This window comes from Pelodiscus sinensis, chromosome 9 (genome assembly GCF_052426305.1).
Source record: "Pelodiscus sinensis isolate ZL-2025 chromosome 9, ASM5242630v1, whole genome shotgun sequence".
Lineage (NCBI taxonomy): Eukaryota > Metazoa > Chordata > Testudines > Trionychidae > Pelodiscus > Pelodiscus sinensis.
In genome coordinates, this window is record NC_143060.1 from 55,926,493 (window position 1) to 56,070,671 (window position 144,179).

The window sequence follows — 144,179 nt, forward strand, 5'->3', positions numbered from 1 at the left end:
GCTGGAAGAGATCTCAGGAGGTCATTGAGTCCAACTCCCTGTCCAAAGCAGGACCAACCCCAACTAAACAACCAAGCCAGGGCTATGTCAAGCCGAGACTTAAAAACCTCTAGGGATGGAGATTCCACCACCTCCCTAGGTAACACATTCTAGTACTTCACCACCCTCTTAGTGAAATAGATGTTCCTAATATCCAACCTAGATCATCCCCAATGTAATGTGAGACCATAGCTCCTTGTTCTGCCATCCATCACTACTGAGAACAGCCTCTCTTCATCCTCTTTGGAACCTCCCTTCAGGAAGCTGAAGGCTGCTACCAAATCCCCCCTCACTCTTCTCTTCTGCAGACTAAATAAGTCCAAATCCCAGATATGTACATAAGCCTGTACTAACTGACTTTAAAGGCATGCAACTTTGTCACATTAGTGTAGATTTGCAGAAGATGGCAATGCTGGAGTAATAGAAAGATCACCCTCACTCCCAATGCCAAATTTCAAGTCCCTGCTCCAAAGTCACTTTTCAGAACTGTTCGGCCGAAAGGTCACCACATTTTTTCAACAAGCAAATGTGCATTGTCTCCCTAGCCTCTCTGGTACGTCTATACAGAAAAAATAGTGCCAATGAATCTCAGAACCTATGTCAACTGACTTGGGCTTGGAGCTCTGATGCTTCATGACTATAAATAGCAATGTAGACATTTGGCCTTACACTGGAGACCTGCCTCTGAAGCCTAGCAAGCCTTGTGCTCCACACTACTATTTTTAGCTTCAAGCACAAGACCTGTGTTTTGTAGACAACCCCCTTCTTAGGAGCAGTGTACCATTTAGGTTGAAATTCCCTCCTCTTACTCTTACACCTCTCCCCTTCCAAAAATCCCATAGCCTGAGGCAGACATCCAGTGTAGAAAATTTCAGCTCCAATGGTTAAAGTCCAGGAAAGTTGTTAGCAACTGAAAACAGAGTCTTTAATTGGAAACTTAAAACAACTTCAATAACAATGCAAGGTAAGCAGAATGGGAGAAGAGGGTCTAGAAGAGACAGGTGGCTTGCCAGATGAGCTCAGGGAGGTCTTACTGTTCATAAGGGCCACACAAAAGGGATAACTGAAGAAGCCACATTGTTCTTGTGTGAGGCACTAACACACAGGAGGACTTGACTTGCAACATTGGTGGGCTGAGGAGAAGAGGAACAAAATGAAGCTTGACAAGGAAAGATAAGAACTACATACACCTATTAATTCAATCTATGAAACAGCTCAGCTCTGTTTGCCTCTGGCGGTTTGGTGTGTTTCTATGACTGCACTTCAGAATGAGGATGTTTAATTCAATTAAGGTGACAGGATGATGTACTCAGACTTTCCATTCTTAACAGTCCCAAAGAAAAAAGGTCTTGAAAAAAAAAAAAAAGAACTGCCTGTCATGGCAAGTAATAAAGTGTTTCATTAAGGACTCTGTTATCTTATTGCCTTCACAAAAGCTTAGCTACTAGGCAGCTCTCCGGCCCCTCTTTCAGTTGCGATCTTCAATAGCGTGTCTTGGAAAGATGGACAGTTCGTTAAAATCAACGGGAAAGGTCTTTTAGACAGCACAGGCCACACCTCAAAGCTAAAAGAGACTGTTCTCCTCAGTATGCCAATAACTTAAGGCAGTTTCCTAGTGTTGCACTTCCAATATTCTGGGACCTGATCCAAAACCCACTGGCATCAAGTCTTGAGACAGACATTGGGACTTTTCATTGAGTCTCACTGATTATGGTGGGATTTGCATTGGGCCCATCTGACAATGTATTTGAGCACTGAGTTATATTTTTTAGGATGCCATCTATCTCTTTTCCTCACTAGATCTCAAAGCACTTCATAGAATCATATAACCATACAGCTGGAAAAGACCTCTGAAGGCCATGAAGTCCAGCCCCCTCCAAGGCATGACCAATCCCAATTAAATCAACCCAGCCAGGGGCTTTGTCAAGCCGAGACTTAAACACCTCTAGGGATTGAGATTCCACTACTTCCCTAGATAACCCATTCCAGTGCTTCACCACCCTCCTAGTGAATTAGTTTTTCCTAATATCCAACCTGGACCTCTCCCACCACAACTTGAGACCATTGTTCCTTGTTCTGCCATCCGTCACTACTGTGAACAGCCTTTCTCCAGCCTGTTTGGAACCCCCCTTAAGGAAATTGAAGGCTGCTATCAAATCCCCCCTCACTATTCTCTTCCGCAGACTAAATAGACCCAACTCCCTCAGCCTTTCCTCGTAGTTAATATGCTCCAGCCCCCTAATCATTTTGGTCACCCTCCGCTGGACCCTCTCCAATGCATGTACATCGTTCCTGTAATTGGGGGCCCAGAACTGGGTATAAAACTCCAGATGTGGCCTCACCAGAGAAGAATAAAGAGGAATAATCACATCTCTGGATCTACTGGCAATGCTCCTCTTAATGCAACCTAATATGCCATTAGCCTCTTGGCTACAAGGGCACACTGTTGACTCATAACCAGCTTCTTGTCCACTATAATCCCCAGGTCCTTTTCTGCAGAATTTCTACTTAGCCATTCAGTCCCCAGCCTGTAACAATGCTTGGGATTCTTCCATCCCAAGTGCAGGACTCTACACTTGTCCTTGTTGAACTTCATCAGATTTCTTGTGGCCCAATAATCCAATTTGTCTAAGTCATTCTGGACTCTATCCCTGAAGGTGTTATCCCTTCATAACACCTCACAATTATCCTCACAACATGCACATGAGGTAGGGCAGTGCTCTCAATACCATTTTACAGGGGGGAACTGAGGCTCAGCAGGACTAACTGACTTGGCCAAGGCTAAACAGAAAATCTGTGACAGAAAAGGGAACTGAACCCATAGTTCCCCAGTCATTAGCCAATATGCTAACCACTAGACCTACCTACTTCAGAGGATAAAATAATTTTGACACGGATTTAATAGGATCTGCAGTGGGTGTTTATAACAGATGTGATTAGTCAAAATGCAATGAAAAAATAGGCTCAGTCCTGGAGACTAACTTTCTATTCCTTTTGCCCCACTTGGAGACCTTTGTAAAAAATGATCCCACATTGACAGGAGAAGTGAGGTGATTTTCATTCCTTTCATGGAGTTCACCAACATACTAATTAATCTTTTCTGTCGGAGATGACTTACTCTTGGGGTCCCTAAAAATTGGTTGTAGTCCCACCACAACTCCTCCCTTCCCCCTTCTCTGTACTCTCAGTAAAGATACCTGTTTTGAGTAGAACAACAAAAACTTTGTATTCTTTTTTGTCATCCATTTCCAGCCTCTGACAGAGGCTAGGGACACCATTCCTACCCATTCTGGCTAATAACCATTGATGGACTTAATGTCCATGCATTTATCTAGTTCTTTTTTGAACCCTGTTAAAGTCTTGGTCTTCACAACATCCTCTGGGAAGGAATTCCACAGGTTGACTGTGCACTGTGTTGAAGAAAAACTTCCTTTTGTTTGTTTTAAACTGGCTACCTATTTATTTCATTTGGCGACCCTTAGTTCTTATGTTATGGGAACAAGTAAATAATTTTTCCTTTCACTTTTTCCACATGTGTCATGATTTTATAGACCTCTATCATATCCCTCCTTAGCTCCTCTTTTCTAAGATGAAAAGCTCCAGTCTTTTAAATCTCTCATCATATGGTACCCATTCCAAAGCTCTACTCATTTTTGTTGCCCTTCTTTGAACTTTTTCCAATGCCAATGTATCATTTTAGAAATGAGGTGATCATATCTGTATGCAGTATTCAAGATGTGGGTGTACTATGGATTTATATAGAGGGAATAAAATATTCTGTCTTAATCTCTATCCCTTTTTAAATGATTCCTAACATTGTTTACTTTTTAGACTGCTGCAGCACATTGAACAGATGTTTTCAGAGAACTATCCACAGTGACGCCATAATCTCTCTCTTGAAGAGTTATAGCTAAATTAGTCTCCACCATTTTGTATGTATAGTTGGGATTATTTTTTTCCCCAATGTGCATTACTTTACATGTATCAACATTATATTTTATTTGCCATTTTGTTGCCCAATCACTTAGTTGTGTGAGATCTCTTTGATGCTCTCTACAGACTGCTTTGGTCTTAACTATCTTGAGTAGCTTGGTATGATCTGCAAATTTTGCCACCTCAGTATTTACCCCTTTCTCCAGATCATTTACATATAGGTTAAACAGGGCTGGTCCCAGTACGGACCCTGTGGGGCACCACTAGTTACCTCTCTCCATTCTGAAGACTTGCCATTAATTTCTACACTTTGTTTCCTGTCTTTTAACCCATTATCAATCCATGAGAGGATCTTCCCTCTTATCCCATGACAACTGACTTTTCTGAAGAGCCTTTAGTGGAGGGATCTTCCATTTCCAGGCAGCTTTAACTAACCTTTGTACTGCTGGAGTGAAAGCCCAAGATTTGAAGCTAAATGTCAGCCTTCAAAGTCAATTTTGAAAAGTGATTTTTAAAGTGCTTACCTAGCCACTGGGAACTGAATGGAGAATGTAAGGTTCTTTCTGACAGCCAACCAGACAGCTTGTAGTCCACTGAGCTGAATGTCTCTCTCCCTTTCTCTAGAATGGACAAAAACAAACAAATATTTTAATCACAATGGGCCTGATGGAGTGGTACCATCCTGAAATGGAACAACAGCTGTAATATCTTCGCTGAAGGGAAACATACCTGTTTCGTCACTTCTGTAAGCTCCATTAACTTCATGAAAATCAGTGGGACGTGGGTAAACAAGCCACACTCCGCTGACTTCAATGGATTCTACTGAGTTATACCTGCTGAGGGTCTGTCACAATGGAGCCTTACAACTGGTGCAATAAAGTGACCTCAGAGAAACTTTGTCAGATATGAAGGTTTAGAACTTGCACAAGAACAGGGTAAACTATTAAATCAGATGTACATTAATATTCACTTCACACCCCTCCTCAGTTATATAAGAAAGTAAAGTAACAGCTTACAGACTAGTTTCTGTAGGTGTAACAATATAACATTCAAGAGGAAAGTAAAATATTGCTTTTTAAATCACTTTTTAAGGTTTAAAATGGGCTTGTACATTTATAGGTAGCTATTTTTCAACCCCGTCTTGTTGTATTTTTCAGGCAACTCTTGCATTTTTAGCACTACAACAAAAAAAGCAGGACTGCCAACTTCCACATTTCTTTTAATATATGCTCTATTAATCAAAGTTCTGGTGGAATTTAATTCTGTTCTTTTGGAAGTCTATCATTAGCAGTAGTTTCAGAAGAAAGCATCTGCCCATTTCAGGTCTTACCCCATCCTCCTCTCTCCTTACCTCAGATCTTTATTCTGTTTGTAAAGCCCAGAAGCCTTTTTCTTATCGCCAGATGCAAACTTCATGTCCAGATATCTGAGGGTTCTTGAAAATTTCAGGACCCAACTCTCAAATGTTTTGTTCCATTCTGAACTGTTTATATCTGATATCATCTTTGCAGTGGCAGAAGCACCTTCCCAAGGTACAAAATAACTGAGATGGAAACCCTCAGCAGGTACCTATGACACAGCAATCCTCTATGAAATGCTGAGGTAAATCAGGAGTAATTCCTTGGAAAGCAGTTTGTATTTTTGAATGTATAGTTGAAGTTACATTTTTCTGTGTTCATTACTTTGCATTTATCAACATCGAATTTCATCTGGCATTGTGTTGCCCATCACCCAGATTTATGAGATCCCTTTGTAACTCTTTTCAGTTAGCTTTGCACTTATCATCTGCAAATTTTGCCACCCCACGTTTACGCCTTTTTCAAATCATTTTTATGAATAAGTTGAACAACATTGATCCCAATGCAAACTACTCCTTTAATTGGAATGCCCTGAATATTTTCATGATCATCTAATGATCCTTCAATTACTGGAATGGCAAAATTTTTGTTGTCTTAATCACCCTGCCCACCTCTGTTTATACAGCCAGTCCCCGAGTTGAGAATGGTCAACTTATGACCATTTGCAGTTACGACCAAAGCTGTTGTAAATGGCGGACTCTGAGTTACGAACGCGATCCACGCTTACGACCAGCATGGTCACGGGTAACTCAATGGGGTCCGACTTACGAATGAACCAAGTTACGACCAATTGCTTGGTCCATAACCATTTCCTAAGTCGGAGAGAGGCTGTATATAAACTCCTTGCCCCACAGGCAAAGCTGGGAGCAGTGCAGGCTAGGGCCTGCGCTTTAGGCAATGTCTACACTGCAGAGATTTTCCTGGATACTAGAGGTATCTGCTGCGTCCAAGGAACACGTCCACTTTTCTGAAAAAAAAAAATCAGAAAAGTAGACATACTTTTAGGCATTCCTGTAAACCCCATTCTTTGAGGAAGAAGGGATGTTCTGAAAGAGGTTTTTTCCCCTGACATTTGGCCTTGTGTAGACAGGTCAAATGTTGGAAAAGCCTCTTTTGGAAGAAAAGTGGAAAAAGATACACAAATTGCAATTCACAACCCGTGGATCTTTTTCTGACTTTTCTTTGTAGTGCAGACATAACCTTAAGCAGACACCAAGTATGAAATGCAAAGGTTCAAACTTCAGAGGGGGCTATAGATAGCACCTAACCCCCCTTCAATGGTACCCATGCATTTTCACCAAATCATATAAGCTCTAAATTTACTCTATAAGCTTCAGTGGATGACATTGTCTTTGGGGAATTAGGTTTTGGGGTGGAGAGATTGTATCATATTCAATGCCCAATACAGCAGTGAGTTTTGAACAGCAGAATCAATTCTTCCCTGATAGATGTAGATGGAACATTCCAACACTTTGCACCAGACTAGTGGGTTATAAAGGTCACTCAGATGCCCTTGCTTCTGCAAATTGCTTTATGCTATAATCAATGTCTCTTTCACAAGGAAAGAGAGGGAAATGGTACCTTCAGTTCTAGCAACTGACAAGATCATTTAGGTCAGATTAAATATTTCACACAGTCTGCAATATGGACAAAATTATAGATTAGATGTGTGCACAAACATTTGGTGCTGTGCTACAAACCCTAGCAATGGAAAAAATGACTAATGCTGCACAAAAGCTCTGATTTGTGAGCGGTGAATATAAGTGACACTTCTGAAATTGCCATGCTGGATATGCATAATAGATACAAAACCACATCTCCTTGTAGCTGCAGCACGTGTGCTCACAGCAAGGCAGCTATTAGAATTATTTCATAGGGCCAGATTCTGCCAGCTTCATCGTAGATGCACAATGGATGAAGAAAAGAGTTTCCATCACCGCTGGGTCTCTGCATGGGGGTTTGAGACTCCATCCTTTCCCCATGACCCCAGAAGATGCTGATGCATCCAAGAAAAGGAGGAGAAGGTGAGGCTGTGGCTCTGCCCATACCGCCTTTCACCAGGTTCGTGCAGTCTGAGATTGTGCTACAGAATTCAGCAAGCACTTCTGATGGAATCTAATCTAGGCCACTCCCCACAAGAGTTATGCAGAGAGAGGGTAAGATGTTTCTTTCACTAATTATTTCCACTTGGATTAGAAATCTTATCCTTCTAAAGATCCCAGTGAAATGAATTCTACAGTCCCTCTGGAATGCATTGAGGGTGGTCGCCACTCTGGGACACCAGAGGAATGAATTGTTCCATGTGACTTTTCTGGCAAGCAATATTTCAGCTCCAAACTCTCAAGAGAAAGACTCTCAGAAGGTTTGTTGATACCCAAATTGAAACAAAAGCATGAACATCGTCTAAGTACCAACTAAGGTTGCAGAAACAGTGGGAGGAAATCCATGCTTCACGAATCTGGCCACAGTTGATCCAAGGTTAATTTTTGATTGCGTGCAAGTTTCAAATGAAATATCCCTCTTAAAATAAGGGATAAGGGATCTTTCAGAAAAGGCTTTATTTTCCGAAAGATCCACGTCTAAACTGGCGCTTTTTTCTGGCAAAGCTCCGTGCCGAAAAAAAGCAGCAGCCATTTTTATGCTAATGAAGCGGGGGAGATTTAAATCCCTGCTTCATTAGCAATTGCAATACATCTAATTTGCATCCCTTTGACGAAAAAGAGATGCAATCTAGACGTAGCCTCCATGTTTAGAAATCAAAGCACTTTACAAACTTTCAAGAATTAATCTTCCCAGGGCTGCTGTGACCTAGATATTACCACCACTTGTAATTGAATGGCAACAGAATCAGAAGTGTTTAAGTAACTTCCCCACATGGGAAGATCAGCGGAGTCCTATATCTCCTCACTGCGAGCCTATATTTGTTTCTTCAACAGACAAGCAGAATGTATTTTTTTCAGAAGGACAGAGATACTAGGTCCTGTAGAGTGTAAACAGCAATGTACGTCCATTACTTTCTCTTCAAAATATTGTCTCATTCTCATGATAGCAGCTGCATGAACACAACCGTCTATATTACTCAATCCTCCTTGCTGTTAGCTACAACATTTTCCCACTCTTTCCTATATGCGCCATTCACAAACTAGCAATATGGATTTAAATGTGAATTGAGGGCTGCCCTGCTACTGAATGAAAGATTATCATCCTCAAATTACTGGACAAGGTATTATGGATTGTATGGGCATAGCCCTGCATTTATCTTGCTCGTGTTGGCAATTGCCACTAAACATTGAAACAAGACAGCTGACATACCTGACTAATGCTGCTAATGTCCCACTGTGCACTTTGACAGGAACTTGAAATCAGAAAAATGCAAGGTGGATGGAACTTTGTCAGTCATAAAAGAAAATAGATGTGACCACCGTAAAGCACCACCATATTAGATGCAACTTGTTTGCAAACCACTTTATAATTAAAATTCTAAAGCTTAAAACTTTTGTAAAAACATTAAAACCTTTGTGTTTTGTCTTTTAAAAAAAAACCTATGCCCTCTTTCTCTCATCAGAGTATTTGACTTTTGGGGCTTCCCTGAAAGTCATATATAAGGGGTAAATATATAAGGGTATGTCTACACTACCCTCCTAGTTCGAACTAGGAGGGTAATGTAGGCATTCCGCACTTGCAAATGAAGCCCGGGATTTGAATTTCCTGGGCTTCATTTGCCTAAGCGGGGCTCCGCCATTTTTAAATCCCCGCTTGTTCGAACCCTGTGCCGCGCGCCTACACGCGGCACCAACTAGGTAGTTCGAACTAGGCTTCCTAGTTCGAACTACCTAGTTCGTGCCGCATGTAGCCGCGCAGCACAGGGTTCGAACAAGCGGGGATTTAAAAATGGCGGAGCCCCGCTTATGCAAATGAAGCCCGGGAAATTCAAATCCCGGGCTTCATTTGCAAGTGCGGTATGCCTACATTACCCCGCTAGTTCAAACTAGCGGGGTAGTGTAGACATACTCTAACATATAACCTGCAAGGAGGTTTAATGGTAGTTTGAATTAGGAGCTTTAATTCGAACTACCTAGTCCGTGCCATGTGTAGCCGCGGGCAGGTAGTTCGAACTACGAGGCATTTAAAAATGGCGGTGCCCGGGAACATGCAAATGAAGCCCGGGATATTTAAATCCCGGGCTTCATTTTCAAGTTTGAATGCCTACATTAGCCATCCTAGTTCAAACTAGGGTGGCAGTGTAGACATACCCTTAGGGACTCTATTGCCCACTTTATGGCTAAGGTTTCCTTCTCTATTGTGGCACACACTTGTTCCCCAGGGAATAATTTCCTACTCAGATATAACACCGGGTGCTCTTTGCCACCGATATCCTGCATTAGCACGGCTCCCAATCCCACTGCTGATGCATCGATCTGTAAAATAAATTCCTTAGAAAAGTAGAGTTGCACCAGTACTGGGGCTTGCGTAAAGGCTTGACCTTAGCTGCTTGAAAGCCTGTTCACAGTATTCACTCCATATCACCCGCTTGGGTTGATTACCTCTAGTTAAGTCTGTTAGAGAGGTTGCCATAGATGCAAAATTTGATATAAACCTTCTGTAGTAATCCACCAGACCCAAAAACTGATGTACCTGCTTCTTGGTTGTAGGAGTGCAGTACTCTGTAAGGGCCTGGACTTTGCTCACCAGGGGTTTTAATTTCCCCTTTCCTTCCATGAGGTCCTCTCCCATTTCCACTACACACTTTCTCCCATATCTCCGGCCCAGGGCCCCAGGTCTGCTGGTCGCGGTAGGAGGTCTATTAACAAGGCTTCCTGAGGGTTCCATTTCTTTATTAGGTTAACATGATATACCTGGGTACTACGTCATTTTCCCACAAAGTGTATTTCATAGATCACCAACCTTACCCTCCGAATAATCTCGAAGGGCCCCTGCCATTTTGCCATTAGCTTAGATTCTCTAGTGGGTAACAAGAGAAGTACCCTATCTCTGGGCTTAAATTGGACTGCTCTGGACAAATAGGGGGTGAGGAGGGTGGCCCAATGCTCATTAGGCCACCGTGCCACCGTGGCTACTCTTTCAAACATCACGAGATATGCCTGAAGGTCATCCTGAGGTCCCATTTTGGAAAGGCGTATTGGTAACTGGAGCACCCTGGCAAGCCCTCCAGCTGCTGGCAAGTGCAGGGCTCGGGAGGTGCTCTGGCTGCTGCATCCCACGCCCCATCACATGGGGTAATAAATGGTTTAACAGCAATGATTACACCAAGTGCCCCATGATTTCCTCTACACCTAATGCTGAATTGTACTGATCCACATAATGCTTTACTTATTTAAATGACAAGCCACTGTGTCCAGGAATGTAAAGGAATAAACATACTCATTAGGTAAATGAATACATACATCCAAATGCAACAACAAGCAACACATGCTGCAACAATGAGACAAGTTTGTTAAGTAAACTGATATTTATATTGTTGCAAATATTATCAAGGTATCCTGGCCCATTAGGGGCATGTCTACACTACTGCATTATTTCAATATAACTCACATTATTTCAAAATAACAAAATGAATGTCCACACAGCAAGCCCATTATTTCGAAATTATTTCCAAATAAGAGACTTCTTATTCCCGAATAATAAACCCTCATTTCAGGAAAAATAACGCCAATTTCAAAATTGTCGTTTCAAAATAGCCGTAGTGTGGACTCTCCAATGATGCTATTTCGAAATAGTTCCTCCCCAGGGCCATTTAAAGTAATTACTCCTCAGTGCTTCCTGAGGCTCTAAATTGAGGTAGCATGTCCACATTAGGGGAACCTGCCTCGAACTAATTTTGAGGCTTCCGTGTAGTGTGGACAGGCTATTTCAAAATAGTTATTTCCGGAGTTATTATTCCAAAATAACTTATTTTGAAATACCCTTGTAGTGTAGACATACCTAGGAGAATTATCAAGATGATGCTTTAGTCTTCAGAAATTATGCTGTCCAGCATAAAAATGGAATATTTGAAAACAGCTATGATTTCTGCAGCTGGACATCTGGCCCAAATTTCCAAGTATGTGCTTACAGTTTGCACATGTGATATGTCCAATGCAATCCAGGAATTTGGGTAGGAGGGGAAGAATAGGCAGACTGAGGAGTCACACCTGCATTCATCACGTTGATCATGCATTCATCCTGTGTGATCTAGGACAAGTCAATTTCTCTTCTTCTGTTCCCTCATCTGTAGAATGGGGATAATATTTCCCTGCCTCATAGCAGTGTTGTGAGATTAAGATGTGAGGTACTAAGACAGATAGTGAGGACCATATAAGTATCAGAGGGTATGTCTACACTACAAAGCTAATTCGAACTAACGGATGTTAGTTCGAATTAACTTTGATAGGCGCTACACTAGCGCTCTGCTACTTTGAACTTAATTCGAACTAGCGGAGCGCTTAGTTCGAACTAGGTAAACCTCATTCTACGAGGACTAAGCCTAGTTCGAACTTACTAGTTTGAATTAAGGGGCGTGTAGCCCCTTAATTCAAACTAGTGGGAGGCTAGCCCTCCCCAGCTTTCCCTGGTGGCCACTCTGGCCAACACCAGGGAAACTCTATTGCCCCCCTCCCAGCCCCGGACCCCTTAAAGGGGCACAGGCTGGCTACGGTGCCCGTGCCAGGTGCAAGCCTGCCAGCACCCAGCCAGCAGACCCTGCACCTGGCATGGCTTGAGCCAGCCACCCAATGCCCCCCAGCCCTCCCCCTCTTCCTGGGACCAGGCTGGCGGCTCCTGGGAGCTTGCCCAGGACCGCAAGAGGCGGGCACCCGCTTGGTCCAGTGCAGACACCGTGGACCTTGTCCACGACCTCCGCACTAGGCACAGAAAAGTGGCTGTCTAGGGCAGGAGAGCTGCCAGCCTGGCCACCCAGGAGCAGGTTTGCATGAAAATCAAGGTGGTCCACTGAGACCCCTGACCCTGAGCCCTGAGCTTACAATGGCTGTACTGGGTCAGACCAAAGGTCCATCTAGCCCAGTAGCCTGTCTGCCAACAGCAGCCAACCCTAGGTACCCTGGAGGGGATGGACCAAAGACAGTGACCAAGCCATTTGTCTCGTGCCATCCCTCTCCAGCCTTCCACAAACTTTGGGCAGGGACACCACTCCTACCCCCTGGCTAATAACACTCCATGGACCCAACTTCCATGACTTGATCTCACTTCTCTTTAAACTCTGTTCTAGTTCTAGCCTTCACAGCCTCCTGCAGCAAGGAGTTCCACAGGTTGACTATTTGCGTTGTGAAGAACAACTTTCTGTTATTAGTTTGAAGCCTGCTACCCATTCATTTCCTTTGGTGTCCTCTAGTCCTTCTATTATGGGAACTAATGAAGAACTTTTCTGTATGCACCCTCTCCACCCCACTCATGCTTTTATAGACCTCTATCATATCCCCCCTCCATCTCCTCTTTTCTAAGCTGAAAAGTCCCAGTCTCTTTAGCCTCTTTTCATATGGGACCTGTTCCAAACCCCTCATCATTGTAGTTGCCCTCCCCTCTCCCACCCTCTCTCTTCCCCTCTCCCACCTCCTTTTCCCAGTCTCCCCCAGTTTTGTTCAATAAAGAGAGATTCTATTTTTGAACACAATTGTCCTTTATTTTGTACATCAGGAAGGGGGGCTAGGGAGGGATAAGTGGAAGGAGGTGAGGGAGGAATGGGATACGAGCCCCCGATGGGGAGGACTGGGCTGGCTCTGTGGGCTTCTGGGGGTGGAACCTCTCCTGCAGCCCCCCAATTGCCCCCTCTCCCTAGATGGCAACCTGCGGCAAGTGCAGCCGGTCTGATGGCCGAGTGCTGTGATGTGCCCAGTGTGGGTACTCCGGGCAATCCAAGCCAGGACTGCTTTGCAAGCGGGGAACCCTGAGAACTGTCTGTCCGGGGTGGGGGTCGGGTCCCTTTAAGCACAGCCCTCGGCTAGCCTGAGACAGCAGCTCCATGCTCTAAGTCCTACTCTGATGCCCTGCTGGCACTGCTTCCGGCCATCCTTAACCTCTGTTCAGGGTCCACTCAATGTGGACATGCTAGTTCGAATTAGCAAAATGCTAATTTGAACTAGTTTTTAGGTCTAGCTGAGCTAATTCAAATTAACTTAGTTCGAATTAACTAATTCGAACTAAGTTAGTTCGAATTAGCGCTGTAGTGTAGACATACCCTTCGATAATAGCAGCCCTTCTCATGGACATCCTCACTAGGCACATTGATCAGGGCGAAAACAAGCATGAAGTTTTTGTGTTCATATTTTTGCTACTCAAGATCTGTTTGGCCCTTGTTATGATCAAGCTAAACACTTTTCAACATGTGAAAGGGATAACTCTAGGAAACAAAATAGAGAGCATCTTGTGTATACTGGGGAAACCATGGTACTACTTATTGATTGATTTAGTAGATGAGATAGTGTCACTCAGAGCTCCAAGGTGATGGATTTTCACTGCACTAATGAGAATGGACAACACAGCTGTATTAAACCATTATTAAAGTGATTTGTTTTCAAACCAAGTGGTCTTTTTCCAAAGGACGCATAGAAATGTTTCAACCAGGATTTAAAACAAGAAAAAAAAATAAGGATTTTGGGAGTTTTCATTTTGGGAACTCAACTTTAAGATAAGCTTAAAACATTTTAGTCTCAGGTGCACAAAAGTGTTGTAGCTTGCTATGTGTCTTTGAGAAGGTATCAGTCTACTAGAAGACACCTTCTACCTTTAATCTAGGGAGAATGTCCAGGAGACATGAAGTAGCGAGTTAGAAAACTATTACAGAAAAAAAAAGCAAGCAGTCCTGTGGCACCGTAGAGACTAACAAATGGTATCACAAAAAAAGTATCAGTGACACATAAAATTCCAGCTGCACTTCATTAATTCTGGCATTCACCAGGGTCCAATGTACTCATTTCAGACATTTCAGAAAGATAAAATAGGGTTCAAAAACTTGATATAATCAATCTAAATGATCCTGAGAAGGATATGAGTTTTGGACAAGACCACAATGTCTATATAATAGTCTCTCATCTGTGTAAATTAGCCTGCTTAGACTATTTATATCATTTGAACGCACAGTCGTACATAAATCTGGCTTTCCCCACTCCCTTTTCACTACTTTTAGAAGTGGATCCTAAGTGCCAGGTGAGGGAGTTTAGGACTGTACCTATGTACCTGTGAAAATTTTGACTGAATGGAAACCAGACACCTTTATCCTAAATGAGGCTTTGAAAATCTCTCCATGATCATTAGTTAGGGGAATCAGTTATTCTCTCATTCACTTCTTTAGCTAAAACATGGATATTTTATGATGTGCCCAACTACAATTTAGGCATATTGACTTAACCAGCCAAAGGTCTATAGGTGCTCTGTTGTCATGAATTTGTTTAATTTAGTCTTGCATTGCTGTTTCTAATAATGATATTTTGCACATAATTAATTACTAAAAATTTGCCATTGCTGTGTAGATGCATATTGATTTATTTGTTCTCCCTCTGTTCATTTGCTATATCATTAAATTGCCTAGACACCAAAAGCTCTAAATGTAAGGACCTGAAATATTAACAGGTTACATCACCTCATTAAGAAAAAAAAAGCTATCTTATTTAAAGTCTACGTTATCTAACCTTCATATGCTGACATCACATTTACCCAAGACATTCTTAATGCTTGTTGAACCTTTAAAACATCAGAGACTGGGTGGGAAGGGATTTCTTCAGCTCCAGTAGGAATTGGCAGGGCTTGTCTAAATGAGCCCTTAGTTTGCTGCAAGCCAGGATGTAAATCTACTCCATACCAGCTTGTTGTGGACCTGCTGCTGCATGATAAAAGCTCCCTAATGTGCATTGAACTACTACCATTTGAAAGTGAGTAGGTAAACCAACGTACACTAAGAAATGTTTAGTGTGTTGTACAACACTGCCAGTTTGTTCATGGCAAACTGAGGTGTAAATCTACCTCTCGCTAATTCATATAGACAGGCCCTTATTTCACAGGTAACTACAATTTCTCCTATTAGACCCAGAACTTCCTAAAAGAAATGGCTTAAGTTCATTAGGGAGAGAGAAACTATATTATAGCAGTTACTAGATTTATTTTAATAATTGCTATTTGGAGGGTATTTTTTTAAATTTGTATTGATTACTTCAAATGTACAACTGGCCCTGAAGCTAAAAGCATGGATTTTCTGCTAGTACAGTAGAGCAAGAAAAGCTTCTCTGGGACATGCTTATGCCTTCTTCATCTCTGCTCTTGCTTAAGTTGGAAGAGCCTGTTCTAATTTGCACTAGCTGTGATCACCTAGGGAACATGTCTCAGCTGGGAGTTTGTGGTATCCACTGCGACATGGTGATTTCCTTTCCATATCTCAGGAGTCACTATGCTACGTCTGGCATGATTTTCCAGAAATGCTTTTAATGGAAAAGTTTTCTATTAAAAGCATTTTCGGAACAGAGCGTCTAGATTGGCACGGACGCTTTTCCGCAAAAGCACTTTTTGCGGAAAAGCGTCCATGGCCAATCTGGATGTGCTTTTGTGCAAAAAAACCCCGATCGCCATTTTCACGATCGGGGCTTTTTTGCAGAAAATAAATCTGGGCTGTCTACACTGGCCCTTTTGCGCAAAAGTTTTACTCAAAATGGATTTTTGCCTGAACGGGAGCAGCATAGTATTTCCGCAAAAAGCACTGATTTCTTACAGTAGGAAGTCAGTGCTTTTGCGGAAATTCAAGAGGCCAGTGGACAGCTGGCAAGTTTTTCTGGAAAAGTGGCTGATTTTCCGGAAAAACTGGCCAGTCTAGACACAGCCAAGAAGTCGCCCCCAAGTAGGGAGCCACAGACATTTTCTCTCCCTTCACACTGCCTGAAAATGCAGTGAGGTGATAGAATCTGCCAAAGTCTTGAAGATCATGAATGAGTCATGCTTAAAATCCCCTAGTGTGAGTTATGTATTAATATCTGCAGGATCCATTCAGATCACTTAATGCACAGAATTAGTGCATGCTAGATTTTATGCCCTTCTGGTGTAGATTAATTAATTATATAGTTAAGTGTTTACAAGGGATTGGGTCCTTCTTAGGATTTCATCCTTCATCTGCTTACTGGAGCTTTCATATTCCTGCACAGAACATTCCTCTTTGGTTTTAAGAGGGTTCCAGATTACACCTGAAACCTTTGGGGTAAAATTTAGATCACTTAAAAGAGGGACTAGGCTAAGCAATGTGGTTTATGTGAACCAAATGAGAGATCTGCTAATAAAGTGGGTCAGAGAGAAAGGAATTACAGGCTTTGAAAGGATGTGTGGTCTGGTTGTTCAGGAGCAATTCCTGAACATGGATAATGATGATACAAAACAGTGTTTATGGGATAAAAACAGGTGGAATCATGCAGAATCTCTTGCTTCTGCTGACGAGGCTTCTACTGACTCAGGGACTGTCACAATTATGGAGTGGAGCACCCCAGACAGGGCCTGAGAGGCTCAATGCCCTGCCTCAAAGGGGGCTAGGCTTACAACCTTGTGAGAGTAATGTACATTTTGGGGGAAAACTTTTGTACATGCTAGGGATAGAGGCAAGGAAATCCCATGAGCATGCAGCTTCTAAGTGAATAAACAGGCTGGCAGTCTTGCTCAGCAGCCAGGGCAAAACAAACCTTCACTACTATGTGGAAAGGGAAACTGAGGCACACAACCTCATGGCACTGGTGGCTAAAGCCAAGACACCTACACATTAAAAGACATTGCTATTTGCAGTCTGGGGGTATTGCTATATCTCAAAGGCTACGTCTAGACTGGCCACAAATTCCAGAAAAGGGATGCAAATCAGGTAAGTCAGCATAGGGAAATCCACGAGGGATTTAAATATTCCCCGCGGATTTAAATAAACACGTCCGCCGCTTTTTTTCCGGCTTGGCCAATACCAGGTGCCATAGAGGGAATGAATAGGACATTTAATCATCAAAGGATCCCACCTCTGTCACCTATTACCAGCCTCCGACAAACAGCATTGATAGACCCATCTTCCATTAATTTATCTAGTTCGTTCTTGAACCCTGTTAAAGTTCTGGTCCTATGTTTCCCTATATGAATTACTTTGCATTTATCAACATTAAAATTCATTTGCCATTTTGTTGCCTGCTCACCTTGTTTTGTGAGAGCATTTTGAAGCTCTTCACCATCTGCTCTGGTCTTAACTATTGTGAGCAGTTTAGTATCATCTGCAAACTTTGCCAATTCGCTGTTTACCCCCATTCTTCAGAACATTTATGAAAATGTTGACTAGAATGGGTCCCAATACATCACTTGTGGAAGTATCACTAGTTATCTGCCTCCATTCCGAAAACTAATAATTTATTCCTACTCTTTGTTTCCTATATTTTAACCAATTATGAGTCCATGAGAGGACTTCCCTCTTACTTACGACAACTTACTTTAGAGTCTTTATTGAGGGACTCAAAGTCAAAGACTTTCTAGAACTATAAGTACATTATATCCACTGGATCCCCCTTGTCCACATGCTTGTTGATGCCCTCAAATAATTCTAGTAGGTTAGTGAGCCATGTTGACTTTTCCCCAAACAATTCTGTTCTTTACTATAGTTTCAACGAATTTGCCCAGTACTGATGTTACTTACTGGTCTGTAATTGTCAGGAACACCTCCAGGGTGCTTTTAAAAGATTGGCATCACATTAGTTATCTTCCAGGCATTTGGCACAGAAGATGATTTAAAGGAGAAGTTACAAACCACAGCTAGTACTTCTGCAATTTCACATTTGAGTCCTTTCAGAGCTTTTGGTAAGTGCCATATGATCCTGATGACTTGTGACTTTTTAGTTTATTAACTTGTACCAAAACCTGTTCTAATGATACCTCAATCTGTTACAGTTCCTCAGATTTGTCACCTAAGAAAAATGGCTGAGGTTTGGAAATCTCCCTAACATTTTCAGCCGTGAAGACTGACACAAAAATTCTTTTAGTTTCTGCACAATGTCCTTATTGTCCTTGAGTGGTCCTTTACCATTTCAATTGTCCAGTGACCCCACTGTTTGTTTAGCAGGCTTCCTGCTTATGACATACTTAAAAAGTTTTGCTATTTATTTTTTGAGTTTTTGGCTAGCTGTTCTTCAAATTCCTTTTTGGCCTTCCTTATTTTATTTTTGATACTTCATTTAACAAAGTTTATGCGCCTTTCTATTTTCCTCATTAAGACTGAACTTCAATTTTTTAAATCATGCCTTTTTATCTCTGCTTCTTTTATTTGGTTGGTAGCCCATGGTAGCACTTTTTCTCTTACTCTGTGTGGGTTGTGTTTTTTTTTTTTAATTTGGGTATATATTTAAGTTGAGACTCTATTATGGTATCTTTGAAAAGTTCCCATGCAGCTTTCAGGGATTTTACTTTTGTCACTGTCTCTTTTAATTTCTGCTTAACTAAACTTCTAATTTTTGTATAATTCCCGTTCTGAAATTAAATGCCAGAGTATTGGGCTGCTGAGGTGTTTTTCCCACCAAAGTAATATTAAATTTTATTATATTATGGTCACCATTTCCAAGCATTATTAACTTCTTGGACCAGATTCTACACGCCACTTAGGACTAAATCAAGAATTGCCTCTCTTCTTTTGAATTCCAGAACTAGCTGCTCCAAGAAGAAAGCTGTCTAACTTGCAAGAACAGATTAAAAGAACTACTGTTAGGGTGAGCAACTGCATGTAACAAGTTTCTTAGTGTATTACGCTTACCTGGCATGTTTTGTTTTATTTTGATTAATAACTTACTTTGATCTGCCTCTTATTACTGCAACCACTTAAATCCTACGTTATACTTAATAAAATCACTCTTGTTTATTAATAAACCCAGTGTAAATAATTGTTTCTTTGGTAATGTAGGAAAAAGAGCCTAAAGCATGGGCCTGGTTCTTGAACCAAGCAAGCAAGAGTTATAATATGGGTAACAGACAGGCCGTGTTAAAAGCAGATGTTTGCCTGCAAGTCAGTGTCTCTTGGCACTGGGCCTGCTAGCACTGCTAAAAGCACATGAAATATGTAAATACATTCCGCCAGGACAGTACAGGGACAACAAACTGAGCACATAATAAAATAGTTTGAAACAACAAGAGTGAAAGCAGAACAATGGGGAGTAAATGCTTTGGAGGAAAGTACAAGGGAAGATACCAAGCGTGTCATTAATATGGAAGATGATACATAAGGTGTGTATTATAGTTTCTTTATTTTTGTTTATAAATGTTGTGGTAACTTGACTTAACTTTTTAGCCGGCCTGGGGGCAATAGTAAAATCCATACTATTGATTAAGCTGCATTTATTGTCACGGGTACAAACACATAGGGACTCAGAGGCCATTTAGCTACTGATGATTATTGTACTTCATTCAACTGACTTGAGTGGCTTCATATCTTATCTGAATCAGTGGTCTTTGAGGTCTCCCATGCACAGCTGGCATGATATAAGGAGGAAGCATATAAAAACACATGCAGCCAAACATTTATCACTACTAACGGAGCAGAAGACCTGTCAAGATTCACACCAGTGAATTCTGAATTTACTTCATCAGTGACCTGACCTACTACTTTAGTGACCCTGACTACTGATCTGTTAAGTAAGCAAGCTAGCCACTGTAGTAATCATGATTTTAAACTGTAATTTTAAACTGGATATTAAAAATGTTAGATGAGTTGGAAGGTATGACAGTGGATGTGCTAGACTGAAGCTCCTTCGCTCCTGCAGAACACATTGTACAGATGTAGCATGTCTGGTAATTACTCCATCTCAGCAAAAGGTGGAAGTTATGTCTGCAGGAAAGTATTTCCTGCCAACATAGCATGATATAGATACCATGTCGCAGTGTATGCACACTACATCACTTGGGGCGTGGAAACCCAGGGAAGTGTATGTCACCTAGTCAGCTGCTAGGATGTCAGCAATGTCTGTCGGTCTGTAAAACAACCCTCAGTCTAGGGTAGTACAGCCTAATGGCTTGAGTCAAGAGCAACAAGAGTTAATGGCACCAACTCTTAGTTCAGAGCGGCACAGTATAGTAGCTAGAATCAATAGGGCTACATCTAGACAAGCCTCTTTCAAAGACAGCGTCTAGACTATAAGCAGATTTTTCCAAAAAGCGAGTCACTTTTTCAAAAGAGAGTCTAGACGCTCTATTTCGAAAAAGCACAATTTGCATACAACAGTGCCTTTTTTCAAAAGAATACTTTTGAAAAAAGGCGTTATTCCTTGTAAAATGAGGTTTACCACAATCGAAAAAACTGCCACATTCTTTCAATTTACTTTCAAAAGAACACAGCTGCAGTCTAGACAAAGGTGAAGTTTTTTTTTAAAAAAAGTCTACTTTTTTTGAAAAAACCTTGTAGTCTAGACACACCCTCGGAGTAGCCCTCAATTCAGGGCAGCACAGCCAATGGCCAGAGTCAATAATTTGGGGCAACAGCTCCAGTAGGGGGACCGGGGCTCACCCTACTATACCAGGCCCTGACCCAGGGTCCTGTGAATGGCAGAGTGCTCCATCACTCACTCAGTGAGGAATCCAACTGCAACAGGCCAATTCCCCCACCCTCTCTGGGTCACTTCCTACCAGATTTGGTGCAGGGACATTCCAAGTGGCCTCTGGGTTCTCCAGGTCCACTTCAATTGCCTCTTCCTAGGGCTTCTCTGGTGCTGGTAGCTCCAAGTGGTCTCCCAGGTCTCTGGCTCCCACCATCTGGGTCTCTGGGTGGAGAATCTCTGGAGCTCCTACTGGAGGTCCTTCTTCTCCAGTGGCCAGCCCAGAATGATCTGAGCTACTCCCTTTTATATTGCTCCAGCATTTGAAGCATGCCCAGTCTGGATGGAGAGGTGGGACTTACTCTACCAATGGGGTTTTAACCCCTCCTGATTCTGTGCGAGGTATGAGCCCTCCCTTCTCCCTCTCCCTCCATCACATAGCACTTTAAGCCAATGCAACTTATGACACTAAGGGCAGTGTTTTTTATACACCCCTGAGCAACAGTAGAGGTAGTGTAGATAAGCCCTAAGTCTGTGTAACTCCCATGAACCTTTCTTCCTCTTTGCTTTACCACCTTCCCACCTCCATGTACTCTATTTTTATTTTCCCTTCTTTCCCTCTTTCTGTGCTCTGTGCTCCATTAAGGTGAACCTACATTTAAATGTGACTGGGAATAAAGATTTTTTCCTTGTCTGCACTTCAGTTTAGAGTCATGTTCACTAGCACATATTAAAGTATGTAGAAGCAGAAGTTGTAGCACATAAGCTCCTGGGGAATCTGCTTCTCAGATTTCTTGACAGCAAAAAGGTGTGTAGGACTGCATAGAATTCAGGAATATATTTTCATTTATTGCATTAAACATGCTGAAGTGGAGCCCTTTTCCTCCACAGAAGCAACACAAAGATATTTTAAAGAGCTCTTGACATGTGAAGGGAAAGCTCAATGTTTGTTTGGTTTCTTTGTGTGTGTGTTTTTTTATTAATCTAGCCAAACTGAGAAGTAATTGCTTATGGAAGTGTAACTTGAGAAAAATACAAATCTAATCCCTAACCTAGCCTTAGAGAAATGCAGACTTTAAATAAGAGGAAACTAATAAAGGCTCAGGCTTTTCAAAAGAAGCACACGGATTTCTGATTTCCCAGGTTGGATTAGTTTATAAATTTCTAAACCCTTTCCTAATTAGTCTGAACTTTGCAGTGAAAACCCCAAACATTTTTGCAGATAGACACATTGTAAATACCAAAGAAAATGAAGAGGCTCACCTGTTCAGTAACTGATGTTCTTTGAGATGAGTGTCCCTGTGGATGTTCCACTCAGTTCAAGGTGCATCCCAGTGCTTTTGATTGGAGATTTTGACAGCAGTGTCCCTATGGGCCAGGCCTGTGAATGCACGGCCTAGGCTCCTCAGTTCGGGTATGTCTACACTACCCCGCTAGTTCAAACTAGCGGGGTAATGTAGGCATACCGCACTTGCAAATGAAGCCCGGGATTTGAATTTCCCGGGCTTCATTTGCATAAGCGGGGAGCCACCATTTTTAAAACCCCGCTGATTCGAACCCCATGCAGCGTGGCTACACGGGGCTCGAACTAGGTAGTTCGGACTAGGCTTCCTATTCCGAACTACCGGTACACCTCCGAGGCATCATCCAACCAACTGGGGCTTCAGCCCAAAGTATGATGCCCCCTTTTAGAGGAAATACGGCCTCCCGGCCTAGTCCACAGTTCAGTGCCCCTGTGCTAGGGGAAATACGGCCTCCCGGCCTAGTCCACAGTTCAGTGCCCCTGTGCTAGGGGAAATACGGCCTCCCGGCCTAGTCCACAGTTCAGTGCCCCTGTGCTAGGGGAAATACGGCCTCCCGGCCTAGTCCACAGTTCAGTGCCCCTGTGCTAGGGGAAATACGGCCTCCCGGCCTAGTCCACAGTTTACAGGCCTAGAAGCCTAGTCCACAGTTCAGTGTCTGTTACCCCGGTCCCCACTTGCCAGGGTCTCAGGCAGCAGGGGTAGGGGGGCCGGGCCGTCCCTCTCCACCGGGCCCCGACCCAGGGCCCTAGTAGTGGTGGGTGGTTCCCACCACTGGCTCTGCGGGGGCTCCTCCCCGCAACGCCCCGAGCCCTCAGGGGCTTCTGCAGCTCCCTGCCCTGGGTCGCTTCCTACCCCTGCTCTCGGCCTGCCGCAGCCCCACCTGTCGGCGTCGGTCGCCTGGCTGTAGTGGTACTTCCCCTGGCAGACTCAGAGTTGGCAGAGTCCGGTCCGGCGCTCGGGTCACGGGGGGGTCGGTCGGTGGCTCCGGCGTTGGGGCCGAGCCCGGCTAAGGCCTGGCAGCAGCACCCTCAGCTCCCTTGGCGACTCCCTCTCCGGCCGGTGGTTGCTAGCTCCAGCTCGGGTCGCAGTCTGACCTTTCTGAGCAGGCCAGCAGCCTTTTATCCCTCTGCTCCCCTCGGAGCATGCCCAGTAGGGCTGTGGGGGTGGGGCTCTCTCCGCCCCTGGCACCAGGTGGTTTCCCTGGTCTTGAGTGCGGGGCGAGGCTGTCCCATCACACCGTTCCTGGAAGGCGAATGTTTTAGGTGCTCCTGCTAACAGAGATGGGGATAGCAACAGTGATGGAGACAGCGAAGGCGATGACCTAGGGTCACGTTGCGGGAGTGACTGCTCAGGCAGCCACTTTGGTGGCCAGGGCCATGTTGGGGGCTGGTTGTTGCTGGGGCTAAGGCAGCATTGTGGGGTGGCAGCCACCACCATTTCAGGCCTACAACAGTCAGCTGGTGGGCAGGTTGCTGCTGTGGCATGTTGAAGCTGTAGCTGGGTGGGTTGCTGCCAGGGGGTTGAAACTACAGGTTGGTGGGTTGCTGCTGGGGGCAGGTGGGTTGGAGATGGGGACAGGCCGACACTCTGGCATGCTGTAGGTTGCCAAACCCAGACTCAGAGGCTTTTGTGCTACTTAAAGTATCAAACTAGGAGTCCAAGATTGGAGAACTCAGCAAGGAGAAACAAAGGCCAAGGATCACACTAAACCAGTGTTTCTTAAACTTTTTAAGACCAAGGAATACCAAACAATAATTTTTTTTATGAGGAACACCAAGGATTTTTTGTTGAGCAACAAAAATGTTGGGGGGGGGGGGCAAAGGGGTCGGGGAAGTTATTGATAAAAAAAAGGTCACCTTCTCCTTTAAGGGTGGCCATTTTGAATTCTGCTGTTCTCCGTGGCACACCTCCGACTGTTTAAGAAACACTGCACTAAACAGTATAATATGCATTTTAATTTATTTCTTAATGACGCTGCTTTAAGTAGGACTATTAGGGTGCATCTACACTGCACTGTTATTTCGAGATAAATAGTGTTATTTCGAAATAACAGTGTGAGCATCTACACAGCAATTCTGCTATTTCGAAATAATGGGCAGTTTATTCTGAAATCTGTAAACCTTATTCTACAAAGAATAATGCCTATTCCAAAATAGCTATTTTGAAATAAGGTGTGTGTAGACGCTCCACTGCTGCTATTTTGAAATAGCCTCTCACCAGGGCTTTAAAAAGTATCACTGGCATGCTGACCCACAAATAGAAGTGAATAAGTTAAATCTCGGCATGCCAGTTCTGAAAGGTTGCTTATCCCTGCCATAGAACCACAGCAAAATTCAGTACTGGCCATATAACATTATGAGCCCATTTCTATCCATAACTTTTCTCTTTTTTAAATAAGAGACTTTCACAGCTTGGATTCTCTGTTTCTGAAATACGCTGCATGTGTGCCTTGCATCAGGATTTGATTTTGCATAACTGTCTGGTTTACATTTATCAGAGATAAAGAAATCAGTGCAAAAAGTTAGTTTCTGTGGAGCCCCTATAACTTGTGATTTATTTTAAGATCACCTTTTTTTTTTGAAGAGGAATGTTTTCTCCTCCATACATAGCTCTGTTTAGCAAAACAAGTGATCGTTGCCTTTGCTTTGTCTTATATTGTAAATAAGCCTGAATGTCATGTGGTGATGAATGAAAAAAATATTTCTAGAAAATATGATTATTCATCAGGATAAAAAAAAAAACACAGCACCAAATGAGATTGTTCTATTCCCAGAGAATATTTTTCCATGACAACAGAGCTCACAGTTCCATACAATACTAATTTAACTGCACGTGTTTTACCTTCCCTGAAAATCTTAATGTAGGAACTGCCATACTAGATATGACCAGTGGTTCAATTAAACCAGTATCCTGAGACTACCAGGAGCCCGACCACATGATTCAAAGAAGACGCAAAAGATGCCTACAGTAGATAGCTATGAATTACTTGTCCATGAGGAATGTGTGTCTTCTTCCCTGTAACATGATAGTCAGAAAGAATAAAACCACAGATCAGACTTCCCTTGTCTGGCACTGTAGTGAGTCAGCATGGCCTTCCACTGACTCAGAGGAGGAAACCCCCCTTAAAACCATGTGGTGGGGTCACCCAGCCCCGCCCACAGGAAACTGGAAGCCAGGGCTGGGAGTATAAGAAGGGCAGCTCCCAGCTCAGTTAGGGCTCAGCCACCGAGCAGGGCAGAGGCTCTCCCACAGCCCCAGTGTTGGAGGGCCTTGCTACTCTGCTCTCCGGTGGACGACTGAGTTGGGTCACCTGGGCCATTACCAGGCCCTGAGCTGAGTCCTAGACCATGCCGACTGCAGCTGGAGCTGGATCCCGAGACACGCTGGCAGGAGCCACCACTTGGACCCACCAGTCAACCCAGACCCCTCCCCCCGCCCCCCCAAGCATTTCCAGGGCTCAGCCAAGTGGGACGTACCACCTGGACCTTTAACCAACGCAGATCCTGAGGCGATGGACACCCTGCCACCGCCGCCATCCTTAGCCGACACCAAGGAACGACCTCCAAGCCAGGCAGGCCCCCAGGGGGAACAGGGAAGTGACCCAGGGATAGCTGACCTTGGGGTGGATGAGGATATGGAAGTTGGTTGGGCAGCGCGCTGTGGCTCGGAGCCCCGCTGACCCACTAACCTGGACAACACGTTACAGGGGAGCCCTGCTGATACAGTAGCTGCCACGCTGCCACTACTAGGGCCCTGGGCTGGAACGCCGTGGTATAGGGAGAGCCTGCATCCCTCCCCCCTGCCACCCGTTTCCCTGGGTAACAGATTCCCCCTGTGGGGCAAACCCCTGCACTTGTCAGCTCTCCACTAGCAAGGAGATCCAACCCCTGGCACTGCCTGAAAACAGGCCTGCGCCATTGGACTTTCCTATTGCTTGACTCATTGTTCATTGCTTTGCCCTGACCCAGGGTAGGGGTTCAAGAACTGTTGTGCAGCCCACCAGATCACTGTTTAACTGTTAACTTGTTGCCCAGCCCTGATTCAGGGCCTGGCCCTCCCCCCCCCCCCCCCCCCCGCGGGGGAGAGACCTCTAGATTACGGGTTAATTGTTGGTTACCACCCATCCCTGAACCAGGCGGGTTACTAGAACCCTTAATTGGCTGACAGTCAGGCCCTGGAGGCTCTAGACTTGGGTAATACCATGAGTCAGTGTGGCCTCTTGCTGACTTGAACTACTACAGGCACCCTCAGGACCTGAGTGGTCCTGAACAATGGAGATTGCTGGACACAGGAAGATCAAGGCTCCCTACCTGGTTGTAGGTTCTGCTCCTGGCTGGGTCTGCACTCCTTGCTACCTGCCGCTGCCTCCAGCCCCTCACCACGCCAGGCCTGGCTGGGGCTGCATCCCCCACCGTGCCAGCCCTGGATATGGGCCTGCACTCCCCACCATCCAAGCCCCGACCAGGGCTGCCCTCCACACCATCCCACTCTCCGCTGGGTCAATGCTCCTGGCCCCTGGCTGGGGCTTAGTCCCTGACTGGGCTTCTCTCCTTGCCACCAGACCTTGCCAGGGATGTGCTCTCCGTCCCGCTGAGGTTGGGCTCCCTACCACCAACCCAACTCAGGCTGTGCTTTTAACCTGGACAGCCAGGGCCTTCAGGTCCAATAATATTCGTGGTCCTGCCTGACCGTGGATATTGCTGGAACAGAGTCCCAGATTTTAGAGGTTCAGCCTACATTTTTAAAAAGATACTTGTATTCTAAATCAGGATGGTCTCTATTATACTTCCCCTAATTACTAACTGAATAAACTCAAGAACTCTAGATATTGAATGCAAGCAATGCATCTCCTATGATATACAATGATAAAAATATTCAAAATATTATATAATGTACTATAGCACAGGATTTCTCTTATTATATGTATCAAAGCATCCTCACTTGCTAATTATATCTGAGTGCATATATTGTACTGTTTTCAAATTAGTAGAAAACTTGCCATATTTCAGAATTAGCAGTGTTCACCATGTTATTTCAGATGATTTAAGTTCCTATAGTTTTGCAGATTTTTATTAGCGCCATGAATAATGAACATGAAATGAGGAAAGTTTTGTTTCTTTCAAGCTTCTTAACTGTATTTTACATTAGTCCAAGCAACTTCTCTCACATAAAACAAGTCAACTTTAATTAATAAAAAAATATTTTCCCTTAAAGGAAGGGACTGTTTAGTTTCTTAATATATTTCAGTTTACTCTGTTTTACTATCAGATTGCCTTTGAAACCCACTTTCTATATGCAGGTCCCATTTGTAGGGGAGGAGGGGCAGGAAGGCCATTTGGCCCGGGACTCAGGAGACAAAGGGGACTCAAATTTTGACATTTTTCTACCAAGTAATTTCCATTTATTAGACACTGGCAGTTATGAAAGACAACAAACCAGCAAAAAATTGATTTAAACCATTTTAGGACCTTGGGCTTTCACCAATTTTTTGGTCATATCCATGTTTTCATCTGCATGACTGGAGATTGGAGTAGCTTCTGTGATTAGTGATTCTACATTATGAAATGCTGTTTACAGTCTTTGCATAGTTTAGAGGTTTTGAAAGTCGTAATTAATTCTACAGTATTACTGTAAAGTAATTTTGCTTGGTTGGAGGGTGAGTTTTACCTTTAAATTAGAGGTTTATTGCTGCATAGGAGATTTTCGTATTCCTGTTTTTTCTTATGTCATCATATAGAATAACCATATCATGCTCAGTTGTAAGCTACCTCTTCATTCAGTTCTAGATTCCCCTTTAAAGACATTTTTGTGATAATACACATAGTTCTAGTTGTTTAATAAACTTTACATCTAATCTGGCAATATCCCCATTCTCATATTTATAATAACACACCAGTTATTAGAGGAATTTAATCATGGGAACACGTTAAGCAGATAAAATTTCAAGACTTTGAAATAAGGCATAAGGGCTGTAGTAAATACTCCCACCACCCACCAGTGTTATCATATATATAGTAACCCAATGTCTGTGATTCTGTAACACTGAAATGCTGGCTGTTCCCTCTGGGAGGCGCTGTTGCCTCCCGTCATGGTGGTCGGCTGACTTCTGCACCATTCAGCTGGGCTGCCGTGGGGGAGCAAATGGAGCAAGCAACCGTTTGGGCTCCGCAGTCCCCCGAGTGAGAGGCAGGAGGGAGAGGAGAAGAGAAAGAGAGAGTGAGAAGCAGGAGGGGGAGGAGAAGAGAAAGAGAGAGAGAGGCAGGAGGCGGAGGAGAGCTGAGAGGGGGGGGAGGCAATAGGAGGAGGAGGAGAGAGAGAGATGGAGCGAGAGACTGGAGGCTCAGGAGAGAAGACCGACATGGAGGAGAGACCTGAAAATCCCGTTTTATGATGGGCTAATTGGCTAGTTTTATAATATTCATTGCAAACTATATACAATTAACATTTTGTATAACCAATAGCCTTTAGTGAATTAATTTATTGTGTGTTACTGTGTTTTAAAAGAACCCCTTTATAAAAATGAAATGAAGATCTGAAAGTGGTGTAAGTAAGTGTCATCAAAAGCAACAGAGTGAAGCAGCAGTTAAGAATTTAAAGCCAATAACATCATTTCTCATAGAAAAGATCCCTCAGCCATTAGACGGTGACTATACTGACAGTGACACTTCTAGTTCTGATGATGAAAACTTTGTACCCACAAATGACATTTCAATGCCATGGCCTCAGAATGAGGAGGTCATTAATCAAGACACAGAAATGCCAACAGTAGAAATAGATAATCTATGCTCGATTTAGAGACTGTGCAGGAAGAAAATGAGAACCCCTGAGATACTGCACAGCAAGAATAAAAACTTACGACTAGCACAGGGTACAGTGTAACAACAATGGCATTAGAACCTGATACTGGACTTCTTGATCAGAACAATGTTCTTTAAGTGCAGTTGTTTCTCAGAGTTAGTTGTTTTCAGATTCCAAGTAATATACCAAAATATGCTGAAAATCATGCTTTTCCCACTTGTCTGCTGATAAAACCTCTTCCAAATAGAGATATTAATAGAAGAGACTGGATCTGGTGGAGCATGGAAAAGCAGTCTTTGTACTGTGTACCCTGTTTCATTTTTAAGAATAATACTTCAAATGCATTGGTACTGTCTGATGCATCCATTTGGAGCATCAGCAGAGGTTGGAGGAAGTTGAAAGTCCAAATACCTGCACATTAAACTTCAGTATCACATAAAGATAAGTATGTTACATGGAAATCAGCTAGTAGAGCAGCACCAACTGACAGTTTAATTAAAAACTTTCTACCGTATTACAAAAATACAGAACCTGATAACTAGAAAAAACTCCTTGAGCACTTATTGAATGTCATTATTTTCTTTCTGAATGGGGATTGGCTTTGTTTGGTTCTAGTCAACATCTCATTGACCCTACAAATAGAAACTTTCTTCATATACTTGAGCTTCTTAGCAAGTATGACACACTTTTCTCAGGCCATGTTAAAAGTGTTCGTGAATCACATGAACGGGGAAAACACATGCAAGTCCATTATCTGTATACCAGAATATGAGACAAATTTCAAAATAACTGTCTGCTGTATAGACATGGGCTAAGTTATTTCAAAATATTGTTGCTGTGTACCCAAAGTGGCCTAGACCTCTGTCACTCTCTGAGAAAGCCTGTCTATGTAATCCAGAAAGGAACCTTTCGCATGTGCCGTAAGTAAATGGCATACATGGAGATAAACTAACAGCTTAGAGTGTTCATTTGTATACCATACAATGAAAGTAATGAAATACTCATTTTTATTAAAATCTAAAACATGGGTTCTCAGGAGGCATTTGACTGACAATTAACAGGCAAAAATATTATGTGTACAGAAAACACACACACACAGAGCTTAATCCATAATGGCATTGAAAGTGTAGGATCATATGAACTACATTACCATCCAGAGTTCAATCTACATTGACCAGTGAAACAAATTAACCTCAACCAGTGATATACATTCATCCATCAGGAAAAACAAAGGCCGCAATTGGGGCGGAGGCAGGGGGAGGGGGGGGGGGGAGAACTGTTAAAAGTGACCCAAAGCAGAGTTGAAATTTGGGTGATTGGAGGGGCATTTTTGCCCCTTGCCCCTTCTCCTTTATTATACCTGCTGGCTGTGTCTAGACTGGCCAGTTTTTCCAGAAAATCAGCCGCTTTTCTGGAAAAACTTGCCAGCTGTCTACACTGGCTGCTTGAATTTCCGCAAAAGCACTGACGATCTCATGTAAGATTGTCAATGTTTTTGCGGAAATACTATGCTGCTCCCATTCGGGCAAAAGTCCTTTTGCGCAAATCTTTTGTGCAAAAGGGCCAGTGTAGCCAGCCCAGATATGTTTTCCGCAAAAAAGCCCCGATCGCAAAAATGGCGATCGGGGCTTTTTTGTGGAAAAGTGCATCTAGATTGGCACAGACGCTTTTCCGCAAAAAGTGCTTTTGCGGAAAAGCGTCCGTGCCAATCTAGATGCTCTGTTCCGAAAATGTTTTTAACAGAAAACTTTTCCGTTAAAAGCATTTCCGGAAAATCATGCCAGTCTAGATGTAGCCACTCTGTGTAGAAACAGATCGACTTTACAGAGTTAGAGACTCAGATGCTGAAGTTGTAGAATCCTATAATAGAGCTTAATCCTGAACAGATCCATTGTGGGATTTATTCTTCATCTCAGAGGCTCGCTTGTGCTTATAATATAAATGTTCCTCCCTACTTATGTAATTGTTGATTATATATGTATTCATTTAGTTAGATTTCCAAAGGGCTAGACAAACTCTTTCTCTCAATATGGCATTAAGGCATTGAGTTCCACCTTTTCATGTATGTATTCTGCTAAAACACTGCTTATGGTAAAAATGCCTTATAGTGCTTCCCTGATGTTGTCTCTTTTTAAGAAAGTATAAACTTATCTTTGAGAATCACAATTTATTTTTTTCTCCCACATGATGCTTTTTTCTAGCAACTGCCATTGTACTTTAAAATGCAGTTCCCGGAACCCATGTTTGTATTTCAGAAGTAAGAACTTTCCAAACAAAGGAATGTGATGGATATTTAAAAAAAAAACCACCATAGGCCAAGGGAAACTTTGGAACACACGTGTTTGAAAACTTGTGTGGTTGCCAGCATTAAATGCCACCTGCACTTTCTTTGTGTTATGTCCTGGGATAAGGTGGGGAAAGGGTGAGTTTGTGCTTTTTTCTGATTCCCAGTTAGACTGCTGGTGCCTGCAAATTTGAGAAGCAGGATTTTATCCCAGCCCCCAGCTGGACTGAAGGGGGGGAGGAGCTGATTGCACAGGGGTAGGTGGGGGAAAGGAAGTTGGTAGGTTCTGGCATTTGTGCAGTGAAGTGCTGGCAGTGGGGAGTTTGTCTGGGGGGTCCTGACACACTTGCTGCAGTCTCTCTGTCTGGCTTGGTTAGAGGGAGGGTTGGAAGAGAAAGCAGGCAGCGTGTGGAGGAGGAGGGGTTTCAGGACATTTGCATGGTTACATGTCAAACAAAGTTTACATAGGTGTTATTGGTTTAAGGCCACGTTTCTCAAACTCTGGGTCCCGAACTCCTGGGGCGTCACGAGCAACTTAGAGGGGGGTCGTGGTATCACAAAGTTTGAGAACCCCTGGCTTACGGTAAGAAAGAAAAAGATTCTTTTAACATTTTTTGGAGTGTTGCAGATATCTAAAACTCTGATCTTAATGATTTTTTAAAATCCCGTGTTGCCAATTAATACATGGTTTATTGTATTGCATTAAGGCCAGATTGTTGCTATGTGATAGAGTTCTGGCTCTTATAAGTTAAAAGTAGCAAGTACTAGGTGTGATGTTAGTTGTTTTCTGTGATGAAATCTTATTTGCAAGCTCTTTGAAACATGCATCTGTCTACAAACCCTAAAACCATGTGTTAATTTGGTCTGGAGCTTTTACTCTTTGAGTTGGTGACACACACAAGGTGAAAGTTTCAAACCAGGAGAACTGTCATCTGTTTTTACAGGTCTCTGTTTCACTTGTTCTTGTATAGCAAGGATCCGAATCATTCCCCAGAGAAACTGAATAAGCTTTGGTGAGTGCCTTTTACTCACCCTTCCAGTGTCAGTAAATATTTTATTAGCATTTGCAAGGAGAGCATGACTATTTCTAGTTGGCTCATAGATTTGTTTGGCATCTTAAAGCTAAGCTATGTGTGGGTAATATGCATTTCAGTGTGTTTACTAGCTTGAGTTGTTAGAAAGGATGATGATACATATTCTCCAAGGGTAATGTTAATTTTCTTTTTTATTTGATTTCATATTAAATATTGAAGTATTGCTCCTTGTTAACAATCCCTTGTTCTAAATATATTTTCTTCCACCCATAGGAAATGTTATATATATCTATATATATCTATACATATAGATATATATATATATATTACAGATCTGTGGCCTCCAAATCTAGCCCCTCTCTCCCAGGGGCTAGCCACAGTCTGTATGGGTCATGCCCTGCTCCCAGGAGGGCATCAGAGGCTCTCAGTTTCACCTACTACCATGGCCAACGGCAGCCCCAAAGTCTAGCCCTTTACCTCAGCCACAGTCTGACCCTCTGGCAGCAGACTTGTCCTGCCATCCTCTATTCCTCTTTACTGCCTCTATTTCCCTGGGCCACTTCCCCTGTGATCCTTTTGTACCCCCCTGGCCCTTGGAGCAAAGCCAGCAGCCTGGCAGGTATCAGGCTGTAGCCTCCCTCTCTAGTCCTCCCGAGCCTGCCCAGCACTGCTCTCCCAAAGTTGCTTCTCAGAACCAGGTTCTACATTTTCTCTGGTCAGGGTCTAACTGCTGGGCAACTCTCTATATACAGGAATGCCCCAGCAAGCCACTACCCAATTGGCTACTAAAAAGCCTCAGCCTAATTGGCCAGGGGTCTGCGCAGGCTCCCTCCATCCTGCATCAACCCCTTCTGGCCAGTGTGACAAACATTTTATAATGGACCAGTGATGATGGGAACATTGATAACCTTTGAACCTATACATACACATGCACAGAATCCATCCATTAGATAACCTCCTGACAATATAAACACTCCTCCTGGTAATAGGTGAGAGATCTGTGCGTGCTTTGATCATTCCATCAAAGACAGTCAATATCTAAATATCAAAGTGAAACACTGGCCACCTAGAAACAAGATGGTTCGACTTCCAAAAACCTTAATCTTTGCAGGATTAAACTAGTGAAACTAGTGGATTCTCTGTAACTTGAAGTCTAAATTATGATTTGAAGGCTTCAGTAACCCACCCAAAGTTTGTGTATCTATCCCAGGAGTGGACAGATGAAGTTCCAAGGCTGCAATTTTCAGGTAGTCAGACTAAATGATCATGACCTTCTGGCCTTAAAGTGTGTGAGTTTATTTGGGAATAGTTTACTGAGTTAAAAGTAACTGCTTTAGTCAAGCCTCTGAAGCATGACATTCACTTTCAGTGAAATTGATAAGCTTCCTTTTCAAGGACTTTCCTAGCTTATTCCTAATCCACCTCCAGTGGGCCCATGATATCAGCTTCCAAAGCTCACTTATTTGAAGGGGCTTATCTGATGACTTAAGACACCTTTGTGCTTTTGTCGATGCTGCCCTTCATGGTTCGGAGGAGCACCTCAAACATCCTAAAACTATGCATTACACTCCTTCAGTGTCTCCTTAAGACTATTCTTTGCCATGATGACTAGAAAAATATTGACAATGGCAGGGCTGGAGAGGTTCAAAGTAAGCTGTCTACCATGCTGACCATTTCCCCCTTGTACTCCATCTGTATCAGATGTTACTTGTCTTATACTTAGCTCTTTGCCCAGGGGACAGTTTTTTATTCTGTATACGAGTAGGACTTATATGCACTATGGTAATAAGACAGTCAACTTTTTTCACCTTCTATTACTCAGTTCACTTAGTCTATCATGAAGATAAAAATCTTGTATAGCCCAATAAAATTCCATAAGTGCAATTCAACATTTTTCTTGCTTAAAAAAATAAATTTGAATGTGAATGCTACACTTCATACAGATAGCTGTGGGGGTTGCTTTTTAAAAACTATTCTCGAGTACAGAATCTAATGCATGATAAATCCATATTTTATTTTAAACACAAACCAATTTCACTTAGGATTTAGCCCACTGGCTAATTATTAATAAAGGATTCAAGTTAATCTTTCCCTTAAAATACTTTTTTAAGGGACCATAACTGATGTTTACTCCAGGGTCTTTTGAAATGTAAATCATTTATGCAAACTTCAGCAAATCCCCAAACTCAGTTTGGATTCATTTGCAATTATTTAAAGATCAAAGCCATTGTTCAATATTCTGCACCAGAAAAGCAACACACACAAAACAATAAAAGCTGTTATTCAAAATGTTTGGTGTTTCTTGAAAACTGTTGCAGAAATATTTTGTCTAGTAAATGTTATTTTTATTTGCTTACATTTTCAGCCATCTTACTTTGTAAAAATGCTCCAGGTTTTGGCCAGAAAGCCTCCTACAAACATGCAAACAAGACAAAGTGTAATATACTTTTCCCTCCTACATCACCTGTAGCAGTGGTTCTCAACATATTTATCACTATGGGCTGCATATGCTGTGTTGTATGGGCCACATCTATGCATTAGATACTGTGTGGCCCTGAGGATTTCACATGTGCAGCAGTTGTGTGCTGCTGAGGCCACAAGCGGCCCATGAGTTGAGAACCACTGACCTATAGCATTTCAAAGGAACTTTTGAACCTGTATGTGTCAGCTAATGACAATATAACCCACATATCTAGTGGGTGTGGTTCACTGTCCCATGTAATGGCACTTAGACCACTTACAGTGAGATATAAGAAATAGCGAGCTGTTCTGCCTAAGTTGAGAGCCAGCTGGCTTTATAGCTCAATCTGTAGAGGCTCCTACACCAAGGGTGAATCTACACTGCGCCGTTACTTCGGAATATTGCCCGTTATTCTGAAATAACAATGTGAGTGGCTACACAGCTGTTTCAGAATAGGGTATGTGTGGTGCGACACAGAGAGTTATTTTGAAATAAGGGGCCTCCAGAAAATCCCACGGGTTCCCTGCTGGCCACTCCGCCCACACTCATCAGGAGTCTATAGTGCCTCTTCCCTGCAGCCCTTAAAGCTGAAGCCACAGGGGAAAGGGCTTGTGGCGGGAAGCTGGCCCTGACAGCCTACAGCCACATTGCAGCTGCCACAGCAACTTAGCAGGCTACCATGGCTTACACTTGAGCCCCCCAAGAGCCCTTCCTTGCTCCCAGGGAGCACTCTGATGGCTCCCAGGAGCCTGCCAGGCACCGCAAGAGGCTGCTCCATCCTGGTCTGTGGAGGAGATCCTGGCCTTCATTGAGGTGTGGGGAGAGGAGGAAAACCTCCAGGATCTCCACTTTAGATGGCACAACAATGACATTTACGGCTGCCTGGCCAATAGCCTGGCCACCAAGGGCCATATCTGGACCTAGGAGCAGGTCTAGATGAAAGTTAAAGAGCTCTGACAGAACTACACCTGGGCAAAGGAGCACAGCTCCCACTTAGGGGCAGAACCCCACTTCTACCTCTCCTATCTTGACCTGTGCCGAATCCTGGGGGGTGGTTCAGCCCCTTCCCCATCCCTGGTGGTTGACTCAGGGCTGGAGATGCCCGTCATTGCCTGCCTGGGGGTTAGATCTGGTGAGGAGGAAAAAGAGGAGGTGGAGGAGGAGGACCCTGACATAGCCAGCACCCTCACCTCGGTGACACTGGAGCCAGTACCCCATGGCCTGGATGTGTCCGAGGCATCCTCCGAGGCTGGGGAGGGAACATCAGGTGAGTGACCTTAATTTTCTCACACACACAGGATGGAGGTGGCGAGGGGCTGGGGAACACTGCTTGCTCAGCCTTCTCAGCCTGGGGAGTTGTGCTGCAGTCTGTGCATATGAATGCACATGCAGTGGCAGTCAGCGCCACACAACCCCAGTAGGCTGCATCTGACCACACCTGGGCTGCTGCTCGTACTGCAGATATCCAGGTGGGATGGGTTACACTCTTATGACAAGCCACCACTAGAAGGAGACTGGGGCCACGTTTAAATATGTAGTAATCTTGAGTGATTGTTTTACGAAGGCTTAAGGGTACACTTACACTATGAAATCAGCTTAGAAATACTGATGAAGCAAATGTAAAGCAGAGAAGAGCTGCATCATGTATTCCATAATAGTTAATGACTTGCCCTTACTACAAAGTCTTTTTAAAAAATCCTGTGTTATCAGGTGTGTTTATTGTCTCTCTCACCCCCTTTTTCTTTAGTCTCGATTTGTGAGTCCACAAGTCCGGCTCACACCTTGTTTGACACACTCTACTGACTCTTGTCGTGCTACATACAGCTATGCTCAAGATGGCCGATTGGTAGCACATTCCCACCTTTGGTGGCGGGGAGAGGAGGGTCCAGGCCACCCTCACTAACGGACCCCAGCCCAGGGCCCTAAGGACAGGGACTAGCTATGGTCCTGTCTGGCTGGCGGGGCTTCCCGCTGAATCACGCCAGCCCACAGGCTTCAATTACATGCCCTGCCCTGGGCTACTTCCTCTCCTCCTTGGTTCTGAACAGGATATCGCCCATTCTCCCTACCTCCAGCAGTGTCCCACCACTCACAAGCCTCCCTCCCCAGCTTCCCAATACCTGCCATGTCTACTTCCCCCATACCCTGTCTCTTCACAGTCTTTCTCTTCTTCCTGCCCGGTGTTCCCCCTTTTGAATTGTCCACCTTCCATCTTGGCCCCTCCCTCGTCTCCCTGTGATGTCCTCCCTGCGCTGCCTCGCCCTTCCCACCCCCTCTCCTTTCCTACTGGCCACGGCTTATGGTTCCTGTGGTCCCGGAGCGGTGGAGCTGGTTCACGGCACGGGAGCACTCCGCGAATGCTGCGTATCTGGCTCTCTGCGCTGTGTACATGGCTGCCTTCAGGCAGTTCTGAGTGCAGGGAATCGGTGTCCCATCACAACCTGTGACTGACATTTTTTTATTCTAAATACAGTGCTTCTAATTACCTTCTGTATGTCCAGTCTTTATAATCTGGCATACAGTGGAAAATATGCTGCATCTTCTTTAGAAAAAATTTAGAAGAGTGTTTTTCCCTCCAGATGTCATTTGCTACAATTGGATTCAAGGATTTGGCTGGAAGGGGTGAGCACAGAGAAAAGGATAGCAGTGGGAAGGGGTCTGGGCAGAGCAGGGCTGGAGTATGGGCAGGGCCATATACAAGGGTGCTGGAGTAACGGTAGTTGAAGCAAAATGCAGGACAATGTAGCACTTTAAAGACTAACAAGATGGTTTATTAGATGATGAGCTTTCATGGGCCAGACCCACTTCCTCAGATCAGAGTAACGGTAGTTCGGAATAGGAAGCCTAATCCGAACTACCTAGTTTGTGCCACGTGTAGCTGCGGGCACGGAGTCCGAACTAGCAGACATTTAAAAATGGTGGTGCCCGGCAAGATGCAAATGAAGCCCGGGAAATTCAAATCCCGGGCTTCATTTGCAACTTCGGTTGCCTACATTAACCACCCTAGTTCGAACTAGGGTGGTAGTGTAGACATACCGTTAGGCTCTTGGGAGGTAAAGGGGAATGAAGTGTAGGGAGTGGACTTCCAGGAAGTGGGTTGGGGGTGTCAGTGTGACCTAAATTGGAGATAGGGTGCAGGAGTGGGCTGGAGGACCAGGCTCTGGGCAGGAGGTGGCAGGGGCTTGGGTACCTACCCCTCAGCTCCCAGGGAGGTGTGGATGTCTCTGTGCTGCACTGCACTTGTAGGTGCTGCCCCACCTCTCCTATTGGCTGTGATTCCTGACAAGAGATAGCAACAGAAGCAGAGCCTGAAAGTGAGCAGTGGGACAGAGTGTCCTTGTGCTGCTATTCTCAGAGCCACTTCCTCCCTCCTGCCAGGTAGAGCAGGGGCCAGATGCAGTCCGCAGGCTGTTGGATTCCCATCCTTGACCTAAGAGAAGGAAAACACCAATTTCAAACCAAGAACATCAGTCATGGCCAGACAGTTAGTAACCATTGTACCAGTTACTCATGCTCTGTGGGTCTGTACCACTGGCCAGCAGGAAAGGTGCCTTCAGGAATCATTTGTGTTATTAAATGTAGAGTATCTTTTTGAAGCAGAGAGGTGTTTTACAGTGTCAAGCACATGCAATGAAAAATTCAAACAGTAAGTGAAATAACAAAGATAAAGCATCACATTAAGGCTGAGTTTATCAGGACTAGGACACAGATTCAAATATTGAATGATAGAAGGATCCTTCAAGTGAGGGGCACAGGTTCTACATCTCATTATCTAAATACAGCAAACAAGAAGGCACCACAAAAATCAGGCCAGTGGCTGAATAAAGAGAAAAAACAGGGATATAAACAGATGAAGTTTCATGTATCAAAAGGTACTGAAGTCAGATCTAGTGCCAAAGCCGGTAGAAAAGATGAACCGTAATCTCCAATAGCATGAATGGGCACAGATCCAATGAAATCAATGCCGCCAGAAGAAAGATTGGACAGAAATGATCATCCCACAAGTTAGCAGGCAAAACATGAGCTGTGTTTTTCCTGCGTTCTGCTACCAAATGCACCCTCCCGTCAGTCCTAACTTTTGGGGTGAATAAAGGTTAATAAGGGGTCTGGATAATTGCTACCAGGGTGTTGGGGGTACAGCATGAATAGGGGCTGTCCCTATTGATTTGTATTGGACATGTTTTCCTCTTTTCCTGCTTCCTTGGCATAGATAAGCACATAACTGTACAAAAGATGTAACTTTTAATGAATGGTCTCTGTGTTAAACAAATAGTATCTCCCTACCCCTTTATCCATTCCCATTCACTCTGAAGCACACATCCAGGGTCACATCTCCTTTCCCCCTTGTATGTGGCTGAATTGCTTACATCAGCTAAAAAGCTGTAAACAGGAAACAGGGTGGTCATAATTATATTCATCACATGGTTATGATTATGCATTATATGGGTGTTCACATTACTAAATTAGTGCTTAAAGGGTGATGTAATTAATAAGTGTATTTACATACTAAGATAAAAAGGTGTAACTGTGGTTAATTTGTTGTTCACTTGGATCCCAAGGTTTTGGGGGGGTCCGAGGCTGAATAAGTCTCTAAAATAATGAAGCCTGTTTACTCTATCCACCTCTGGGTCACCTGTTCTTTTCTAACTCTGTCTAGGACTTCTCTTTGCTCTTCACATTATTTCTCAATATCTTTTACTAAATTAAATTTCCAGAGAAGACTATAATTCCTATCCAAAAGGTAAACTCTCTGGGATATCCTTTTCAAAGAGAAGATTAAATAGGTTGAAACAGTTGGTTAAACATGTTAAAAAGCACGAAGTCACAGATCAGCACAGGAGAGACCGAGAGGTTAATACACTCCTGAACTGTTAATAGAGAAGCTTAAATTGAAAGTGTCCTTTGAATAATATCTGGTACTAATAAGATATGCTGTAGTACCTTAAATTTCCTCAGTCTCTCTCTTTTTCCTATATCTCCTCTCTTATCCCTTTAGGGAGTCCTGCCTTCTACCTAAAGAACCTAACAAAAAGTCTCAAACTATAAAGCTTCCCTAGTAAAGAGAATTGTCCCCCCCTACTACTTCCTTGAACACACATAACAGATTTCTTTACAGAAATACTTAGCTAGAACTTTTCATATAAGGACTCAAACTATTGAAATGCAGCTGGAACATTTAAAAATATGACTGCCACAGAGCAAAATGGTGAGCAAAGTTCTCTCTCACTCTAGAGGCAACATGTTCATGATACTCATTTATATTGACGCAAACAAAAAACCTAATATCTATACATATAAATGGATATAGATATATAATACCTAAATAGGTATATATAGCTATATAATAACAAATAGGTATAGCTAGACAAGCTAATACATATAAAGCCATTTTATATATCTACTCTGCACTGATCTTAGAAGAGAAATTGTCTTTGCATCACTTATTTGCAACAAGATCTGACTTTGGGAAATGATTTGCAGCTGTCTCAGCAATGATTTCTTTCCCAAATGATCACACAGGCGGGTAAATATGTAGACGATCCTCCCCTTGCATCTCCAAAACTGTACAAGCACACTGTCACAGGCAAGCTAATGTAATGTGTCCTCTGTCAGCCGCTGATTCACATGAAAAGGTTTGCAAATGTGCAACTGCCTCCAAGCACAGACCTTTTTGCGCAGACACAGAGTTTAATACTTTTAAATACAGAACTCCTAGAGTTAATCCTTGTATACGGCCTGTCCAGAGGTGAGGCTAAACCATTTAAAATGCACATGCAAGTATTCATGTACTATTAGGGCAAATGTTGTTGGCCCCACTGGATTATGCAGGACATGTTTTGCTCCTTCAGTGCTCTTTGGACCATGCCCATGTAGACAGTAGACTGTTTAAGTGTGCACATATTAGTACTTTTTGAAAGTTGCTTCTAGAAAAAGTACAGGTATACATTTTAGTTAGTTAATAAGTTAGTTTGTTTGTTTTGCACATGACCTTCTATAAGAATGAGTCAAGGTAGGAGGTCAGATGAAAATCGTCCTTCAGTGTCAGGTAGAATGCTTGAGCAACAACACATGCAGTAGAATGCTCTGGCCTTTTCCATTTATAGGTGGGCAGTTACTAAACACAGAAGAATACAGCCCACGAGGACAGTGTTCCAGAATCGTTGTCCTGTAAATTTTGAGTTGGGTAGCTTGCAGAAAATCACAACAATTTTTCAGGCTCAGACTCCACAGAGGTGCTCATAAATGAAATGAACATACTATAAAAATTGGATTAAGCGTTAGGATTTATCGAAATCCTTCATGCCACCCTTAAACTATGCCCCAGCTTAGACAGTTCAAAGCTAATTAATTGGGCAGTTCAAAGCTAATTATGAACTGAAAGTCTGGGTGTTTTTGGCAGTTAAATGGAACCAACCATCTCTAAATTAGAGAAGTTACCATTTCTGCTTATGTTAAATTATCTCATACCATGCAGTTGTAGAATCAGTTGCTATCCCTCTTATGTAGGACAAAGTTATCTCCTTTTATATTTGATAAACCAAAGGCAAGTTTGATAACAGAAGCGTTCATATAGAAGCTATTCAGAGAAATTGCGAATATCCTTTTTCGTTTACTGCTAGGGTGGGATTTAAAAACAAACAAACAAACAAACAAACAAACAAACAAACAAACAAACAAACAAGAAAACACTCTAAGAACCAGCCAAACTCTGCTCCCAATGACATCGAATAGGAGCAGTGTACCATAAAAACAGAGCTATGAAAGTTCCATCCTTTCTGTCTCCATGGACTTTAATTAAATTTTATATCTCTTCCTAAGCCTAGCATGGGTTTTTTTGTAAATTGTTTTCTTGTCAGGTCAATATTTATGAGGTCTCCCAGTGATAATTTTAGCATAAAACAATTGAGTTATGAGACACATCTTGTCCTCAAAATAGCTACATTTATATTACTTATATCCAGGAAAAAAAACAGACTTTAAATAAGGTTTCAGTTCAGACTAATGCAGCAGCAAGGCCCCTTCTATTCAGAGAGATTATATTTTAAATGGTGCTTCAGTACAAAATGATTAATATTTCATTATAATTATTTGTTCCAATTAAATGCAAAATGATGAAGTGCCTTTTCCCTATGTCAGTAAACTGCAGTTTTCTCCCGCCTCCAGTGCCATAGTGATTAAATTAAGAGGTATGGTTGCTTATCTTGCACTTAAAACTTCTTTATCTTTATTTTTCTATTACAAATTGAGAAAGCTTTAAGAATATTATTTTGTAGGAATTAAATACTAAAAGTATCTATGATTTTTCTTAATTTACAAGGAAGTGTATATACAACTACAACAACACAATATATAAAAGTCTCCATTGAGTTCTGACTGGAATTTGATGATACCCCATATGGGTCAAGTGCAGGGTGCTAGGTGACAACTAGGGACAGTGATTTGGAGGGGGTGTTCATTTCTGTATTTAAAGGGTTTCTCTGGCTTCCTTGGGGCCTGTTACATGATGCAATCAACTTTTCTAGTCGAGTATCTTTGTTTGGGCGAGATAGGTTTCATTGTGTCTCCTGGACTTTCTCCTCAATGCATATTCTGTTGTATCTAAAAACCTGTCTGTAGATGATAGATTTCTTGGAGTGTTTGGGGTGGTTATTGAGGCTCTGAAGGTAGGTTGGTGATCCTTGTTATTCTTGTATATAAAAATGTCTGCAGGGCTCTATTCTTGAAGTCACCCTAAAAGAAATCTTTCTTGAACCCTCACGTCTGGCCTGCAAATAACCCCTCCAAACTGTTCATCAGAGGCAAGCTCCCCACAGGCCAGAACACATCAACACAAAGCAGCACCAGAATCAGCCAGAACCACAGATGCAAAGCCTGAAGATATATCTCCACTGTCACTGTGATTATCACCCCTCACAACAAACTTTTCAAGATCTATTGGTCCTACACATGCCTGTCACAAGATGTGGTGTACCTCAAGCAGGGCACTAAATGCCCCAATCGTAACTAGGTGGGCAAAACCAGACCATCACTATGCTCTCGAATGAATTCACCCAGTAAAATGATGGAAGACAAAAACCACCGTATCACATGTGCTCGAACACTTTCCACAAAGCATACACTCTACATCTGACCTATCAGTCCCCATTCTCAAAAGGAGACTGTGGGACACTTTCAAATAGATGAGTCTGGGAGCTTAAATTCAACTTTAATAGAAACAAAAAATCACGTGTTGAATAGACACACTGGCTTTATGACTTATAGGGTTGCCAGATGTTTTAATCAAAAATACCGAATACCCCCCCTAAAAAAAACCACCAGGAAAAAAATTCTGAAGAAAAAAAATGGGGGAGACTAAAGTTGTTGAGCAAAAAAAAAAAAAAGGACCCCAACAGCAGTTATTAAGCAAAATAAAATTAAATAAATAAATAAATCAGCATCGCCCCTTTAATCAGGGACCATTTTGTTTTTCTTTCCAGCCACAAGACAAACTACCGTGGAACTAGGTAAGCGGGGGCGGGGGGTTGGGGAGGGGCATCTAGGAGGGCTTGGCAGGGAGGCAGAGGCCCGGGCAGGTGATCTGGTAGGGAGGCCAGGGGGGTCCAGTTGCTAAGTGTGGTAGGGTTGCCAGGTGACCCGTATTTTCACCTCCTGGTAGGGAAAAAAAATCTGAAAATACTGGACATTTTAGGTGTCCTGTATGTTCTGAATTTTTTTAACAGGAGGCGAAAATACCGGATTGTACGGGTCAATACCGGACACCTGGCAACCCTAATGACTTATTAAAACAATCTGTAAAGCACTAACAACCAGCCTCCATCCATCTGCTTCTTTCTTCTCCCTTTCCTTCCTGGGACTGGAAGGTTGTGAATGGGCCTTAAATAGTCCCTTGCCATGTGTGTTCACTACTTAGACTCAACAATGTATTGAAATCCCACGGGTAGCTATTACATTAACTTTTCCACATCTGAGGAATATATCCGTGTAATCGCAAAAGTTTCTCTCACCAGCAGAAGTTGGTCCAATGACAAATATTATCTCGTGTCTCTTCAATGGCAAGGAACGCTCACTACCTTGTAAAATCAGTACCACAATTTGCTACCTTCTCAATTTCATCCACTGATTGATTCTAAGTGAGTACCGTTGCCTGCTGGATCAACTGTGCCATTCCAAAACCCAACCATATCCGTGTCACCTCTAAATTATAATATACTCCAATTACTTTATACTTGAAATCCACAATTCAGCTAAGGCAGAATTCAACTACCTACATTTTGAATATCACAAAACTGCTGTTAGCTAGTCTGTTTACCACTTTCCTATTTGCTTCACCATTGAAGTTGATCAAATTTGAAGACCCGTGTTATTGGTGGTCTAGGTTGCTCTTTTTTGGTTTTGGTTTTTTGGTTTTTTTTTTTGAGAAATTGCCTTTTACCATATTCAGTGTACATCAGCTAATTTTTTAATATAAATTCTCTGCAAAGAATAGAATAACTTTCTCAGGTGGGTAGTCTGAGGCTCCTCTGGAATTTTTCTCTCTCTGAGATTTATTAGATATTTTTAAACCTGTCTGTAAGATCTGGATGCCCAATTCCCATTAATAATAGTGTGAATTAATGGGAAGTGGATATCCAAATTAATTAAATTAGTTAATTCAAATTAATGAGGATTGGGCATCCAAATCCTTTAGGCAACCTTTCAAGTTTAATTCTAGAGAGCTTCAGGGACATTGCAAGACAAAAAATAAAGCCTGTGCCATAAGATCTCAGAAATATGGAAATTTTAGTTCTGCAGACATTTTTAAAATGGATATCAACACAACTCAGTACCATAAAAAGAAGACTAGCTGTTTCTCCAAAAATGGAGAAATGTAAGATACTAGCAATAAAATAAAGCTGTTCATAATGTGGTTTACATTCAAATAGTTACAGCTGCATATTGAATTTAAGGGGCTTGTTGAAATAAGTATAAACATTTACATTTACTATTATTCATAATATTTTTTACTCTACACTTCCTGCTGATTTCAGTGGCTGTTTTCACACAGTACATCCAACAGTGAAATTCCATGAATGCTAATTCTAGAATACTTTGATCACTTGTATACAATTTTAAATCTTTGTAAATCTAGTATGTTGACTTGCTAAGGCTGTGTCCAGACTCAGGGGTTTTTTCGAAAAAAGTAGCCTTTTTTCGAAAAAACTTCCCCTGCGTTCAGACTCAAGCCGCGTTCTTTCGAAATTAATTCGAAAGAACGCGGCTTTTCTTTCGATGGCGGTAAACCTCATTTCACGAGGAAGAACGCCTTCTTTCGAAAGTTCCTCTTTCGAAAGAAGGCGTTCTTCAATGTAAATAGGGCTTCTTCAAAAGAGAGCATCCAGACTCACTGGATGCTTTCTTTCGAAAAAGCAAGCCGCTTTTTCGAAATTTCTCCGTGCAGTCTAGACGCTCTCTTTCGAAAGAAGCCTGCAGTCTAGACATAGCCTAACTGGTTTGTTGTGTACTCAGGTGTTTCACAGTACTGTTCAGTGCATAAAGTCATTAGGCCAGCTAAATACATATCAAGGGTTGGAGTTTTACTTTTAATGCAAATGTGGGTCTCAGTAAAATCACTGTAGTTTTTCTGAGGAACAAAAATTAAATATTAATTGCAAGCCAATAACAGATTCTCTTTTTGGTATGTGTTCTTTGGAGCTGCCTCAATCTTCTTCCTGCTCTTCCACTTACCCCACGAGATTTAATTATAAAACCAGTGACAGCAAGTCCCCCTCAAGAGAACTTTTTAAAATAAACTATGACCCTGCTGTCAGGGGAATGTTGATTTTAATCTACATGTATTAGAAACCTTTGCCTCTGATAAGGAAGAACTAAAGATTATAAAGGCGGTTGGAATGGTACTTCATTCAGTCATTGTTCAGTTCTCAAACAAATCATTTCTTGTAAAACAAATGTAATCTCTACCACTGTCTATTTCAAACAGAATGCTAGACACACTGACAACAGAAGCAGCTTCTTGTAGGTTGCAGGAACAATTGGTATAAGACTTCATGTATTTTTTAAAGTTGTTTCTGTTCAATTCTATCACGTAGTTTATAATTCACTCATATGGGGAAGTTAGTCTGACTACAAAGTGAAGTTACTTGTTCCGAGGAAGTGTATTAAAGTCAAAGTCCTTTGTAATAAAGGAAAAGAAGTTATCATTTTTGCAGGATGTGAGAGAATAGGTTTTCATGTAGCTCAAAAACACTTGCAAAAGGTTCACTTTAATCTGAAAGTCTCTCACATTTAAAAAAAGCAAGATTACAAACAAGTGTACATAACCTCATTTTCTAAAAGTTTATGATCAAACGTTAACATAGACACTCGGGATTTGACTTCTGAATAGCTTATTGACATCATAAAGCTATATATAAACAGTTAGGATGATATGGGGTAAGTATTCACAAAGGCCTGGTCTACACTAGAGGATAAATTTGACCTGGCTGGGGATAATCTCCCTGCTACAGGACCTCTTTTCCGATGACTGACTTCCCAATTTTGGTATAAAGTCCTTGCTGGTGGCAGTGGCAGGGCCACACACAAAGTGCTGCCATACAAAACAGACAACCAGAAACAAATCTGCAAACAGCCATAACTGGGAGGAGACAAAGGTGGCTGCAAATGTTATGCTGCTTCTATTAAAGGCACAGTGTAGAAGAGAACTGCAACATTCTCCCAGAGCCAGACACAAACAAATGAAATCTCCATTGATTTTTTTCAAGCAATCATTATACATCTGTTTTTTATGAATCCGTTATCTCCAAGGGCCCCAGCCTCTTTGTCCGTCTGGTGAAGATGTGTTTCAATCTAGAGATGAACATTGCACTAGCCTGACTTTGGCAGGGAAGAAGCCTGTACATGTTAATTGTGATTGTAAGGAGCATGAAAACAACCAGTACCTTTCCTCCAAACTCCCCATGGCTCACATTTCCAGGAATGCTCAGCATGTCTATGGCTTACAATAACTGCTTTCTCCTGGGAAAACAGAGGCTTAAACTTTATTGATGTTAAAATGTCCCAGCTTGGCCAGATCTTTCCTCGTGATGTTGTCATACACTGAGCCATTACAAGCTTCCCACAGATCTCCAAAGACTTGAAATTACTAATATTATTCTTCCTTAAGACCAGATAATTGGAAGACTCCAATGCATGTAGTCATTGACAATAGTAACACATGCTAGGATGTTGTAGTGTGCCTTCAACATGATGTATCTGTGTATACTGTACCTGACTACACTAACTATATTCAGTGAAAGGTAAAAATAGACACGACAGCTCTTGAATTGGATTTTTCCCAAAGGATGGCATACTTCTGTTTGAATGACAAGCAGGTCATACTTTATCCATTCTGCCAGAAGGGTGATTCATTAACTGCATACTGTGTGTAGCTTTTTCTTTCCAGTTGTCCTGAATGTCTTGCTATCCCATTAGCAGAAAGCTAGCTGCTGTTCTTGGGACACTATAGCAAGAACATTTCAGTAAGTTCTTTGACCACATTAGAAGGGTTTTTTTTTTGTATTGCCTTCACTCAAACTACACAAGGTTAGGCTTTCAGTGCACCTTTCTTGGTATTTCAATTTACTGCCACCAGGCTTATGTCTTGCCTTTGCCAATGTTAGTTACTGAGATTAACCTTTTTAGTCCTCTTTCTTGTAAATTAAATTCATTTGCATATTAATTATTCTCTCAATATCTCTTTAGTGTTAGCAAAGAGAGCATCTTGAATGCTAAGAACCTCCAACCAACCAGGATCAGTTCTTAACATATATTTGAGAATTTTTTAATGTAATTGAGTAATATGTTGTCTCTAATTATCTCCATCATAGCATCATAGAACCCTAGGGCTGGAAGAGACCTCAAGTTGTCATCAAGTCCGGCCCCCTGCTCAAAGCAGGACCAACTCTAACTAAATAATCCCAGCCAGGTCTTTGTCAAGCCAAGATGTACAAGCCTCTAGGAATGGAGATTCCACTATCTCCCTAGGTAACCCATTCCAGTACTTTACTACTCTTCTAGGGAAATAGCTTTCTTTAACAGCCAACCTAGATGTCCCGCACTGTAACTTGAGACAATTGCTCCTTGTTCTGCCATCCGTCACCACTGAGAACAGCCTCTCTCCATCTTCTTTGGAACCTCCCTTCAGGAAGTTGAAGGCTGCTATCAAATCCCCCCTCACTCTTCTGCAGACTAAACAAACCCAACTCCCTCCACCTTTCCTTGTAGGTCATGTGCGCAGGCCCCTAATCATTTTGGTTGCCCTCCGCTGCACCCTCTCCAATGAGTCCACATCCTTTTTGTAGTGGGGGGCCCAGAAAGACACAATACTCCAGATGTGGCCTCTCCAAAGCTGAATAAAGGGGAATAATGACATCTCTGGATCTGTTGGCAATACTCCTCTTAATGCAACCTAATATGCCATTAGCCTTCTTGGCTACAAGGGCACACTGTTGACTCATATCCAGCTTCTCATCCACTGTAACCCCCAGGTCCTTTTCTGCAGAACTACTACTTAACTGGTTGGTCCCCAGCTTGTAACTATGCTTGGGATTCTTCAGTCCCAAGTGCAGGACTCAGAACTTGTCCTTGTTGAACCTCATCAGATTTCTTGTGGCCCAATCTTCCAAATTGTCTAAGTCACTCTAGACCCTATCTCTGCCCTCAAGCATATCTACCTCTCCCCCTAGCTTGGTGTCATCCACAAACTTGCTGAGGGTGCAATCTATCCCCTCATCCAGGTCATTAATAAAGATATTGAACAAAACCGATCCTAGAACTGAATCTTGGGGCACTCCGCTAGAATCCGACTGCCATCCGGACATCGAGCCATTGATCACTACCTGCTGGGCCCGGCCTTCTAGCCATCTTTCTATCCATCTTACCATTGTAAAAGCTGTAGAAACCATTTTAATATTTAGCTATAAGCCATCTTGTATATCAGAAACCATTTCAACTTTTCTCTCAAGCACGTAGACCAGAGTGAACTTTCTGTCACCCTGTGAGAAGAGGCCTACAGGATGGGCTATTGGTATGTGTTAATTGGGCTGGTTGGGACAGGAGATGTACTCCCTCGTACCTGTCCACCATCTTGTGAATAAGGCTTTGTTTTTCCAAATTTAATTTAGGATTTCTGTAATTGGATGCCCTGACGTCAGACTGTTTGGCTAAGGGTATAACGATACTAGGATTGATTGTATTAGCAGCTTTACTGAGCCCGGCTTTGCTGGGACCATGTTTGGCTCATGCTGTGCTTTATTAATTAATAAAGCTGTTTGTTAGCTGCCTAAACAGAGAGGAGCGATTTTTTTTGCTTCAACAATTTGGAGGTTCCATCAAGATTCCTAACGCGCCACTTGCCCATATGGACAGACCGGCACTCCACTTCCAAACCTCTCAGCGCGCTCAATAGAAGGTAAGGAGATACCTGTTATGAAATCTCCTGGCGAGGGCTTAGGATTTGGAGTGACGGCCAGCCATTGGGGTAAGGGGAGCTACGGAATCCAATTTTGAGGAGTGGCTAACATTTTTCTCTGTCTGTGTCTGTCTTTGTCTATTAGGCCTGTCTTATGTGTCACAGTTCCAAAAGGGCACACTGGTGTCTCTAGTGAGGCAGCCATGCGCTGGACCCTCTGTGTTCGGACGCTAAAAGCTGGTGTGCTGCCATTACACTCTCTCAGCACGTAGAACTGTGGGGAAGCTTTGTTGTCTCTTTCTGTTACTTGTGGATGTAGTACTGACCTCTGAGGCTAAATCCAGGCCATAGTATTTCCCCGTTCCGCCAGGCTGTCTCCAGGCGCCAGGACGTGGTGTTCTTCCGGGCTGGGGCAGGTGCCGGAAACCCCTGCGAGCCAGGTGGACTTTGAGTCCAGTGCCTCGCAACCAAAAAGGGGGGGGGGAAACAGTGCGAGCAGGTGAATTCTTAATTCGGTGACTTGCAGAGCGAGCAGGCGGATTCTGATTCAGTGACTCGCAGAGCAAGCAGGCGGATTCTGATTCGGTGACTTGCAGAAGAAATAGTGTAAGCAGAATCTTTTAAGCGCGCGCAGAAAATGGGGGTAGGTCAGTCTACAGGAATTCCAGTGCCTTTATGATAAGAGCCTTCTAGTATAGGATCCTAATGAAGTCTGATATTAAGTGCCGGATGTCTTAGGGCAACACCACTTAATAGAAACACCCATGAGAATTGGACAATAAAGAAAGATGCATCTAAATGTGGAAACTGTAGGAAAAATGTGAAAAAGGAGAAAAAAATTGTGTGAAAAAAAATGTGTGAAAAATGAGTATGAATGTAATGAGTGAAGAATGAGTGCCTCTGCATAGGTCTGAGACTTGAGCTGATCCCAGCTGCACCAGGGCTCTCCCACGAGGGAGCTCTGAACGCAAGGAGGGGGGGTCAGCTGAACCTCGAGACTCAGTGGATATGTGAGGGAGTGACGACTCCCCTTATTTCATGAGCTGCTAAGGTCTGACACTCTAGACCCGGCAGACTCTTTCTTTGGAGTGTGTAAAGTTAGTTTAGGTGGGGGTTAGTCAAAACACCCCACACTCTGCCGAAAGGCACCCCTGTGTACTACATGTACGTGCATAATGGTCCAAGGACGTGTAAGCATTTAACAAATTGGAAAAGAGGAAAAATTAAAGCCCTGAGTGATCAAAGTATAGCTCAGAAAAGCAAAAATCCGCCCTGCAGTAAGATAGGTAACTTAAAAGTTGCTGCAGCACCTCTGTGCCAAAATAATGCACAAGAAGTGGGGAAAAAAAAGAAAAGAGATTTCTCAGTTGGCACACCCATATCAACCAAGCTTGGGGGAAAAATTTGGCACAACATCACCCCTCTATCCCTCTTTATAACGCATACACAGGTAGAGAGGAAACATGAAAAATAACTGAAAGGAATTAGCTCTTCCCTTTGAAAACACGGGCTCCTGTAACAAACTTGCCCGATCCAAAGCAAAACACAAAGTTTAAAATAAGTTTAACAGTTTAAGGAAAGTGTTCCTCCAAATCCTAAGGGGGAGGGGAAAAAAACCCCTGCTTTAAGAAATGACTCCTTCTTTCTTGCAGCCTCTTTTAATCATCTTAACAATGAAACAGTCAAGTTAAACATTTGGCTACAGACACTTTGTTAAATCTATTAAAGAGAAAATAAGGAATTCTACTGAAACTTAATTGGTTAACTGCATAAAATAATAGAATCTATACATTGTAAATTTGTAAAACCTGCACCCTAAGAGTTAAATGTGTCTTCCAAGGAACCTAATTATTGTTTAAAAAAATCCAAGCCCAGAAACTTCACAGTGTTTCTGTTCAAGGCTGAGCTGATAGCACTTTTGGCTTGCTTTCAGATCCAAGGTTGTGTGTGTCTGCAAACTGCCTGTCTGTTCTGGAAGGGGGGGAGCACTGTCCCCCATAAGTAAGTCTGTAACATTGCATGTGATTCTTTTCAGGAAAGGAAAACCTTTTTGCTTGCTGGAATAGTAACTATCAAGCACCTTGTTCTAAGAGAGTTTCTGTAGCAGTAAAAAAAAAAAAAAAGCCTGGTCTGCAGTACAAGAGGGAAACTGAGGCATGCCACCTTTAACTTAATAATTAAACAATGAAGTAATTTACTCAAACCCTCTGAAGCTAGTGTTCAAAATAAAAGCATACCATTGGGTAACAGCAGGCTGATCAAAAAGTAGCAAAAATCTGTAAAGAAAAAGTGTTCTAAAATATAATGCACCACCCCAATGTGGGTAGAAATGTTTTCTTTGTCTTTCAGATCATCAAGAAGCGCTAATATCATCTGAAAATTAACTGAAGAAAAAAAAAACCATGGTTCTGTGTCATGACATAATTAGGCTTCTAATCCGAACTTGCTAGTCCGTGCCACGTGTAGCCGTGCGGCACAGGGTTCGAACTAGCCAGCATTTAAAAATGGTGCCGGCTGGTTTCATGCAAATGATGCCCGGGAAATTCAAATCCCGGGCTTCATTTGCAACTGCGGATGACTACATTATCCGCGCTAGTTCGAACCAGCGGGGTAGTATAGACATACCCTGAGAAATTTTCTCTTTCTGCAGCCAGTTTCTTTCCTGACCAGCTCCCCAGCCATGATCAGAAGACAGACCCTTCAGAATCAACATGCCTTGGCTCCTACTGCAATCCACATGCCTGTGTAAGTGTGTGGATGCCTGAATGAATGTGTGTGAATGAGTAAATAAATGGTGTGTATGTGTTTGTTTGTGTGTGTGTTAGATGATTCCTCTTTTGTTTAAACCTTTAGTGGCAGCTCTATCCTCTTTAATTTAACCATATAGTGGAGTGTTAATTCCTCAATCACTAAATCCATACTAGTGTAACCCTGGGTGGTCTCCAGTGGGAATTTTTGGGTAACACTGCCCACCTCTTTCCCATACCATGTTGCCTATGTAAGGGGACTGTTACCCCTTACTAAAACTCTGTGGGAGGTTTTTGGGTTTGCCAGCTCCCACTTTCAGAGGGGAAGAGTTCATGAGACTGACTGACCCCAGAGACAATGGAAAGCAGCCAACACGCCAGCTCAGCTTGATTGACAGTTTGGACAGGCCAGTGAGGACAGTGAGAGGCCAGGCCCCGTCCTCCCTGTGAGCAGGGATTGTTCTGGCTCTCTCTCTGAACAAACAAGCTGTGTGCCCAAGAGGTCCTGCAAAGACAGAGAGCTGAAATAGGAGTACAAGCTGTGTGAAGAAGTCCTGCAAAAACGGAGCTGAGAGACAGCCCAAGCAAAGCAAGCTGTGTGCGGAGGGGCAGTTTTTGCAGCAGCTGAGCCTGACACGCAGCTCAAGAGCGCAGACCCTGTGTTGAGCAGCAGACTGGCAGTGCTCAGAGAGCCAAAAGGAACAGAGAAGCAACGCAAGAAGCTAGAGACTGGCCACACAGCACAGCCTGCAGCTGGATGTGGTGAGCAGCTGGGAACTGCAAAGTGTGGGGAGAGGCTCTGGACTGGGAGAGGGGTCTGGCCACTTAGAGCTTGAGGCTGTGTGGTCACTGCCAGAGCAAGCGTGTCCAGCCTGCAGCCCCCTGCAGCACATCCAAGGCCTCTAAGGGGCCTCTAAGGAAGAGACTGTGAACTGTCCTTACACTCTGCAGACTGCTGTGTTGATGTCCCTGTGCTACAGAGCAGGGCTGTGTGTTCTCATTTAACCATTCTCATTTTTTTCTTATTCTTTTCTCTTTAATCAGTTGATGTTTAATAAATTGTATTTGCTTTGAACCTTATGAAGTGATCACTGGGCCAAGAAGGCCTGCAGTGTAAAGAGAGCACCTCAGAGTGGAGACACCCTAACTCATGCCCCTAGTGTCTACAAGGTCAGGGATTAAGCCCCAGGAAACCTGGGCCCAGCCTTGTTGGGGTTTCAAGGGCTCTGCTACTCAGGAGAGTGGAGGGGGAGCCCTCAGGATCAGGGAGCCGTGGGGTAAAGGAAGTGGGAGCGGGGACTCAGATCCTTTCGCTGGTTCATTTCACCGGGGTGTATAGAAGCCAGGAAAGTTCCCCCCAATAGCGGGACCATTCCCCCGCTTACACCTAGTATAGTAATTGCCTAGTGAATCTTCAGGTCTGAGGAAACCTGGTGTCCAAAGTTTACATTACTCCTGCCCCCTTCAAACTACTGGAAGCGTCTCATTAATATAAACAAAGCTAAGTGATTAGTAATGGATACTGGATATAGCAGATAACTTTTATAATGGACAGAGTGGTCACTGAAAGATAATTGTTAGTAGAGACAGCTTCTGTAAGGGCTGAAACAATCAAAAATGTAGTAGTGGATTGGACATCAGTATGTCATCTAGACTGGTCCCCTGCACTTACGGCAGGATTAAGTAATAACTATAGTATTCCTGACAGGTGTTTATAAAATTTGTTCTTAATAAAACCCCAAGCAATTGAGATTCTACCACCTCACTAAGCAATTTGTTTCAAAGAGTCATTGAAACATGCTTTAAGAACAGTTGACTGTCACAGGTTTTAGTATTAATGACTGGATTCACTTTAGAATCCAAGATTAACCTTCTTACTCAAAGAGGTAAACTGAAGACTTGTAGTTAGGAAAATAGAATGTGGCATGTTTAGACACTGGAAAGTATTTCTCTCTTCCAAAAAGAGCTTTCTGTGTCTCATATTTAAAAAAAAAAAAAAAAAAAAAAACAGGTTTGGGGAATTAGGTGGGGAATGCAACATGCCAGCATCCCAGCAGTTATAAAGGAGCAGGAGCCAAGAAGCCTTCTCTTTACCTTACACCAAAAGGAGATAGCATATCTATTCTCTGTATAGTGCCATCCGGATTCTAGAATTTCAGTTGTCTCTGTTATCTGACAATGTCAAATTATTACACTCAAACACCTACACAATGTCAGTCACTGATCATTATGAACTGTGTCTTTCATTTCCTTCCTTTGGCCCTGTCTTATTCCCCAAAGTGGGGCATCTGTTCAGTGTGGGATCTTGCTCAAACTCCATGTCACTTTTTATTCAGCTTTTCTCCTTAGCTCTCAAGGTTATAAAAACAGAGTCTGGGAGGTGACTTTCAGCACCAGCAAGTCTGTTTTGGCATTGAAGGCATTCAGTTTCACCAGTCTCTAATGACCTGCTAAAGATTGTCTGCCTCCTTTACTCATGCCAAGGAGTTCTCATTTCACAAGTGTGAATCAAGGTGGCAGAGCTGAGCCCTTACCATATGGTTACTACATCGTTCTCATACCTGGATGTGCCTTCTATTAGACTTTGCCTAACAAAAGAACAATGAAAGCTTTACTTTCTTCACCCCTCTAAATCTGATGCATCTGATGAAGCTTTCTATCTGACAGTCCACAGGCCTTCCATATTATACAGAATATTATCATTAAACCTATTAACTCCATTATTTTTCTCTTGTAATTCCATGATTTGATTCTACTATTGTTTGCGGGCAAAAACTAAACAAACAGAATTTGTAATGTGTTTTTAGATCCTAATCATATGCATTATCTTTCTTTCTGTCTGCACTGAGCAAGGTTTTTCATTTTAAAATGAGAAAGTTGAAATCCGTAATTATGGTTTTTGCACAGTGGTTGTACCTCATTACATAGTGTTTTATTCTTTATTCTACTTGGCTTGAGGCTATAAAATATAATAGTTTTTTCCAGACATTTGCTGTTTCTGTTTACAAGCTTAGCACATAGTTTTTTTGTTTTTTACTTTTCACTTAATAGACATTCAGTGTGTGAGACAGAAAATACAAGAGTCTCTACATACAGATGTTGAATATATAGTTTTTATTGTATTCATGACTTGAGGCCCCAACCAATATCAGGACCCCAGTCTGCTAAATGCTTTACATCCACGTAAGAGAGTCCCTCGTAGTCTAATTAGATAATACAGAAAGAGTTACCACAATATTGTGGAGGAGTCAGGCCACTTTAAGATTCCCAACCACAGGTTTTAAGCGACTCTCCCAAGATCACACTGGAAACTTGGAAACAAATCCATATCTATATCATAGTCCTTCAGCTGTTTGGTCATTTCCCCTCAGGAGGGCTCAAAGTGCCTCCTGTTTTTATAAAGAAGATAGGACCAGAGAAGCCTGGAAATATCATAAAATACAGACTTTAATTCCAGACTCTTGGCTATAGATAAACAAACAACCAAACCACACAACTGCTAAAGGGTCTTTAATGCACAGTCTCCACAGCAAGAGAATAATAAAAGCCACGTCTTCAGATGCCACTCTCCTTTCACACATAGCCACTGGAGGTGGAAGAGGAGAGAAATCATTTCCCAGAAAGGTTGATTTAAAGTTTACATTAATGCTGTTTTGGTTTACTGGAAAAAACGATCCCAGATGTCAGACTAGTTACAGAAGCTGGAGTTAGAATTTGTATTCCTGGATGGTCACTTGGACGAACATCCAGAAAACACAACCAGTTTCATCTGCTAAATCAGGGCCAAGTTCAGTTTCTACCCTAATAGAGCTTATTTGTCTCACTCCAGTGAATCCCAAATAAATCTATGTCAGACACTACAAGTCACTGAGATGTGGCATCAGTAAGTCTATAAGACTAGGCTCTGATCAAAGCCACTGAAATTAATGAGAGGAACATAGATCAGAAAAAAAATACTTCTTTGTTCATCATTTGGGATAAAACCTTTCTTGGAACCATTCATATGCTTTGAATTCAGCATTTGCTTAATTAGGTTACTTAACTGGGACCATCATTAACAGTTCTGAACACCTCTATAAACATTACTGTGTAAGTTTGAGCCTATGCAAACATTTTATTTGTATAAAGCAGAACTCTGTTATTGCTATTGTGACATGCTATTTGATGGAAATGTCTGTCAACTTACAAATTCCATTTGACTTTACAAATGCCATGTTGTATTTCAGCCTCCATTTGAGTGTAGCCTTTAGGGTAGCTTTGAGCATTCATTACAGAAAATTGGCATCTACTGGACAGTGTGTGGGAAGTGGGGAGAGAGAAATCAAGGGCCACCAACATTAAGTGGCTCTATCCTCGTTGTGGGAAATCACGTGTGGCTGAGTATGATCATCTTCCATGGGAGTGGTGAACCCTCAGGTGGCTGCTAAGGCTGATCCTTGAACCACAAGTTCTATTACAGTGAGGACAGATGTTTCGAGGCACAGCAGGAAGTTGTTGACCATGACTAGAAGCTAATCTCTCCTTCCTCCTGCGTCTCGTCTCTTCTCAGCTTGTCGGTGGGCAAGTTCAAAATGCAGGGGGCCATTGTGGAGGACTTTTCTCTATTTTGAATGATCCTGGGTGAGTGTCTCCCAAGTGCCAACATCAATGTAGCACTTCTTTAAGTTATTCTTTAGTGAGTCCTTATAATGCTTTGTTGTTCTCCCACGTTATGGTATCCTTTCAGCTGAGAAAGCAGGACCTGCTTTGAAAGGCAATGGTCTGTATCCAAACAATGTGATCAGTCCAGCAAAGCTGCTGATGGATGATCATTGTCTTGATACTGATGGTCTTTGCCTCTTCCAAAACACTGATGTTAGTGCACCTGTCTTCCCATTTGATCATCAAGATCTTTTAGCAGCAGCGTTGGTGATATCTCTCAAGGACTTTCAAGTGATGTCTGTAATTGTCCAGGTTTCATATCCATATGTGACGGACCCAGTGGGATCCGCACTGCCCCAAGGGGGGCCTTTCCCCCTCTGGGGCCAGGAGGGGCAGCCCTGGCAGAGCTGAAACCAAGCACAGCGGAATGCGCACGGCTCCACAGCATCGGAGGCAGGCCCAGACCCGGTGGCTACGCACAGGCCAGACGCCCAAGGGGAGTTTCGGCTACACAGCTCAGGGAGGGGTGAGGGGCAGAGCTCCGGATCCCATGGACAGGTGAGTTTTGAGGCTTAACCCCGCCTGTCATATAGGGGGTGAGCTAATCCCTGAACTTAGGGCCCCGGGCTGGGACCTGGTGGAGAGGGTGGGCCCGGGTTCCCCACTTCCTCCTCTTCCCCACGTTCGACCTATTCAATCCACCTCCGCAGTGAGGGATGCCTGGGTGTCGTGCGACCCCAGACGTGGTACTCACAACCGCTGCCCGTAGAGAACTGACCATAGGGGATAGGACCCCTGGACCCTTAACGGGGATATGGCGGTGGATCCACTGAATCCTCTGGTTGGTCCAACCAGGGGTGATTGCACCCACAAGTGCTGCTGAGAGGGTTGGGACCCCGAGATACAGACCCCAAACCCTGACGGTGGGTCCACTGAACCCCCCAGCTCCAGCGAGAGGGGGTGCTCACACCCAGTAAATCTGTCACACCATACAATAGTGTTGGGAGAAGGACGGCTTGATAGACAAGAAGTTTGGTGTCTGTTTGAATGTTGTGATCTTAAAAAATCATGTGCTGCAAACGAGCAAAAGCTGCACTGGCTCAGCTCAGATGATGTTGGATTTCTACATCAATATCTGCCTTGCATAAAAGATAACTTCCAAGGTAGAGAAAATTATCGACATTCACCAGTGCCTCTCCATTGATTTTAATAGATGGGGCATATGGTACCTCATTTGGAGAGGGCTGATGGAGCGCTTTGGTCTTCTTGATGCTGTGAGTGGGACCAAGACTTGTGTAAGCATCAGCAATTACATTCAAGAAAGTTTGAAGATCTTTCTCTGGGTGGGCAAAAGCTGCACTGTCATCAGCATATGATAGACATGGTGGAAATCTTACTCTAAGCTTTCAATCTGCTAAGCCTAAATGCTTTCTCCATCCACTCTGAAGATGATTTCAACACCCACTGGGAGCTCCCCAGCAATAGGTAAAAATGATTGCAATATAGACCACAAACATGGTTGGGGCAATGATACAGCCCTGTTTGACTCCTGTTTGTACTTTGGAAGATTCCCTTTGGGAGCAGTGCTGCTTAAAACAATCTCTTTCATGTTGTTCTGAAGCAACTTTAGGACATTGAAGTATTTATCAGGACATCCATTCTTTGAAAGTACAGTCCAAAGGGCACAGCCTTTCACTGAGTCAAAGGCTTTAGTTAGATCAATAAAAGCCATGTACAGTGGTCAATTTTGCTCATTTTTTGACATTTTCCCTGTAGCTGCCAAGCAATGAAGATCATATTCACAGTTCTGTGACATGGTCAGAAGCCTTCCTGTGACTCTGGTAAAATGTCTTCTGACAGGAGCAGAAGATGGGTTGCAAGGACCCATGCCAGAACTTTGCCTGTAACAGCAAGGAAAGGGATACCATAATTCTTTTCACAGTCCACTTTATCGCCTTTCTTAAAGAGGGTAGCAATCAAGACATCCCTCATTTCACTGGGTATCTCCTCCTTTATCTAGATTTTCAAGATAAGCAGGCTAAACTGACAAATTAACTCTTGTCCACCAGCTTTAAAGACTTCAGTGGGGATCCCATCTGGACCTGCTGCCTGCAGAGGGATGCAGATTAGGCAGGTCGACTTTGCAAACGAGGTAGGGATTTAAATATCCTGTGCCTAATTTACAGAAAAATGGTTGCCGCGTTTTGCCAACTCAGCACTTTGTCGGCAAAAAGCGCCAGTCTAGAGGGGGCTCTGTCGAGAAAGAAAGCCTTTTTCGACAGATCGCATAAACCTGCTTGCAGGAGGCTTGCTGACAGAGAGATGCAGTCTAGACATACCCTAGAACACACAAGCCTCTCCACCACTACCAGGAGAAGATCCTAGATAAACATTGAACTTTTTTCAGTAGATCCATTAACTTTGAGTAACACTCTGTCTAGCAGCGGGAACCTGGAAACTCCCCATGCAGAAAGGGTTAAGAAGTGTAGAAAGGGTTAAGAAATGTACTGTAGGCTTAAAAAATTTGGTCTACTTCCAGTAACTCAGATGACTCAACTGTGTGGTTCAATGCCAAGAAGGTCAGCCACAGGCCCAAGGACCAGACCAACATGTTGATCTGGCCCGCGGACTGCATCTGGTCTCTTTCTATCCTGTTGCTTATGTCTCCAAATTTCCAGGTGGTGGCTGGCCCCTATTTAAATGGCAGCAGGACCCTATGTAAATGGCTCACAGTCACGGTGCTACCCCAACAGAGGCCTAAGCCATGAGCCTTTTAAATATCCACAGCAACCCCAAGCAGCTCCCAGACAATGAAATACCAATGGGGCTGGGAGTTACAAGCCCTTTAAATAGCAACAATTTAAAGAGCTTGTGACTCCAGTCCCTGCCAGGGTAGCGCCACAACCAGAAGCCCTTAAAATAGCCATAGAAACCCCAGACACCTGTGCCAGGCAACATGGTAGCAGCGGGGCCAGGAGCTAGGAGCCCTTTGCCATGTTTTAATTCAAAGTCTCTGGCCCCATACAGCTCTGGGAATGCTAGTCCACAGCCCTGCCCTTTCCATCTCTGACTCGCCCCCTTCTAGGGGTGCAGCTGACCCATGACAACATACCAAAATTCATTAAGTAGTTCCCCTGCAAAAACTGTCACCCAGTCCTGCCCTAGATTAAGTGCTTGATGTGTCATAATGACAACAGTTGAAACAGACTTTCATTTTTAAACCGAGTGCAGCTGCTAATAGTACTGGTTGATCCAGAAAAGATAAGATGTTTCTGGAGTAATGAAAGAGTTTGACACTTGGTATGCTACTACTTACTTGTACTTTATGACATGTTAGGAATGTACAAAATATCAGAAGCAAAAATGTTAATAACATTTTCGAATTTGGAGAAATTCCTATATTTAAGTCCTTTGGAAATTCTGTTTCATGTGTGTGAATTTGTTTCTTTTAAAAAAAAAGTTTCAAACTGAAACAAAACAAAGCCAAAATTTTCCCTGAAATAGAAATTCTAAGTTTCAACCAGGTCATGAGATCTTATTCTACCTATATCACTAAGTAGAAAAAATGGTGCCAAGTAGATTCTTGGTAGATAGTTAAGGGAGTTTGGGTTGGGTGTGGAAAAAGAAGCTGGTATGGAAAAATGTGAGAAACACTCTAGTATTGCCCCAGACCATATAACCTGATGATCTTATGTTTTAATCAGAACACGTTTGCATTTATTAGTATCTTAACTATTTTTAATCCTTCTCTCCCTGGATTTTGGGCTTTCAAACTTGGGCTCTATTTTCCTTCCAGCCATCTCTTCCGTTTGTTCACTCAATCTTATCACAGGGAGATTTTATGCATTTGTTTTTCTAGCTCAATTTTATCAATAACAGTGTACTCACATCATTTTTTTAAACTCCCGTCAATTGCAAGGAAATGTTGATGTCCCTTTCACATCTTATTTTTCTTACTCCCATCTAGTGCTTTCACTATTTACTTCAGTATTCATCCCTTTTATGATTAATACTCAAATTGAGACATCTCTAAAATTCTGGTTCACTTTATGTTAAAGTCAGTTAATTTTCCCCTCAGAGTTTCCTCTTAGGAAACATTACAAAATTTTGTTGTCAAAACCTGTCTTTTGGTGACAAAGCAATGACTATACGCTTCAATGGGACTTTTTTGGGGAAAAAACACTTAGGCTAGGTATATACTATAGGGTTTTTTTCAGAAAAAGCTATGCAAATTGCACTCTGCAAATTGCACTATGCAGTTTGCATAGCTTTTTCTGATTGCTTTTCTGGAAGAGGCTTTTCCACCATTTGGCACCATCTAGACAGAGCCAAATGGCGGGAAAGCCTCCTCTTTCTGAGGATCCCTTATTCCTCATAGAACGAGGTATACAGGGCTCCCCGAAAGAGCGCTTTTGTTCTTCCACAAAAAAAAGTGGAAGAGCAAACACATTCCCTGGATGCGGCGGGGTTTTTTTGGGATACCAGAGGTATCTCAAGAAAACTCCTGACAGTGTAGACATAGCCTTAGTTTTAGTGACAAAGAACTTCCACCCCTAAAAGAGACTTCTTTTTCTTTTCTCCTCCCTTTATTTTCAACAAAGACCCAAGGTAAACCTCTGCTATTTCTTTTGTTGACAGAACTAGCTTCCACCAATATCCCACAGTGCCTGCTCTGATGGCTCTGCTCAGCTTTGATCTCTGCTACCCTCCAGGCACAATTCCCTTTTCAAAGCTGACTGCTGCTTCCTTTGTGGAACAAAGAGCAACATTCAACAGGGCTCCTGTTCTGCCCTGCACTAGAAACACAGTGGCAGGCAGACTCCTGCTGCAGTGCGGGGTGGTGAAGTGGGGCAGGATGCTGTGCTGCTATGACATTCCTCAGCACAGAACACACTGAGCTATTCATGATGCTGGTCCTGGCAGCTGAAGAGGCTCTGGGGAGAATCCCAAGATGTGCAGAGATCAGCTCTCCCTTCCCACAACACAGCACTGTGGGATGCTTACCCAGAGTGTACTGTTCACACAGGGATGGATATAGGGCAGGGCGAGCGGGGTGGCCACCCCGGGCCTTGCGCTTCAAGAAGCCCTGCGGCAAAGGGGGGCCCCCGCGAAATTGTGCTGCCCTGAGCCCCGCAAAATAGTCATCTGCCCCTGTGTTCACACTGTTGATGAGGTGTGGAGATGATCTATTGACAGAAGGAGCAAGTGTGAACACCCTCTGGTGATTTTTGTTTTGTTGACTCTTGGGTATCGACATAAGTTTTGTTGACATAGCTTGGTAGTGCAGACATACCCTCAGTTTATTAGCTGATGACAACGCTTATCAGGTTTATTATATTGACTGCCTATTCATTTGGGACCTAGATGGGACCATAGCAGTGGAATACTCATGTTTGAACTCATAAGAAGTCCCATTTTTATGGAATACCTTGGTCACTGGACAGTTGCTGGTGGGATGGGCAAGGGAGAGCCAAGAAGCACAGATTAAGGTGTGTATATCACATAAATACCCCAGCACAGAAGATCAGTAGTAGCAGTGATGGAACCTGGAACTTCTGGGTCTTTACATACAATCTCAGCTCTCTGAACTGGGAGACCCAGGTCTAGTGAACGAGGCTATACAGATAGATCAATCTTTGTGGCCTAACCACCACCAGAGGGGGACAAAAAGACATTGAAGGATGTGGCTTATGCCATCATGAGCTCATCTAACAATTAACATGAAAAAAGTGCACACAGGATAAAAGCCTCAAATAGTCAAGTGCAAGTTGAAAATTCAGTGTTGTATTACTTCAGTTTTATGCTGGTGTATCTACAAATTGGTGTAAAACTGGGTAACAGTGGTGAGTCTGGTTCTATGGGTATATTGGTTGAAAGTGCAATGGGGGTAAGGAGGCATTTTGTGTCCTTGTGAGTGCTCCTTCACTATTCCTCAGGGAGACACAGCACTCTACTCCCTGGTCTACATTAGGGAGTTAATTTGAAATAACAATCCTTATTTCAAAATAACAAGCAGAGCATCCACACTACCAAACCCGTTATTTTGAAATAAGGGAATGGCTATTTTTAAATAATAAGCCCTGCTTTCCACAAAGAATAATGCTTATTTTGAAATAGTTATTTCAAAATAGCGGTAGCGTGGATGCTCCTCTGTTGCTATTTCAAAATAATTGCTCCTCAGAGTCATTTAAAGTAATTGCTCCCTAGTGCTTCCTGGGGCTCTAAGTCTAGGTAGTGTGTCCACACAAAGGAAGCCTGCCTCGGACTAATTTTGAGGCTTCCCTGTACTATGGACACACTATTTTGAAATAGTGATTTCAAATAATGGTGGAACCCGCCCCACCACCTTAGTCTCAGGGAGCCCTTCATCCCGCCTGCTCCTGGGGTGGGGGAGACCCGGGACTAGAAATTATCACTATTTCAAAACAAGTTACTTTGAAATAATTTCCTAGTGTAGACCTTCAAAAAAAGGGCAGGAGCGCAGACAGTAAGCAGAACCACTGCCCTGCCATGCATGATGGTGTGCACTGCATTCCATGCAGGGATGTAGTAGTGTGCATAACTCTTGTGGCACACCAGGGAGCTATAGGAGATGGGGAACTTTTTTTTTGAGGGGGTGGCGGTTCTATTGGTAGTAGAGTAGAACTGCACCAAATCATAGGAGACTGCACCTAAATGGCATGATCAAGCCTGTAAATACATAATGGCTGTGTCTAGACTGGCAAGTTTTTCTGCAAAAGCAAGTGCTTTTGCGGAAAAACTTGCCAGCTGTCTACACTGGCCGCTTGAATTTCCACAAGAATACTGACTTCCTACTGTCTGAAATCAGTGCTTCTTGCAGAAATACTATGCTGCTCCTGTTCGGGCAAAAGTCCTTTTGCCCAAAGCTTTTGCGCAAAAAGGCCAGTATAGACAGCTCAGATTTGTTTTGCGCAAAAAAGCCCTGATCGCGAAAATGGCGATCGGGGCTTTTTTGCGGAAAAGCGCGTCTAGATTGGCACGGATGCTTTTCCGCAAAAAGTGCTTTTGCGAAAAAGCGTCCGTGCCAATCTAGACGCTCTTTTCCGCAAATACTTTTAACGGAAAACTTTTCTGTTAAAAGCATTTCCAGAAAATCATGCCAGTCTAGACATAGCCAGTCAGATTTGTCACACTCCCTGAAAAGTTAAATCCCATTTTTAAGTATTTATGCATGCTATCATAGAAGGCATGAAAAGATTAAATCAAATAAAGATAAAGCACAATATTATTATGTATAAAATTAATATATCAAATATAGCAACAAATTTTCCAAGAATTGTGCAAATGCTTAACTTTATGCACTGCAAAAAGTGTCAAGCCACCAGTACTATTTAGGGTCCATTGGTTTTATTATAAAATGAAATTTCCTTCATTTGGGTGTTTTTAAAAGGCTTACTTCAATTCAATGCCATTAAAGAATACACATTATAACACACATACTATTCTAGGGCAATCTATCAGTTATAAGAACTGATCACAAAGTTACATATCTAAAACTTTCCCAGTAGACAGAGGTTGGAAACAAAGGTCACTGAAGGTACGTCTAGACTACAGGCTTTTGTCAACAGAAGTTTTGTCAACAGATACTGTCAACAAAGCTTCTGTCGACAAAGAGCGTCTAGACTACATTCAGTTCTGTCGACAAAGCAAGCTGCTTTGTCGACAAAACCCTGTAGTCTAGACACAACCCTACAGGCAATAACACCTTCTGTCGACAGAACTCTGTCGACAGAAGGCGTTATGCCTCGTAAAATGAGGTTTACCAGCGTCGACAAAACTGCTGAGTTCTGTCGACGTTATGTCGACAGAACTCAGCGGTAGTGTAGACGGAGGTTTAGTTTTGTCGACAAAAGTCCACTTTTGTCGACAAAACCCTGTAGTCTAGACACACCCTCAGGCAAACAAATCAGTCTTTTCATTAAGTTTTGGAAATCTCATAATTCAGAGTTTCCTTAATAGCATCTGCAAGCTATAAATTCAAAACCACAAAACATTTAATACTTTGATAATCTCTAAAGACTATCAAGCAGAAGAAAAAAAGAAGTGTGGCTTATTACTTTTCCAATTGATTTAACACCACAATACTAGATTTATTACCCAAACTCCTCAAACCAACCTCCTGAGATAAATCTTATCTTGCTTAAAATCTACATTCAAATACCTGTAACTTCACAACCTTTACTCTCTACAGTATATTTGTGATCATATCAGTTTACCTCAATTTACCAGGTTGTTTCAGGTGGAGTTGGTGAACTACATATTCATGCTTTCAGAACAGCCTCTCATGTAGTATTACTGCATCTTTGAATAGTTTTTAAGTGTCCCTCATTTTAGACCAAAATTGTGTTCCACACAAAGTAGATCCTCACTTTCATGATACTTTCTGCAGTACAACAGATTTAGGAAGAGAGGGAGACTTATTTACACTTGAGGAATAAATTCCAGATTAGGTATAATTTCCAATTTGAATAATTTCTCAGGTGTCTCCCATTTTGGTTTCTTGGAACCCACATTTGGGGGTTGGGGTAACTTTATTCTGAGTTACTAATCAGTCAATGGAAATTTTGCTTGAGAAAGGAATGCATGATATGACCATCATTCTTGATGACAGAAGGGTCATTGACTGTTTTGGAGCTCCTGGATACCTTTTCGAAGTTTTATTCAAAGTTATTTTTATTTTAACTTTTGTCTATTCTTAGTTATGATCTGTCTCAAATATTAATTTTACAAAGGTTCATTTTACTTGGAAACTATTAAAACATCCTTTCCTTATAAAAAGAGAATTCATTTATGAACACTCTTTTCAGCTTAAAATGGCACACCAATACAATGTAGTCTTATGAGTAACACTGTTGGAGTTCTATTACCCAAGTCTTTACCTCTCCTACCTTAAAAGGAGGAGCCAGTGACTTTGACTGTTAAAGAGACAATCTTCACCTGCTGAATTGTGATAACAGGTTGATTTCTTTCCCTCTGAGACTTCTCTATGAAAACCCATCCATCAAAGTATGTCTAATTAAGAAACTAAAGTAAGGATGTGTTTGAATGAGATAGCTATGATTCTCAAAGGACTGGGGAATGGTATCAGTACTTCAGACATATCAAATTAGTTAATGATTTGGGAATCTTTATTCTGCAAGAGCATGTATTAAAAAAAAAAGAATTCCATTAAAGCTCAACAGCATGGAGAAAGGAGAACATTTACACTACATGTAATTTTAAGAGTCTGTTTTACCTGAACGGAGTACTAAACACTTAGGGGGGAGTTCTTTTGTACATTTGGTATGTTGTTTTACACTGAGTACAGACTACAGTCTTCAGTATCTCTTGAGCTAGTCACCCAAACTAAATACTGCAAGTGTACAAGCTAATATGGTAAGCTGTTATAGATTGTTCAGTTGGGCTAGTCGACATGCAGATGGCTTGAAATGTATTTCCCAGCTGGCAAGCAGGCATTGTTTGAATGGGTAGATGGGAAAATAAGGTTGGCAGACTCCACACCGTGAAGAATGGAGGCTACATCTAGACTACGGGAGTTTTCCAGGATACTGGAGGTATCTCAGAAAAACTCCCCCACGTCCAGGGAACACGTCTGCTCTTCCGTGCTTTTTTTGTGGAAGAGCAGATGTGCTCTTTCAGAAGCCCTGTCTTTCTTGTTCCACAAGGAAGAAGGACTCTTCTGAAAGAGGAGATTTTTCTGACATTTGGCCCAGCGTAGACAGGCCACATTTCGGAAAAGCCTCTTATGAAAAAACTATCGGAAAAAGATATACAAATTGCATTCCGCAATTTGCGTATCTTATTCCAGTAGATGATTGTAGTGTAGACATAGCCTGAGTCAGTGGGAGAACAGCTCTGCACTGACCTTACCACATAGAAGACACTGTTGTTAGTATGTTGACTTCAGCTATGGTATTTGCGTAGTTGAAGTTGCGTATCTTAGCCCCACAGGAGGGCTTAGTATAGAGTAGGCCTTGGTGGAAAAAAAATTACCTGAAGGGAAGTTAATTATCTGAACACACACAAATCTGAACGTAATTTATTCACAGACTGCTGGCCTGAACTGAAAAGTCAATTTGCGGGAAAAGAAGAGCGGTTCTCATGAAGTTTCCGACCCATTTTGAAGACTCAAGAGGTTTAGGTATTTCAGCTTTTGCTTCAATTTGAGTATCTGCAATTTGGTCTGTCACCCAAACTGTATGTGAATAGTAAACTTTTACTCATATTTACTGGTTTAAAATAAGGGTTTGATGGTTATTGGCTAACTTAAATCAAAAGTTGTAATTCAAAATAATTCCCTTTTATGAGAAAAAATTCTTGTCTCCCTTTACAAGATCTCTGAATCCAGATCCAGACTACAGAAGGGAGTACTTGTTTTGTCAACCATTTCAATGGAAACGTGTAGCTAGCCTTAGAAATAGATTTGCAATAACAGTTGAAGAATCAGCATAGAAGAGTAATTAACTCAATTTAGAAGTAAACACAAAACTCACCGTGTCTAACATTAATTTATAATGTCCCTATGATTGATAAACTAACTGAAAGTGGTTTCGATAGCTTTAGCAAACACCAGTCATTTTGGATTCACTGCATCTTCAATTTTAGGCATCTGTTATCATCCCTACTAAAGTTATTCAGTCAAGTAATTAGAAAAAAAAAAAGTCTATTATGCACACTTTTACCCTGGTCATGCCAACTAATTTAAAAATAGCAAGGAATTGGAATTTTGTTCCCAATCTCTATGCACCATGTACAATATTTCTATAACACAATTTAATCCACCATCTTTCCTTTTTAATGAACACTGATGGATGCTTTCTACTCTAAAATCCCATTTCCAACCTCTAGCAAATGAAGTTGCAAGGGTGGCAGAGATTAACTTTGTAACAAGATAACAGTAGTGAAGTGAAATCAGATTATCACAGAAGGTGCACACTACAGCAGAGGCTGGTATATTTGATCTTAATTTATGAAAACCCTTTCCACTCCCTGTGTCAGCAAGATGTAGGCTATGCACCTTTTATCCCAGTGCAGGAAGTGCTAATGGTCCACCATGTCAAAAAAAAATAAACCACACTCTGAAGGAAGGGCCTAAAAAGACTCAATAAAAGACAGAAATGCTGTGTACACTCCAGCCATTTGCCCTGATCTGGAGTTCTGGGCCTCTGTAGGCCTTTCCCCATGTTTCTCTTTTCTCCCCCCATGACCCAAAAATCTAGCTTTTAATCAACCAGTCTCAGCTAGGAGGCATTTGATCCAAGGTCAGGCTAAACCCAAATCCGCATGAAGAGAAAGCTGCCCATGAAGGAGGGATCTTTCTCCCACTCCCCTCAAAAAAAGACTGTTGGTTTTATGGGCTTTTCTCCTTTGATGGCATAGTAAACAGCTTTTTTGGGACCTGTGAGAGACACAGAATGTTGAATGTACTGTTATGCCCAGTCTCCTAGGGTCTTTATTTTATCCAGTGGGTAATAAAAGAGTACGGGGTGAGTCCCAGCATTAGTCATAAACAACAATGATGCTGGAAACTCTATTTGAATCATGTCCCAGAATGGTAGCAACTGAACATTGTGAGACTTACACAAACAGATCATAGAAAGGTAGAATCATAGGGTTGGAAGAAACCTCAGAAGGTCATCGAGTCCAACCCCTTGCTAAAAGCAGGACCAAACCCAACTAAATCATCCCAGCCAGGACTAAACCCCTCTAGGGATGGAGATTCTACCACATGGGAGGGTAATAATTTTTGATGGGGGCCACTCTAAGATTTTGGAAAGTGGTTGAAGGCCGCACACTTCCATGTTATTAATGCAGGAGGCGCTGGGTCTGGGATGGAGGAAGGAGCTTGGGGTGTAGGAAGGAGAATGGAATCTGGCAGGAAGTTTGGGTAAAGGAGGCAGTTGTGACCTAGGGAAGGGAAATGGGGTGCAGGTTTTGTGATATGACCTAGGGCAGGAGGGGATTGTGATCTTGGGCAGGAGATTGGAGTGCCAGATCTGGGCGGGAGTATGGGTACATATGGAATAGCAGGGCAGGAGAGGGAGGCACAGAGTTGGGAAAGGGAGAGCCTGGGGTGCCAGAGGTTCTAGCCAGGAGACTTACCAGTTAGCAGCCAAACCATCCTGCTTGCAGAGCTTAAAATGTTTCTGCCTGCTCGGCCATGCACTTGAGTGAGTGAGCAAGGGGGCTGCCAGTTATTCAAACAGGCAGCTCCCATTGGCCAGTTTCTGACAAGAAAGTGGCCAATAGGATTGTGGTGGGGGTGTGAGAAGCATCTGAATCTTCCCCCCTCCCCTCCAGACTCAAAGAGAAAGCACCCCTCAGCTGTAAGCAGGGGAGCAATGTCTCATCCGACCTGTACTTCCATCCTCTCCTCCTGACTGGAACATAGAGCATCTCTATTAATAGACCCTCTCCAATAGATGTCTCTGTCCGATCCATGTGCTCCTCTGCACCTGTCGGCTTTCCCCCAGCCCTTAGTTGAAAAACTGTTCTGCAACCTTTTTAATGTTGAGTGCCAGCAGTCTGGTTCCATTTTGGTTTAGGTGGAGCCCATCCTTCCTGTATAGGCTCCCCCTATCCCAAAGGTTCCCCTAGTTCCTAAGAAATCTAAACCCCCCTCCTCTCTACACTGTCTCATCCACACATTGAGACACTGAAGCTCTGCCTGCCTACCTGGCCCTGCACGTGGAACTGGAAGCATTTCAGAGAATGCTACCATAGAGATCCTGGATTTCAATCTCTTACTCAGCAGCTTAAATTTGGCCTCCAGAACCTCTCTCCTACCCTTCCCTATGTCATTGGCAGGACTCACCAAGCGGCGGCGAGCCCTGCTCACCAGCCACACAGTTCTGCGTTCTGCGCTGGCTCTTCCGGGTTGTAATCTACTCGCCATGGTATAAAGGTATAGCTCGAGAATGCCGGGGGGTTATCAGGAAGGCGAAAGCGCAAATGGAATTGTGACTAGCTAAGGATGTGCAGGATAACAAGAAAGGTTTCTACAGGCATGTTAACAAGAAGAAGGTGATCAGAGAGGGTGTGCGGCCCCTAATGGATGAAGGAGGTAACCTAGTGACAGATGATGTGGGGAAAGCTGAAGTACTCAATGCTTTCTTTGCCTCTGTCTTCACGGACAAGGTCGGCTCCTGGACTTCTGCGCTAAGTGACGCAAGATGGGATGAAGATGGACAGCCCGTGGTGGGTAAAGAACATGTTAGGAACTATTTAGAAAAGCTAAACGTACACAAATCCATGGGTCCGGACTTAGTGCATCCGAGGGTACTGAGGGAGTTTGGCAAATGTCATTGTGGAGCCTTTGGCTATTATCTTTGAAAAGTCGTGGAGATCGGGAGAAATCCCTGATGACTGGAAAAAGGCAAATGTAGTGCCCATCTTCAAAAAAGGGAAGAAGGAGGATCCAGGGAACTAGAGGCCGGTCAGTCTTACCTCGGTACCTGGAAAAATCATGGAAGGGATCCTTAAGGAATCCATTTTGAGACACTTGGATGAGAGGAAAGTGATTAGGAATAGTCAGCATGGATTCACAAAGGGCAAGTCGTGCCTGACCAATCTGATTAGCTTCTATGATGAAGTAACTGGCTCGATGGACATGGGGAAGTCAGTGGATGTTATATACCTTGACTTTAGCAAGGCTTTTGATACGGTCTCCCACAATATTCTTGCCAGCAAGTTAAGGGATTGTGGATTGGATAAATGGACGGTAAGATGGATAGAAAGATGGCTAGAAGGCCGGGCCCAGCGGGTAGTGATCAATGGCTCGATGTCAGGATGGCGGTCGGTTTCTAGCAGAGTGCCCCAAGGTTCGGTTCTAGGACCGGTTTTGTTCAATATCTTTATTAATGATCTGGATGAGGGGATGGATTGCATCCTCAGCAAGTTTGTGGATAACACTAAGCTGGGGGGAGAGGTAGATACGCTTAAGGGCAGAGATAGGGTACAGAATGACTTAGACAAATTGGAGGATTGGGCCACAAGAAATCTGATGAGGTTCAACAAGGACAAGTTCTGAGTCCTGCACTTGGGATGGAAGAATCCGAAGCATAGTTACAAGCTGAGGACCAACCGGTTAAGTAGTAGTTCTGCAGAAAAGGACCTGGTGGTTACAGTGGATGAGAAGCTAGATATGAGTCAACAGTGTGCCCTTTTAGCCAAGAAGGCTAATGGCATATTAGGTTGCATTAAGAGGAACATTGCCAGCAGATCCAGAGATGTCATCATTCCCCTTTATTCGGCTTTGGTGAGGCCGCATCTGGAGTATTGTGTCCAGTTCTGGGCCCCCCACTACAAAAAGGATGTGGACACATTGGAGAGGGTCCAGTGGAGGGAAACCAAAATGATTAGGGGGCTGGAGCATATGACTAATGAGGAGAGGCTGAGGGATTTGGGTCTGTTTAGTCTGCAGAAGCGAAGAGTGAGGGGGGATTTGATAGCAGCCTTCAACTTCCTGAAGGGAGGTTCCAAAGAGGATGGAGAGAGGCTGTTCTCAGTAGTGACAGATGGCAGAACAAGGAGCAATGGTCTCAAGTTGTGGTGGGAGAGGTCCAGGTTGGATATTAGAAAAAATTATTTCACTAGGAGGGTGGTGAAGCACTGGAATGGGTTACCTCGGGAAGTAGTGGAGTCTCCATCCCTAGAGGTGTTTAAGTCTCAGCTTGACAAAGCCCTGGCTGGGTTGATTTAGTTGGAATTGGTCCTGCCTAGAGCAGGGGGCTGGACTTGATGACCTTCTGAGGTCTCTTCCAGTTCTATGATTCTATGATTCTAGATTATGTTATTTGTCGAGCCCTGGTCATTGGTACCTACATGTACCACAACCACTGGCTCCTCCCCAGCATTACACATACGTCTAGATAGATGTCTCAAGAGATCCACAACCTTTGCACCCAAGCAGGTAAGTCAACATATGGTTTTCCTGGTCATCACAAACCCAGCTATCTATGCAGTCTTTGGGGCCAGGAGCTCCTTGCACCAAATGCACACATACGCCAACTGTCCATAGAGCAAGTAAACATACATGCTACATTTGGTGCAATAAACAGTATAGACCCACTCTGCTGTTGGGCTTCTGCCTGAATTCTCTTCTACGGCTAATTCGGTTATTAAGAGGCTTTTTATTTAAATCAGGTTTTCTTCGTTTTAGTTTAGTTTAAAAGTTTTAAAGAATGGCAAGTGTACCTAGTCCCCTTCCAACTCCCCTTCTAAACTCCCTCACAAAACTCCCTGTTAGTTTTCCCTGTTCACAAAGCTCCTTGGTCGCTTACTAATAGGCTGTATAAAGCCTTGGCCTTTCTGACAGCCTCACCCCCTGGCTAAGAATCCCTGCTTGGAATTCTTCCATCCCAAGTGCAGGACTCTGCATGTCTTCTTGTTGAACCTCATCAGATTTCTTTTGGCTCAATCCTCCAATTTGTCTAGGTGTCTCTGGACCCCATCCCTGCTCTCCAGCGTATTGATCTCCACCCCCAGCTTATAGACTCCACACAATCTGTGACTTTTCAGAGGGTACTATCCATCCCATCACCAAGATCATTAATGTAGATGTTGAACAAACCCAGCCACAGAACTGATCAGTATCCTGCTTATTATTGGCTGCCAGCTGGACATCAAGCTGTTGATCACTGTCTGTTGAGCCCAGTGATCTGGACAGCTTTCTATCCACCTTACAATCCATTCATCCAAGCCTTACTTCTTTGCCTTGCTAGCAAGAATACAGTAGGAGACCATATCAAAAGGTTTGATATATCAAATGCAGCATAAATGTAGGTCTTTGCTAAATCAACCTCTGAAATATGACAATGGACCTTTTTAAGCAGAGCAGCTTCTGGTGAAGCATGTGATTAAGATCCGTAGACACATGCTAAAATGCTGTGTGGAACAGTTATTATTTGTTTTCCTTTTTAAATGGCCATTTCTAAAGCGGGTGAGCCTAAGAGACCTAGTAGGCCATTTACATTAAAGCTACTTTACATCACTTTGCTCCTTTAAACTGGCAAAGCAATATGAAGTGGCTTTTGTGTAAATAAAATCAGGTCAGTGTATGGTTGTCATCTGAAGATTGTACTTATGATTATAAGAATGTGTCCTGCTCTGAATATTATCCATCTTTTTTCCTAAGAGTGGACCCAGACAGAAGATTGCAGCAATGGTAAACTATGCACAAACTTCAATGAATGAGTGAACTCTGACGAGATCCCCAGCGAGTAACCATACGTCTCAGAAGCCAGAAATGTTGTTGATTCACATGAGGAATATGCTCTCTGAAGGAAAAGTAACAGAAGAGATCAGTTTGTCCACTAACTCCATAATTCCAGCTATCCTGGTAGTCAGACAAGACATTTTTCTATTAGTTTTCCTTCCCACCTTGATGGTCTTTTACTCTTTTGCTGTGATATAATTGTACACTTACAAAATTCAGATCTTGCTGTACAAATTTCAATGTTTTGAAGTTTTGAAAATGAGTTAGAGCCCTAACTATGGGTATGTCTACACTACAGCACTAATTCGAACTAACTTAATTCGAATTAGTTAATTCGAACTAAGCTAATTTGAATTAGCGCAACTAGACTTAAAAACTAGTTCGAATTAGCGTTTTGCTAATTCAAACTAGCATGTCCACACAGAGTGGACCCTGAACAGAGGTTAAGGATGGCCGGAAGCAGTGCTGGCAGGGCATCAGATGAGGATGCAGAGCGTGGAGCTGCTGTCCTAGGCTAGCCGAGGGCTGTGCTTAAAGGGACCCGACCCCCACCCCGGACAGACAGTTCTCAGGGTTCCCCGCTTGCAAAGCAGTCCTGGCTTGGAGTGCCCTGAGTGCCCACACGCGGAACATCACAGCACTCGGCCATCAGCCCGGCTGCACTTGCCACAGGCTGCCATCTGGGGGGAGGGGCCAATCGGGGGGCTGCAGGAGAACTTCCGCCCCCAGAAGCCCGCAGAGCCAGCCCAGTCCTCCCCATCGGGGGAGCGTACCCCATTCCTCCCTCACCTCCTTTCACTTACCCTTCCCTAGCCCCCCTTCCTGATGTACAAAATAAAGAAAACGTGTGTTCAAAAATAGAATCCCTCTTTATTGAACAAAACTGGGGGAGACTGGGAAAAAGAGGTGGGAGAGGGGAAGAGAGAGGGTGGGAGAGGGGAGGGCAACTAAAATGATCAGGGGTTGGGAACAGGTCCCATATGAAGAGAGGCTAAAGAGAATGGGACTTTTCAGCTTAGAGAAGAGGAGACGGAGTGGGGAAATGATAGAGGTCTATAAAAGCAAGAGTGGTGTGGAGAGGGTGTATAAAGAAAAGTTCTCCATTAGTTCCCATAATAGAAGGACTAGAGGACAACAAAGGAAAGGAATGGGTAGCAGGCTTCAAACTAGTAACAAAGTTGTTCTTCACAAAGCAAAGAGTCAACCTGTGGAACTCCTTGCTGCAGGAGGCTGTGAAGGCTAGAACTAGAACAGAGTTTAAAGAGAAGTGAGATAAAGTCATGGAGGTTGGGTCCATGGAGTGGTATTAGCCAGGGGGTAGAAATGGTGTCCCTGCCCAAAGTTTGTGGAAGGCTGGAGATGGATGGCACGAGACAAATGGCTTGGTCACTGTCTTTGGTCCATCCCCTCCAGGGTACCTAGGGTTGGCTGCTGTCGGCAGACAGGCTACTGGACTAGATAGACCTTTGGTCTGACCCAGTACGGCCATTCTAAGCTCAGGGCTCAGGGTTGGGGGGTCTCAGTGAACCACCTTGATTTTCATGCAAACCTGCTCCTGGGTGGCCAGGTTGGCAGCTCTCCTGCCCTAGACGGCCACTTTCCTGTTCCTAGTGCGGAGTTCGTGGACGAGGTCCACGATGTCTGCACTAGACCAGGCGGGTGCCCGCCTCTTGCGGTCCTGGCCAGGCTCCCAAGAGCCGCCAGCCTGGTCCCGGGAAGAGGCGGAGGGTTGGGGGGCATCGGGTGGCTGGCTCATGGCGTGCCAGGTGCAGGGTCTGCTGGCTGGGTGCTGGCAGGCTTGCACCTGGCACGGGCACCGTAGCCAGCCCGTGCCCCTTTAAGGGGTCCGGGGCCGGGAGGGGGGCAATAGAGTTTCCCTGGTGGTGCCCAGAGTGGCCACCAGGGAAAGCTGGGAGGGCTAGCCTCCCACTAGTTCGAATTAAGGGGCTACACAGCCCTTAATTCAAACTAGTAAGTTCGAACTAGGCTTAATCCTCGTAAAATGAGGTTTACCTAGTTCGAACTAAGCGCTCCGCTAGTTCGAATTAAGTTTGAACTAGCGAAGCGCTAGTGTAGCACCTATGAAAGTTAATTCAAACTAACGTCCGTTAGTTCAAATTAACTTTGTAGTGTAGACATACCCTAAAGGACTTCCAGGGTGTGTTCTAGACAGTAGGGCTTAACTCAAAATAAACTACACAAATTGAGCTACATCAATTGCGTAGCGTATTTTGAAATAGTTTATTTCGAAATAGAGCACTCTTCTTCCAGCTTCCCTTACTTCTCATACAATGAGGGTTACAGGAGTCAGCTTAAGAAGTCCTCCAGCTTGACAGTATTTCAACTTTATTTTGAAATAGCTGCCTGCTGTGTAGACACAGACTAAGTTATTTCAAAATAATGCTAGTTATTTCGAAATAATGTTGCTTTGTAGACATACACTCATTGAGTAGCTCTGCAAATCTGTGGATATCCACAGCTCAATTTTTTCAGATGAAGATATAAAATTTTGCAGGTCTCTAGCAATGAGATTTGGTAGTCTGTGTGTCAGAAACACTTTCTTAAAATGTGACTTAGGCACTTTTGAAAGTTCTACCTCTCAATCATAAAGAAAATAAGGACACAAGAACAGTACAGAAACATTCTTAATGGTAATTTACTCCAAAATAACCTACAAGATTATACATATTTTCCATTAAATAAAAATATATTGTATTGGTTGGGATTTCCAAACGGGCTTAAGCCCTTTAGACCTCTTTGAAAATTCAAGTTAGTGTGTGTCCTTCTCTTGTTTTATTTCCTAATTTCTAAGTTATGTTTCATTGAAGATTTGAAAAGGGAAAATAATCTCCTTTAAATCTTCTGGAATAAGACATTGTCATATATATATATATATAAGAATTTATACTGAATTATGTGTTTTTAGACACTTGTGGAAGTTATTAACTAAGCACAACTTTCTGTCATGCCTGAATGGCAGAAAGTGGCATAGTCAGATGTATGACAGTTTTGAATGATTTCTTCTTTCCTTTGCTGTTTATAAACATGGTAACAAAATTTGTTTTGCCAAGGGCAAACATTGCCTCTGGAAAGAAATTTAGCTATCATGAGAAAAAAATCACACACAGTATTTTGGGAAGTATCTGCAGAATTTCCATTATCCAAAGGTACATTACACATATCGCCAAGGTTACATGGTCTCCAAGGCACATTATTAAATATCTGCAAGGTTTCCATTTTCCTGACAGAAACAATTACAAATGCCATGCAAGAATAATTTCATACAGAAGCGAGGCAGGCATCAGAAAGTCTCTTAGGTAACAGTTGCAAATATCTATGCTAATGTTAGAGTTCAACTTTTATAAAGAAAGCCAAGTGGTGTGCCACAAAAATAAGTTTTATGCTTTTGCACCAAGGCATAATGCAAGCATGGCATGAACTGTATACTGCAAAGTCTTGTAAACTCTTTAAACATGAAATAGTTTCAGATCCTAACCATTCCCCCATTCCCTATTTTGTCTCTAGTTCAACAGGTTGGCGATGTTTTGCCAGATATTCTTTGAAGATTGCAAAACTCCACAGTGGCATTTTATACAAACAAAAACAGATGGAAAGGGAAGTTTTGTTCCATTATGCCTGGAAATCCAAAGAACTGATTAAATTGCTCTAGCCTGCTCTTCGCTTACTTTGCCTTTGGTTTATAGTCATAAAAATAGTCAATATTACTTTCCTCCAATAAGTTTTCCCCCTTAAAAAGAAACAGTTAAAGCTGATTTACTTTTTGCATTATAGCATTAGCTAAATAAAACTATTTCATCTCAATTTCTATTTTGCTTTGATTGTATAATGCACCCAAGTTTGTGCCTTCGTTTCTAATTTTGCTATAGACAGCCATAGTACACGGTGATACCTGTATGTGTTTCACCCCTTCACTTGGCTGTTTCTCATTCTTCAGGCATAGCAACCAAGTGGAACATTTCTTTATTGAAACGCATAAGGAAGGAAGCAAGGAAGATATATAACCAAGGGCTAGTTGTAATTCATTTGTTCAGGTTACCAGCCCCCTTATGCAAATGGAATTATTTGAAAGTGGGGAGGCAAAAGGTGTGTTCAGAGCTGATAAAGATCCCATTATATCTGCTTAAAGAAAGAGTAGATGAAGAGCCTCAACTGTGATTTGTTTCAAAGGTTTCACAAATTCTTATTGTGTTTTGTTATACCCAGCTGAATCCTCATTTCTTTTTAAACTATTTTCCTTAATGCCTCAATTTAGCAAGACACCAAAGCACTGAGGTTGGTAAAACAAACAAACAATCAAACAAACAAAAACTCAGCTTTTTTCTTCATGGGAACACACTGGTTTTGATTAAAGTCATTAAGACGCTACTAGGTCAAGAATGGAATTCCGGGTCAACATAAGAGAAACTCATCACAGAATAGCCAAGAGCACAGTTGTTAGGGCTTTGGTAGACCCTAATTTGAATCTAGTCTCCAAATCAGGTAGATAGGAGACTTGAGTCTGAGTCCCCCACAGTCCCAGGGTGAATCTACACAGCTCCCTTACCTCAAAATAAGCTACACAATTTGCACAACTTAGTTTGAAATTTGGTGTTGTGTCAAAATAAAGCACTATTCCGACAAAATCCTTAACCCTAATGCACAGGGTTACAGGAATGCCAGAATAACATGCTCATTATTTATTTTGAAATATATTTTGAAATAACAGGCTCATTTAAAGACACAGGATTGCTATTTTGGGATACTTCCAGTATCCCGAAATAGCCCCTCTATCTAGATGTAGCCCTGGTGAATACCCTATCTACCTAGTTATTTCAAATCCTGGTATCAGTGTCTCTCATCAGAAGTCAAAGCAAATGTTGAAAGCTTTAAATATTGTAGGAGACTGAACTCTTGTTTTCCAGTAAGTCCTACTAAGCACATACCAAACTTCAAGGATGCAGGCAGTCCCTTTGACTTCAGTAGGGGTCCTTATAGGCTTGGAGTTAGGTACATGCACATTACTGAACTGGGGTCCAAAATCGAAAAGCTTCTGCCTTCAATTCTTCAAGTCAAATAGTGACTACCAAATCCTGCCCTTCTGCATTAATATAGGACAGGAGTGAAAGTGGCCTGTTTTCTCCCTTCCCTCAGAGCAGCAGTACCCCTGAACAGAGCACTGTCTAGGCATATCAGGTCCATGCTTCTAAGGATCATGTATTTTTCAGCCAGAGGCTATAGCCAGACTTCTATTCAACTTGAAGGCATATTACTATTTATAGCACTATCCAGCTCACTGGTGACCGGCTCCTGCTGGAAGAAGCAGCCAGGGATGCCCTGTTATGAGAGCTGCCAGTACACCCCCTGGAATCATGCACAGTCTAAGGGGTTGAACTTCTCTGAGCTTCATTCTTACTCCCATGCACAAGCAGGACCTGGCACCATTCAATGTAAATTCACACACACTAACCAGAAGTACTTAACTACATCACCATTCCCACACTGAAACAAGTTATTTAGTGGGACAAAGTGGTAATCCTGTTATCTCAGGGTAACTTGGTAAATATGAGTGTGTCTAGACTACATCCTTCTGTTACCAGAGGGATGTAAATTAGACATACCGAAATTGCTAATGAAGCGGGGATTTAAATATCCCGCACTTCATTACAATAAAAAAGGCCACCGCTTTTTGCCGATGCGGCACTTTGTCTGCAAAAAGTGGCAGTCTAGACAGGGATCAGTCGACAAGGAAAGCCTTTTCCAACCCCTTATGCCTCGTGCAACGAGGTTTACAGGATAGGTAGGAAAAGGCTTTCCTTGTCGACCGATCCCCATCTAAACTGCCGCTTTTTGCCAGCAAAGTGCCACATGGGCAAAAAGCGGCAGCCATTTTTATTCTAACAGAGGGATGTAGTCTAGACATACCCCAAATGTTACACTCTGCCTATGAAAAAGCTATGTCAGAAGAATTATTTAACACAGTAGCTTGTGAATCAGCCAGCGTTAGTCAAAATCTAGCTGGTACCTTCTGAGCTGTTGTGGTATTTAAAGATTTCAGGGCATCTTTTTCCAAACCTCAAAGGCCTTTTTATGCTCCCAGTATTTTACTCAATGGCTAGGTCTACACTACAAGGTTTTTGCGCAAAACCCGGTGAAGTGTCCACACCTCAAGAGCGTTTTTGTGCAAGAAAATTGATGGAACAGAGGACTTTTGCTGGTACAGTTATTCCTCTCCCTATGAGGAATAACTCCTTTTTGCTCTACAGCTCTTGCATGAAAAGGCAGGTGTGCACGCTCCGGAGGGGGTTTTGCAGAAGAAAGCCCTATCAGAAAAGGCCATCTGTGAATGGCCATCAGAACTTTCTTGTGTAAGAGTGTCCATGCAGTGTGCGTGCTCTCTTGTGCAAAAGCACATCACTTTTGTGTTGAACTTTGTGGTCTGCATGCACTTTTGCTCAAGATGTTTTTGCACAAGAACTCGTCTGCAAACAGCTTCTTGTGCAAAAACCTTGCAGTGTAGACTAAGCCCATGTGTGGATATTCTGCAGAGGTTTCTTGTGCAAAAACAGCCTATCAGAAAAAGCACAGGTACTCTGATGGCCATTCTGTTAATGGCAATCAGAGCTTTCTTGCACAAGAGCGTCTGTGCAGTGTGGATGCTCTCTTGTGCAAAAGCACATCACTTTTGCAATGCACTTTTGAGGTGTGGATGCATTTTTGCACAGGATGTTTTTACAGAAGATCTCTTCCACAAAAAGCTTCTTGCGCAAAAACCCTGCAGTGTAGACAAAGCCAATGTGTTTTGTTTCTACATTTAGGTTTATAAGACAATTTAGCAGCCTGTGAATAGCCCCTGTAGTGCAGCCTGGGCGAGACAGTAAGACCCGGCTTCTTTTTATGCTGACAGCCTCTGTGTGAGATCGGATCAACCCCACTGTGGCAACCCTGAATTCGGGGGATGGAGAGGTGGCAGCTGGAGTTCAGGGCTGACTCCAACTTCCACCCTCTCCCGGTCCGGCTGGAGGCTGGGGTGCAGCTGCAAGCTGGGCAGACCCCAGAGCTACAAAACCCCCCAGAGCTGCAGGGGCAGTTGCCGATGAGGGCCGACCCCTAGAGTTAGGCCTCTCCACTTACTGGAGGTGAGCAGATGGAAACCGAGGCCAGCTCCTGGTGTCCCTTCCCCCATGAGGATCTGCCACAAGAGCTGCATCACACTCACCACTGGCCAGCCCCTGTAAGCTATCCCCACTTTCCAGCGCCCTTCACCTCCAACCGCCATCCCTGACTCTTACACTCTCACCCGCCATCCCTGAGCTGGCCCCCAAACCCAACCCTCTGAATGACTCCTTAACTCCATCCATGCTCATCCAAACACCAATCTCCTGTCCCGAACCCCCCTCCTCACACTGGAACCCTCTGCCCTGAGCCTCCCTCCATGTCCCATCCCTCTGCTTAAGAACACGAGCAAAGCCGGGGACATTGCTCGGTGCTCTACAGAGACTGACTCCCATTCTGGCTATGCTGCAGCAGCTGCTCACAATGCAATGCTACCTGGGACTTGCATAGCAGTTTTAACCCCAGTCCCTTTGCAGCCCGGCCTTGTCAGCCTCCTTCGGAAGCCCCGGGTCCTGAACTTCCCACGAGCTACCATCATGCTCCCAGGAATGGTGAGGACACACCTGATGCACACAGCATGCTGCTCCTGCACACAGCTCAGCCAATTCTCTAGCCTTGGACACCGATGTGGGTGTGATTCATTGTCACCCCAAACTTCCGGGCCCCTCTTGCCCTGCGGGCTGTGAGCTCCTCCTTCCCATCTTGACAAATTCTGTACTTTGGCTGGATGGGGGCAGCACGGCGGGTCCAAGCCAAACCCTGTTCTCATATTCCCCTTCAAGCGCAGATTGGAATGTGTTAAGTGCAGCAGGTAGTAACAAATGATTGGGGGGAGCAAATTTTGCCTTTGCCTCTGGGTGAATAATCCCCCACTACACCTGTCTCAGGAGCATTGTGCTACCCATTTCTGCATCACAGCAATCTACAACTGTGACCTCAAGGCATATTTGGCCCTAGCGGAGAAAAGAAACTCATACATTTCCACATGTGTGTATTCATCTAGGCCTGTCTGTTTCAAGGAATAATGTCCCACCCAGTCAGATATTGATGCATCAAGTCTAGCATCTTACCTCCATTACACAGAATGTTAGTATATACAAGAGGCTGGGGAATAGCACTCATGTCCTCATGGTATGAGCTTTGACTAGTGAAATTCAAATCTAATCATGTGAGTTGGTGGTCAGTTGGAAGTCAGTTCAGGGCATGCAGCACTTGACATGATCAAACTCTGTCTCCATTGGCATATCTGTAAAATGGGTATAACAAGTGCTAGGTGGCTTCATGCATTAAACCCATCTTGATGTTTGATTTAAACAAATATGCCTGTAATGTGCTATATTACCAATATGATATCTTTAAAGCCAATAAAACCAACCTGATAGATTTCTTCAATAGGATATCAAGCCTTGTGGATAAGGGAAAAGTGGTGGATGTGGTATACCTAGACTTTAGTAAGGCATTTGACATAGTCTCACGTGACCTTCTTATCCATAAACTAGGGAAATACAACTTAGACGGGGCTACTATAAGGAGGGTGCATAACTGGCTGGAGAACCATTCTCAGAGAGTAGTTATTAATGATTCACAATCATGCTGGAAGGACATAACAAGTGGGGTTTTGCAGGGGGCTGTTTTGGGACCGGTTCTGTTCAATATCTTCATCAACGATTTAGATGATGGCATAGAGAGTATGCTTAAGTTTGCAAATGATACCAAGCTGGGAGGAATTGCAAGTGCTTTGGAGGACAGGGTCAAAATTCAAAATGATCTGGACAAACTAGAGAAATGTCTGACATAAACAGGAACAAGTTTAATAAGGACAAATGCAAAGTATCCCATTTAGGAAGGGACAATCAGTTTCACACATATAGAATCATAGAATACTAGGACTGAAAGGGACCTCAAGAGGTCATCGAGTCCAGTCCCCTGCCCTCATAGCAGGACTAAATACTGTCTAGACCATCCCTGATAGACATTTATCTAACATACTCTTAAATATCTCCAGAGATGGGGATTCCACAACCTCCCTGGGCAATTTATTCCAGTGTTTAACTACCCTGACAGTTAGAAATTTTTTCCTAAATGTCCAATCTAAACCTCCCTTGCTGCAGTTTAAGCCCATTGCTTCTTGTTCTGTCCTCGGAGGCCAAGATGAACAAGTTTTCTCCTTCCTCTTTATGACACCCTTTTAGATACCTGAAAACAGCTATCATGTCCCCCCTCAATCTTCTCTTTTCTAAACTAAACAAATCCAATTCTTTCAGCCTTCCTTCATAGGTCATGTTCTCTAGACCTTTAATCATTTTTGTTGCTCTTCTCTGGACCCTCTCCAATTTCTCCACATCTTCCTTAAAATGTGGTGCCCAGAACTGAACACAGGCCTAACCAGCGCAGAGTAGAGCGGAAGAATGACTTCTCATGTCTTGCTCACAACACACCTGTTAATGCATCCCAGAAACATGTTTGCTTTTTTTGCAACAGCATCACATTGCTGACTCATATTCAGCTTGTGGTCCACTATAACCCCTAGATACCTTTCTACCATACTCCTTCCTAGACAGTCGCTTCCCATTCTGTATGTGTGAAACTGATTGCTCCTTCCTAAGTGGAGCACTTTGCATTTGTCTTTATTAAACTTCATCTTGTTTACCTCAGACCATTTCTCCAATTTGTCCAGATCATTTTGAATTATGGCCCTATCCTCCAGAGCAGTCGCAACCCCTCCCAGCTTGGTATCATCTGCAAATTTAATAAGCGTAGTTTCTATGCCAATATCTAAATCGTTGATGAAGATATTGAACAGAGCCAGTCCCAAAACAGACCCCTGCGGAACCCCACTTGTTATACCTTTCCATCAGGATTGTGAACCATTAATAACTACTCTCTGAGTACAGTTATCCAGCCAGTTATGCACCCACCTTATAGTAGCCCCATCTAAATTGTATTTTCCTAGTTTATTGATAAGAATATCATGCGAGACCGTATTAAATGCCTTACTAAAGTCTAGGTATACCACATCCACCGCTTCTCCCTTATCCACAAGACTTGTTATCCTATCAAAGAAAGCTATCAGATTGGTTTGATATGATTTGTTCTTCACAAATCCATGCTGGCTGTTCTCTATTACCTTGCTACCCTCCAAGTGTTTACAGATGATTTCCTTAATTTCTTGCTCCATTATCTTCTCTGGCACAGAAGTTAAATTAACTGGTCTGTAGTTTCCTGGGTTGTTCTTATTTCCCTTTTTATAAATGGGCACTATATTTGCCCTTTTCCAGTCTTCTGGAATCTCTCCTGTCTCCCATGATTTTCCAAAGATGATAGCTAGAGGCTCAGATACCTCCTCTATGAGCTCCTTGAGTATTCTAGGATGCATTTCATTAGGCCCTGGTGACTTGCAGGCATCTAACTTTTCTAGGTGATTTTTAACTTGTTCTTTTTTTATTTTATCTTCTAAACCTACCCTCTTCCCACTAGAATGGGAAGTGACTGTCTAAGAAGGAGTACTAAAGAAAGAGATTTAGTGGTCATAGTGGACTACAAGCTAAATATGAGTCAACAGTGAGACACTGTTGCAAAAAAAGCAAACATGATTCTGGGATGCATTAACAGGAGTGTTGTGAGCAAGATATGAGAAGTCATTCTTCTGCTCTACTCCACGCTGATTAGGCCTCACTTGGAGTATTCTGTCCAGTTCTGGGTACCACATTGCAAGAAAGATGTGGAGAAATTGGAGAAGGTCCAGAGAAGAGCAACAAAAATTATTAAAGGTTCAGAAAACATGACCTATGAGGGAAGACTGAAAGAATGGGGCTTGTTTAATTTAGGAAAGAGAAGACTGAGGGGAGACATGATAGTGAGTTGAAAGTACCTAAAAGGATGTGACAAGGAGGAAGGGGAAAATTGTTCTCCTTGACCTCTGATGACCTCTCGAGGTCCCTTCCAGTTCTACATTCTATGATTTTATGATTCTATATATTTGAGAAAATGTGTCTGTCCATCTGTCTTTGAATCTGTTTGTTCAAGAACTCCTCTTAAATGGTAAGAGCCTGGACCACCAAATTTGGTATGAAGCTTCCTCTTGTCATAACTTAAAGCAAGGCCATGGTCTGGGTGTGCTAGGGCAATGGGATTTGCCTGGAATGTGATTGTTTCTCATCAAACAGGAAAGGAGGTGTGATAGCAGGGACTACTATACTCACAAAGGATCAGAGTGGGGCAGCAAGCTCCCCAGTGCTGGGGAGCAGCCACTGGCCAGTAGCATGGCTCCTGCTGCCCTGGGCCATTCCCAGGGAACAAGTAAAAATGGACCCATGCAGCCTCCACTGTCCAAGGCTGGCTCTAGGGAGAAGCCGGTGAGTGGGCTGTGCAGTCCCCACAGCCCTGTGTTGTCCCCAGGAAGCAGTCACTGGCAACCTCAACCCCCTGCCAAGAGTCCCACCCCTTCTCTGAGTCTCCCTTCCTGGAGCCTCCTCACATGTCCCAGCCTCCTGCTCTGATTCTTGCACCCGCACCTCCATAGCCTCCTGCCCTCAACACCCCATTTCCAAGCCCCTGCCCTGACTCCTTCACACACCACACACACACACACCCAACCCCTGCCCTGAAGGATCCAAGCAATGCTGGGTAAGTCTTCTAGTCAGAGTATAAATGCAAAGCATCTAGGCAACTCCACTAGTATGCGAGAAAATCTGAAATCTGGCAGCATTCCAGCCATACACTAATGCATATGTTTTGATGACCCTTGTTATGCAGTCTGGCTCTTGTGTTTTATGTACTGAATAGGTTAAGTTTTCTACTGTGTTAATTATGGACAGTTTGATGCCTTCAGTCTCCATCCATTGTTAATATTCAGCACTGCACTGATAGTAAAATAATTGCTACAGTATGGTGTCTGAGAAGTGACAGATTTTAAAAAAAATTGTCATGTTTAAGTGTCTGACAAGTATTTTATGAAGCATTTGGTTACAGCTGTTTAGTTCACATCAGATGTGGTAATGTATGATGATATCGATCAATATATGATGACTGGCAGTAAATTAGATTAGACTGTATTTCAGGCATTTATACAAACATTTTTCCCAAAATGTACATGTATATAATTAGATAGCTGAAATCCATGCTAGATATTGGTTGACAGGGTAGGTTGTCTATGCTACTGCCTCAATTATTTAGGAACTGTGCCTTGTATATTCTGTGTTCAGACTGCCTACACTATTGTAAAAGTGTTTGTCTGAAGTGTGCCTTGTGAGATATCATTAAAGAAAAAGTCTCAACTTACTGATCAATGGCATGGCAAAATAGTGATAGATATAAGGTATAATAATAACCAACATATATTTCCTGAGTCCAGATAAATCAGAGGAGTGGCTACACAAAGGGTAAACTAGTTGTCAATGAGGCTGAGGCTATTACTTGCTAAGTGGCCATTCTCTGGCAACGAATCTGCCAGGGGAAAAACATTGTAGAAAAAGAAACAGCATAGCGACTTTTTCCATAGCAGGCTTCATGATGCCTTAGAATCATAGAACCATAGAGCTGGAAGAGACCTCAGGAGGTCATCAAGTCCAGCCCCCTGCCCAAGGCAGAACCAATCCCAACTAAATCAACCCAGGCAGGGCTTTGTGAAGCCTTGTTCCCAGCTGAAAATATCTATTATGTCCCCTCAGTCTTCTCTTTTCTAAACTAAAAAAGCACCATTCTTTCAGTCTTCCCTTATAGGTCATGTTTTCTAGACCTTTAATCATTTTTGTTGCTCTTCTCTGGACCTTCTCTGATTTCTCCGATTTTGCCTTGTCCCCAGCTGGAAATGCCTCTCAAAGCAGGGCACTGAATTATAAAAAGGGACAGAACCCTCCCCCCTGCCAAGTAACTCCACTTCTCTCTCTCCCTATGTGTCTTGGACAGGGCATCTCAGACAAAGGAAAACAACAATTGGCCTCCAGGTGGGAGGAGGGGTAACCAGGAATCTGCTTAATTATGTGGTGAGAAATTTCTCTTTAATCTACTATAGCTGGTTGAATTAGGCATTATTAAATGTTTTATCCTTATTTTTCTTATAACAGTTTTTGACATTTATGCCTCCTTACTTATAATCTCTTAAAATCTCTCGGTAGTTAAGCTTATTTTACTGTTCTATCAAATCCAGTGTGTTTAAAATGAAGGATTTGGGTAACAATTTAAATAAATTGGCTTATCATTCCCTTAAAGGAATAATGGACTTAATATATTTGTTTTGTCTAGGAGACGGCTGAAACATACATTTCTGGGGGAATATCCCGGGGTTATTTGGGGGTCACCCTACAGCATTATGAATACTGGTATAACCCAAGGAATGGCCAGCTGGAGCAACATACATATAGATAGGAGTGATGTACATGTGGGAGGTTGTTTGCAAGAAAGGCCAGGTTGGAGGCCACAGCAGCAAGGAACTATAAAGGACACCCCACATGAGTGGACAGTTGTGACACTTCCACTAGTCTGGATTGTACCCTTGTAATTGAAGGCCACCATTCCCTGTAATTGTACTGGGAGCTGCCTGAATGCATGAGTCATTTATAAGGTAATTTTCATGTTAAGATGTTTGAAATTCAGACATTTTCCTCTTCTCAGAGGAAGAAGTTTTAATATTGACAAGACAAAAAATGATAGTTGGACTCAGTGTTTTCATGAAAAAGTGTTTTATTTGGAAATTTCAGTTTCAATCTCATCCTTCTCTTTAACAGATATGGGGTGGAAATATTGCTTTTGGCAACACCTCAGAAGTCAGGTTAGAATATAAAAGAATATTCCAATCTGTAAGTGGTTTACCAGATCCAAATTCTGTTAACACATGAAAAATGACCCATAACTTGATACTATGGACTTCTGAGGATCTGACAGGTAAGGGTTCTTTAGTGTTTAGAATCTCTCAAAGGGTTCTTTAGAGTTTAGAATCTCTCAAAGAGGAAATAACTTATGCCAATTGATGATATCTGAGCCCTATTTATTCTGAAAGAAGCCATCTTGATTTGTATGTGTAACGTAAGAGAAGTTTGGCTGAGAATATAACAAGAGCTTTAACCAAAAGCTTTGCATCACAATTGAGTAAAGAAATTATCCTGTAATTACTACATAGTACAAAGTTTTTGCTAAGCTTAGGAATAACTAAAGTTATGGTTTCTCTTAGAGCAGGTGGGAGAGACTGCTCATACTTGGCTTCACTGAAAGTATTCAATGATCTAGATGTTAGAGTTTAAGAGAGCTTTTTGCAAAATTCAGTTGGGAACTCATCTACACTAGGAGCCTTTCTGACCTTCCATTTTCTTACAGCCTGTCAAAGTACTATTATTTCCAGAGGGAAAGATAAAAGTTTCTTCTGAGGCCATGTCTATGCTAGGAAACTATTTTAAAATTAATAAATTTGACTTAACTCCCAAAAAAACCAAAATCGAACTAGCACATCCATACTACAGAGAAGCCTCGTAAATAGTCTGAGGCAGGCTCTGTTAATGTGGATGAGCTACCTCAGACTTAGAGCCCCAGGAAGCACTGGAGAGTAATTAGTTCAAATTACTCTGGGGAGTTCTTATTTTGAAATAGCAGCACTGGAGTGTCCACACTACAGCTATTTTGAAACAGCTATTCTGGAATGAACGTTACTCCTGATGAAAAGCAGGAGTATAGATTCTGAATTCCATGACCTGTTATTTCAAAATAACGGGCTTGGTAATGTGCTTATAAATTCAATATGGGTGGGGGGAGGTGTTATTTCAAAATAAAGTCCCAGTGCAGACCAAGGCTGAGCAGCAGATTTGCAGCAGAGACAATATGTGGCATCTTTATGGATTCCCTCTTTGACTAAATATAGTTTGAATGAAACTACTGAAATTATTTATCTGATTGGGATGTACATAATTTATTGCTACTTTCACATATATTAGAAATCTTCTCTTTTTTTTAGCCTTTTGCTTAAATTTGTATGCCAGCAGCTTGCCAGCTCTCTCAGATTCCCAATTGGTTAGCTTCAAGTGCAATAAAGCAACCTCAGTCTTTTGAAATAGAAGTTTGTTGATTTCTTATATTAGATTGATGAGGGTTCAGGGTTTCTCTGGGGAGGGAGCAGAAGCATAATCAACAACCAGAGCCTGAATTTCCTTTGCCAAAAGCATCAATTTTGTGCTCTCATAATTTCTTTTCAAAGATAACCTAAGAGAAATGACCTCTGATGAAGGTTTCAAAGACTTCTCGGAGTGTGGTAACTAATAAAGCAGTGGGGGCATCTGATTTAAGAAAATTCTAACTCCTGCTGGATGGAAATAACAAACGATGTATCAAAAAGGGGAGAGGTATTTAATCTCCACATTTCAGTTGGGGATATATACCCTAAAGGCCTAACAGGCACATGCATAGAAACATGGTCAGATATAATAGAAGTAGTTATGCCAAAGTCAGCGTCAAAATCGATCAAGTCTTGTGACACTAAAAATAGTCCAATTTTGAATATGTTCAAATACCTGCAGAAAAAAACCCATAGAAATTATAGTCTTTGTAGTCTTTGGCTGTAGGTTACCTAATCGCCACAAAACTTGTGAATTTAAATCAGCCGCGTATGAAGTACCTGAGAAGTATGAGTGTTTTCATGGGGAGACAGATGATGAAGGGATGGGTCTAAGTTTCATTAAAGTCTGCAGTTATAAAGTAAAAGACACAGATGTGTCATGGGATTCTGTGAATTTTTGTTTATTGCCTCCAATCTGTCTGTGACTTTTACTGGGGGCTAACAGCAGGAGCCTTGTTAGGGTCTGACTGTCAGCCCCCAGGCACCACGCCTGTCCTACTACTGCTTCTGGGTGGAGGCAAACAGCTATGCCAGGCCTGAAGCAAAAGTCAGAGGTCTGTGACTTCTGTGACAGAATTGTACCCATGATGTCATTTGGACAGAACCACTTTTTAAAGCAGAACTGTGCTTCAAAACTAACTCTACTCAGGACTTGTGCACACCTAAAATACTACAGCAGCACAGTTGCATGTCAGCTGTGTTAATAATCTGCCTCCACAAGAGGCAGCAGGTAGGTCAGGGGTGGGGAACCTAAGGCTTGCCTGGATCTGGCCCCTGAGGCCTCGGGGCTCCCCCTCAGCTTGGGGAGCCTGTGCTGGTGCTCTGCCCCTCCCTCCCCCCCCCCCCAGCTGTTCTCTCTGTGGGACTGGAGCACATAAAATCTACTAGCCTGGGCCCGACTGATTTTTCTGTGGGTCAGTGGCCCCTGACTCAAAAAAGTTTCCCTACCTGTAAGCTAGGTAAATGGAAGGATTCTTCTTTCATACTACTGTTATGTCCACAGGAACCTAGGCCAGTGGAACAACACCCCTAACCAAAAGGCTGTGTCTACATTGGTGCGAACTTGCGCCAAAGCGGCCGCTTTTGTGCAATAACATGCTGCCTGTCTACACTGGCGGGGAGTTCTTGTGCAAGAACACTGATGTTCTAATGTGTGAAATCAGTGCTTCTTGTGCAAGAGCTATAATGCTCCCGCTCAGGAATAAGCCCTCTTGCGCAACTGTTCTTGCACAAGAGGCCAGTGTAAACAGGCAGCATGAATTTCTTGTGCAAGAAAGCCTGATGGCTAAAATGGACATCAGAGCTTTCTTGCGCAAGAGACCGTCTACACTGGCACGGATGCCCTTGCGCAAAAGCACATCTCTTACGCAAAGGCACATGCCGGAGTAGACGCTCTCTTGCACAAATACTTTAATGCAAGAACTCTTGTGTTAAAGAGTATTTGCGCAAGATCATGCCAATGTAGACACAGCCACATAGTTTAACAGCCCCTTCCCCCACACACACCACTACCACTTTTCTAGTATCATCAGGCCTCAATGGAAGCAGAGGCAGTGATGCAGGCAAGAATAAAAAACCCTAGAAAATTACTTAACAAGGCACTCTTGCTTAAAATACTGCCACTATTAAGGAGAACAGGGATTATGGAGGAAAATGTTTTAACATGAATGTAGGTAAAAGAGAATGGATTCAGTGTGTGCTAGGGTCTACAAGAAGAAACTTATGAGCTTAGAGAGCTTAAAGAGATTTTGTATTTCAGAGTTACTAGTTTTTCCTCCTGTAGCTGCAGGGCGAGGATCACAAACAATTGAAAGAAACAAACAAGATAGCATGAAAAAAGTCTTAATCTATATTAGAAATGTGATCACACAAACTTTCAAGCTGAAAACACTGAGCATGATCAAATAAAGAAAACAAAGTTTGTCCTCTACCACCACATAGTATGCCTTTCTTATTTAAACACCATTTGCATTCCGCTTTATACTTCTGTTGCATTGGTAGATTTACTGTTACAGATGTCAAAGGTGCAAAAAGTCAAGACCTAAGTGCAATGTCAGACCATTAACCAGTAATAAATCAGCAGTCATTATTAACCTAGATGATTTTGCTCAGCAAAGCATTGTGATTAGTGTCTCTGAAAGAAAGCTAAGATACCAAGCACAATAGCAAGTGTATTTCAGAACTTGATCTGAAATTAACTGATTTCATTAAAACTGATAGCTTTTCAAATTGGATGGATAGGGTACGACTATTAGGCATTCACCTGCCCCCAGTTAAGCCAAGAATTTTCTTTCCTCAGCAAGCAACAAAGCAGCATAATCAAAGGAATAGAGCCCTATCTGAACACCCTTATTTACCCTGATTTCAATGAAACTTGTTGAATCAAGTACAGGTCATTGTAACTAAGTGTGTGCATAATAAAGAGGGACCTTTTGCCGTGCCTGAAGCAGGTATTCCATTGCTTTTTTAAACTAGGAACTTTGTTTGGGGGGTCAAATAGTGATTGACAGTGAAATGTGATATATGTATTCGCATGGATATATGAATTCGCTTATTTCATTCCATATGACAGATTGAGCAATCAATAGGAAGATCCAGAAATCCCTACACAGTCTGATTGTCCATGGAAAGCTAGTTTCACTTCAGTGCACTGAGTCTGAGTTGTTTCATATTTTGTCCTACCCCATTCCTATCTGCTGTCCTTTTGTAACTAAGAAACCACTTATTCTGTCCCAAAGTGGACTTGATTAGGTCCATAATGCAAAGAACAGTGGTTAAAATTAATTCTAAGTAGGTACAAAAGAGAAGACTGACACTACAAAATATGAAAGCATTCAAAAGAAAGCTGGAACTTCTCATTACTTCTCTTCCTTTCCATCTAGGAATGGTTATTAAATGTAGGTTATTTTGCGAAAACCATTCTGTTTGTTTTTTTTTGTTTATGCCTGTGACAATTAGCAGCTGTGCCACACAGAACAATGATTTTTTTAAAAGCAATTTACCCTGACCACAAGCAGAACTCAAACTCCCTTTCACACAGAGCTAAATGGACAGACCCTTCATTGAAATACAAAGTAAATATATACAGTATCTTTAAAAAATAAAACCCAAGTCTATATTCAAAACCAGAAGGTTACATGGCCTTTTTAAGCAAGTGTATAATTAATGGGACACATTTTGAAGAATATAAAAAGTTCTGACAGCAGTTTGCCTTTCTTAGTTTTGAAAATACGCTTTATTCATCCATCATGGACCTATATTTGGAGTATTTTATGCCTGTTCTATACAGTCTCTTAAACAGTAATAGCTGAGGATATTTACAAAAGAACTACACTTTAATAATCTTGGGACTGATTCATGTTTGCAAAAGTGAAAGCCTCAAGTCAAAAGGATGATAATAATAAAGTCTATAGATACTCGTAAACCCCTGCTTATGAGTTTATAGAAAAGTATTCTTTACAAGTTGGAAACAGTATTTGTTTGCTCAAGTTTGCAATATAAAGGTCTTGCAAAGAAGGTCAGACTTGTTCTTTTAAGATGAAAATCTTATAGAGGAAAATCTTTTGAAAGGTGAGAGTTTATAAATCTTACTTTGCACTGCACCATTAAGAATGAACTTGGAATACTGGTAGCAAGTTTTATGTAAAAAGCATACATGATTGGACACAAATTTGTCTTTTTTATATCCTATATAACAGTCATCATCCAATCTCAAATATTATGTTTTATAGCTGTTTTATTTAGATCAGGTACTAATGTAATCTAGTAGATTTGAAGATTAGTAGTTTATTGCCGCTTGCCAGGATTCAGGTTCTACCCCAGTAACCAGCTGGGATCAGGAAGAAAGTGATTTTCACAGTGTAGTGTTGCACTACTAAACCATTAGATTCAATTGTTGATGAAACCGGGGTTTGAGGTTAGATGGACCATCATTCTGTTGTATCATTTCATTCTTTGATTTCAGTCAACCCACTACTTAGGCAGTGCTGTCAATTGACCATGGAATGCCTACAGGATTACTAGAAAAAAGAGAGCATACGACAGAATAGCTGTGCCTTTAGGCCAATTCACCAGCCATGCGTCATGTAACATTCCCACAGCAGCATCAAGATTTCACTGCCTTTTCTTCCATGATGAATTTTATTTCTCTATAACAAAACCATTCAATAGATGATTGTGATGGGGCAAGCGAGCCCCACACTCCGGGGGAGAGCTGCACCGGCAGGAGAGCACAGGCGCGGGCATCCCGGGTCACCGGGGAATGTCGCCCCACACACCGGCAGAAAGCTGCCAAGAACCAGGGCAGGAGGAGGGCACAGGCGTGGGCATCCCGGGTTGCAGATGAACCCCACTAGGGAAGGGATGGCAGAAGGGGGAGGAGTTAGGCGCAGCATGGAGCTCCTGGCGGCCATGTCAACGGTGCGCCACCAGCTTTAAAAATGATAGCCCCCATGCCAGAAGGGGGGAGGTGAGTCTCGGCGGTGGTGGCTCCCAGGAGTACAGGGGAGTTGACTGCGAGGGCTCAGGGGAAGGACCGGAGAGACAGAGCTCTGGAACCTGCAGCTGGGAAGACGCCCAAGTGGACTAATACCCACAACAGCCCCAGTACTACGAGCCTGAGCCAGGATCGGGGGACTCACAGGGGAGTGGGACGAATGGGCCGAGGACCTATTGTGGGGGTAAGAAAAACCATCAGGAGGGTAGGAAGCGGCTCGGAGCAGGGCTTCAGTGCCTGCGGGCTAACGTTATGGGTGGTCACCTTGTCAACCAATAGGGAGAGGATAGCATTGTAATCCCTCCACAGGGCTCCGGGCCGGGACCTGGTGGAGATGGCGGGCCTCTACCCCAGTGTAATCCTCGAGGGGCAAAAGGCCCTCTCCTCAGGCATGGCTATACGTCAGGGGAGGGGGAAATATATAGTGGAGACGATAAATACTATAAGTACCCCAAGGTGGGGCCCTCCCCATTGCGGGGATGGCTACAGAAAATGGGGGAATCCCTTCGGACTTGGACCCTTGTAACTACTGTGCTCAAATCAGAGCAGAGTCACTCTGTTATTTAAGCCTGGCAGCAGTGTGGTCCTATCACCTGAACCCTGACCTCAAGCACTTCACCTGAGAGGCAGGCAGCTAATCAGCGACCCTCTATTGGGGTACCAGCTCTCAACTGGGGGTCCACCCCTCCACCTCCGAGACGGTGCCTCTCAGGGCCTTCAGCACACCTGCCTCTGCTGTGAGCCCCATCAGGGGATCCACTCCCTCTGGACTCCCAGGGCCTCCATTCCCAGAGCAGACCCTGTTCTCCAGACCAGAGCAACTCTCAGTCAGCACAAAACAGAAGGGTCTATTGAACTTTGAACGCAGCAAAGGATCTCTCAGACCTGTAGGGTTGGGCCTTCAGCCCTACATGTCAGTCTCCCCTGCAGCTAGCTGAGTCCTGCCTGCTCTGTTCTCTGTCCCAACAGTCTTCCAGCAGAACCTCCAATATCCCCAGCAACAGCCCCTCCCCTGTCCATTGTCTTCTCTCCAGGTAATAGGGTCATCGGGGCTCCTCTCTTCTCTGCCTCCCCTTCTCTGTTCAATGGTCTCCCCTCGCTTGGAACAGCTGGGTAGATCACCAGGTCTCCCCTCTGCAGCCCATTGTCTGTCATCTGGCCGGAACCAGCCGTGTCCTCTGAGTGGGGTCAGCTAGTCACCAGGGCACCAGTCACCAGGACTCCAGTTCTGGGCTGTTCTCTCCCCTTTGCACATTAAACCATTAACATCTGGGCACTGAGTGCCCCCTCTCCATGCACCTCCCCTTTGATTTTGCAAAACTCCCCACTTCCTCACACTGTCTATGCTGCAACACTATTTCAAAGTAACTAGCGCTATTCCAAAATAACTTAGTTCATGCCTACACAGCAGGCAGTTATTTCGAGATAATGGGAAAATACTGTCAAGCTGGAGGACTTCTTACTCTGACTCCTGTAACCTTCATTGTACAAGAAAGAAGGGAAGTCAGAGGAAAAGTACTCTATTTCGAAATAAGTTCTGTGTTGACACTCCCTATTTCGAAATTATCAATGAGATACGCAATTGATGTAACTCAATTTGGATAACTTATTTTGAGTTAAGTCCTGGAGTGTAGACACACCCTAAATGTGCTGCCTGTGAAATTTGTCTTGTACTTTTACTCACCTAAGCTGCCAAACCTTCTCAGTCACATACAAAAGGGGTCAAAAATGAATTATGTCATATGAATGACAGCAGGATATGGTCTATACATTTCGATAAGTATTACAGAAAGAACTTGTAGAATTGTAGAATGAATTAAAGACACAGAGGCAATTAATTATATACACCTTCCATCCAATAAAATAAAATAAACAGGTAGATATGCTTTATTCCATCAATATTTAATTGTACCATTATTTTATCTAGCTCTTTATGGGCCTAGATGATAATCTTTTCAGATGTGTGTCTGCTAGGTAAAATCAATCATGTATTTATAATATATGACATGTAACCTGTTCTCTTTCCCAAACATCAGTTACTGAAATTATAGCAAGAGGCTAAACCATAAATATTATATGCTGTCTCTTCAAGTGCTTGTATTGCTTACAGCTATTAATCAACTTTCCTCCTTTGTTGTTGATTGTAGTTGTCTGATTTAGCTGTGTCTATTAATTGTTTGTTTGGCATCAAGATGTTAGCATTAAAAATCATCAGAAGAAAGTGATGCAAATACTAATAGTAGCTAGAGCCTGGTTCATGCAAAGCATTTTATTCTTCTATTTCTGACTTGGGGAAAAGGGGCCAGTGAAATAGTTTCAAAATCTAAATTTGGTGAAAAAATAAAACTTAGAAAGCAAAGGGACCACTGACCTATTGCTGTGTAAAATTTAGGTCCAGCATTGCCTCTAAACTGAGCACTTTGATTACCATTCAGGAGAGAATCAAATGCTGCCCAGCTGATTAGCTTAGTGCCACAGCCAACAGCATGTTTTTCTACTGGTGGTGCACTTCCATATATGCTTTCATGCATATAACAAAAATTATTCTGCACATAGATGGGGAAAATTAGAGGGAACACTGTACAGGTCTGTACTGTCTTGGTTCCACCAGCTAAAGGGGGAAGTGTTTTTCATTATATTAGAAAATGGGTGCCAGATAATGCCTGCAGTGACTGGAGAGGAAGGAATAGAGAAAACTATGATCTCCTATGTAGCCACAGATTTGTGACTGTGTAAAACCATGAGGGTGTCTTTTTTCAAAAGGGACCTCAGAGTCAGACACACATTTCCCAGCTGACTTTTAATAAGAGTTCAATGCCTAACTCCGACAGACCTTTAAAAATCCCAATGTAAGAGCTGTTCTAAAAAAGCTCCTAATTGGAACTACTGTTAAACCTCCTTGCAGGAGGAATAATGGTAGTTCGAATTAGGAGCTTTAATTTGAACTACCTAGTCCATGCCGCGTGTAGCCGCAGGCAGGTAGTTCAAACTATGAGCATTTAAAAATGGTGCCCGCCTGGGAACATGCAAATGCCTACATTAGCCACCCTAGTTCGAACTAGGGTGGCAGTGTAGACATACCCCATAGGATTTGGCACTCCAAATTCAGGGTACCACAGGGTGCAGAACTGTCTTTAATAATTGTGAAAGATGTATACACAAATTTTATAGAGGAACATTTTCCATTAACACTGTTTCCATTAAACTATCTCCAACCTCCTACTATTTGCAGGAAATTAGGATCCCTATTCAAAATCTAACTTAAAAATCCTTAATAAACAAGCAAATTCTTTACATTTAATTCACAGAAATATTCATATTTTCTTGCCAATACTTGAATTACATTTTTACTGTTTCCGAGCAAGATGTAATGCATGCATAATTTATCCAAATACTTCTCACACCATTAAGACATTAAGTATTCCATCCCACAAGACATGAAATAGTGACTTTCAGAAGTAAGATGAATTGCTGAAATTTCATTTTGTTTAGTTTGAATACGGCTCTGAAAGTAATGTACAGATCATGTTTGCCTGAAAAACTGAAAGGCCCTGGATGTCATGGAGGTATCTTGAGAGCCAATTAAAATCTTCTATAAGATCATTATGCTGAAAGGAAGCATTGTAATCCATATTTTTACAAGTTTATGAAAACTTAGAAATGATATTGAAATAGCTTAATACCTCCTGCTGGGTGATATGAATTGCAAAGAAAAATATTGAAATGAATGTGCTAGCTAATTTCGGAAACTTATATTTATGAGAGAGAGAGAATTTTTAAAGGGGTAAATACCAGAATGCCAGAATACTTATCACTTCAAATTAAAGCTGTATTCTTATTGTTCAGAAAAAGTAATCAGACAGAAACTTTTCAAGAGAGACACACAGATGGATTTCAAAACTTTCCCTCTTCTTTGCTCATCCCCTTTTAAAGGTTTTACTTTCAGTGAAGGATTTGAACATTGCTTTTGTTTGGGTCTTTCAGCCATTCTGAATTCACTTAGCGTACGTCTACACTTACCATGAGTCAGATTAAGAAGTCCTCCAGCTTGACATTATTTTGAAATAAAGGCTTGGAATATAGACACACACTATGTTATTTCAGAATAAGTTATTCTGAAATAACACTACTATGTAGGCATACCCTTACAGTAGTGCAAGCTGAAATAATTGCAATTACACCAGTATAAAACCTATGCAACAAAATGAGAATCAGCTCTTGCCTTCTAAATAACTAGTTCCAACAATGAATAACGGTCATCATACTTAGGGGATGGAGATGGGGAGAAGTCTTTGTATTTGAAGGATGTAGGACTCAAGAGATTTTGAGATCCTGTCTCTCAAATGTGGCTAATAACATAGCTCTACAATATTGCTGGGAGTGTTGAACTAGTCCTCAAACAGTGGTAAGAGCAACCTGGAAATTTCTTGAGTATAGACGAGCCTCTTCTCTGTACACTGTAACAAGAGATCATAACGCAAGGGATGAAGTGTCCAAGGATAACTTTATAATCTCCATATACTAGCCAGCCACATCCTTAGCCAGAAAGGATATGTCTACACTACAGCGTTATTTTGAAAGAAGCTATTTTGAAATAACGCGGCTTTTCTTTCGACGGCGGTAAACCTCATTTCACGAGGAAGAACGCCTTTTTTCAAAAGTGCTCTTTGAAAGTGCTCTTTTGAAAAAAGGCGTTCTTGAATGCCAACAGTGCTTTTTAGAAAGAGAGCATCCAGACTCACTCGCTGCTTTCTTTCGAAAAAGTGGCTTGCTTTTTTGAAAGTACTGCTTGCAGTCTAGATGCTCTTTTTCGAAAGAGGCTTTTTCAAAAGATACTTTTGAAAAAGCCTCTTTTGAACGAGGCTTGCAGTCTAGACATAGCCTTAGAGAACCTGGAGAGCAAGTTTAACTTGTGCTATCTGCAAGGAGTTCTATAGTGCAGCTTCAGCTCACAAGGCACAGGAAGGACTCAGTCACTAGCCATGCTTCCTATGCCAGCAACCAGGAGGAGAATAGTGTCTGGGTGTGGCTCACCATCCCATGTAGTGGCACTTAAACCACTTACAGAGAGGAAAGAACAGCCTTAGCCAACAACCAACTGGTTTTATAGCTCAAGCTGTAGAGGCTCATGCACTGAGGTCCTAGGTTTGGTTCTGCCTGTTGAAGTTACAATTGTATAAGCCCAGCATTGTCAGAAGTGCCTCCTGGGTTAGAGTTATGCCAGCTTTAGGACTGATTCGCTCCAGTAGTGCAGGAGAAAAAGGCTGCACCTCCCAGGATCAGATTCAGAATATCTATTCTAGTTTTTATATGACTAAGTACGTTGGGCATGACTCTCCTAAGATCACATTCTCCTAGACCCTCAAAAAAATAAAAATAAACACAAAGTGTCTAATGTGAATAGTCCATTCTTCACATGTGAAGCCAAGTGTTAAAGGCAAGATGAAGATCTGAGACTACAGCTAACTGGATGAAGGTGAGGTCATGAGCACATCTGGGTGAATTATTGATGGTTCAGTTTAGGCAACAATCTGAAAAAAAGTCCAAAAAATATTTAATTCTGAAACTGTTCAGAATTTGTTGGCAAGTTCTGGAAAAATCCATTTTTAGATCAATAAACCATGTCTCCCTTTAGCCTCATGCTTAGGTTACATGCATGAAATTTCAGAGATATGTTAAAATCACCACTCTGCAGCAGAAACTTAAGCTTAGATCTCCCCTTTTCTAGAGTATCTCTGTTCTCTAAGCTAAAGAGAGACAAAGAATGACTCTATAGCCTGGTGACAGGGGCTCAAATCTCATCCTGAGGCCTGATTCAGAGGCAGGATTTGAATCCATGTCATCTACTTCCCAACTGTGTGCCTTAATCACCTGACTTTAGAATCAGCCACTCTCTGCTTTGCCCATTGAAATGGCATCAACAGCAGAGCTTGGATAGCCCACATCCTGTAGCCCGGCATATAGGAACTTATCTCCACAAGGGCAGAGTTGAGTCAAGCCACTGCTTCAGAATGGGGGTTCAAACCTGGGTCTCTCACATCCCAGACAAGTCTCCTCATCACTAATCTTAAAGAAGAGAAGGTGCCAGCACCACAGAAATGACCCTGAAAAATTTCTCTGCAACCAAAACTATTGACTAAAAATTGTCCATTTGGGGTTTACTAAGACTGCATTTTTCAGTGAATAACTATGTGTGAGGAAAAAAATATCATCCAGGTCTAATCACGAGTGATGCTAGAGCACCTCAGAAGATCAGAGCAGGAATAACTTTTAGTTTTTATACAATGCCAATTAGACTCATAGGTTGACCATGACTCTCCACAAGCTCCACACTTGGAGGACTATCATATGAAAACTCACTAATCTTCAGTAGTAGTCTCAGTAATAAAAGGTTTACCAAGCACCATCACATCTTCACTTGAGGAGATACTTCATATATAGACACTAACCACCACTTTACTGTTCTAGGGACTAGGGTAGGGCAGAGGAATCAAATCAAATTTTCAGAATTAGACTCTGCCTCCGCAGTCTCAGTTCACATTGTCATCAGCCTTTCTCTGAAGTGAAAGCAGCATCTTTGTGGTTGCACTGCTGAGCACCACTGATACATCTACTGAGCTCCCTCAGGGCTCAGAAAACTAAGGAAATTAATAATAACCAGAAGTCATCCTTCTACAGGCCTCTTGATTTTAACAGGTTTTGCTGTTTGTCTAATGCAGTGGTCATCCACTTGCAGGCTCTTTGCAACCCAGTCAACACACAGTTGCACCTATGAGACATCCTCAGGGCCACACAGATATGGTCTGGATGCTGCCCACATAACTCACACAGCTGCATATGCAATCCACAGTGATAAACAGGTGGAGAACTACTGATCTAATGCCTACAGACAATATGCTGCATTGAAAGGAGCAGGGAGAATAAGGTATAAACCTAGTCTCCTGTTCAGTTGGTCCAAGTAATTTAAATAACATATAATAATAAGATCAAGTCACAAGAAAGTGGGACAGGAAAGGGAAGAGGAAGGCAACAGAATAACGGGAGAGGGAATGTAGTTTTCATTTATTTATTCCCAACTAATTAAAATATATAATATATCTCCATGTGTCGATTAGGCGTATTCTATACTCTGTAACAAAGACACAATATGCCTCATATAAAATACATGTGGCACATGCTGTAGATGGTTTTGTCAAATTCTGCATAATTATCTAAATTACAATTTTAACACAAGTAAATCGCTACATTAACCTTTTGAATGCACAATTTAATTATTCTCTACACCATAATTCACATTTATGCAAGCTTTTCTTTGGAATTAATATGTCATTTATCTTAATTGCTTTAAATGGCATTAGGAGATCTGATTTCTGCAAGCTTACATCAATGTATTTTAGGAAACACTATATGATCACCTTTACCCAGCTCTATAATACTAAAAAACTATGGTCAATCTTTTACATAAAGCATAGTCCTATTATGTGGGCTGTTTGGGAGTAATCACATCTAGAACAGGGGTGGGCAATAATTTTTTATAAGAGGCCAAGCCAAGAATTTGGAAAGTAATCAAGGGCCACACTCTTCCATGATATTAATGGAGGAGGTGCGGGGTCTGGGATGGAGGTTGGGTGAAGGAGGGAGCTTGGGATAAGGAAGGGAGTTTGGCTGAAGGAGACAGTTTTGACCTGGGACACTGGACTGGAGTACAGGGGATTGGATTGTGACCTAGGGCAGTGAATTGGGATACAGGAGGTGGTGCAGAGGTTTGGGTTGTGAGCAAGACCAGGAGGGGACTGAGCTCAGGGGCAGGAAGTTGTGGTACAGGATCTGGGAGGGGGTATTGGTGCAGGAGGGGACAGAGGATTTGGGTATGTGGAGTAGGGGGACAGAAGTAGGGGGCAGAGGGTTGGGGAAAGGTGGGTCTGGGGTGCCAGAGGCAGGATCTGGCCAGGAGACTTACCAGCCAGCAGCCCATTCCAGGATCAGCTTCCATGCTTTCCCTGCCCCTGCACAGGCTGCAGCCCTGTGCTCTGTGAATATCTAGGAGCCCCTTGTGCTTCGTGGCTGCCTGTTATTGAAACAGGCAGCTCCCATTGGCCTGTTTCTGGTCAGAAGCTGGCCAGTAGAATTGTGCTGGGAGCAGGAGTAGCTACTAACCCCCCCCCCCCCATCCCATCTGGACTCAGTTTTTAAAATGAAACCACCCCATAGCCGTGTTTCCGAGTGGCATGCAGGTGGGATGAAGCTAGTGAGTAACCTCCCTGGTGCTCCCTGTGGCATCTGGTGGCATGGCGGGCCGGATCTGGCCCGTGGGCCATATTTTGCCCAGGCCTGATCTAGATCATTTAACTGTCACATATTTGTGTAAAGGAATATTTTGCTTAAAATTCATTCCATGGCAATACAATGTCCCAGTCTTTTCTGAATTTAAAAATGGTAATGATTCCTACTAATTTGAATGACAATAGGAAGAGGTTCACAGTAATGAGAACAAGTATGTGATGTGAAAATAAACTTTGCCATTTGTATATTAACTGTCTCAGGTTCCCTCACACACTAGCACATAGAACATATTTTCCTCTAAATCACATACTTGCTAACATCCTGCTCCGATTTTCTGAATCAGGCATCAATATACTTTCCTTGTGAGTTTTTTACATCTGTGTTCCTGACCATACTTTAATCCAGCCACAAGAACTTTTACAATACACAGTGTAAGACTTCTCATCAGCAATATGAGCATACAATTAGCAGACAGCACAGCTGAGTGTGGGTGCCAAAGATGGGAGCAGAGGAGATATTCTCTATTTTTACAATACTGTTTTCTGAGGAGACCATTTACTGTAATGCAGTCCCAGCCACAAAAAATATAGTGGCCATACAATTGGAGATGAGAAATGGAAAACATCCTATTAAATCATTTTCACCGTCCACCTACAAAACACAATTTCCTGCATTCTTGATTCTGAAGAGCTTTAAAATTACTCAGATGGGGCTTCCCTTGAGAATCTAATAGATTCTCATGGGCCATTTTCTTTGTTATTATTGTATGACTTATTTCAAACTGGAAAGGCATCTCTTTGGAAAGCCAGTATATTGAGCAGTACATTTCATACTTAATATAGTAGACCACTTAATACATCAGAAATCTTCACTGTCCAGTCCTCATCTTTCAGAGTGAAAAAGCACAGCTTAGATTTAATGTATTAGTGCTCTTTTCTAGACCACTAGTCTAGACATATTAGTGCAATTACAGGTGATAGGAACTCTGTAATGTCTGGACTAGTGGTCAAAAGCCTTGAAAGAAAAATGCCAAATTCTTTTTCTATGATTGGGAAAACTATTTGCACATTTAAGATGATGACAGGAAGGAACACAAAATTCAACACCACAGATTTACACTCCCTTCATAGATGGGCTTTTATCTCAATTTTCACTGGAAGAAGTGCATGGCCACATTCAGTCTATTCTACTTAGATTCTCAGATGAAGAATATCCTTTCTGGTTCAGCCACCTTCATGATGCCTTTTGGGCAGCATATACCTTTAGAGATTTCAGTTAGCTAGATGAAGTGCCCACTTGATATGTAAACTATCTCTGACTTTCCGAGGCAGCCCATTTTTTGTTGCTGTTGGGTGCACTCAGTCTGCCTCTAGCGACTCACTCTCACACATGGACAAGCTTGGGAACATGAGGTCCCATTCACACAGTTAGGCTGCGTCTAGACTGGCATGATTTTGCGGAAATACTTTTAACTGAAATGTTTTTCTGTTAAAAGTATTTCTGCAAAAGAGCGTCTAGATTGGCACAGATGCTTTTGCACAAAAAGTGCTTTTGCGCAAAAGCATCTGTGCCCAGTATAGACATGCTTTTGCGCAAGAAAGCTCCGATGGCCATTTTAGCCATCGGGCTTTCTTGCGCAAAAAATTAAGGTACCTGTCTACACTGGCCTTCTTGCACAAGTATTCTTGTGCAAGAGGGCTTATGCCTGAGCAGAAGCATCAAAGTATTTGCGCAAGAAGCACTGATTTTGTACATTACAAAGTCAGTGTTGCGCAAATTCTTGCGGCCAGTGTAGACAGGTGGCAAGTTTTTGCGCAACATCTTGCCAGTCTAGACGCACCCTTACTGTTTGAGTTTGCATTACTGAAATGCAGTGAGCTGGTTTGAGTTACAGTTAGCTAAATGAACAAAAATTAAAATATATATAAAAATAAATAAATAGACCCTGTGTCCAACGCTAGTGTGAAGGCAGCCAACTTATTTCATGCACATATCTCTAAAACTGAAGGGTTTTTTAACATTTTCAAAGATGGTCAGTTGTCATTGTTAGCCTTATATACATTAAAACATTCATATGAACAAGGAATCAAGGCCCCTGTGGATGACGGTGCAGCGCAATGGAGGGGAAACTGATGTCTAATAGTATGTTTATAACCAGGCAGCAGTGTTCCGCCGTCTGGCATAGAGTTACTCTATTCCTGCTCTAACTAGCTACCTTAGTTTGATGGTGCAATGGATTAGCTCTCACCTATACCTACCAAAAATGCATTTATAAAACATTCTCAGGAGTCCTTCCAGACAATGGCAGAAAAAACATTGCATGCTTTTAGAACACCTTCACTGACACTTTCTTTAAGTGCTATCATAAAGGGACACTTTTTCATCTCTAACATGATTTAAAATGGGTGACCAGCAGTGGAAGAACACACAAGTCATCGAATCTGACAAATCTGTATTAGAACCACCACTATTGAAAACCATTGATCAACAGACTTTTTTTTTTCTTCATCCCAGGCACGGTAGGCTTGACAAGGTGTCCTTAGGCTGACTCATTTTCTCATGCTTCATATTAAATTGTATTAAGACATAAAGATTCCTAATGTGTACGGTAATGTTTGTCTGGTGCCTTGCTTAGCCCCAGGGATGCCCTTGAAAAAAGGATTTATATATATAATAAAAAAATCTCCACAGCACAGCAGGCCTGTCCTGCTGAGATAAGATGTCATCGATAAACGGTGTCTAACCTATACACTATATGACATAGGCATGGAACATACAAATTGGTTTAATTCTGTCCTTCTGTGCAATCCCAGGTCAAATACATTTGAAGCATTTTAGCTGGTAAAAAGCAGTAATAGTTCTAGCATAGCAACACATTACTCAAATACTCAACATGCATTTCTGGCCTTTGCAAATGTAGGCTAGTTAGTAGGTACATCCATTCACAATAGAAATTTACTACACATTTTAATTCTATTTATTTTCTGGGTACTGTGAGGTCTAGTTTGTCAAAGACGCCAAGGGGCATTTTCAAGTTCTCAGAACCGGGGAAACATTATCAGCTGTAGTGAGTGTGCAGAAGCTCCCACTGTGACACTTACAGGCAGGATTTTCAAAAGCACTCAGCACCAGCATGATGAGAAATTTGAAAGCCTGCGCACTTAGTTTGGTGCCTGAATAGCTGAAGTCTTGGAAAAATTGACCTTTATTTTGTGTGCTGAGCACTTCAAAAATCAGGACACTTATATTTATGTAGAAAACATGTATTTAAGCATTATGCTACAGTATCCATTCCCATTGCATGCAAAACAGTGAATATGCAAAATTAATTTGAAATAGTGGAACTGAAAGGATTTCTTTTTAGTTTGAATTCAGCTTATTTTATTATACCTTAATCCAGTCAGGAAGAAAAGAGAGCATGTTGGAATTGAGCTTTGGCATCAAGTTCAGTGACTTAAGACTCCAATTTAAAGAAAAAGACATGTTTACTTCACTGCCTTCATTTCCTTCTTGTGTGTGTTGTTTCCATTATTGGGGGGAGGGGTCATCCTAGTTACTATTGACACCTCAAAGAAACAAATCAATTAAATGCCCATGTCTTAAAAAAGGAAGTGAGAATTCTGGCTGAGCATTGTTATTAGGTAGTTGCAGATTATTTACCAATAATTCTTTTAAACATTCTTATTTTTGCTGTTCAAGATGAGCAAACCCATGTTTACAATAACTCGTCATAATACTCTATACACTATACACAAAAGTTGTGTCACAGAGATATAGGCCAAGATCTACATTGGGTTTTGCAGAGGTGGGGAAGGGGTATTCAGGAAAAGGAAATGATTGGCAGAACCTATGTTTTTCCTCAATCCTGATTGTGTAGGTAAGACAGTCACTGGCATAAATTACATCAGCCTGAAAGTCAGTCTTGACATGGGATGTTACTGAGCATTTTCAGAACCCAAAGTGGGGGTAACTTAACAATTTTACATCGGGAGGTGTCAGGAATAAATCAGTGGCAACACGTGCTTCCAACAGAAGAAAGATTTAGATAAGTAACCGAGTTCTTATCTAAAACTACCATTTATTTGATTTAATCAGACACCAACATAAGCAACAGGTTTAGAACTTCCCAAATGACTACCTGAAATTTGAGTAATTAACAGCAGTTAAACTATGGCTGGTCACTTTCTCACCAGGGAGTATCAGGAAAATATCTCTCAGAATAGCTTCGGACAACTACTCTATTCTCTAATCTCTTATAACAAAACACATAGTTCATAGTGACTCCATTGGGTCCTGACTTCTCCTAACCGCAATAAAGAACTTGTCAGTAAAACATTCTTAACAATTTTAGCCATAGTAAGCTTTTGTATCAAAGGCTCCAAAACTCATGGTTTCCAGTTTTATTTTCTTTCAGTCACTCAGGCTATGTCTAGACTGCAGGCTTCTTTTTGATGAAGCTTTTCCCTAACACTAACCCTAACCCAAACATCCAAACAGCATAAGCATATCAAAAAAGTGATCTGCTTTTTTGAAAGATAGTGTCCACACTGATTGGATGCTATCTTGCATTTAATCTGTGATTACTATGGATGGAGTGGCCACTAGGGCACCTGTGCTTTTTTTCTGGAGGCCTCTTCTTTTGAAAAAACCCCAACCCTTTCCTGTCCACACATGCCTTTTTCTGAAAGAGCTCTTTCAGAAAAAGGTTTCAGAAAAAGGTTTCTTCCTCGTAGAAAGAGGTTTACTGCTGTCAGAAAACCCCCTGCGTTCTTTCAACTTTCTTGTCAATTTCACAGCTCCCCATTGAAGCCGTGAAATTAACAGAAGTGTGACATAATCTGCTTTACACTGACCTACCTGTATAATGTAGACCAGTCCTCTATTGTGGCAGAATTTGGAGCTAGCTGTCTGCAGTGGGGAGCTTCACTGGGAGCTGTGAAATTGACAAGAAAACCTGGCAGCTGCAGCACAGCTTCACCCTGTTTCCCTGGAGAGCTGGGAAGCTAGACCTCTATCCTGACTGGGAGCTGAGGTGAAAAACCTAGGTGGCTGAACAGTAGGCAGGGAACAAGGAAGTAGGAAGCCTTGCATGGCTTCCCCACTTGTTCTCTTTGTCCTAGCATGTTCTATAGTAACAATTTTGTTACTATCGATGTAGCTTGGACTAGTTAACAGTTGTTGGAAATAAGCCAAGAACCATGCACTTCACAAAGGTGATAGAACAATCTCTACATTTAAAAAGTGGGTTTTCACAAGTTTCTATTCCTCTTTACTCCCTACCCCAAAAGGAAAGTTTGCATTTTTGCTCTGGTTAATATGACTTCAGTCTTTAGCATTAGGGGGAAAAAACATTTTATGACAGCTGAAGTTGCTCAGAAATAAAGAGAAGAGAAAAATAAAAGCAGGAAGGTGCATCATCTTCCTACACATTGTTTTGATCAGGCTCTGGTGATGCTTCCAGGAGTGCTGGTTGAGTGCTCTGAGTGGGTGAGCAGCCTGGTAGCAAAGGCATGGTAGAAGTGCTTTTATTAATGCATTACAAAATAATAGAAGGTGCAGGGAGCTGAGAAGATGCTGAAAGAAAACCAGATAAGGAAAAAAATAGAAGACTGGCAGTCTGATTCTGCTCTTGATTAAAATTGCTCTTTGTTGTATTTTTCTTACTAAAATTCTCATGGCATCGTGTTAATCCATGCACCCCACAGCTGTCAAAATAGCATGGAATGGAATTATGTGACCCAGGAACACTCACGTATATTATTCTCATAGGGCTAAGATTCTGCTTAGTCCTTTCATCGATGCACCAGGATCAGTGGGGACACCTTTCCCTCCCTCCACAGCGCACATAGAAATCAGACAGAACTGCACTCCTTTCAACCAGGGAAGGGCAGGCAACACTCTCCAGGAACTCCTCTGAGGGCACATGGTTGCCTAAAGAGCTTGGGAAGAGGCAAGGAGCAGGCAGAACATGGTTCTCTTCAGATCAGGAATTTGTCAGAAGAGGGGAGGCACATGCTGCATACTTGAGGTCCTTCCTGTTCATTTTTTATCTAACTTTGCCACAAAATTCCTGGGCTTTCAAAAAAGCAAGTATTTGAATTGTATCAATTGTAACATAAATTCTGGAATTTGCTGGAACCAGTTTCCCATCTCCTCACCAGCCTCTTGCTGGACAGCACAGCCATGCAGAGGAGGATAACTACTGGCTGGTGGCTGCTGTTGCATTTTGGTAGAGTGAAACAAGCAAGGAACTGGGTCCCAGAGGCTGAAAAGTGTCTCACTTCCCTATCACTCAGCTGCTTGCTCTTTATCCATCTCTCACGCCCCACTCTGGGGGAGTGAGATAGGCTGGAAGCCAGGTGGTAGCCCCAGGCTGCTGGATTGAGCACACTACTAACCATTCAGTGTGGTCCCATTGGCCTCCTCTGTTTCCGGAGGGAGCAAGATATGCAAGGAGCAAGGGCCCAGTAGCCAAGACAGCCTGACAGGCCCATCAGGAGCAGAAGATTGACCTTCATCCTCCTGCTGTGCTGTCTTCCATGCAATGTATGTCCTCTGGTGCAGCACCTCACCTTCCATCTGCAAACTGGGGATGGAGAGCCAAAGCTCAGCCCACTCCTCTCCACATATTTGCCTATTTCCAACCCACCTGTACAAGATGAAGAATCCCTGCAATGTCACCCTCCCTTAACTATGCAGGCACGCAGGAGAGGCCAAAATCTGGCTTTATTTGATGGAATGATCTACGGAGAAAAGCACTACAGTGGATTGAAACAATGAGGAGTCCTGTGGTACCTTAAAGACTAGGGGTATGTCTACACTACCACCCTAGTTCGAACTAGGGTGGTAGTGTAGACATACCCTAATAGAATTATTTGGGTATAAGCTTTCATGTATAAAAACAACTTCACCAGATGCATGAAGTCAGCTAAACAATGGGTTGAAAATTCCAAACATATGGGCATATTATTAACTCCAAAGAAGCCCAAATGGTTGGGAAAATATCAGTGCTGCTGATGTTTAGCTACAAATACAACGGGTGTGAATCTTTACAGTGAGCATGAACAGCTGTAGTTTCTATCAACAGTCAGAGCAAGACAATAATTTCAAACCTTATCACCCACAGGCACCAAGAATATGCCCATGACATAGGTTCAAATGGAGTTCTCTCGTGTCTGGGGTTCTTATAAACTGCAATCATTGGTCTCTATTGTGTTCAGAGTAGTTTGGAGCACTGAACTCAATGATTTTCAGGTGTTATACAAACATAATTGACCCATGAAGTACTTTACACGCCTCCTCATCTTGACAAGCATCCAGAACTGCACATAAAACCCTGAGACTTACAGTTTAGGAAGAGAAAGCAATGACTATGAAAGAGTCAATGAAAGGACCTACTTAGCAAAACAGCTCAGGCTACAATGATGCATCTGGGTACGGAAATTTCCACTACCTTTTTGAAGTACAACACAAGCAAAACCTTCAAATAACCTAAAATGGGAAAGAGTTCATACATTCATAGATTATTAAGACCAAAAGCCATCTAGTCTGACTTCCTATATAATTCAGTACACAAAATCTCACACAATTGCTTCACTACTGAACTCACAAACTTACGTTTGGTGGAAGCACATTGTCCACACTCATTCAGAGTTCCTATTACATTTCAAGAGCTGGAGAATCTAGCACTTTTCCTTGGGAGTTCATACCAATGGTTAATCACTCAGGGCATGTCTACTCATGCTAAACTCGAAATAAGCTCTGCAACTTGAGCTACGCCAATAGTGTGGCTTTAATTGAAATAGCTTATTTCAACTTTGTGCATGTCTACACAGCAATTATTTCAAAAAGAGCACTCTTCCCCGGACCTCCCTTACTCAGAAGTAATAATGGTCACTCCAAAATAACACTGCTGTGTAGACATTCCCTCACTGTTAAATTCAAATTAGAAAGAAGGCGCATTTGTTTTGTCTGGCTTTAACTGCCAGACACACTGCCTGAGCGTTACTTGTCTCTCTCTTACACAGAGTGCTGTCAGTTGAAATAGCACAACACACAAATATATGCAGTGATAGCATCCATTTTCTTTTCCTAGTCCTTGATCCTGTGAGTGAGGTATTTAATAATTAATAAAATAAAGGACCCATCAAAAAGAGTTTCAAGACATCTCATTGATGGTTTAGTTCATCAGATGAAAGCTATAAAGGAGGAACAGCCTTTTATTTGGTGTTTGTACAATGCCAACCTTAACAAAGACCCATCCTCAGTTGGGCTTTCAAAGTACTATTGCAATAGCAATAATTAACAGTTTCTGGATTAGGTAGCATGCATAGTCACGTTTTTCATAGTAAATAAATTACCTGAATAGAAGTTGATGTTTCACTCTTCATATTTGCAATCATTCAATCAACTCCTTATGCAAATAAGTTTCAACCCACAAGTTGTGTGGAAACTGTTCACTTTGACAATTTGTTATTCACTCTTTGTGGTATACGAATGGTTACCTAAGTCTCTTGATATTGTTTCTGCTTGGATGACTGACATTTTGAAGCAGAATAATGAATAACAAATTATGAATAGCAAACAAGAAACAGCGAATGAAGAGTAAGGCATACTCTTATTCATGCAGGATATATGAATATCTTTTTGTATATCAATATGGATATTTCTATGTGGTGAAGTTCATCCCTGGGCACAGAGCAAGCATGTAGATTATGCCTCACTTAGATTCATTTAACTCATTAAAGAGAGTTAAAATGGAACTTAAGTGAGGCATTAGCTAGACTGCAGCGCGAGGTGAATCTTGCTAACAAACCCCACTTGAACCAATGTTCAGAAACGATGAATACAATACAGCATTCACATCATTCACTGAACAAATGTTTAGAATATAATCAAATCTTTGAACAATGTTTGACCAGTTCTCCTTTGCAGTGTGAGTAACAAGCCAAGAAATATTTACAACACTTTTCAAGTGATATACAGGGAAAGCTGCTATGTTTTTGTCATTGCTCAGAGTTAATTGGGTTCAGGGTCAGGAGAACTGCTTTGATTCCCTAGAAGTGGAACCAGTGAGGGTCCACTCTGCCAGCATGGAAGTTTTGGGGTGAGGCATTGTGTAGAGGCAGTGCACAGTATGGGTATGTCTACACTACCCCGCTAGTGCGAACTAGCGGGGTAATGTATGCATACCGAACGTGCAAATGAAGCCCGGGATTTGAATTTCCCGGGCTTTATTTGCATAAGCCGGCCGGTGCCATTTTTAAATGCCGGCTTGTTCGAACCCCGTGCCACGTGGAACGAGGTGTACAGATAGTTCGGAATGGCTTGCTAGTCCGAACTATCTAGCCCATGCCGCGTGTAGCCGCGCGGCACGGGGTTCGAACAAGCCGGCATTTAAAAATGGCGCCGGCCGGCTTATGCAAATAAAGCCCGGGAAATTCAAATCCCGGGCTTCATTTGCACGTTCGGTATGCATACATTACCCCGCTAGTTCGCACTAGTGGGGTAGTGTAGACATACCCTATGATACTCTGGCTTACCCAGAGCATTTCCTCAACCTGTTGGCAGCCTGGGAAACAATTCCTCCATCTTGCCCCTGAATTAGTATAGAACCTCTCCCACTTAACTGGTCATGTGGTTAGGTTTTGACCATTATAGGTTAGGAAAACTGGTAAACACGTGTGTAGCTTTAAGACCAAGCTTAAATCCCATTGACTTTGATGTTTTCAACTGTGTTGAATTAAATCATATGCTTAAGTGCCTTGCTGAACTGAAATCTATGAGGGAAAAAAAATCTCAAATTCCTCTTCCCTTCCATTTCAGAGTAACTACAGGTACTTGTATAATTCTGGCAGCATGCAATCTTTCTTACTGTTGTGTTTTCTGTTTTCACATTTTAGTTTTGGGGAATAGCAATCTCTACCCAATATGCTGCACGTTTCTCATCCTGGACTAATGGATCTTTCACATACCTAAAAGGGTGTTACAAGGAGGCGGGAGAAAAATTATTTTCCTTCACCTGTGAGGATAGGACAGGAAGCAAGGTGCTTAAATTGCAGCAAAGGAGGTTTAGCTGGATATTAGGAAAATCTTCCTAACTGCCAGGATGGTTAAACACTGGAATAAATTGCCTAGGGGAGTTGTAGAATCTCCATCTCTGGAGATATTTAAAAACAGTTAAGACAAACATCTGTCAGGCATGGTCTAGATCAGGAATTTTCAAAGCTGGGTCATGGGTCTGTACGTGTAAGCTGCTCGTGAGCTACAAGATGTTTTACTTATCTAAGAGTCCATAGGCACAATGCCTGGCTGCTCCCATTGGCTGTGATTCACCATTTACAGCCAAGGGGGGCTGTGGGAAGTGATGTGGGCCAAGCCATAGCTTCCTGCAGAGCTTCTTGGCTGGTGTAGGGGTCAATTGAGGAAGAGCTCTGTATGTGTGAAGTATAGGGGTGGTGAGGCCTGCATTCTACCTCCTTTCTCATTCCCTCCCCCCTTTTCCTACTACTGATGAGCCAGAAGCAAGCCTCTAGGAACATACGCCATTGTAGCAAGAACAAATTGTATATAAGGGCGGGAACAAAACAATCTCGTTTACCTAAATGTACCGATCATGTAAATAAAGTCAAAGGACAAGCAGTACAGCTGAGCCATTCTGTAACAAGCAATCAGTAACCCCCAGAAATCTCCAAACTGCCGCAAACAAGGTAGAGACACAGTATTTAAAACTGCACCAGAGCACAGCAATTTGGACCTCACCGATGGTCTTTGGGTACTGGCGCCTCAGAAGTTGAGACAGTCTCCCACTTCATCTGCAGCTGAAACGGGGTTCCCGGCTAGCTGAAGGGATGTAAGAAATGCCGCATTTCCTCTCATGTTGTTCTTTTAATTAAAGGGGCACAGCTGATAGCTGTCAGGAAATAAACGGCTTGTGTTTGACAGATACCGGTGTAGTGTTTTTTGTACTTTGAAAACCCAGTGTTGGACCTGAGACTCACTCTTGCCAGCAACAGCTGGAAAGTGCAAACTGCAGCCAATGGGAGCTGTGAGGATCTGTGCCTATGGATGCTTAGGTAAACAAATCATCTTGCAGCCTGCCAGCAGCTTACCCAGACAGGCCTGTGACCCAGCTTTGAAAATCCCTAGTCTAGATGGTGCTTGGTCCTGTCACCAAGGCAGAGAATTGGAGTTGATAACCTCTCGAGGTCCCTCCCAAGTCCAGTGTTCTATGATTCTATGATCTGATCCTGCCAAGGTCTGAAGGGGTTATAGCAGCTAACAGGATAAGACCATAATCTGAATACAAAGCATTAGAAATGAATTTCAAGCAATTTGGTACCTGTACATTTATTACACATAGTGAACAGTAAATCTAGTTAAATAAGCAAACACTTTCCCCCAGAATAATTGGTTTTATATTCTGCTTGCCAGCTATAAGCTATAGTATTAATTTACTCTTTTTCTTATTCATTTTTTGATGTAACAGTTCGGGGGGGGGGGCGGTTAAATTTCTTTTTCCATTCTTCCCCTTTTATCATGCATCTAATTACTTAGTAAATTGCTCTGAACCTGTCTGAGCCTGTGCATTTTTAAAATGTTTTTTTAATTACAATTCTTTGCTAAAGAATATGCCACTGGAAAAAAAGAATCTTACAAACTCAGAAAGTTTAACATATTCAATTTTCTCTCCCAACTTGTTCACCAGAGAAGAAGAAAAAATAGCAATTAAACAAAAATGTCCAGAGAAAAACATTCTAAATCTAAAGAAAATTAGTGAAAATTAATTTTAAAAGCTATATGAATTTAGTGATCATAAATGGAGCTGAATTAGCAGCCCAGGAAAGAAACTAAATTCCTTGATCATTCAAAAGATTTTCCTCATATCATTGTTACTTTGTTTAAAAGTTGATCTGGAAGTACCATTTTCCATGGTGGAAAAGCACTGAGCAGTTTTAGTCAGTAGTATATCTTATATTAGAATCTATTGGTAAACACATGGAACTGAATAATGGTCTTGTTAATATGCATATTTACCCAAAAGGGTAAGATGGGAAAAAATTCATGATGCTGATGATAGCTATTCCTTTATATGCTGGCAATGACTTGTGTCTTTATTTTGCAGATAAACATTTTGCACCACAGCCTCAGCTATTGTACAGCCATGATTTACACCACATGCAGATCCGGCTCCACACAGTGAACATGTTGCAACATCATGGCAATAAAACATAAGATACTTGAAAATATTGGCATGGGGCTGAATGAAAGTGAAATAAAGTTAAACTCCAGTAGAGAGATTTAGCTGTAATCGGGAGTCCAAGATTTTCAGACTTGTGTTTCTGTAGGCACACTTCCCTATTTGGTTTTCTGAATTTATATTATAAAGGAAAAATAAGCAGTTATTACCCCAAAAGCAAATCATTGTTTGTCTGCTTAGTATCAACACAGAATATGAGTGAAGCAAACAGCATATCTATATTTATGTCTCACACCATTCCTTGATTTGAAAACAGTTGCCTTCATTTTTCCCTTTATATAGTTTTCCATTAACCACCAACATGAAAACTAGAATAAGTGACTTCTCTTTTTCCAGCTTCTTCCCTAGTAATTTGCATCACAGCTACTGAAAGAATGAATCTTATCCTTCATTGGTACTCTCTCGACTTTCTAATCAATTTCCCAGCAGTATAGGAATCCATCAACTTGAGTGGTCTAGAACTCATTGAACTTGTTAATGAAATTAATAATTTATCATATCTAAATTTTAATGCTATAACTCAACGTCATTTAAAAGAGTGTTACCTACATATAATAAAATTCATCAGGTGGCTACAGTTCAATTGCAATAGGTGGTTCAGCACAGTTAGAATATCCAAGTTTTGTGTAACCCCTTGCTTACATGGGTGGTGGAGGTTCTCCATCCCATTTTAGTGGCTAGATCACATTCAAGTTTAGGAGTCATCCACTGGCTAACAGACTGCAGTGGGATCCAAACATGTGCTGAAGTGCTTTTACTGAATCATGACTTAAATGTTTTCTTCTTGGAATACAGTTCAAGAGAACACAAAGGAAGAATATTATCAGTTTGGATCCCAGTCCTGCAAAGATTATGCATATTCTTAAAGCATATGTGTCTGCTGGATCAGGGTCTGAGTAGTTGCAACATGGAAGTTGCTTCAAGACACACTTACTGCTGAGCCATTAACGGTATTTCCAACTCAAAATTTGCAAAAATCTCGAGTCCAGGCCTTACAAAATATGAGATTGAATAAAAATTAAAGAGGTTTTTCTGAACAGATTTTTTGGTGTGTTTTGCTTTGTGGTGTCTGAGCCAATAGGCTCATTTTCACATTTTTCTCTGCAACCAAGACGGCTAGAAATTTGGTACTTTTAAAAAAAATGAAAGCTAAACTTCTGATGTAACAAAAAAGGTCTCCAGGAACCAACGCTTTTGGGGTGGGAGGGGAATCTAACCCAAGATGTGATAAAATCATTAGTGAGGGCAGCATTGCACTAAGGAACAGTGCAATGAATCCTAGATAGAAGGGCATGCAAAAAAAATTGTATCCTGATGATTTTGAAAAGGGCATTCAAATAAATGAGAATGGTAGTCAAAGAGAAGCCTAATCCGAACTACCTAGTCCGGGCACAGAGTTCAAACTAGCGGACATTTAAAAATGGTGGCGCCCGGCAAGATGCAAATGAAGCCCGGGAAATTCATTTGCAACTTCGGTTGCCTACATTAACCATCCTAGTTCGAACTAGGGTGGTACTGTAGATATACCCCCAGAGAGGAACATGGGGGGGGAGGAGTTAAATGGCAAGATTTAGTAGGGTATTTGAGTCAAAAAAGTGAAAAATTCAAAATCAAGTCCAGCGGCAACAAGTAGGAAGAAGCAGGTTAAATGTAAGAGGGAAATTAGGAGGCAAAAAGAAAAATTGAAGAATAAATACCCAAAAAACTAATCTTTACGTATTTGAGAAGTGGGTAGTTGTCTTGGTGGGTCCATAGGAACAGCAGGAAGCTGAAGGAGCCACTGAGGATAAGAAGACTCCAGAGAAGCTAGATATTTTCTCTATGTCATTCTTCACCACTGTATGTTGTTTGTCTGTTTTGTTGTTGTTATTTCAGGTAATAAAGATGGAGCATGTTCTGCCTATATTTAAAAAATGCTGTAGGGTTAATTCTGAACCCTAATTGTGTAGGGTTAATTCAGAAGACTGAAATTCTGACAGACCTTTGAGCCATACTGTAGCATTTGCTAAATTAATTAAATGATAACTAAGAATAGAATGAGTAGCATTGGTATTTGTTTTGCACAGGTGACACCTGGAGACCTCTCTTAGGACTGGGGACCCCACAGGGCTAATTGCACTTCCCACTTATAACAAAAGTGACAGTCCTTGCCTCAGAAAGTTTGCAATCTCAACAAATACTTACATGAATGAAATATGATATATGAAATATGAGACAAGTCAGCATGATTTCTGTAAAGGAAAAAATCATGTCCTCTAATCTATATGCATTCTTTTGAACATGTCAACAAAACAACAGTTAAAAGGGTCCATGTAATTTATTTGAATTTTCAAAAAGCATTTCAAAGTCATTATGGAGTCTAAATTGTGGTGTGATCAGAGGTGAAACACTTTAATAAATGAAAACCTAGCCAAGAAACAGAAAAATAAATGGTCTACTTTCTCCATGGCAAAAGGTGAACAGTGGGTTTCTACAAGTTCTTTTGCCACAGCTCATGTTAATGTACTTATTGAGGGTTTTTTTATTTTAAGTGTTGAACATAAGGTGGCAAAACCAATGAAAGCTTTGCTATCCAGAATCTGTTAACCAGAAAACTTTGTTAACCGGCATTGCCCCCAGCCACAATACACCACTGCTGACTCCCGCCTGTCCAGCCAGCCATTGGGGGACTTCTGACAGCTGGCACTGCTGGTTGACATCATCAGCAGATGCCTCCTTCTCCTTCCGCCTGCCTTGAGCTGCAGGAGCCAGATCTGCTAGTCAAGGGTGAGGGCAGAGCAATAAGCTTTGTTATCTGGCACATTCAATTAACCAGCAACCCCCATTCACCATGAGGTGTGTCTACACTGCAGGGCTTAACTCGCGATAAGCTACGCAAATTGAGCTATGTCAATTGGGAGCATTTACACAGCACATATTTAGAAATAGAGCACTCTTCCTCTGACTTCCTTTACTCCTGACACAATAACGGTTACAGGAGTTGGAGTAAGAAGCCCTCCAGCTTGACTGTATTTTGCCATTAATTCAAAATAACTGCCTGCTATGTAGATGCAGACTAAGTTATTTTGAAATAATGATGCTGTGTAGACATACCCGATGAATGCTGGATAACAACGCTTTCACTGTACTTAGAATGGTTAAGACTGCAGACACGATTTTGATGCAATTTAGAGGGACTGAACAATCATGGGTGAATGAGGTGCAAGATGGCACATGAAATTCAGTGTGAACAAATACATGGTAATTTGCAGTAGAAGGAAAAGAAACTGAACACTAGTCAAACACACTGGTGAGTTCTAACCTAATTGTAAATTGCCCAGAAAAAATGAGCTTCAGAGTAGGAAGCTAAAAAGACAACTCTCTCTCTCTCTCCAAACCTCGGAACTAAAGTTTTTAATTTTTTTTAAGCCAGGAGAAATTTTACAAGTGAATAGAATCAACAGAAATAGATGTTTCTAATAGAAAGGCTCAGACTACAACATTCATATCCAGATTTCAAACGCCCCAATATTTGGATCCAGGAGTTTGATCAAGCTTCTTATAAGAAGAGCTACGTGCAAAATCAATCCTCATGAATCTGAGTTTTAGGTCTGGTTCTATTGCTAAAACTGATCAGGCCTTTTTTATGGCATAGAAATGCAAAATGTTCTTCTGATATGGACACTAGATTGGAACTTATTATAGTGTGAGCCAACCATTATTTGAACAGTAAGTGAAAACCTGCTCTGAACTGCTTGTCCAGTTGTCTTTATTGTTTGCTTGCTTTCAAATTTGTATGTTTAATTGGAGTGAAAGACTACATGCAGTACTTTGCTGTTTAATTTTTAAAACATAATTGCTGTTAGTGGCTTTTATTTATATATCCCAATAGCTTTTTCTATGATAGTGTTTTAATGAACAATTCTTCATTTCTCCAACATCGTTGAATCTATCTAAAGGGGTTTTGTTTGTTACCAAGTATTTCCTTTCAGTTAGGAGAAAAAATAATTGTTGTGTCTTTTGTGCAGTTAATGGTCAATTATTATTTGAATGAGCTATCCAAGATCCATGTCCAATCCCACAGTGACAGATAATTAATGGAATTATGAGAAATAATATAAGATGATTACATACACTTGCATTTAGCATTGTTTACATTAAGCCTAATTATTAAGTTTTCATAAATCAAATACATTATACTGATTATTAAGCAAACTTAGCATGAACATTATTATTGATATGCTATATGGAGTACATAACTATTAAACTGAAGTCTCCTCTAATTTTCAGAACACAATCAGATTTTAATAATTTCAGTATTTTTTCAAGGTTCAGCTTTTGGTATTTTTCATAAAATGAAAGCAAACTTCTGGCAGACAGAAACCTATTTACAAGAGTACGTGTTCATCAAACATATATTTGTTGTAGCTCTGCTGCCATCTACCCACTGAATCATGAATGTACCAGGAAGATATTCCAAAGATATACAATCTTTTCAGATTGCAAGCTGATGGCAAACAAAAGCCCCAACAATATATATATACATATGTATTCTATTCTCCTTCAGCGTGCACAAAAGGCACAATACCAAGCTAAAATTTAAAAAGGATTGCTTGAACCGTTGTGCATGACAAACAAAATTCGCTGTGTTAGAATGTGGATATTCAGGCCTGCTAATTAGAGCGGCATAAAAGCAAAGAATCAAAATCACAATCTATCTGTATATGATAATCTGAGCCCTTGTTCTTAAGATCAGGCTTTTTGACTAAGCAGAAGGGGCATCCATAAACTAGAAACGTATAGTCACATCCTGACACGTTCCAAACCAGTCACATTGAAATTGGCAATTTTGGGCTGTTAGAAAGGGATACAATCTATTGCCCCCAGATTAAGGGCAGAGCCTAAAGAAAATTTAGGCTGATAAGCTTTCTGTTGGACAAGGACCCACTTATCAATAGTTTGGGTTGTGAAATGTTTGTTGGTTTGTTATTATGCTCCCCACCTCTCTACTGTTTATCTGTGTGACCTCTCTCTGGTTCTTTGATTGTTTCTCTCAGCTGTGTAATTAATTTTGCTGGGTGTAAACCAATTAAGTTGGGGGATATCATTGGTTAGATAATCATGTTACAATACCTTACGACTGGTTAGTTAAAGTTCAGTAGAATGATTGGCTAAGGTATAGCTGAGACTATTACTATACAAATTGGGTGCAAACAGGAAGTACGAGAGAAGAAAAGGACAGAAAACTGGATTCATGCTGGGTGGAAGCTAACCCCAGGAAACATCAAATTCTTTGCATCTCTGGACTTTGGGCATTGCTGTTTTCTGTGCACATGAGAAGGACCAGAGAAGTAGGAGGATAAAACAAGCCTCTAAAACACTGTACTCACAACTCAAATCCATTTTATAGAGATCACTTTCAATTCTGCAGTCCCCATGTAGAGCCAGACTGAAATTCAGGGACAGGCAATCAGCTTCCCATTCTTTTCTGGGCTCAGTAAAATATTTGGCCTTATTAAAAAAAATAAATAAAAGGAAATTACCTTGAATCTTCTTGAATCACACATATCTTGAATCTTCTATATTAAATGAAAAAAAATCATGGGACAGAATTTAGACCTTTTATATTGTTTTCTGCACTTAAATTTCTTCTCAGGGTCACACCACAAATTAGCAAAATGTGACCTCTCCTCGCGACCCAATTGGGAATTTTATTTGGTGGCTTAAATACGTTATTGGTATAAAAGTTACTACAGAGTTTGGATGTTACTGATTATTCTTGCTGCTCCTCCTTTCTGGAAGGGGGTGCGATATATTGTTGAGCAGTGTTCCCTGTAAGCTGTGCACTTCTGCTACCACTCTGGAGAGATTCAAATGCTGAGCAATTATTAGCAGAGCACCTACAGCTAAGGTGGTTTCTACTAGTGGTTCACATTCACACATGCCTTAATGCACATACAAAATTAATCCACATATGGATGGAAAAGATTAGCGGGAACATTGCTTCTGAGACTCAAAAATGCATTTTGCCACTATTCTCATGATAAAATTATCCTGCAAATCACCTGGAAAGAATAATCAAAAAAGCAAATAACTCAGTGGGATCACTTTGCTGTGGATTTCTTTGGCCACGAAGAAATAGTTAAAACTCTGTAGTGCCAAAGACTGTTGGCCTTTCTTCTAGGAAGGGCTGCTCTTTACATGCAATAGTATGTGTTTGCATTTATGTTTCAGTTTTTTAACATTTTTCCTTCCTACAGTGTGATCTTTAAAAGTCAATTTCTAAACTAACTCCACCGATCAAAATAAAAATCAGTCAGTTACATAGTATTGAAATTCCAATCTATTATATATATAATTCCTTTTAAGGGGAGCAGCACTGCCTGAACTAAAGTGGAAGATGCCACATCTCTCCTTATAATGAAAATAAGTGACAACTATCTGCTTAAGGTTATTTTCCCTGCCCCACTAGCATAGCACAAGTTTCACTCAAATGTAAAGAGGAACCATTAATATTTGGTACTCTGTACTAGCAAGTGAAATCAAAGAGCATGGCTGGCCAACATATTCAGGACAAAACCCAAAGTAAAGAAATAACTTTGTGTTGCATTTCTAATATTCTGCCATGGCACATTTTCCACTGATTGGAACAAACTGGTGCCATTTTTCAAATGACTGCAACAAATTCAGCTGTTGTAGTGACTGGGCTTGCTGGAAATATATGCAACTTATTGTTGATCCAAACCAGATACAAAATAATTCAGCTGATCTTTTACTGGCTCCTTCCATTCCCCATCCACCTGTGCTGCCATTTGTACATCAAAATTAATGAGATATTTGTTCACTCTAAATGTTCCATGTTTGAAAATCAGTGAACAAATTTCAATTGTAGCTAGCTGTATAGGTCTCACCAAGATTTAAAAACAAAGCATACAATCCCATGAACGCTTATGAATGGGTTTAATTTTAACTGAGACTTCAGTGGAAAGACTTGCCCAAAGTCTCTTACCATGTCATTAGCAGAAAGGAGAACCCAACCTAGGTCCTGTGATTCCTTGTCCAATGCTCTAGTAGCCCACACTACCCCAATGTCTTGTGTATTATATTTTAGAGGCTTGCTAGATACAAGTTTTACAAATGTTTACAGCAATTATATGATAGAAAATAAAGTTTGATTGTCTTGAATATATTAAAATATCAGAAGCCAAAGGTACCTCTGACTGATTAGATCTTCTCTCAATGAGCAACTAGCAACACTATATTGCCAAGAACTAAGAAAGAGGCTTAGACACAATGTAGTTCAATGATATCCTTGAAAAAAACAAGATATGATTCTAATCTTTTTCCCCCTAGATAGTAACACTCCTCAACCAGCTATTGATGCCAAGAACAGCATTTCCAAAACTATTGTGGCTATGGAATCTATTTAAAAAAAACTGATCCAGAAAATATATGCCAGTGTACTTGCACCATCTGCCATGAAAGAATTAGACATGCTTGAGTGTCTAATGCACACAGCTGTAGATGTGCTGATGATGATCCATCTGCAAACCATACTACATGCCAGTTACTTGAGTTATGATAAGTTGAGAAGCGTATTCTACAGGAAATATCCATGGTGCAGATAAGGACTTTCCTTTTCTTATCTATTTTTTTCTTTCCTCTTCATGTTATACAGTATTGATAGTATAGAACACTGTAGAATTGATTCTCCATCAAGCTATGTTTATTCATTGTACGTTCAGTTTATTTGTATTCTCATTTTGCCCTCATACTTTATGCAGAACATGAATCTTGGATTGGAGTTAATTGACTGTATATATATATATATATATATATATATATATATATATATATATATATATATATATATACACACATTGGATTCTAACTGGGCACATAAATATTTATATTGCCGGGTTGTTGTTTTTTTACAGTGACCATGGCTGTTTTCAGTCTGAATAGAAAAACATTTCGTTTTAAGTGATGGTAAGTAAAGCAAGTAAAATATTTAGTCATTTTACAGAGACTTTTAAACAGCAGACCAATGCATCATTTGTTTCAATTCTGCTTCAACACAATGATAAATTACTGCATCAGATTGGGTCCAGGTGTCTCCACCTGATGCATAATGGGGAAATAAACCAAATAAATGAGCAGTTGTCCTAGTGCATAGGTTAGATGTACACAAAGTAGTCACATTTATTGATGCATTCCCTGCACTGGTTTCTGAAGCTACAAGTGATGGATATTAAAAATGCAGCAATTTCACTGTGAGAAAGAAGTGTTTGAATCAAGATAAAAGGTAACTCTTTAGAGATCAGGAAGGGATACATTTATTAGAGAGGCCTACAAACTCAGGGTATGTCTAGACTGCACCCCTCTGCCGGCAGAGGAATTTGGCTAGGTGAAATTGCTAATGAAGTAGGGATTTATATATCCCGTACTTGATTAGCATAAAAATGTCCACCACTTTTTTTGTCACAGAGCTTTGTCAGAGAAAAGCAGCAGTCTAGACGCTGATCTATCGCTAAAGAAAGCCTTTTCTGATAGATCCTGTATACCTCGTTTTACGAGGCATAAGGGATCTAATGGAAAAGGCTTTCTTTAGCGATAGGTCAGCGTCTAGGCTGCCGCTTTTCTCTGACAAAGCTCTGTGCCGAAAAAAGTGGCGGACATTTTTATGCTAATGAAACACGGGATATTTAAATCCTCGCTTCATTAGCAATTTTGCCTAGCTTAATCTGCATTCCTCTGCCGGCAGAGAGGTGCAGTCTAGACATACCCTCACTTGCACTTGCAATTTTTGCATATACACAAAGGATAGAATTTACATGCCCAGAATCTGTGCTCCGTTTCTGCACTTATACATGTTAAGTATGTATAAACTCCATGGACTCAGTCTTGGCCATTAGAAGAAAAGCAGAGGAGAAACAGCAGACATGTGCTGAGGGACAGAGGCATTGTACCTGTGTAAATGCACTAGTGGCGTGTGTCTACCACACAGTAGGAGAATATGTTTCTTAGTCCTTCTTCTAATGGGCAGTCCACAGAAGAACATTATAAGTCTACTACAATGTCAGGCTAACATATTTTGGCCTGGGCTATGGTATAAACTTACATTGGTATAACTTCATCACTGGGGGTGTAAACAATCCTAAATGATGTAGTTCTACCAACTCAACCCCTCACATTGTCAACGGGAAGGCTTCTTCTGTTATAGCTGCTGCCTCTCACTGAGCTACACTGGCAGCATAGGAGTTTCTTCACTGATGCACTACAGCAGCGTACCTGCACCATTATAGTATTTTAAGTGTAGAGCTGCCCTTTGTCCTTTATCTCAAGGAGGCTCAGGCTTTGTCTATACTACACAGCTTTTAGCAACATCACCGTGTCACAAAAGTTGGGCAGCGTAAACCCTGCCGGGCAGCATATATGCTCCCAACCCCATGCGTGGTGTTTGCACTGTCGACAGGAGAGCTCTCCTGCCAACCCATCGCTGTTTACACTAGCACTTGCTAGGGCAAAGCACTTGGGAGGAGTTAAGAGCCTGTGAGAGACAAAAGCTTTGTCGCTCAATTGCCAGTGTAGACAAAGCCTTGGTCTTTTAGTGCTGAAGACTGTGGATTCAAATTATGCTGAAGACCCAAGCATGGCCCATTACACATACTTACCAGTGACCTTTGGAACAGGTGTTAATGGAACCCACCAATGCAACCTTCTAGCCACAAACTAGTGTCCCTGGGTCAGAATGGTTATCATCTGTCCAATCACAAGTCTATGGGGAGGTTGAGTGATTCCAATAGGAAGAAGGGCCCCACTAAAGTTTCTCAAGGGGTGAAGTCCTGAACTCAATGGAATCAATGTCGTCCCATTGAACTTAATGGGATAAGGATTTCATCCAGGGATTGCAAGCAGATTTATTATCGCTGTTTCCCCTAAGGTGCCCCAAGGAGAGAAAAAGGCTCTCTAGCAACCATTTGTCCACATGATTTCATACACACAAGGATGGTGCAGGTGTGTGATCACAGAACCAAAGTTGAGTGCAAATAACTTGGTTGTGTTGGGTAAATGCGGCCCCAAAAGAGGACCAGAAAAACAAAGTTTATTCTAATCTGTTTTTATATATATATATATATATTGAATAGATCTACTAGTAAGAACATTTAAAAAAATAGACACTAGCTGCAATCCTATAAAATGGCTGCACCAGTGACAGAAACAATATTTCATGGGAAACAGATTTCTTTTTCTTAATCATCTTTAGGTACCAGATGGGGGAAGGGAACAACTGATATTCCTCATCATATGCAATCCCCATAAATGGTATATCTGTAATATGACAAGAGAGCACCATATGTGTTCGGAGAATTAACTGATATACAAAGCTGACTCTTCACTTTATTTTCATTTAACTAGTTTCATCCACTAATATACAAATTTTAAAACAATGAAGGTGAAAGTCAAACCACTATCTCAGTCACTGGTCCCTGCTTAACATATTAGTTTCTGCCATGGGTTTGCAAGTAAAGATAATCTGCAAAACAATTCTTAGTAAGAAGACGCCAAACATAACAAAGACTTCTGTGAGAGGAAAAAGTATTTAGTTAGAGCTGGGATCAGGGCTTCAGAAGGAAAGTCAGGGATCAATAAAACTGAGTGTGGTTTTCCAAGGAAATAGTTGGGAGAACATGAATGAAAATTTCCACCTCAGGACCCAAGCAAAGTTATGCTTGGAGCAAAAGCCCACTATCTATTTATGACCTATTTCTAGAGCAAAGAACCAGGCTGTCTACAAAATGGGCCCATGGATTAATGGGGTTTCTTGTGAGAAACATAACCAGAGAACCCTGTGTGGGGTTTGAAGGACTCACCAGCACCTTTGTTGGAGTTGGGGTGATCTGCAGTAAGCTTATTAGCCTATGTCTAGGCTCTCCTATTGTTATAATGTGTTTACTTTGTATCTGAGAATGAATGTATTTGCTTAGAAAGGCTTGTGTAGTAACTTTAGCAGTGGGCAATTACATTGTTTATCAATTCTGTTGAGAAGAACAAATCTGGTCTCTTGTAGCAGTTTGAGTGGATGGAGAATTTGAAGTGTTTACAGACAAAACAGATCCAAAGTCATCAAAGAGAAATGAAAAAAAATCAAACCCAGAGTTATGTGAGTTAAGCAACACAACCTAGATGGAGCTACTCTAAGGTGGTACATAATCTATGAGGGCAGTTCAGGGAGAAACGGGTCTGTTTCATCTGTGGAAGAGTAGACTGAGAGGGGAAGTGATGAGAGTTTTCAGGTATATAAATGGTTATTCACAAGGAGGAAGGAAAATGTTCTTAACTTCTCAGGAGAGGACAAGGAGCAATGGGCTTAAATTGTAGCAAGAGAGTCTTGCCCACATGCTCAGGGTTTAGCTGATCACCATATTTGGGGTCGGGAAGGAATTTTCCTCCAGGGTAGATTGGCAGAGGCTCTGGAGGTTTTTCGCCTTCCTCTGTAGCATGGGGTACAGATCACAGCTGGAGGATTCTCTGCATCTTGGGGCCTTCAAAGTATTTGAAGGCTTCAGTATCTGAGATAAAGGTGAGAGGATTATTCTAGGAGGGGGTGGGTGAGATTCTGCAGGGGGTCAGACTAGATGATCATAATGGTCCCTTTTGACCTTAAAGTCTATGAGTCTATGGCCGTGTCCAGACTCAGGGGTTTTTTCGGGAAAAGTAGCCTTTTTCCGAAAAAACTTCCCCTGCGTCCAGACTCAAGCCGCGTTCTTTCAAAATAATTTCGAAAGAACGCAGCTTTTCTTTCGATGGCGGTAAATCTCGTTTCATGAGGAAGAACGCCTTCCTTCGAAAGTTCCTCTTTCAAAGGAAGGCGTTCTTCAATGTAAAGAGGCCGTCTTCGAAAGAGAGCATCCAGACTCGCTGGGTGCTCTCTTTCGAAAAAGCGGATTTCTCTTTCGAAAGATCCGCCTGCAGTCTAGACGCGATCTTTCGAAAGAGGCTCTTTCGAAAGATGCTTTCGAAAGAGCCTCTTTCGAAAGAAGCCTGCAGTCTAGACATAGCCTATGAGTTACACATTAGGAAAACTTCCTGTCAGGGTAGTTAAGCACTGGAATAAGTTGCCTAAGGAGGCTGTGGAATCTTCATCACTGGAGATATTTAAGAGCAAGTTAGACAAAAACCTCTCGGGACTAGTCTATAATACTTAGTTCTGCCATGAGTGCAGGGGACTATACTAGATACCCTTTCAAGATACCTTCTTGTCCATATGAATGTCATGCTAAGTCTTTACAATTATTCAGCAATATCTCACTTCTAGTCCCTATTAAAACATACAGTAGATAAATCCATACTTTTAGTACTGTGAACTACATTAAAATAACTATCCCCAATAATTGAGATAGTAAGGTAGTTAATTATTCAGTGGTATTTCACCTGGGTAGGGATCACCATGGCTGAGAATGAAGTAGGATGACTGGAACTGGAGTAAAAGCATCACATTTCAGGGAGAGCAGTACGGAGTGACACCATGGTGCTTTTGAATGTAAGGAGCCCAACAATCTAATTCAAACTCCAGAGACCTCACACAACAAAGATCTCTTTTGTACTCCACTGCCTGCCCCATCTTTTATTATTATTACCTCTTTTGGCCTAAGTAGTTAGCCAAAATTTGATACATAGAAATTTAATTGTCTTCATATTTATCCTAATGGAAGATGGCCAGCATGCTTGTCAACTTCAATGAAGTCTGTGACTGCATATCTCAGGAATACTTGCTGGGAACCACCCAGCCTCTACCATAAAGTTAAAGGAAGAGAGGAGATGTAGGGAACATAACATAAAAACAGCCATACTGCATCAGACCAACGGTCCATCTAGCCCTGAATCCTGCATGCCGACAGTGGCCAATACCAGACGTCCCGGTGAACACAACAGGTAATCCTCATGTGATCCCTCCCCTGTCACCCACATCCAGAGAAAAAAAGGCTAGGGACACCATTCCTACCCATCCTGGCTAATAACCATTAATGGACCTAACCTTCATGAATCTATCTAGCTCTTTTTTCAACCCTATTAAAGTCCTAGCTTTCAACACATCCTCTGGCAAGGAGTTCCAGAGACTGACTGTGCACTGAGTGAAGAAAAACGTCCTTTTTTTTGTTTTAAACCTGCTGCCTATTAATTTCATTTGGTGACCTCTAATTCTTATTTTGTGGGAATAAGTAAATAACTTTTCCTTAGTCACCTTTTCCACACCAGCCCTGATTTTATAGACCTCTATCATATCTCCCCTTAGTCTCCTCTTTTCTAAGCTGAAATGTCCAAGTCTTTTTAATCTCTCTTGATATGAAACCTGTTCCAAATCCCTAATCATTGTTGCTCTTTTCTGAACCTTTTCCAATGCCAATGTATCTTTTTTGAGATAAGGTGACCACATCTGTATGCAGTATTCAAGATGTGGGCCTACCATGGTTTTATATAGAGGCAATAAGATATTTTCTGTTTTATTCTCTATCCCTTTTAAAATGATTCCTAACATTCTATTTGCTTTTTTGACTGCCGCTGCACACTGAGTGGATGTTTTCAGAAAACTATGCATAATGACACCAAAATCTTCTCTTGAGTAGTTGTAGCTAAATTGGTCCCCATCAAATTGTACATATAGTTGGGATAATTTTTTCCAATGTGCATTACTTTTCATTTGTCAACATTACATTTCATTTGCCATTTTGTTGCCCAATCACTTAGTTTGGTGAAATCTTTTTGAGGCTCTTCACAGTCTGCTTCGGTCTTAACTATCTTGAGTAGTCTAATATCATCTGCAAATTCTGCCACCTCACTGTTTACCCATTTCTCTAGATCATTTATAAATAAATTGATTAGGTTGGTCCCAGGACAAATCCTTGCGGGACCCCACTAGTTACCTCTCTCAATTCAGAAAACTTACCATTTATTTCTACCTTTTGTTTCCTGTCTTTTAACCAGTTATCAATCCATGAGAGGATCTTCCCTCTTATCCCATGACAACTGACTTTTCTTAAGAGCCTTTAATGGAGGGATCTTCCACTTCCAGGCAGCTTTAACTAACCTTTGTACTGAAAGGACCTTCCGTCTAATCCCATGATAAGATCTCTTTACTTAAGAGTCTTTGGTGAGGGACCTTATCAAAGGCTTTCTGGAAATCTAAGTATACTATATCCACTGGATTCCCCTTGTCCACCTGTTTGTTGAGTCCCTCAAAGAACTCTGCCAGATTAGTAAGGCATGATTTCCCTTTACAGGAACCATGTTGACTTTTCCCCAACAAATTATGTTTATCTGTGTGTATGACAATTGTATTGTTTACTATAGTTTCAACTAATTTGCCCGGTACAGACTTACCAGTCTGTAATTGACAGGATCACCTCTAGAGCCTTTTTGAATATTGGTGTCATGTTACCTATCTTCCAGTCATTAGGTACGGAAGCTGATTTAAAGGATAGGTTAGAAAATAGAGCTAATAGTTCCACAATTTCCCATTTGAGTTCTTTCAGAACTCTTGGGTGAATGCCATCTGGTCCTGGTAACTTTTTACTGTTAAGTTTATCAATTTGTTCCAAAACCTCCTCTAACAACACCTCAGTCTGAGGGATGGATTGCACCCTCAGAAAGTTTGCGGATGACACTAAGCTAGGGGGAGAGGTAGATATTCTTGAGGGCAGAGATAGGGTCCAGAGTAATTTAGGCAAATTAGAGAATTGGGCCACAAGAAATCTGATGAGATTCAACAAAGACAAGTGTAGATTCCTGCACTTAGAACAAAGGATCCCAAGCATTGTTACAGGCTGGGAACCAACCAGATAAGTAGTAGTTCTGCAGAAAAGGACCTGGGGGTTACAGTGAATGAGAAGCTGGATATGAGTCAACAGTGTGCCCTTGTAGCCAAGAAGGCTAATGGCATATTAGGTTGCATTAAGAGGAGCATTGCCAGCAGATCTAAAGATGTCATTATTCCCCTTTATTCGGCTCTGGCAAGGCCACATCTGAAGTATTGTGTCCAGTTCTGGGCTCCCCACTACAAAAAGGATGTGGACGCATTAGAGAGGGTCCAGCGTAGGGCAACCAAAATGATTAGGAGGCTGGAGCATATGACTTATGAGGAGAGGCTGAGAGAGTTGGGTCTGTTTAGTCTGCAGAAGCGAAGAGTGGGGGGGGATTTGGTAGCAGCCTTCAACTTCCTGAAGGAAGGTTCCAAAAAGGATGGAGAAAGGCTGTTCTCAGTAGTGACGGATGACAGAACAAGGATCAGTGATCTCAAGTTGTGGTGGGAGAGGTCCAGGTTGGATATTAGGAAAAACTATTTCACTGGGAGGGTGGTGAAGCACTGGAATGGGTTACCTAGGGAAGTAGTGGAGTCTCCATCCCTAGAGGTGTTTAAGTCTCAGCTTAACAAAGCCCTGGGTGGGTTGATTTAGTTGGGATTGGTCCTGCCTAGAGCAGGAGGCTGGACTTGATGACCTTCTGAGGTCTCTTCCAGCTCTATGGTTCTATGATTCTATGATGAATTCATTTTGCTTCTCCTCAGTGACTTTATCATCTTTGAGTGCTCCTTTAGCATCTCGATCATCCAAGAGTCCCACTGGTTGTTTAGCTGGCTTTCTGCTTCTGATATACTTGAAAACATTTTTGCTGTTACTTTTTGAGTTTTTGGCTATCTGTTCTTCAAACTCCTTTTTGGCTTTTCTTATGTTTTTACACTTCACTTGATAAAGTTTATGCTCCTTTCTATTTTCCTCACTAGGATTTGACCTTAACATGTTCTCCTTCTTTTATTTATCCTGTTGCTGTATGCCATTCTTCTTCATCCTCCCAGCACAATGTTTGTTTCAGGTGGAAAGTGCTTTGAGATCCCCTGATTAAAGCTGCTTTGTATATTTAGACATGTGGAAACAAATTAAGCTGCAAAACTTAAGATAAGTATGATTCTATCCTCTCTACAATGACGGAGAGAATCAGAGTGAAATTCATCACCAGTGCAGAGAACCTAGGCAATGATCTCCGCACATTTGAGAATTGGGCAATGGATTTTGCAGAGCCTTGTGCAAGTGGGTAAATTTCTTCCTGAGTGACTGAAGATCATGCAGCAAATCAGTGAGAGTCAGAAGTAGGGCTGAGGAGTCTTGATCTCCAAGGCTTCCGGTAAAAGTAGGGCGACTCTAGATTTGATGTCTGTGTTAGCAAGAATTCCAGTCATTCCTATCTAAAAGTACATACCTTGGAGATGGTATAAATAGGTTTGCAGGTTGACCAGCAAAAAGACACTAAAACTGTTCTCCACTTCCAATGAGTGGTAGTTAATGCAACATCTGAGCTGTGTTGTGCTTGCTGGTATATTAAGACAGAGCTATTTGTGCTCTTTCAAGAATCTCCCAAGCATAAAATAAACAAACTTCCCACTCACTGGAGCCTCCTTCTACAGCTGATATTATAAGTTGGTTTTTTTCTGCTACTGCTCATTTGAAATGTTTCTGGTCTTGGCAGAGTGGCTAAAGCAACCACAGCTGAAGTCATATTGTAGAAAGTAGATAGTTTTCAAGCATATTTCTGATAAATCTGCAAATAGACCAAATAGCTTCTGAGTACATCTAGTCCGGATTACCTCGTTACATCTTTCCAGAAGATACATAACAACCAAACAAAGTGTGTGGGGAGATGCTGAAGTAAAATGTCTGAGTATAAAATGTAAACCCATGCAATTGGAGTAGGGATATTACAGTTTCTGGAGGTTTGTCATGTTCAGCCACTAGATGATGAACATGTTAAAAGAGCATGTTGATCCTCTTTTGTTCTTTTTCATGTGCTATGTTCACAGATTTATTAGCCTTGGTTATGGTGTGATTTTGGAATCCATAAGGAAACTCTTCATCCGTCTTCCCTCCTTTCCCAATGTAGTTTCTGCTATTATGAAAATTTGAAATATCTCCCACCAAAATGATTTTTAAAAATGTATATTATTGGTAGCCTATGAAAGAGCCAAACTGTTTTGGACTGATACTTATACCCTTACACTGAATTACACCTTTCCCCTTTAATAGTTGCACTGACTTGAGTAGGAGGTCAGAATCTGATGCACTTTCAAGCATGGCTTATCACCTCTAGTCATGTTGAGCTTCTCACCCCTCTTGATATTCCTTCCCTCTGAGTGCAGGGCCAAATGTTGTGATTTTTCTCAACTGACATATATGCAGTTTGGGAGATATTTAAGGAGATGTGTGATATGATGAAAATATCCATAGAACGGCTTGCATATTGGCCCAGATTGTAATAGCCTGCAAATAGTGTGAATAGTGTGATAGAGCTAATAATGGCTGTCTTAGTTTACTGGAAGCTTTGAATAAAAATAGGTTTTGAATCAAATGAAATATTTCATTTAATTACAAATAGTTTAATGCTATTTATTTTTAAATCGGTAGGAAGCAAATGTCAGAGTTTAAAGGTTTTTGGAACTGAAATCGAAACCTTTCATTTAAAAATTCATTTTTTCATTGTTTTTGTTTTGTTTTGCTTTTTTTACAAGATTTTTCAGCAAAATTGGCATACATTGGCATGTATTTAAAGGACACAGAATCTGCATTTTTAATCGTCAAAAGTTTTGGATGAAAAATCTCCCCTAGATTTATTGATGGAACCAAATGTGGAGTAAAGGACAAGTCAGTAAGCACAATGGCATCACAGTCTGCTCCAGTAATTGTTGAACCAAAGGCCCCTTTATGGCACACAAAGCATTCTGTACCTACCCCTGATTCCCACAAGTGCTTTTGTGTTCACAAGTATTTATGCAACAGTTTGCACCAAAAATCTGCAGGCTCTGGACTGTTTGCCAAATGCTTGTGGATGTGATTTGGTCATAGAGCATATTCCTAGTTTCCTGAAGGAAACAGAATAATATTAAATACCCAATAAGAAAGGCTCTCTGTTCTCAAATGATTATTTTTCAGCTCTACATACCAAAAGCTAAAAAATAATACATATAAGTCACACCTATTTAGTGCATATAACTTTCAGGTAGAGCATGTTTGCCTTTGTTAAAAGTTCTTCTCATGAAATCTTTATTTCCTTTGACTCAAAGTTTCTTTTTACTACGGATAACAAACAGAGTGTGGGCATCAAATTCATCATGCAAGGACACCAATCACTCTCTAGTCTCCTCTCAGAAGTCAAGGAATGGGTCCCAGATACTTGGAACAACTGCTGACCTCGCTTCTTCTGTAGGAAGTGGACATTCAACAACATGGTTTCGGTTCAGTCTACGTATTTACATTTGTCATCACAAGTTCTGTTTGGAGGGTGTAACTTAGCTCTTGTCCAGTGATAGTAACACAGATGTAGTTCTTCTGTACTAGGGAGAAGGGATGCTGTACAAAGGGAGGCATCCGAACTGCCTGGGGCAGGCATATCCCAGCTACATGAGACTCCTAGAACAGACTAAGCTGTGCCCACAGACAGCTCCACAGAGCACATAGAACGTATGCCACTTGCATAACCATGTTGGAGGGCATTTGGGACACAGCTCCTCTGCAGAGCAAGTGGTTTGGGGCAATGGACACCAGCCCACCAAATAAGTTGCCATGGTATAGCCTTGGAGGAGGGGAAAAGCTAAGGTTTGCTTCCCACTTTCCCTAGAAGATCTCCCTAGCACCCAAAGTACTGTAGTCAGGGACTGGCATGCATAGCAAAAACAGATTTTGCACACACAACAACTGTTGAAAACTTTCCTATGAACCTGTTTTTAAGGCTTGGTTATGTTCTCTAGAGACAGTGACTCATTTGCAACATTAGCTGCAGCTGCTCCTAAGCTATCGAAGTAGTTCATCAAATACAAATGGCAGTACTATTGTTTTCCTCTGTGGTCTCTCTTGTTTTCAACAGCGACAGGTTAAAAATCTATAACATAAAATGCAATACCTAGAAGCTACTAACCTTCACTAGGCACAAATCAGGCAACGGTCTCTCATTTTACCCATCCTTGTCACTTACTCCGAATCTTTGTTCTGACAGGTAATATCCTGTTTACCAAACCCTCCTTTCCTGTGCAAATGGACACGGTGTAGAGCTGGGAACAAAGAGCTGCCTATAATGTTCAGTGTTTATTATAATCCAATTTTCTGAAACATTTGAGATTATAAGGAGAAGCTGCTGATAAAAATGTACTATTCGGCTTTTAAGTGTACATACAGCTTCTTGCAGAAACATGAGCAACTAACTTTATTTTTTCTATCAAAGCTTTGTATACACCATTCATCACCACAGCATCCACGTACTGCCTCTATCACTGCTTTCTTTTGCAATCATGAGGTCCATAACTGGCATGTGAACCATAAGAGTTCAATTTCATCTCTCAGTGGGTGGATATCCAGTTTATTTGTGGATCCTTAAGTGTGACCAGGGCAGTACAAATTAATCTCTATCATGTTATGGATGAGTAACGATGAATACATTTAGAGCTAAGTTATAGCCACAGAGTTTTCATACCCTGAATGCAGCCACAACTAGTCTGTAATAAGCACATCAAACCTCACGTGCACTGGAGCAGAAACTCAGATTGAGGCTTAGACTAGGAGAGTCTCAAACCTCATGTTTTACTAACAAAAGTTCAGAGAATATGGTCTGAGATTCCTTCCACAGCTGAAAGGACAGAAAACCTAAATGCCAGACTCCTTTATCTCCCTTTCGGCCAACCCAATGGACAATGTAAGAGACATTGAAAAGTTTTTTAAAGGACTTCAACATTGTTGAAAGAAATCAGAAAAAAATCTAACTAAAAGGGGAGGTTCCCCCTGAAAAATTGTCGAATTCCAATCTGCACCCAAATACCTCCAGCGGGTATTTAAAGTCTTGGTGGTATGAATTAATGATAATGACACTTTCAAACATGCTCACATTATGAAACTAGTGTAGAACAGCATGGAAACCATCACTCAAGTGCAAAGAGTAAGGCCAGGTCTGCACTAGACCAGGAAGTTCAGCTTAGAGTATGCAACTCCAGCTACACAGAATACGTGGATGGAGTGGGCTTACCTTATGCCGAGCTTGCTGACGTCCCCACAGTGGGAGGCCAATGGCAGTTAATGCTCCTGTTGGATTCCATTACTCCTGGCAAGAGCAGGAGTACCGGATGTTGGAAGGGATCCTTCCAAAGTTCCCTCTGAGCTGAGCTGCGCAGCAGCACAGCCACACAGCTGCTTAATGGCTGCCATGCACGGAGCTGCCTAACTGGGGGACGGGCAATTCTCCAGTAGTGGCAACCCTGAGCCCCTGGGCAGGACTCTTTAAATAGCAGCTTAAAGGGAACCTTGGCACCCTCTGAGTCTGATTTAGTGAGTCTTCATTAGACCTGCTAAATCAAACTCTGGAAGATCGATTGTGGCATCAGCGATTTTCGGCAGAGTGAAGATGTGGCCTAAGGCAGGAGAAGGAAGAGAAGGCATTTCTGGGCAGCCTAGAAGGATGCTGATAAAGTTCCCTCCTGCTAGAGCACAGTGTCTCACATCATGACAGTGCAAAGAGATAGCAAACCGAAATAAAACTGGAAAATAAAAACAATGCCGATTTTTATGTATTTATTCAACCAGTTTACTCACTCATCCCTACCATATTCTAAATAGCAGCATTTAAGGCCTGATCCAAGTCTCAGTCCAACCAATAATGGCTTTTAAATTGACTTCAGATCAGGTACTGAACCCTAAAACCAGGAAAGAATGAGAAGGGTTTGAATGACAAAACTACTGACATCCCAGGCAGTTTATTTCTCATCCTGTCAAAGCTACTACTTCCCATGCATGTTTCACACCTTAGCTGCAAAAAGATGCCGACATGTCATGGGGCAACAAAGGAAGGAAACAATTTGTTCTGACTTAGGCCCTATGTGTTTCACTTTCTGCGCAGAGAATAACTGAAAAATGAGTGTGCTTGAAATGTAGACATATGATTCATTGCTCGGCTAGAGGTTCACATATCATTGCTGACATGCACACAATGCCCTTCTGCTTGCTTCAGGTCACGTCTGACTTCTGCTCACTGACTCATACCATATAATATTGGAACATCATTTCTTTACAAACAAGACTAAAAAACATACTTTAAAAATGTTTTTGTAGAATAAACACCTAAATAGGAGTTAACAACTAATTGCACAGGGCTAGATTGTATCCTCTTAACACAGAGTGCAGGTTTAGACCATGTCCAGTTACATAGAGTGCAGGTTTACTCTGTCAATATCCCATTAAAATAAATGGGAATATTTGCAGAACAAGGTATTACTTAGGTAGAACAAGAGTGGCCGAATCTGGCCCTTAGTCTGTGGCACAACTATTTAAGGACAATTTGGCTTCCATATGTGGATTGAGATCACTGTATGATAAATAAAATCCACATTGTTAACTCATCAGTATCATTATTTCTACTGGGTTTACAAGTTCCAACCTTTCTCATATGTGGAAGGGTTATACATGCCATGTCGGAGGTTGTACTAAAAATGGCACACTCTTTAAACAGTGAGGGTGATTAACCAAGTTAACAAATTACCAAAGGAAAAGGGGGACTCTTCACCTCTTGAAGTCTTCAAATCAGGGCTTGGAGCCTTTCGTCTATGCTTTAATTTTAATCAACACAAGTTATTAGGTTTAATAACTGGGTAAATCTTTATCGCCTGTGTTACATAAAAATATACATTTGTAGAGGATCCCTTCTAGCACTAAAATATCAAAAGACTCCCCTGAGCACTCTGCACTTCTGCAGCTGTCCAAAGATCTAAAAGCACTTTGCAAACATTTACTAAGGTGATTTTTAGCTACTCAGTTCATTTACCCCTGCCTCAATTTCCTCATCTATCAAATGGGGATAATAGTGGCCTCCTTTTTGAAGTGTTTAGAGCCCCATAGATAAAAGCTATGTAAGAGCATCTCATTATTACTGGAAAAGCCTCAAGAGACACCTGTGATAAAAGATCTGCACTAGAGTTAGACATCACGTCCCAATACCAAAATATTGTTACACCTACACAGCAGCACAAGATAGGAAGCACGGAACAATAGCGTAAACTGGCTGAGATTGACATCAGAAATCAGATCTTTCTTGGCCACTGTGGTTCGAACATTCCAAGGAAATAAGTCCCATCACAATCACCATCACTTTCAGCTTTAAGTGAAAAGTATATTTCTTTGAGTTTCCTAAACAAAAACCCCTGCTGTAGAGCTACTCAAGAATTCTCCAGCAAGATTTCTTGCTGGAAAATACCAATCCATCAAAAATCAGAAACATCTACATAATGGTGTTGCTTCTGAGGAGACCTTTAACCAAAACAAATAAAATAGAGAAAATTACAAATGAATGAAATATTGACTTTTATTTCATTTTGAAATACTAGTTGTTTCTTATTTGGCTTCTTTATTACTTCATCATATTGGGATACAGTAATTCCTCATTTAATACGTGCCCGCTTAATACGTTTTTGCGATAGCACGATTTTTTTTTTAGGGAAATTTTTTTGAATTACATGATCATCCCTGGAATAACACGATTTCCCAAGCCGGCCTATTGCGGCGGCTGTGTGGGGCTTCCCCCATCTCCCTGCAAAGCGGCGGAGGGTTCGCCACTCGCCACACCGTTCCCCACTGACTCCACCTCGCCGGACACCTTGCCCCCTTTCCTCTGCCCCTGCTTGCAGGCCAGCGGCTGCGTGAGGCTTCCCTCGCCTTTCTGCAAAGCGGTGGACGGTTCACCACTCGCTGCGCTATTCCCCAGCAACCCCCCTTCACTGGACATAGTGCTGGTCCCAGCAGACCCATCACAGGGGCATACTCCCAACCCAATCCCTCTCCCCTCCCCTCCCTTCCCCTTCTCTTCCTCAGAGCCAAATACCTCCCCTCCCTGCTGTAACCCAGTCCCCTTTCTCCCCCAACCTTATGACTCAGTCCTAACAGACACCACCCCTTGAAACTCAACCCCCACCTTTTCCATTATTTTTAATGGGAAAATCGACCCGGCATAACACGTTTTCACTTAACTCGATCATTTTCTGAAACATATCTATAGTGTTAAATGAGGAATTACTGTATTTCAAAATAGACACAGCCTGCCTCTATCTTCCCATCCCTTCCATGATATAGTGAAATTAGAAATCAAAATATCCCTGGCAGGATTTCCTGTTCTGAGTCAGAAGAGATCAAAATATTCCATTTCAATTTTTCCAAATCAAAATGGGCCATGTGAATTGAAATGTAATTTTAATGTTTCCTGGCATTTCCATTTATTAAAAAATACAAAAGCGAATCTTTTTTCTACAAAATTTCAAAATAATTACATTTTGAACAAAATAGAAAGTCCATTTTCCAGCCAGATCTGCCCCTCTGCACACACTTATGCCTTGGGAGAGAGACAAGGTCTGTGTCCAGACTGGCCAGTTTTTCCGGAAAATCATCCACTTTTCCGGAAAAACTTGCCAGCTGTCTACACTGGCCGCTTGATTTTCCACAAAAGCACTGACTGCCTACTGTAAGAAATCAATGCTTCTTGCGGAAATACTATGCTGCTCCCGTTTGGGCAAAAGTCCCTTTTGCGCAAAACTTTTGCGCAAAAGAGCCAGTGTAGACAGCTCAGATTTGTTTTGCGCAAAAAAGCCCCGATCGCGAAAATGGCGATTGGGGCTTTTTTGTGCAGAAGCGCATCTAGATTGGCCATGGACGCTTTTCCGCAAAAACTGCTTTTGCGGAAAAGCGTCCATGCCAATCTAGACGCTCTTTTCCGAAAATGCATTTAACGGAAAAGTTTTCCGTTAAAAGCATTTCCAGAAAATCATGCCAGTCTAGACGTCGCGAGGGAGAACAAGCATATAATAAATATTTAAAGGCACTCAGTGATGTGTATAGTATAAACATATACATAGAATAGGAATGGAGTGGGGAATACGGGAAATGAGGAAAATTTCAAGGATGTGCACAACTAGGAGTTTGTCCAGACATTAGCATATAAAAAATTAAATTTTGTGTAGGACACTGAAAAGTGCTGGCGGTGCCTGTGACAGGTTAAGACATTGCACACTGTTTAGCATGGGTTTCAAACTCATAGCCTGCAGGTCATCTACAGGCTGGGACATATACACACGCCAGCACAGGGGGTCATGCCTGTCCCTGTCCCCCAAACGCCACCCCTTACTGCCATCAGCCTGACCTTCCCCCCATTGCACCTCATCCCCCAAGAGACACAGCCTCGAGGACTACAAGGGGGCCTGGCGTGGGCAGCAGTAGCGATTGGGCCTCCCCACATTATCCTAGTGCTCTATGTAAACACCTAAATGAGGAGTGTAGCTTCTAGCACTGTTATCCCATTGACACTGGTGTTTTACACTGGTGTAATTTGATGTGCTTGGAGGGGGGAGTGTGTTTTTTTCACATCCCTGTGCCAGAAAGTTGCAGCTCAGAAAAATGGCCACGTAGACATAGTCTGACAGTCTGGGCAACCTGGGTATGATCCATAACAACAAGAGATACTGTCTCAATTACATTTCAATCTACTTGTATGTGAACTTCCAGGAGATGCATTAGCCCAGCAGTCATTCCCCTTCATATCAAAATTGCCTTATGCTTTGCATGAGGATGCTTCACTTAACCTCAATATCAAAGATGCAAGATACTTCAAGAAACTAATATTACCCATAATTATTCAGTTTAACTAACGATGCTATAATAAAGTACTGACTAAATGCCTTATGTGAATAAATGAATTAGTTTATCTGTGTATGCATAAGAAATAGAAGATTAGCTTCAAAGAAAAGGTCTACAGACAATCTGCATGGCCTATTATTTCTCAGGGTGAGGTCTTGCTGTAATAGAGGCTTCTTGGTTTGCTAGAGAGCTATTACAGAAAGTCTTAAGCCTGATCAGGGCTTTGAACAAGGAGACTATAAAGGTCATAAGATGGAGGTCTTACAAATAATGCTTTGGAATCATTTGGAAAACGTATTGGAAGACTTTGACTTCACTTGGACTGCCTAATGTACTGTAATACTTAGGGTATGTCTGCACTAACAGAGACAATCAAAAGCTTCAGAGGGGTAGCTGAGTTAGTCTGTACAGGATAAACTTAATAAACAACAGTCTGGTAGCACTTTAAAGACTAACAAAACATGTAGATGGTATCATGAGCTTTCGTGGGCACAGCCCACTTCTTCAGATGGTCGGCAGATGAAGGATGCCATCGTCAATCTTCCAGCCTTCCAATTAGCGGCTCTACTGAAGACACGCTAATTCGAACTGAGAGGAGCACTCTTGTTTATGCCAGTAGTCCTGCTTCCATGAGGAGTAAGGGAAGTCGAAGGGAGTGTTCTTCCTTCAACTTCCTGCAGAATGGACAGCACCAAAAGAAGAATTAAGCTATTTCAACTTCAGCTACACAATTAACATAGCTGAAGTTGTGTATCTTAATTCAATCTCATCCCGTAGTGTAGATATAGCCTTACATAGATTCCAGAAAGACTTTTATAAATCAGTAACCTCTCCATATCCCCTATGAGGATGACTGGAGAACTTTACACATATTTGTATTTATATTGATCTTCTAACCATTGGTAACTCTTTATTTTCCCTTTTATTAGCAACCTGTTAGCTTTAGGTGCTAAAGGATTGTCATCAGCGTGATGACTGGGCAAGATCCAAAACTCTCATTGACCTGGGCATAATAAACCAACACTTTGGGATTGGTGATTCTCACAAATGGTGAATTGGTTTTCAATAATCTCTCACTATCCTGGACTTGGCTGACCAGGTGGGAATCAAGGGTTGGAATGCTTAAAGGGGACTGTGTTTGGCTTCTTGGTAACTGGTGTGCTATTACAGAAGCTGTACTATTACTGGCTTAGTGAATCTTATCATATATATAGTAGCCCAATGTCTGTGAGTCTGTAACACTGAAATGCTGGCTGTTCCCTCTGGGCAGCACTGTTGCCTGAAATTCTGGCTGTTCCCTCTGGGTGGCACTGTTGCCCAAAATGCTGGCTATTCCCTCTGGGCGGTGCTTTTGCTGAAATGCTGGCTGTTCCTTCTGGGTGGTGCTGTTGCTGAAATGTTGGTTGTTCCGCACTCCCCATGCTGCAAGGGGAATGCGGGGCCCAGACAGCCACGTGCACCGGTTGCTTTCCCATGGAGGCCCGGCTGAGCGGCGCAGAAGTCAGCCGAGTGCGACAGCGGGAGGAGAAGGGGGGCGGGGCGGTGACGTACATGGCCAGGGGTAGGGCCTGGATGAGTGTTCATCTCCGACAGGAGACAGAGGAGAGCGGAGGAGACAGAGAGAAGGCGGAGGAGAGCAGAGAGAGAGTGAGAGATAGGAGGAGGAGAAGAGAAAAAGAGAGATGGAGAGAGAGGCAGGAGGCGGAGGAGAGCTGGGGGCGGGGGGAGGCAGAAGGAGAGTGAGAGAGAGAAAGAGAAAGACAGACTGAGAGACCGGAGGCTCAGGAGAGAAGAGCGAGATAGAAAGGGAATAGGAGGTGGAGGGGAGACCCGGAAATCCTGTCTTATGACGGGCTATTGGCTAGTTATGGAATGAACACCAGTTTTGGCGTTTGTTTGCTCTATTCCTGGTAGTCTGTCCCAAGTGTAGCGTTCTCGGTGTAGCCCTTCCAGCTATCCAGTTACAGGGCTTTGCTATCCCATGCTTTTCAGCTGTTTATTTATTTATTTATTGTGTGAACAATAAAACAAACCTTGAGGAAGAAAAGCTGCCTGAAGCTTTTTGTTTTTCTTGCTTGGCTGTTGAAAGTGTGTGCGGGCTTACAGGCTCTTAAGTGATGACAAAAGATCAAGACTTTATTCAATGTCCTATCCAATAGCACTTGCAGCAAGCAGCCCACCGTCCTGTAGAGACTGTGATGGGAATTGGCTAAAAATGAAGAATAAACCCACTCAACCATTAACATCACTTATTGCGGCACCTAGCTTTCCCTGGAGGCCCTCAATATGTGTACATAATGAGCCTGACCCTTAGCTCTGGATCAGAGTAGAAAGAAATATAGCAGTAGGCTTTGTGTTTAAAAAAATCAGATGGGCAGTGTGGTAGAGGAAAATCTTCTTGGAGCTCCTTACAGTACATAAAATAACTTTTCACATAGGAGGTATTCATATTCACTTAACTCTGGGCTATAAAGAGAAGTTGTTTATTCTGTTTCATAGCGAATCAAATATGCAGTTTCTATAGCAACTTCCCTTCCTCATGGCTCTAATGCTATCACTTAGAATGTATTTAACCCTATGAAATTTGTGGGTCTGGCACTTCCACTACCAAGCACTAAAATATTCTGCTATTTATCACATTGTCAAAATCCACCTCTCAGCGCCAAAGGCTTAAATTTCTGCTTTGTGCATGGTTCTGTTTTATTTTGTGAAAATAAACTGGCTAAATGAATGGTTTTTACAAACAAGAGGCAAACTATAATCAATAATACTCTGGAATTTATGAGCATAGTGGGTACACAGGCCTTAGGACACTTAACAAAAGACCTAGCTAACCAATGGGGTTACAAGTAAAGGATAGTATTGTTAGATAATGGTGCAAAATTTGAGAAGCGGATTTACGAGTCTAACTGTGTTCTGACTCCTGCAATAGCCTGAAAGGTTCTGAACCAACTAGAGGTGCATGATAGATGAAACTTGCATTTCACATGATATATTTAATGGAACTTCAGAGTTCCTGGGGCTGGATAAAAGGTCTGTGTTTGGGCCTTTCTCTACAATTAAGACACAATTCATGTTGGGGAATAATGGACTATCACCTTGTGGGTAAGTCTGAGGAGACTTCTCCTAATTTATCTGCTAGAGATACTCACTACAAGCCATACGGCTTCAAGTTTGATTCTCAGATGAGGTAATGTGTAAAAAATTCATTGTGACTGTCATCTGATGGGTTGATCATACCACTGAGCCTGCTCCCTGACCTCTGGGACATCCCTCCACCCTTTCCTGCTGAGCCAAAATATCTGGTACCCCCAGCAAAGGCACAGAGTCAGGGCCATAGCCCAAACAAAACAACTCAAACACTCAGAGTAGCTCAGCTCTGGGATGGCTCAGTCACGGAGCATTGACACAGCACCCACGTACACAACCCCAATGGGACCAGAACAATAAAATTGTCATGCTCTCCATAAAAGTTTTATACAGTGCAAGTTCATAAGTTGTTCACGCCCTTTTCAAAGAAAGAGATATGCATAGCTGTTGCCCCTGCCAGGTAACACTTATTTACATTGTGTTTAATAATAAACAAAAGTGATTTTATTACATATAAAAAGTAGGATTTAAATGGTTGCAAGTGATAACACACAAATCAAAGTAAGTTACCAAATACAATAAAATAAAGCGCACCAGCTAAGCTTAATACTCTAACTTCTTACTTGCACTTGCTTACCATAACAGCAGTTTAAATTATCTTTTCTCACATACTATGTAGCCTCTTAGCTTGGACCCAATGTCTGATTGTTTGTTTTAATATAATTGAGGGGAGAGGAAGGATTAGCTGCTAAAAACTGTCCAATTGTTGAATTTGAGGATTTCGGTTTCTTTAATGAAAATCTATAATATTTAATGAAAAAACAAACTTTTCCTGCAGACATTTCCATTTCAACAGAATAGCCATCTTCTCTTCAAAAGTGTTTGGTAGATCATTTTGAACAACAGCAATAAACAGAGTGGATAACCTTGAAAAAGAATTCCAAACCCCCATAACTTTAAGCTGTGAGATAGTTTGGATCTGGAGACAAACTTTGTGACTAGTGAACGACTCTAATCTGCTAAATCCTACAATATCTGGTTAATATTTAGTGTGATGGAATATTCAAGTATAGTCATCAGACAGAACTGTGAAGCTAGCATAGTAGCTAGAATTGCCTGGTCTAGACAAAAGACAAACAAATTGTCTCATTTCCTACATTTAAAATGAATGGTCTACAGGAATGAGAAATTTCCAATGTATCTATATTTTCTGCTTTGTGACTTCAGCAGCAATTGGTCCCCTCATTCCAGACTTCATTACATGATACAACTTGACAGTGCTATCAGTCATGATGCATCACTCGGAAAAATACTTCTGCTTTATATAGTTCCAGAACCAAAGGCTTGATGTGAAAAAAAGAAAAATGAATTTATTAAAGTAAAAGGAACCAATTGCCGAGGAATACCTTCATTCTGATATAACCCAAGAATATTTGTGGTTTTTTTCCATGATGCTCCCTCAAAGCCTAACTTCTCATAGAAAATGTAGATAGCCCTACTTCAGGACGCTGAAGGCAGTAGCACCGACGATAATCTGTTTAATTTCCAGCCTTAAAATGTCTGACCATCAGGATAAATACATGCAGATCTGAATCATAAAACCATAGGGTTGGGAGAGACCTTAAGAGGTCCCAAGCCCAAAGCAGGACCATCACCAACTAAATCATCCCAGCCAGGGCTTTATTAAGCTGGGATTTTAAAACCTCTAGTGATGGAGATTCCATCACCTCCCTCGGTAACCCATTTCAGTGCTTCACCACATACCTCGTAATATAGTTTTTCCTAATATCCCCCCTAGACCTCCTCCACTGCAACTTGAGACCATTGCTCCTGGTTCTGTCATCTGTCATCACTGAGAACAACTTCTCTCCATCTTCTTTAGTTTAGAATCCCCCTTTAGATATTTAAAGGCTGATATCAAATCCCCCTCACATTTCTCTGCTGTAGACTAAATAAGCCCAAATCTGACAGCTTCTGCTCATAATTCATGTGCTCCAGCCCCCTAAACATTTTTGTTGCTCTCCACTGGACTTTCTCCACTGCATCCACATCCTTTCTGTAATGGGGGCCCCCCACAATCCGACACAGTACTCCGGCTGTGGCCTCACCAGTGCTGAATAATCACTTCTCTAGATCTGCTGGCAATGCTCCTCATAATGTACTCTAATAAGCCATTAGCCTTCTTGGCTACAGGGGCACACTGTGGGCTCATATCCAGCTTCTTATCCACTGTAATCCATAGGTCTTTTACTAACAAACTGTTTCTTAGCTAGTTGGTTTCCAGACTGTAACAATAGTTGGGATTCTTCCATCCAAAGTGCAGGACTCAACACTTGTCCTTGTTGAACCTCATCAGATTTCTTTTGGACCAATCCTCCCATTAGTCAGGTCACCCTGTATCCTATTCCTGCCCTCCAATGTGTCTACCTCTCCCCCTGCTTAGTGCCAACTGCGAACTTACTGAGGGTGCAATCCATCCCCTCATTCATATCATCAATAAAGATGTTGAATTAAACTGGTCCTAGAACCAACCCTTGCGGCGCACTGCTTGATACTGACTGCCAACCAGAGATTGAGCCATTGATTGAGCCTGACCATCTAGTCAGCTTTTTGTCCATCTTATAGTCCATTTATCTAATCCATGCTTTCTTAACTTGCTGGCAAGAATACTGTGAGATCATATCAAAAGCTTTGCTGAAGTCAAGGTACATCACAACCACCACCTTCCACATGTCCATAGAACAAGTTCCTCCTCATATAAGGCAATCAGGTTGATAAGGCATGACTTGCCCTTGGTGAATCTATATTGACTATTCTTGGTCACTTTCCTCTCTTCTAAGTGCTTCAAAATGGATTCCTTTATTTTTGCAGGGACTGAGGTGAGGCTGACTGGTCTGTTGTTCCCTGGATTCTCCTTCTTTTCCTTGTTAAAGATGGGCACTACATTTACTTTTTTCCAATTATCCAGGACCTCCCCCAACTCCACTCACCATGAGTTTTCAAAGATCACGGCCAATGGCTCTGCAATCACATCGGCCAATTCCCTCAACAACCTTGGATGCATTACATCTAGCCCCATCAGTTTGTGTCTGTCAAACCTAGTCTTAACCTGTTCTTTCTCCACTGAGAGCTTCCC

At 42.0% G+C, this 144,179-nt stretch overlaps 2 long non-coding RNA genes across 3 annotated transcripts; one reads left to right on the top strand and one right to left on the bottom strand.

Annotated features, from left to right (window-relative positions):
• Positions 1–938: 938 nt before the first annotated feature.
• Positions 939–21,349, bottom strand: LOC142830613 (uncharacterized). The gene is made up of 3 exons (XR_012906025.2): positions 20,943–21,349; positions 4,497–4,592; positions 939–1,172 (listed from the first exon to the last, which is right to left on the bottom strand). It is a non-coding gene; the product is annotated as an uncharacterized LOC142830613 (long non-coding RNA).
• Positions 19,393–76,743, top strand: LOC142830612 (uncharacterized). 2 transcript variants are annotated; one of them, XR_012906024.2, is made up of 4 exons: positions 19,393–19,547; positions 66,637–66,728; positions 72,723–72,926; positions 76,329–76,743. It is a non-coding gene; the product is annotated as an uncharacterized LOC142830612 (long non-coding RNA). The 2 variants fall into 2 exon arrangements; XR_012906022.2 differs by lacking the exon at positions 19,393–19,547 and adding an exon at positions 51,830–52,687 and having other exon boundaries at positions 76,329–76,740.
• The last annotated feature ends 67,436 nt before the right edge of the window (positions 76,744–144,179 follow it).